The 144,179-nt window shown below is 39.1% G+C and overlaps 1 protein-coding gene across 1 annotated transcript; it reads left to right on the forward strand.

Moving 5' to 3' along the window:
* The first annotated feature begins 8,135 nt into the window (after positions 1 to 8,135).
* SUCLG2 (succinate-CoA ligase GDP-forming subunit beta) lies at positions 8,136 to 119,630 on the forward strand. The gene is made up of 11 exons (XM_086470322.1): positions 8,136 to 8,528; positions 15,065 to 15,206; positions 47,754 to 47,853; positions 47,982 to 48,072; positions 53,946 to 54,098; positions 55,081 to 55,170; positions 57,537 to 57,633; positions 63,320 to 63,481; positions 64,991 to 65,133; positions 111,776 to 111,896; positions 119,402 to 119,630. Exons 1-11 carry the CDS (start codon positions 8,136 to 8,138, stop codon positions 119,515 to 119,517), a joined length of 1,608 nt encoding a protein of 535 aa, XP_086326448.1. The 3' UTR covers positions 119,518 to 119,630.
* The last annotated feature ends 24,549 nt before the right edge of the window (positions 119,631 to 144,179 follow it).

Below are 144,179 nucleotides of genomic sequence, written 5' to 3' on the forward strand. Positions count from 1 at the left end.
TTTAAATAAGCAAAATGAACGTAATTTGACTAAAATTAATTACTAATGCAAAGCAGAGCTACTGATGGCTAGCACATTGACAAAAGCAGAAATTGAATCTATGAATTCATATTCTTGTTTCCTTTACCCAAGCCAAGGCTATGAAAATTGATTCCAGAAGTATAAAGCTTCTCTGGGCACGCTTGCTTCTTGGGCACGTGTGGATGTGCAATAAGTATTTTTAATACTGTTTTATTCTGCTGAAGTTTGGTTAAAGAATGCAAGAAAAAGCGTTTTGCAGACGTTTTCTGAACTCAGTGGGGAGGTCATTTTTTGAGTAGACTAGCAGCTTTGTGTTTGGGCAGGCTGCTTTGGTTTCTTGACATCCTGTTATGTGACTGTGGGCATGTTGTTCAAACCAGAAAGTTTTCACATAATCTCATCGATTAAGGAGCCTGCCATGTTTCGCCTGAGTTTTCGGAAGTTGCTAATGATTCACTGCTCAGGTGGACATTAGTGGGATTGGAGCATACTCAGATCTTCTCAGCCTTTAAATGCTAAGCAGAACGCATCAGAGAACTTCTCCGTTTCAGAAGTGTGCTGTCACTTAATTTGCAGCAATTTCTATTTTGGTGTTTGCATGTAAATTGAGGCCTCAATGCTCCCCTGGGTGGAGGGGCAGGATGCAGGTTGTCAGGGGTTTGTCTATGTCCTGCTTGATTTGGAGGTCGATCTGTAGCAGTCTGACTGAAACAACTGCTGAAGAATAGGCTGGCAAGGTATGGGAAATGGAGTAGTAAGGTCGGGGTCTTACTATTCAAGTGGGTGTTCTTTCCACCCTCTCCTCTTTTGCTTTTGAGGACTGCAGTCCTCACAAAACCATATCTGCAGATACCCAGAAGATCATCCAGGTGGTAGCGGCTAGGATCTGCCTTGTAGTGCACAAGGATGAGGGCTCAGATTCTGGTTTTCTAAGATAAGGAGAATAAGGATGACAGAAGGAGCTCAGGTCTGACCCTGTGCATGTTCCTGGTAGTTGACAATGGAGCTTAGTGGGTAGGAGAGTGTATTTACAGAATAGCTGTCAAAATCCCTGTGTGTAAGCAAGCTGTAAATAAGTCTATAAAGTGTAATCATTACTGGAGACTTTAAATCTGCAATGAGTGAAGGACTTGCTTCAAGTTCATTCTTGTCTCTGTTTCCTTGCATGAGAAGTAAACAGAAGGATAAATCAGAAAGCTGAGTTTATAAATGTGATTTAAAGGCACATTGGAACAGAATTGTGTAGTTTCTTTTTGCTTCTGGAGCTAATGACCCAAATGAGTTCTGCAGTGTAGGAACATCACACCACACTGCATCATTTCCAGGGGAGTGCAGAGGTTAAGCTTGGGATCAATCAGTTTGCAATCAGAGTGATTACAAGAGGACAAGGAGGAGTACAAGATAAAATCAAAAGTACATAGTAGGACAGAAAGGTATAGAGAGAGACGTTCAGGAACCCTTAAGTAAAAGGGTTTCTTGCGGTAGACAGCTAGCAGGAGCATTGAGGAGAACTGTTCAGGGAGGCATTACAGTTTTGTTTAAGTAGCAGTTCAGGATTTTCAGCCCTGTTTCCACCCTGAGTACATTTACTGAGAGACTGGCGAAGCTTAAATAATCCTTACCGTTTTATCAGCAACACTGTGAAATATCCAAGACATAACTGGGATGCTGCTAAAATTTGGTGGTTTTCATGTGCATATTGCTATGGCTTAGGTAAAGGGAAAGGTTCCTGAATAGATAATGTTCCATTTTTTTTTTTAATCCAATCTGTGTGGCTTTGTAAATCTCAGTTTCAGAACTGTGAATAATATTCAGAATTGCGAGTGAGTTTGGTGCCGTCTTCTGGTCCTCTTCTGTTTCTGTGGCATTTGTTAAAGTGCGGCAAAATTATAGTGTTTCATGTTGGAGCCTCTGTGGGAAGATTTAGAAGGTGGGTTTTAATGAAAGAGATAAATAAAGCAAAGAAAGCCTTGACAGCACCCAGCCACTTCAGAACTGATGGACGCACTCCTGACGTTCCTCTTTCCCAGCCGAGGGGTTCCACCACTGAGAGAGGAGAGAAAATGGTGAATAAAAAAATAGAGGGATGTTGAAGTCTTGTTATATGTTTCCAAACACAATATCGATTAATATGTCATTACAGTTAAATGTATTTTTTAGTGGCAGGGAATACTGGTTTAGAGGTAGAAGAAGTAAATCCTCATGAGTATTTTACATATTTATTAATGTATTAATTTGGCGGTAGTGGGTAGCGAATGAAAAGTTCGATCCCCCCAGTCATGATGGCATTTGAGTTTTAAGCTTTAAAAGCTCGAATAGAGCCACGTATTGTTAGATTCAATTACCTTGCAAAGTTGACAGTTCAGCTAGTGAGTGAGTTTTGGGAAGGTTCACCCACTTCAGTGAGGAAATCGGGGGAGAGTGAGGGAGTTTGATTCATGACTTTACTTTGGCATCAAATCTAGTAGGCTTATTTCTTCCGTTAAATCACTCGCTCTTCCAGGTTAATTTTAACATTCAAGATAGGCTGTTCAGGTTGAGGCTGGAAATGTTATTTTTCTAAATGGTTTCTGCAGGATCTTGCTACTTTGAACTGTCCTATATTACACATAAATGTCAGACCTTGTTACTCTGACTAAAAGTGCACCCTACTGCAGTTTCTCGTGTCTGACTTTCTATTTTCTCCTTAAAAAGCAGAAGCGAGGCTTATATGGCCGTATCATACAGAGAGTATTTTATAGGTATTTATTTTATATCAATTGCTCTTCATTTCTACTGTATTACTGAAATAAAACTCCTTTGACGAGACCTGAAATTTGAAGGAGAAAGTAACATTTTTTCTCATTTAAATTGTGTATGAGTAAATGATTGCAAATTAACAAATATTGCTTGTAGTGATTCCTTTCTTGAGTGAGAAACCAAATTCTATTTCCTTCTTAAGTTTGGAACCTAAAATTCTTAAGAGATAAAACCAGAAAATTGTTGCAGCCCCAGCACAAGCAAAGAGAAATTATGAGTTGAAACTTTAACAGCTCTTTTGTTTTCAGGGCCATGTTGCACTGCACTAAACCTGCAGATGGATGATCTTTTACTAGAGTATTCCTGTAGATAGGTTAGAATTTATTGGTGACCACAACAGCAAAAAGTTACAGTAGGTGGTTGTGTGGCAAATGCAATATACCACATTCTTCAGTGTCCCTATCCGAGTCTGTCAGCCTCTGCCCTGGAGAGCTCGGCAGAGCTGCTGTGTCATCTCAGACACGGTTTCTCAAACAGTCTCTGCCTGTTAGAGCAGATGTATGTCAACGCGTGCCCAAGAACACGTGCCTCTGCGAGGGTTTGTAAAGCCCTGACACTTGTGTGCCAGATGGGCACGTTCTCTCACTGTGTTCAGGAGAGTCAGAATCCCTGGGTGTATGTTCCCGTGCACATTGGTGTGATGTTTTCTACTGCAGCAGTAGGTTTTTAGGTCTGTACAGTTCTGAAAACTTGTGCTTTTTCACAAGAGCTCATCCTGAAGATTCACTCACTACCAGGCTTTTATTACTCCTTTAAATAGTGTACAATATGTTGTGATTTAATTTGTTTTAAAGCAGTGCCGCCATACTTTATAATGCATTATGGAACTCATCAATACTGCCTGTATATAATAAGAGTTCAGTAAATTAGCATAACTGTTAAACAAATGAATTCTCATTCTGTTAGTAATTGGTGACTGCCTGTTTCTCAACAGACAGGTGATGTCAACTGGCATTTATTAGTTTTTATTATGCTTTGTTATCTACAGGTATGTAATCTATAGTTTATATCCTTGCTTTATTATGTTGCATTAGAATAATGCCTGCTGCCTGGTGATGGATGTAGTTTCTCTCAACTAAAAACGATGAGATGACTAAATATACCTTCTTTAGCTTTTCAGTTAAAATAGCTTCCTTTCCTAAAATTGACATGTTACTAGTTCAAGAAAGCGCTTCCCTTTATTTCTTTGATGTTTGTCACCATCTTGATGTTTCCTGCTGTGATGCACTGTGATTCCTGCCTTCCTATCTCTGTTTTGCAGTGGCTCCTATCAAAAGAACCGTGCAACATGACAAGAGAAATTGGCTTTTCCTTGAACTATGTGAAAGTCTTCAGGGGAGGATTTAACTAAGCGCTTGTTTTGATTGCATGAACCAGAATTAAAATGGTGACACAATCACCTAATATAGTAATAAATAAAAAAAAATCCTTTGATTATTTTAAACTGTAGACTTCATAGCTCTTCTGGAGTGTTACTGTTCTCTACAATGAATTGCAGTGAATTTGAGTACCTGCTTCAGAGGGAAATGCATATAGTCGAGCTGTTAGCATGTAGTTTCATGTTGTCTTCCCCAGGCTTGGCATGCAAGAGGCAGGGCAGTCTAGTTTCTCTGCTACCTGCCTGCCCTCACCACTGCGTTGCTGGTGTGTCTTGTCATCTTCACCTGGTCCTGGTTGGGTCACAGAGTTAAGTGGGCAGCAAAAGAAGCTTTCTGCTGGGTTAGCTCCGCTTCAGGCTCGGGGACACAAGGGAGGGTGTAGGAGTGGGCAGGCAGGGAGCTGTGGTGGCAGCTTGCCTCCAGGTCATCTGAGCAGAAATGGGAAGCGACAGCCCTGTAGTAATGATGGCTTCTTAGTTTCAAGTCATACGAAGTGCTTGGCTGTTAGAGGGGCTGTATAGGTGTGGGGGGTACGTCAGCAATATATGAGAGAGTGGTGGTAAAGTCTAAACTGGTGTCAGCTTTGGTTGGGAGGCTGCATAAGGCGGAAGGCTCTGACACAGCGCTGGTTTTCCTGGATTGCAGAAGCATATGGGGAGCAATTGGTCCGTTGCTTGAGTACGCTGCTGTTTAAATATCACCAAACTGCCTATGAATTGAGGTGAGACACTTCTCCTTCAGCCTAAGCATGACTTAAGGGTGGATTAGTGTTTTCAGAGGCTACAGAATGCTCAGTTTTGAATAAGCTAATTTGGGTAATTGAAAAACAGTATTAAGGCAATGCCGGGCAAAGATTTTCCAAATTCAGATTTAACTTTGGGTTTTGCTATCAAGATTTGCTTACTCAACATAATGGCTAGATCTTCAGTAATGTGGACTTTGAGTAGAAACATTTGCCTTTTTCACTCTTTTGAAGTTCTTAGAGTTTGCATACTTAAACAAAACTTAAACTTTCCAAGCTCTTGGCCATCCTCTCAAACTGTTTGTCTGAGTCTAATTTTTGAAAACAATTTAACAGTAGAAACCCTAATATTAACTGTATTCTCCTTTTATAAGGAAGCCCCCAATTTTTGTCGGGTTTTTTTGTGCATGTTTAGAGAATCATTTGGTTATTTAACATAGACATGTTGTTTCGAAGCGTCATATAGCTGTTAGAAATAGTAATAATTATCCACCAGACCTGGCTGCCTGGCTTTAGTAAACAATGATGTAGTGGCATATTTTGTGGTTGTTGCTTTTTTGTTTGTTTTTTTTTTTTTTTATTTGAAGCTGAAACTTAGATAAACCTTGACAATTGCAGTGACAGCTCTCAGTCGTTCTGAAAAGTGAGTGTACGGTTCAGTAGTATAAAACAGTAAATTGCCCCTACAGTTTATTGATCAAAATGTTGTAGCCTTTAAAGAACTGGAAAGTATGGTATTTTTTTTTTTTTTTGTTGCTGAGACATAGTGCATTTTACTGCTCGAGATATTTTGTGTGGCGTATTTTAAGTAACAAATTTGGAACTAAAATGCCTGTAACTGTTAACTAGAGTCTGTGTGTTGCCTTTGTTTTAGTCCAGTTAAAATGATGTCCTATTTGTAGGCATAAATTATGGGGCTTAACTCTTAAAAGGTCTTCAGCTGTACCTGTGGAAGATTATAAAATCAAATGCTGATGTTTAAGGTCACGATTGCTTACAGTGTTTTGATACAAACTATAAGAAATAAGCAATTCCTGACTGCTGTGGAAAAAAGTATGGAAACTGTTTTTGTGAGGAAAATATTCAATTCCTAAACTAGCTCACAGAATCAGTTTTATCCTTTATAAATATATCACAGAAGTCTAGATTGAGGCTTTGATCAAAATGCTCAGTGTTGGGTGAAGCTGAAGGTCTCTGCTGATACCAAAGGGACCTCAGTGCTGTATTGTATCCAATCTGAAGTGACTGGGTTAGCAAAACCCAGTTTGGGGTGTTGGTGGAAGATGGTTTCCTCTGTGGCTTTTAAATAGGAAGGTCTGTATGCGAAGTCCTGCTTTGGAAGACTGAAATTATTGATTTGTAGTAGCCAATGGGACATTACTTGGGAAAGACATTTGCTGTCCTGTTTTTCTTAATATACCCATAGGTATGTGGCATTAATCATATTTGGAGAGAAGGGGATGGCTAACGTGGCAGACCTTATAGCCAGTCAGTCTTACCGCGAGTCTTTACATTTTCTTTTGTGCTTGAAATACTTGCTTTCATACAAAACAAAGCGTAGTAATCTCTGTATGTTTGCTTTTTATGACTTATAATTGTGATAGACTTTTTCTGTTTAGTGTAGTGCCTTTTTTTCTAAATTTTTGGGTTTTTTTGTCAGACTAACTCTATGGATACTTATTTATTAAATCAACACTGCCAGCAAACTGAAATAAATGTTGTTGTTTGTTTTCAGCGGCTTATGTGGTATATTTCAACTATATGACCTAATAAAATGTACCCGCACCTGTGGTGGTTTATATGAAGGTATGCTGTTTAGTTGTATTTCTGATGGTTCCTTTTTGATAGGAACTTCTCCCTACAACTTTGTCAATTACAGTAGTTGTATATCAATAAATACAGTAACTGTTTATTCCTTATACCGATAAATGGTATGCTTTTTCATTACTGTCATCTTTGTGTATTTGTTTTCTTTCATATGTGCTTGGAACTGTATTACAGGTCAGAGTGCACGAATTGAATAAACTGGAATGCTATAGAATGTGTTGGGTAAGCAAATAGATTTTTTTGGTTAGATGCTTTTATTTTAGATAAGATACGCTAAATGCCCTTCATTTTTATTTGAGATACAGAATCCATCTAAAAGACCTGCCCATAGACACCACAGTTTTTCTCCCCAGATGACTTATGTCCAGTATAACCATTACAATATAGCCCATATTTATAAAACTTGATGCTATATACATTTGACATACAATTTGCGTTCATGCAGAGAGAATTTCTGTTGGTAGAGCTGTTTTATACTGGCACAGGATCTATTGACGTAGTTACAGCTACATTACTTCAGTGGAGCAGCAGAGGGGGAAGAAGAGTAGTGTTCATTTATTTGACCAGGTTTACTGTTAGGCACTTTTAAGAGATCCGTCTTTGTTTCATGATGTTAATACTGGCTTCCATTCATACTATGAATGAAAAGGGAATGTTGGATGTCACTAAAGTGTGTCTTCCTTTTAACACTCATGCAATAAAATGCATTAAGCTAGCTTAATGTAAACAGTAGAGCTGCTCAAATTATATAGCTGTGTCAAGGGATGTTCACTTATCCCAGAAACCTGCTTAGTCGTGGTTTTATTCTTGGTGGTGGTGAGAGAAGGCTCTGGGGAGACCGTATAGCAGCCTTCCAGTACGTAAACGGGGCCTACAAGAAAGCTGAAGAGGGACTTTTTGCAAGGGCATGTAGCGATAGGACAAGGCGTAATGGCTTTAAACTGAAAGAGGGTAGATTTATATCAGATGCAAGGAAGAAGTTCTTCACTGTGAGGGTGTTGAGGCACTGGAACAGGTTGCCCAGAGAGGTTGGTGCCTGAATTATCTTTTCCTCCATTTTACCCGTTAGAGGAAAGGAGGCAGCCACAAATCAACCAATAATGCGTATCAGCTTCTGGTTACGTGGCTGGTGCCATCATGAGGGATTTGGTTTTTATGACGATGGGACATTCTTTGACCATAACCTATTAGGAAGGGGTGGAATCCACCTGTCAGGAGGAGGCAAGGGTATCTTTGGCAACAGGCTCGCCAGCTTGGTGAGGTGGGCTTTAAACTGAAGGACTCAGGCAGGTGAGGCCCAAAGTGGCTTGCTTGGATGAGCAAGGAACTTCTGGAAAAACTCAAAGGGAAGAAGGAAACTTTCTGGCATGTGGAAAAGATCCTCAACCTGTGCACACCCTGGGCAGGTACTGCCCTTTTCACCAGATGAAGGGTCTGGGCCCTTGAGGAACGGAAACGTCTTTCCTTACCGGTTCCATCCAGGTGGATGCATCAGACCTCTCCAGGGTTTTCCCTGTATCAGCACTGGTTTTAGCTCCGAGGTGAGCACCCAGCGTTTCGGCAGACACCTGGAGCACTCCCCTGGGCTGCTGACCTACGAGCTGGTTGGAGGGCCCTCCCTGCGCCAACCGCCGTGCCGTGCCCTGGCTGCCACGCCGTGCTCCCCAGAGCCGTTCACATCTCCCGCCGGCGCTCCCGGGACGCCGAAGCAGCGTCAGCCACGCTCGCGAGCACAGCCAAGTCTCCAGGCTCTTCCTCGGGTTTCCCTGTCTCCGGGGACACCTGCATCTGCCTTGGTCTAGTGTTAAGTCACCGAGCTCACCTTCACCCTTGGCGTGTTCCTCACTGAGTGAAGTAGTTAATGTGCAATTTGCAGACTTCTTGGCGAATATGTTAAGACAGTTCATCCTGGGTTTGTGTGTGTGTGTTTTCTTTTTTCGAGAGCAAGCACTCAAAAGGTACCTCCTGGGTCATCTGAGAGATGTTGCACATCAGAGTAGTTAATGCAGCATATGTAAGGACGAAGATGTCTCCTTGTTGCAGTGTTTTCTAAATCTAGGGAGTTTTTACTTATGTTGAAGCAGATTTCTGCTATAAAATGTGCTTGTAGTTCCACTCCTGTTTGACTATGTTGTTATTGTTTAGCCCCTATTTTTCAAATAATGCAAGTTATTTTTTGTTGCCATGTGGCAGCTCGAGAATTGGCAAACTGAATAGTGGAAGAATAATGCAACTACTCTCCAAATACATTATTCGTGCAGAGCCCTTATCATTTTATGTAAAAAAAACAAACAGAAAGATGGTAAATAAGAGATTATGCAGGTCATATGAACAATCAATTTTTTTCTGTAGCAGTAGTCAATAAACCACTGGTACAGTTATGCAACCCCTGGCCTTGTTAGATGGTCAAAAAGAGGTATTTCATTTCTTGATGCATTTACCACTCGTAATGATGCTGTGCATATATCATTGGACCAAGAACGGTATCTAGGTATATAAAGAAGTAAAAGGCTTGTTGAGAATAAAATACACAATTACTAGTAACAGTACTTTTCTGAAATCCTCGCCTGTCTATAGACCTTTGGTCTGTGTTAATGTGATTCTGACTGGTAACAAAAATCTTGCGGGGTGGAGAAGGGAAGGAAGATAAGAGGTGAACCCCAGCCATACCGATTCTTTGTGCTTTTAGAAAATGCTAAATAATTCTAGCCAGCAGGAGAGAATTCAGTGTGAAATTTGTACTTGATTAAATAATTCTGCCTTCATCTCACTTCAAGTTACTGCTCAGTTGAGGCCTTTTGCTCCACTTACTGAGTTTTGGGAGTTTTGAAGCTGTTGTCAGGCTCTAAGGAAACATTATCAGTTGTAATAGAGTCCTGTTTAAGTATATTAATCTCTTTGATAAGCACTTATGTTAGAAATTTAATCTTAAGAAATATCTGATTAGGAAGAATTTAATTCCTCTTTAAAACTGTATTATTTTAAATAGTAAATTATATAGAAACACGGATATATGCCACTATTGATGTTTTTCTTAGTTTTGTGGACTGATTTATTCTTAAAGCTTTTGTGATTTAAAATAAGTTGAAGCGTGGGGTTTTTTCTTTATCTCGCTTATCTGAATCTGAAATAAGAGCTACTCTCCATCTACAATGTGTATATCCATACACAACATACTAAAAGAGCTCATACGAAAGCACTTTTTTTTTTTTTCTTGTAGTAGTATAAGGTCTGTTGGAAGTCTTCAGCAGAGCCATGAATGATGTTTATTTTAGCCTTTTAGTAAGAACTTGCTTTCAAAAGACTAAATACTTTAATTTGAGTTTCTTTTTTCTATTCTGTGAAAACATATTGTTTGTATTTTCATTTAGACACACTGGAGTGATTTTAAGTTTTTCTTTGTTATAGAAACTGTAACTAACATGCTAAGAAGTGAAATGCCACTTAAAAAAAGGTTTAGAAAGCTGTATTTAAACCTACAGCCCTTCTTTGGGCTGTTCAGAGCTTGACAATAATAAATATTCAAGGTTAAGATGCATTTACAGTAATGAGAATGTGCGTAAATTCAGTAAGATGTTTTAAATCTTTGTGTTGTTAGAAAAAAAACAAACAGAAAATAACAGAAAACGTAACAGAAAAATGCCACCAATGGAAGATTTTCTAGTTCTTGCCTGTCATCTTAGGAAGATGAAACATGAGATGTCATATAGGTGGTGAGGTTTTGCTAAAGTCCACGTGCTGTTTCCAGTCTTTTCTTCGCAGGCTGGCGTGACAGAATGTGCTCCTTGTTCTCCAGTGCAATCTTGTAATAAAAAACCAGATGAAACACGGATATATCGTAAACTGTTGGAGCATACTGTCTTTCAGCCATAGACAAAGCTGCATGGAATGATCTGAGAGCTGCATGGTGTTTTCCAGTATGGTTTTCGGACTAGTACGTGGAGAGAGGAGATAAAATTGTTCAAGCAGGGAATAGCTGGGAATAGAAGGTGGAGAGAATCAATAACGAACAGAAATTCTTCAAAGATAGCCTCTGCTTTCCTGGGCTTCTGTTTCCCTTTTACTTGCTTCCCCCCACCCCGCCCATCTTCAGATTGAAATTATTGTTCTGATGGTAATTTACGACCTAATTCATCAGTCTGTCTTTCATGCGAGATAGGACCACATTGGTGAATCTCACGGTGCTGTTTAATGCTGCTGAGAGACAAGAGTAGAGCTGCAGAATGGGAAAATAAATAATACAAATGTGCATGGTATTGGAGTTATATTCTGTGCCATGTTGAAGCATCCTCCTAATAGGTTTCAGGGGGAAGGGGTGGATTATGACTGTCTATAGAAGACTAGATATGGGAAATAGCTTTCTTTCAAAGCTTTGTAGACTCTTGTCTAGGCTACCTTAAGGCTGTACCTGTGTGCAGTAGCACTGTTAGGGTCAGTCTCAGGTGTGTATTTATCTGTAGGATGTGTGGAAACTAATGGAAGCTTATACTATTTGAAGTGCATTTCAAACTGCAGTGAAAGCTTGGTATAAATGCATTTGGGAAGGTTGGGAACTTCATCAGGCAAGGATTTTTCAAGATTCTTGTACTAATTAATTCTTCTTATTGCTCTCCCTTTTAAATTGTTCAGATATATATTTATTGCAACCAAAACGTCTTTGAGTTGGGAAATAGTTCAGGGAATCATCTGTTTACTCACATTTCTGACATCTCATGGTCACTTTTTTTTGGTGTGCCTTAAGCCTAAAATGCATATGTTTGCAACTGTTTTGATTTTTCAAGATGGTCTTGAAAGAGTAGTCGTATTCACAGATTCAAAGCTTTTGCTTTGTTTCATCTCTCGTAACTGCTTTATTTTGCCTGCTCTTCTCCAGACATATGGTGTGTATACTGCAAGTGCTTTAAAGCAAGTTTTTCGTGTTCCTTGCTCTTCAGAGCTTCTAATACAGACTTTGTCACTGTTGGTTTCTTAAATGTATTGTATTGCTGTGTACAGCGGTAGGCTGTACTAATTCATTTTATTGAGTGGTTCATTCACAACCACGAGTTTGTCTTTTGTGGAAAGTCTTAATTGAAAGTCTTCAGCTGGCACTCAGTAAGATGGTCTCTCTTAGAATCATATAATAATAGGAGAGGAAAACAAACGTGCGTGCTTACTAACCTTAAGTTTGTAGGCTTTGCTTTTCTGTGCCAACAGCTCTTGGCCAGATCTTCATTTCATCACCCTTAGGACTGCTTTGACAGTTCTTTCAAATGAATTATTCTTTTATTTCCTTTCTGTGTTCCTGAGACCCGCCTGCTTCATGATTTATGAAGGAAATATTCTCATAATCTCTTAATATTAATTCTCTAATTCCTGTATGAGCACAGACCTGTGTCCGTATGCTTATGCATATATGCACTGTATGTATATGTAACAGGATTTTTAACATCTCAGCAATGATTTGGAGTATCCCCATGGAACATTTTGAGTTGTATTTTCAAGTTGTAAAACTGATATATACCTGAAGCTGTTGTAACATGCCAAGAGAGTAGTTGGGAGCAGAGCGGGTTCCCGTTGGAGCTGTTAGGCTTGCTTTATTCATTAACTAGGCTGAAGCTGAGTTAACGTTGGAGTGAGGCACTCCAGATGGGTGGCCCTGGAGATGACCTTTTTTGATAACACAAAGAAAGCTTTGGCTGCTTTTCTTGCTGCCATCTTTGTTCTCTATCTGTCACATGTTGTGAGTTATCACTGATGGCCTTTATTAGGTGGTGGCCCTTTGCAGTCCAAGTTATTTAAGAAAGTCTTTAAAAGATTTTATTACTTAAGCCTCGCTGGTTTGACCTAACAGTGGAGATGTCAGTTGACACACTGTGCTGCATTGCAAATTTGTTAACTACTTAATTCCTACCCGAACAGAAAATTTGAGAACAAGTTGTGTTGAAAGAGACTCTTGTCAAGCAACAGTGACAACAGTCTGCCCCAGAATGAGATTATTTGAATGTTTTCCTTTTTATTTCTTTGATTGAGATCAGCATAGTAATACATACATGGGAAATTGATTTATTGTTTTAAATGATGAATGAAAGCTGTTTTGAAGACTTGTTCTTAATTTATAAACCCAATGACTAAAATTTTATCAGCTACTGAGCTGTTGAAATCTTTATATAAAACATCTAGTTGTAAATAAACACACTTAAGCATGAGAGACAAATAACTTGTAAGTAAACATACTTTTATATATAAGAGAAATCCTTAGCAAAACTTTTAACTTGGCTTTTTATTTAATACAGCAACCCTAATGTTGTTTTTTTCTGTATTTATTTAATTCTATCCAGGATGAGCTTGACATGCGTCTCAGAGATCTTTTGGTTCCTAGTAAATAAAAGATTGCGTAACATAAAATTAAAGAACCGTATCTGTAGGATTTATAAATATATAACAGATGAGCAAAAACTGCAGTCAAACTTAGTGTAATCGTTTGTTTCAAATCAACTTCCAGATGAGGAGAATTCACCTTTTCTCCAGTCACACTAAAAGATCTCTGTAGCTTGATAGAAACTAAGGGCTTGTGGCATCAGTTTTTGGTTGAGATTCTCTGGCCTTTTTTTATATGAGGCAAGAATTGACCTTCAGGGTCCCTCTTGGCTCCTAGCGTTAATCCCTTTGTGGAAATGATCATGAAGTAACAGCTCTTAGAGCCTAACAAAGAACTTAAAATTGTTGACATTTGTTTTCCTATTATGAAAGTGACTTAAAATGTTGACCCTGTGTTTGAAGGCATTGCATAAATGTAATAACATATTGTCTGTAAATAACATGGAGGATATGAAACATACTGAGATGCCTGTATGATGCCTAGAATTAAAGATAGCCATGGAGCATGCTGACAATATGTCGTTTTATTCTTCTAAAATATGTTAACCAGGTTATGGTTAAAAGAATTTAAAATGTGTCATTCTGAGCTATTTGTAACTGTTTAAGTTCTGTGGGAGTCACTTTTACAAAAAATGTGGTTATATACTGTAAAAGATGGGGTTTGGATTTTCTTTATGCATCAATCTTTTATGCTGTATTTCAAAGCAAATAGGAACAGACGGAGGTTTGCTTTTGATACAACACAGCGTTTAAAACTCTAGTGTTGTGAGAAGGATATGTATTATTGAAAGACTTTAGCATGGAGGTTTTTTGTTTTCAGTGTAAAGTTGCATTAGGATAATATTTTTTATCATGCTGTTAGAGATCAAAGTGTTAGTATAATAAAAATCCTCTTTGTCTAACGTATCTAAATACATAGTGCTAGCTTGCATACTGCGCTCCTTACTTCATGATTAACCAAGAATTGACTGTGGGCTGTCTGCCAGTAGGACAACGGTTTGTCTCTCCATGTGGGAAGAGCATCTTTTGCTGGCACAAAATGGGATTTTACCATTGCCAGGAGTCAGTGATGGCTTCTTAACTGTTGGTTTTGTCTGTAGCAGTTTATCCTGTGTGGAGAACATGTCCTTTATTAAAATCATTCAGTAATGATCCTGAGTCTATAGTGTCTCACCAAGATGAGCAAATGTGATGTCTTTGTGTGTGTGTGTGTAACATTGCCGTATCTTTGTATCCGTGATATATCTATATGCACATGCAAGCACCTAAACTGACATGTTGAGAATGGAAAGTAAATTCTTCACCAACTGTTGTTGGTCTTGCGTGGCTAATGTGGTTGTGCTAGTGTCCTCAACAAAATATACTTAGAAGTGCAACCAACTAAGCACAGATAACAGACCACTGAAAATACATATAGTAGTATGTAGTTTCCTACGAGATTATGCCAATTCCATTGTTTTTCTTCAGATACGCTGCAATAAATGCACAGAATCTGTAGAAATAATTTCATAGCGAAGAATTATATAAAATTTAGTGTAAATAAGGCTAGTCAATGTGGAACATGAATTTGTTTTAAGGTAACGGTCTGTTAATATTTTTATAGCACAGGATAATATAAAAACATAAATAGACTTTGGAGTTCAAGCCGAATTTGCCAATCTGCATTGATATTAAATGCAAGACATGTTGTGTGGTGAAGATCACCCGGTGCACCTTGTGTAGCTTTTAAAAAAATATCCGTAGCTTTCAGAGTATTTTGGATGCACAAATGTTAAGAAGAGGCACTTAAGTAAATCAATACGTATTTTACCCTTTCTCTGAAAGAGTGTTGTTTAACTGCTGGTTTGAGATACCCATAAGGTGGAAGAGCTCAGTTGGCTGTCTCGTGAACTGTTCTTAATGAGCATTATGTTATTTTCCCCTCTCATTTTTCTAGGCTGTTCAATTAACCCCTAGACGATGGCTGAACCTGCAGGAGTACCAAAGCAAAAAAATAATGGCAGACCATGGGGTTGCAGTTCAGAGATTCTTCGTAGCTGATTCTGCAAATGATGCCCTGGAGGCTGCTCAGAGACTAAGTAAGTTGACTGATAATGGGCGGAATCCGCTTCACCAGATAGCAATCGGGAAAAATTGCTTTCTAATAAGTTGTACACAATCTTCAAATTGACGCTTATTGAAAAGGTTTGCAATATTATCCAGACCATAAATGTATCCTTAATTTCATATGTGAGCAACCGTTTATAACAGCGGTATTTAGAACTTTATTTCTAAAATGTTGTGTATGCAGCGTGTAACACGAAGTCTTTAATTAACATTATTTATGTAATTTTGAACAATTCAGAATAACGCCGTGAATGGATGATGAGGAAAATTATTTGTTGTTGTATACTTGATACAATTTAAGGAACTGAAGTAAATGAACATGTGTAAAAAGTTGTTTTAAAACAAAAATTTGCTTTATTAAAAGCAAAGGAAGAAAAAGATTGTGGACTCTCCATTCTAAAAGATATTCAGAACCCAGTTGGACACAGCCCACTTTAGCTGACCCCGCTTTGAGCTTGTGGGTTGGACTAGATGATCTCCAGAGGCCCTTGCAACCTCAACTGTTCTGTGATTCTATGAAGAAATAAAATATGTGCAGCAGAATTATATACATGTATATTTATTCACATGTATGTTTGTCCATACAGTGAGGAAAAAAAAAAAAGGTGAGTTGAGTTACCTACCATCACAAAAGGACTTGGCAGTGGCTGGGAGAGGACACCATGCTTCTGGAATTTGATTTTGGTTCTCTGACAACATCCTTGTTTTAGTATGGTGAACATAAGAAAATAATGTGGATCAGAAATGAATTTATGTAATACCTTTTCTCTCAAAGAAATGCATTAAGTACATTTGTCACCCAATTCTAACTCTTGAGTATTCTACTTTTTAAAGTAGAAAAACTACTTTAATAGTAGTTTGCAGTTTTCCTCTTTTCGTGTAGCTTTTATTAATATATCGCACATCTGCCAGAGGCCAGACATTACTGTAGTCTAATTGTGTAGTAACAGGAAGGTTTTTTGTTTTATGTTTTAGATAATGCACAAGCCACTTAGTTAAATGCTTTTTACTTTTGCACAACTTACTCATATCAAATATCTCATCAGACCTCAAATGGCTGAATAGGATTAGCATAATGGCTTGCTAAAACTCCGTAACTTTATTAACGTGATACATTTTTCAGTAATGAAACCCTTTTACGACGACCAGTATGTTTGAAAATATACGTGAAACAAAAACATTAAAAGCAACTGTTATGGTCATTTGGCAGCGCAAAATGAAAAATGCGGACAGAAAGCAAAGCTCATAGAATTGGAGGGTTTCTTCATGTATGGATGTCTGAAAAAATCAAGAAATGCTCACTGAAGCTGTGACAGGCTTTTTCCCAAATCTTAAAGCACTTAAACTCTCCTCTTCATGATTGAACTCATAAATGGATTGGTCTATCCAATAACTATTACTATTCTCGAGCTCTGTAACTATTTGGAGAAATAAATTACTCCATTAAAGGCAGTGAACCTCTTCTGTTTTATGGTACCAGATTTGTTTTAAATAATCTCTGTAGCTTACTTGCTTTGCAAATCACACAAATATTGATCTATAGAAAAAAAACCACAAACCTGTGTTGAAATTTAAATAATTAAAAGTAAAATCTAAACCCAAAAACTGTTTGCTAATGAAACTTTATCAGGTAAATTGTATGTATTTTAGCTGGGCTGGCTTGTTAACGCTTCAAAAATTATAAGCCAGTGGTACCTGTCTTCACTTGATGTAACTGCATCCAACCATGCTGCATTACTGGGCATTAAAGAATTGTGGTTTATAGTGTGGAGGCTATTTCATGTTGAAATGATTGACACTCCATTGATCCACTAAATAATTAACAACATCCTTGTATTCATTCTGATAGTGTGCAGTTGTACTTCTAACGTGCACTTTGAAAACTAAGCATCAAAAACACAAGTTTTGCTACCATGGCCATTGTTCCAAGATTTCATCAGATTTATCTTCTTTACGATCCTTCAGACTAGTAGTATCTCTGTCAGTCAGTTTTATCTGCACAGTTTGATAGAGGCTGCCGTCTTCTGAATATGCAACCACACAAAGTAAAAAGTTATGAGCAAACCCACAAACTTCAGCCTACATGAGGCACAAAATATTCCAAAATAAAATAGCCAATGGAGGTGGTTTTGGGAAGTTCTTGATAGATAGGAATTCTGCAGTAAAAGATGGTGAAAGGAGAGGCCAATCACCCCTGCCAAGTCCCGCTCAAAAATCTGGTGTTTCAGATATACTGTATGCCACATTGCAGCTGTCCTTAACTTTCGCTCCTGCAAACAAGAAGGGATGCTTGCCAACACATTTTTAAGATAAAAATAGAGTACAGTTATCAAAGCTTGAAAGTCAAAGGTTCAGTATTTTTCTTGTGAACGGAGGTTCTTTCTTTAGACTTGTCATCACGGATACGGGAGAAACAATAATTTTCCTTGATAATCTTGCAGCATTACCTCACACACATGGGTCTGTGTGTGTGATAAAGGGATGCAGATAAAGGGGTAGAAAATTCTGACATGGAAGTCTTTGCAAAAAGTCTGGTATTCACAAATTAATTTCACAATTTCACCAAATACTTCATGCTTGACAGAGCTGTCTGTACTGCTGTAGTGCCTTCAGTCACCAATTTTGCTATTGTTGGATTTTCTGTTGATGCAATGGAAAGAGAAGGGATTTGATAATTTTTGCTGCTGTCTTCACTTGTCAGGAAGGTGTTAATGCATGTGTTCTTGAAAAGGTTTGCCTTTATCCAGTATCAGCAGTTTTGTTATATTTTGCTCATTTCCTCTGTTGCTCTCTCTGTTTTTATTAATATTTACACTGAATACACTGAATATTAATTTTCTCAAAGATTTTTTTAAACTTACAGGCAGCACAAAAGGCAGTCTACAAGGAATTTTTAATGGAATTAAAGGATTGCGTTTTTTTTTTTTCTTCTAAGATAAGAATGGCAGATGTGAAGAAAATTAAAATGACATCACTAATATTGACTTCAAAAGAAGTTGTGCACATAAGGAATACAGAATTAGGCCCCAAGGAATTAATTACCTTCCACGTGCTAAGCAATTTTCAGGTGTAACTCTTGTAGAGAAGGCAATATTTACAGAATACCAAGAAATGCGGTCAAACGGTTTTATGTTTCCTATTAAAATTCCTAGGTTTTCAAAAGAGGAAAGAAAAAGATGTTCTGCTGTTTTGCTACAGCACTGTGGCGTTGCTTGATCTGCCATCTGAAGAAACACAACCTGTAGACAAGTTCCTGCAGTTCTAGTGCAGCTATTTAACAGAACAAAGTGAAGTGTTTGGGAGCTGAGTTTTTGTCTGAAACGTAAGATCATCTGGCTGTTCCTGCGTTAACTCACAAGTCTGATCTGATTCTCAGTTAATGCAGTGGTACATTAAGGGCTTGTTTAGCCCGAGAAGGCATTTCCTTTCTTGCTATTTCTTTTCCTCAAACTGTAATACCGATATGTGGAAAAATCCTTATATACGCAGGCGCATACCCACATTTTCGTTGCTTGTATTGGGCACATGCGCTGTGCGTCACTTCGGGGTCATCGTTTTCTTTAGCTTTCTCCACTAGAGACCCTTAAGTCTTCTTCAGCTCGTGCACTCTTTGTGTTCTGCCTGATGGAGACGTAATTAAGGGAACCATCATTTTAAACTAGGAGGTGGACAAAGCTGAAAGGGATTATAATTATGCTGGAGGGTGTTGCTATGTACTGTCAGTTGGCTCTTTGAGTCAGTAGAGATCTTACAGAGGTGGCTGAAAATGCTGACAGTCCTAAATGGGTGCAGGAAGCTTGGCATGCGTTTCCCTTTCTGATTTTTAACAAAAGCAATACAGTGCTGCCCGTTGCCACTTAGAGTGTTTCATTACATTTAGGAATCAGTCAGGTGAGTGTTCACACTCTATCACAGAGAAATGTGATTGAATTGAGTGCAGGGCTTTTATTCACTCTTCTTTAAAAAAAGGGATAACAAAATATAGTCTCTGCATATCCTATTTCTGTTGCCTTATGCGTGAGGGAACTCATAAAATTTGGCTTCGGACTGAAAGCATGTTTTTTATGTCAGGCTGGAGAGGTAAACATGTATTTTATAAAGAACAGAAGAGGTTTATTGAAGCCTCTTTCTATGAGGTCATTTACCTGTCACCTATTATTCACCATTTTTTTAGAATATTGAAAGAGTTCTCAGTCATGTGATCACCAGTCTCCTTTCTATCCCAGCCTACTGGGTTTTTTCCCTTAGTTACGTTTAATTTTGATTGAAGGCTGCATTTTCAGATGCTGTTTTAGATCCCTTATCTGAAAGTTCATCTCTCCAATGCAAGTTGGGAAAACCACTTGAAAGCAGTACGTGTTTAGAAGGGATGCAAAATTGATCTGTAGCTTGGTAATGTCCTTTTTGTACAGGACATGAAGAAATTGTTGGTGATAATGCTGTGTGCATTTAATCTAAGCTTTTATGCTAGGAAAAATGAAAATGATCCTTTAATCTGACGTTTCTGAGGATATTAGAAATGTGGATTTAGGTTCTTTTTTGTTATACCAGGAAGAGCTTTTCCATGAACATCCTGTACAGACCAGCCCTCTGTTGTTAAAGTTGTATTTAAGTGACTTAATTTACTCCTCAGTCTTTGTGTTTGTTGGCTACTTAGCCAATCGGTTTTTTACTGTCGTCATGTGCTTTGCTTACATGATTTAATTCCCTTTATTCTTCTCTCCATTAGGATAGGTAGGAGAGGAATTGCCTCTTTCAGCATTTCTGTGATTTCCCTATTTCCTTCCATTGTATGATTCACCATATAGTAATAATTTTTCACCTGTGCATAATGAATTATTTCTCAAAAAGACCTATGTTCTTAGTGGTTATAACTAGTTATTTTTTAGAGCCCCTTGGATTATGCTTTTCTGCATATGTTGAAAAATCACGCGTTGCTGAAATTGTTCCATGGAGCTGTATGCAGAGAACTTGCTCGCTTTTAAGGAACAGCTCTCCCATAAGTCCTCTTATTTTCTCTGACAGCTTTTATTAAAGTTCCTTACACTTAAATTATGGCTTTCTGAAACCATCCTTTCAGGCAAAATAATGCTGTAAGTTATTGACTAATATGATTCTGTTCTCAAGTGGGTAAGTATTTAGGAAACAACCTTTTAAATTTAATAGAAGACTAGTGGTGGATGAGCTGCCTTTGGACCGTGTTCAGTGTTATTAGGCATCGGTATTTCTCTGTTCCATTTAGCAGGTTTTCAGTTAATGGATTTTGCCTTCTCTGAGTGGTGAAATCTAAGACTAAAGGGAATTTGCATTTCCCTGCAACTTCTCAATAATAGGAAATACCTGTTAATAATCTGTTACTCCCAGTCTTCACAGGCACATCTTGAATGCATCCATTTCAAAGCTCCACAAAATTTGCCATCGTTTGTGGTTTTAATCGCTTTCTGCCGCTTGTTCAATTTCCTTTGCTTCTTAGAACTCTTTCCTCATTGTATCCATTTTTTCTTGTTTCTTCCCAATGTGATCTTCTACCTTACGAGTTATGATTGAGAAAAGCCTCTTCCTCTTTTGTTCTAAACAGTCAGTTATATCTTACCCTACTTACAACAAATATTCAGCAGTTGCGTACTGCTAAAAGCCACTGTTTGTTTGTGTGCATACTTATTTTTGCTCGCTGTAGTGCTTTTCTTAAACAACCATTTCCTTGACATAACCATCATAGAAATTAATGTTTCTGTGTGTGATCAGAAAACAAATAATGTTAGCAATTGCTAACAGTTCAGATAGGTTTTTTTTTTTTTCTATATTTGTCCACTTGGAAATTATTTGATTTTTGGAAAAAAATTTCGAACGTAATTGTTGTGCCAACAATTTTAACAATCTCGCTTGTGGCTGAAAATCATAAACTAGAGTAAATGTTATGAAGGCAAGACCGTGTTTGTTACAGTTATTTAAAGTAATTTTTTGTGGGAGGCTTAATAATCAATACGTCAGTGATCCAATTTATTTGCCCCATCTACTGGATGAAAAAATCAGTCATGAAAAATCAGGAGTTAGGAAAGGTGTTAAAGGGTTGTGTTCACTGAAACCATCTTTACTAAGGATTTTGTTAGAAAGTCGTGGTGAATTTGCTGTGATAGAGCTATAGTGCAAAGCTGCAGTACAGTACCTATTCGATAGTAGCTCTTTTTATGGACATTCTTCATTTAGTCTCAGATTGCTTTTAGGTGCTTTAACTTAATCTGTCTTGGAAGCTAAACCACACAAAGGCACAATAAAGGTGGAATTAGGGTTTCCATTTGAGGATTTCATACCCAATGGTTGTTCACATTTCTGTGTAGCAGGATCTTTCTTCCTGGACATGAGCCCTAGAATACTACTGCTTTCTCCTCTTTGTGTATGTGTTTTGTTTGGTTGGTTTTGAATCTCCCCCTTGTTCTCCTTCCCCTTGCTTCCCTCCTTCCTCTGTGTTTCGTGCTAAGAAACTATTTCGTAGAGGCTGCTGAGAAGTGGCAAAATTTTAGGTGCATCAGTATTTAAGCAGTGCATTATCCTTGATAAACCCTGCAAGGAGTCTCTTGCTTAGCTTTACTGCATGCCTCATTCCCCCTTTTCAGCTTAGCAATGTTTTGCTGCATAAGCCCTTGGCACCTGTGTGAAAAACGGGCAGCTGTCTTAACGCCACATGCATTTGTTGATAATGGCCACCTGAGTTGCATCTTGAATGCCAGAAAAACAGGCAGAAAAACTTCCAGCTTCCCTAACTGTGATTTTGAGTTCTATTCTTTCTGAAACAAAATTAGGAAAAGATTTTGTCAAAGCTTACCTCTGGGTATTGTGTGGTTTCAAGTTGAACCTTTCTGTTTCAAGTTAAATTACAATTTGATGCTTTTTTAATATTTTAGATATGGAAATTCTTTGAAGGACCCTCTGTCTTGTGAGGAATTACAGAAATAGTTAATTTCAAATGCATTGTTATGAAAAACAAATCTGTTTTGTTTTTCTTATCTGTTCCCTGTGTTGGAAAATTACATGCTGAGTGTGAGTCAGTAAATGCGAGCTTGAGATTGCTTACAATAGTTGGATATTTTATAACCATTCTTCGTCACCAAATGTCTTCATATTCAATAGATTTATAGTAATATGAGTAATGGCTAGGGGGCTAACAAATCAAAATCTCATTTCAGATGTTTGACACTAATGTTGTGCTGACTTATTGTTCTCTGTGTTGGATTTCTGATCAAATTACCAAAATAGCTACTTGGAAGTAACAACACAAAGTAAAAAATACTCTAGAAATGGGGTACTGAATTTTATATTTAATATGAGCCACAGAAAGCGGTCATTTACAAATTTCAGTCATGTTAAATATATTAGTGGATTTTTGTTTGTAAAAGGAGATGGTGACAGAAGCCATAGCTTTTGATTCAGGAATTTTAACAGGTGGTAAAAAATGCACAATTTCACAAGGAAGGTACAAGGTGACTGGTATTTATTCCAGACTTGTCACACAATATTTTATAGTTCTTCAAGGTAGTTTTGCAGCTGCAGAACAATAACCAGATGCGTAATTGAGAAGCAGATGCATGAAATTTTCATTTTTTTATGCATAAAATCAGAACCATTAGACACGCTTTATGTATAAGGTATGAAACACCAAACAACGTTGTTTCCTCTGCAGTATTAGCAGCTGTGTAAAGGAGAGAAATCACACCTTCTGCACTCTCTAGATGCCCATCTGCTTCTAAGTATTTGGGGACCTGTTACTGAAACCGAATTAGTTTCTTTTCTATTTGTTGTTTTTCCTTGTTTGTTACTCTGGCTTGCATTGGAATGTATGTGGTAAAGCATTTGCTTTGCTTTTAATTTGTAAAACCCTGTTGTAAAAATCCATCTGTGACACTAAATATTCATTTTTTCCCGAATCACCTGTATTTATAGTTGCTGTTTTTCTCTGAATGCCACAGTGTATCCCCTTCTGGGAATGTCCGTTCCTGATGGAAGATAAATGAGTTGTGCTGCTTCTTAGGGTTCTGCCATCACTGATAGCATGTGTTTCAAGGCAGAACTGAATCCAAATTTTTCATTTGATATAAACCACAGCACTGTTGAAAGAAATACCGTCTTGGTTGAACAATCATTTAGTGGCACTTATGTTGTAACATACTATCTGGGACAAGGTACAAAATAATGGTTATTGTCCCGAAGCCATGTCTCACTTTCACTTGAGAATTCTTCTCTTATTTCCTGTGAAGCCTGATGTATGGATTCATTTAAAAGAAATCTGTGTGTTGATAGTACTATAGCTTAGCGCATTTTGGTAACAAATACTGCAAATATTGTGGATTTAACTTGTGACAGAGAAGATCAGACTCTCAGCTGGCAGTCTGTAGTTTTTCCTTTCTGGGCCTCATTATTGTGGCTGTATTGGTGTGATCTTTAGGGTGACTGTGATCAGAAAATTGCACTTCTTTTTTTTACGTGGTATAAACCCTCAGCAGGAGGCATATTTTAAGTATTAATTTTGAAACAGTGTTATTAGTTAGAAACTTGAAATGAGATGACAAAGCTTCTGAGATTGATGGGGCTGCGCTGTGTAGTGCTGCATCTTCTGTGTGATCAGTCGCAGTATGTAATCCCTTGTACAAGGGTGTCAAATATGTAATTGACACTAATGTCTGTCTGTAAAATGTGGGGTGTCAGGTTTTTAATTTAAAATTTTAATGGAAGTACAAGTAGCAAAATAATATTGAATTAGTCTAAACTCTAACAGCGAAATGATGGCAGTTTCGAGATGAGGATAGTTTATAATTAGAACCTTTTGTAGTGCCTGTTAGGTCCCAAACTTTTTCATGTGGTCATTAGTTTGGTAGTAATGTCTTCAAAGAAATATGTGATCTGTTCCCTCCTCCATACCATGAATACTGTTATCCTTGAAACTGATGTTTATTTGAGGCTGCAGCTTCATCTGCAAAGGGGGCAAATATGACATTAGCTCTGATTACCCTCTCATCGCTCCTAGATATATGGAGAGAGCTTTCATTTTGTAGCCAGGCCTCAGAGAACTGGCACAGTAAAGAACAGGAGGAACTGGGCCAGATGGGAAACTTCACAGGGAAGGTTTGAGTAGTGGTAAGTTCCTTCAAATTAATAGTTAAATTTACGCTGAAAAAAACGGCTCTTACTCAGATGCTTTTCTGTAACTGAATTCTGAATTATTGCTCCGTCTTTTACCATTTCTTTCGTTGACTGTTTAAAACAACAGTTCTGGTTATTGCCCTACTTTGATACTGTTGTAATTTCCCTGATCTCCACTAGTGTCCCCCAGGTGACATAGGGTACAGCAGGAAGGTACTATTGTTAGATAACTCTTTTCCGTATATAATTCAGTTGGGGAAGTTGCAGTTATTTAATCTGTCAATTGTTTCTGTTAAATTTGTTATACTTTTTGTCTTTATGGAATAGGTGGTGGTTTAGGATGGGCTGTGATTGATGTGTAAGGATATTAGCTTGTACATTTGCTATAAAAGCACATGATTTTGAACCAAGCCAGAAATCCCTCACAGCTGGCCTTTCAACTTGCATAAAGCTCAGAGAACGTAGAGCATACAGCCTTCATACCGTGATTCCCTTCCCCTCCTTTTCTCAGTCAGCCTCTTCCAGTCTATAAAGGAATCTTAACTGGTATTTTGCAAAGGTTAGTATGACTTGCAAAAGCTTGTTTTCTTTTTAAAGATAGGAGCAATTTACAGACTGATACTCTGAAAACATCAGCAGTTGAGAAGTATGATCATAAGAAGCTGTGATTATTTATTTTTTTTTGGTAGATAATCTCTACCTAAAATGGTAGAGCAGTTTTTGAAGCTGAGGATGTTCTGACATTTCATTAATCTGCTACTTCATATTTGAGAAAGTCCTGTGAATTTAGAATATGTTTATCTACATTTCTTCAAATATTTGCAGTTTATGAAAAGTAAAATATTTCAACACACTTATGAATATGAAATGTGTCTCTGTAACCCTGCTGGACTCATTTGGGAGATATTATCTGACTTCCCGCATCACACTGTAGTTTAAATGAGGATCCAGCCCTTGAGAATGTCATCACGAAAAACTTTTAGTGAGAATCATATTCAGGTTAGTTCCAGAAGTTAGCTATGCTCTTATTTTAAGTGATTTTTGTTTTATTAAGAAAAATCTGAAGTTGACAGTTGTACCTCTATGTGATGTACTCTACCCTGTCCTACACTTAAAGTCCGCTATTTTTTCTTGCGTCACTGTGCAGGAGAACATTTTTCTTGCATCTCCCCTGGGCTTGGTTGGACTGCTCACCTGAGTAAGATAAATAGGGCCAAACTTCAGGCTATAAATCTTAAATATATTTATTGTTCTAAATGCTTAAGCAGAGACCCAGGATTTGTGCAGAAAGAGGAAAGGCAGGCAGCCATGAAAAGTTTACAGTATAAATAATTAATAATAAAAAGTCAATGGGAAGACTCACTATCACTGTGCTGCACTTCCCTCTACTCCCTGCCGAGTCTTATCCTATATTCCTCCAGTTACTCACCTGAGTATTTTAGTAGTAGCTTTCCTAATCTTAGTGTGTGTGTGTGTATTGTGCTTCACTGAAGATTATTGTCGTAATAATCCTGATAGTCTGTTTGCATGTCCAACACCCACTCTTATTCTTGTTACCACAGGTAAATCTTTTCCACGGGTTTTTGTTTTAGCTCATTAAATGTTCAGTGTGGTGGCTTTTCTTACTGATGTTTCCACATCTTGCATTCACTATAATACAGCTTTAGTTTTGGATATGTTGGAAAAAAAGTGGAGCAAGAGAGACTTGAGGCTGATTACTGCAAATTTAACTTTCTTAAACTATTCATACAAAATTTTTCCCCCTATAAATACAGGCTGATGTCTCATGCCATAAAGTAATCTGCCATCTAAATATGGTGATTAATATGTGCTATAAATAACTTGCTTATTTTTATCTTTTGAGTGACATTCCTATTTGAAGTGCATATGAAGATAGTATTCAGTTAGTTGTTTCTTTGATCCATGAGAAGCTAAGTTGGATGCTTAAAGATGCTTTTGTACTGAAAAGTTACTTTACAATTTTGAGATGAAAAAAATTTGCGTATTTTCATATTTTATGTTGTCAGTTTCCAAAATGAGCCTCCTGTGTCTTTTGAGTTTATTGAGCTTTGTGTCTGTTTTCACAATTTTAATGTTACGGGTTCCGATTTATGGCTGCTTTTTACATTGAGTTTTTGACATTTAGTATCCTGTAAATAGTTATATGTACACACTTCCGTAGACTGTAGTAAGCATTCCTTCAGAAAACTCTAGGCTGATGAGGAAACAAAATAAACCAGTCAATGTAAATGCTTGAGAGGGCTTTTTAAGGGCTAAGGTTCAGAGGTAATTTAACAGGAGTTACATATCACTGGAGATGTCTGTATGGTGTGATACTTGTCTGTTGTTCAGAAAGGAATGCAATTAGTGCAGTTAACAGCAGGGAGGGCAACGTTAATTACATGTTCTCTTGTCTCTCTATGAATTGTTTTAGCTATTTAGATCCCTCTTCTTCTGCATCTTATTAGGTAAATTATACCACAAGAGACTTTTTGAGAGTTAACTGTGACCATTATTTACACAGATGTAATTTATACTGCCTCAAATATAAGTTCTGAACTGGACCTCAAAGCCGGAAGGTTGGAATAGAAGAGATGGCAGAAGCATGAACAAAACATCAAGGAAAAATTTTGCCTTGTAAAGAAAAAATGCCTTATTCTATACCTGACGCTTCAATAAAATCTGGAACTATTTTCTGCAGCGTAGAGAAAATTTAATAATCTACTGTGGCATTCTTTTCATCAGTTACCTCTTTAATTTGTAAACCAGGGGACATGATTAAGTGACTGCACAGGAGCTGAGAGGTGGGTTTTCCCACTTAAGGTCAGCAACTTGCTGACCGTAAGCTAATGAAATGTTAACCAGTTCTTAACACTTGTCAGGATGTCAGAGAGAGCATCTGGTTTTGAGGATTCGTAGGAGGGGCCGTCGGAATGGTGCTTAGGTCACGTATTTGTCATTTAAATAGCAGACTAGCTGAACCTACAAACTCTCAGCTGGACTGTGGTTATAAAGCTGGTGTACAGATATGATCATCTGCTGCTGACAAGTTCAACACAGATTTGATTCACGGTCCTGCTCATCTGAAGCTGAGAAGTTGCTGCACGGCACTGTGTATAAAGAATGGGAACGTTTGACATGTAGTTGCTCACCTGTTATGTCAGTCCCTTTGCAGGTTCAACATCAGTTCAAAACACTTAAATCAGCTGCACATTCTCTTTCTTTGCAAACACAGTTGCTGCTTATTCCAATTTTGCATTTTTACCCAGAAAAACTCCCTTTATATGTGAGTAAATTGAGAAAGCTCCAAATTCCACAGTTTGATACGACTGCGCACTCATTGTGATGTTTAGACTGTGTGATTTAATTAAAATATGTAGAATTCAAGTTCCAAGCATAATACCTACCTGCAAAGTCCCCATGGAGGTCCTCTTGCAGTAAGCCTGAACGAAACAGCTTTGCTGAGTTCAACATCATATTGAGATGCCTCTTTTCCTGTAAATGCTGACTGCCAAACCACAAGCTGATGTGCCTCTGTTGCTTTTACACTCATTTTTCTAGGTTAATTTAATGTTACAAAACCTGAAAAACATGAGGTCTAACTGTAATGTGTATAGCTATATCTTTGCTTCTGAGGTGGTGATTGGAGCTTGAGATAGAAATGCTAAGCTGTTAGAACTGGTGAGTAGGATGTTTGTATTCCCTCAGAGGACTAGGGAAGGTCTACTCGGGACACACTGTTACATGAGGAAGGCATGTGGGCTTCTAAATAACCAGTTCAGCCCCACTAATAATTGAGCCTTGTGCCATGTGCCTGGCATTGTGTAAGTGTATGTAGTGATCTCTGGTTTTAACCAACTAAAAAGTGCTTTATTGGGTACTAGAATTTGGTTGTCTTATGTATCCTCCCTCCTCTTTGCAAGTTCTAAAAAGGTATATTTTAAGGAGAATCACAGTTTGTATTCCTTGGATTTAAACTTATGAGAGGTTTGCCTCACTACAGACTATTCAGTCATAATTATACAGAATCCGGTACGCTATCCAGCGGGCTGTTCTGAACAAAATCCTGTGTGACAAATCAACTGCTGAATTGATTCAAATGAAATGCTTGGGCAAAGCTGCATAAGCCTTTCCAAGTTCACAGAAAAAGAGAGCTTAGAGAGACTGGAGCAGTCAAGGGAAGCACTGGAAAGCCTGCAACAGCCGGGAGGTTCTTGTGCTTCTAAGTGAGCATTGGGAGGGCAGTGTCCTCAGCTTTCCTGTGAGGTTCAAGAGCAGCTCAGCAGTTTGTAAGCTCAGCTTTCATCAAGGACTTAATAAGAATTTATACAGATTACACAGGAAATTTTCAGTCCACAAGTACCAATAATACCTGTAAATGTTGGGGACTTTTTTGCTTTCTGTCAATATCAACACTTTGTTCTGAAACGCAAATCGTGACCACAATGGAAGAAATTCATTATTAAATTCAGTAATTTTTGTCACACAGTGGGTTGTGTATTTAATAATAATAATTAGCCTATTAAGAGCAGACAATATTTCTCATTTGATGATTACTATACTCAAATAAGATGATAGATGGTGTTATCACCAGATGGAAAGATGTCTAAGGGGTTCACTGACTGCATGGTGAGCATGGAGAAACTTCAAAACTTTTAAGTTCCAAGGTTTATCTTTGAGAATTATGTGAAAGCAGGAAACTGAATGTAGTTTGTTTTGTTCTAGAAGTCATGGCTTTCTCTGGTGACTCAAGATTGCTCTTGAAAGGTACTATCTATTGAATTAGTCTTCAATGAGAGATAGGCAAGTCTCATAGCATGTGAGGTTTGCACAGCTGTTCTCTTAGTTTTACCTACATTTTATTAGTACTGTGTAACAGTGAGTAAAATCAGGAGCTTTTCTAGTCTCTAGTGCTTCTCACTGCAACCGTGTAGCCCTGTAGTATGGTATCGCTGTTGCTAGCAACAGGCCATAAGCTGTGTATAGTTTGCAGAGCCTCAGGATTGAGGCTTGTCAGACTTCCTCTGTCTGAACTTTTCTTGACCTGCTTGCAACTTCAATTTACTTCGCTTAGCTGAGCGCATTTTTTTGAATTGACCAGGTATCTGTGGCTGTTTTGGTTTGCTTTTGTTTATCTTTGAATGATACCACTAATGTAATGATGCAGTATAGAGAAATACAGACCTGGTGTAACAAGAGGCTTTGAGAAGTCAAGACATAGGGTGTGGTGTAGCAGAGTACAGGTATGGGGTGATGAGGGAGAGAGCACAGGCTGGATGCTGGAGATCCCACAGCTACGAGTAACTTGCCAATGGTCAGATAGAGATGCAGACCATGAGCAGGATAAAACAGTTCTAGTGTTAGCAAGGAGAACAAAGTGATATCTGATAGCTGTAAAAGGTGCTATATGTAGTAAATTCAGGTGATCGTGGATGAGTGGGGGAAAAAGAGCAAAGCTTAAAAGTGTGTGGATCCTAGAGTGAGGAGGAAGACACCATCGAAATGAACATTGTATTCTTCCAACAAAGGACTCCAGATGGTGATGACTTGCTCTAACAGCCCTAGACCAGGATGAAACTGTCAACCTTAGGACCCAGAAGAGCACTGGAAGGATGAGCCTAACACTGGGAAAAGGGACAGAAATTAGGAAATAGTTGTATGACAATTTCAACTGTATTATTATTGAAACTTTTTCGCATACAGGTGTTCTTTCTTGATCTATGACAAGTAAATCTGGAATAAAAATTATTTTTATTAGATTGTTAAGACTATGGTTATATTTACAATATATTCTTGGCTTCTAAATACATAGGGTTTTGAGCGTATAACATTATTAGTAGCATAGGTTTATGCAAACACCTAACAAGTATGACTGCTGCTTCCCTGAAGCTCAGTTTCTGTAACTCTAGAAGGTTTGTGTGGTGTATGTGCTCCTCTGCAGGAGGCCAATATTTGGGATTTTTAAACAAATCCCCTACCTTTTTTGTTATGAAGCCACAGTCAGTACACTGACAGTGTTCCCCACTTGAAAATATTTTTATACAAGAACAAAAAGACAGTTTCTTTTGTATATAAAGAAAGAAATAGGCTTATGTGCGGGAGTGAAGTATCTTAAATAAAACATTGTCCTTTTTCTACTTTAGTTCAGCTGGGAAAATCAATTTTTGGTTCTTCAACTGCAAAGAAAGATCAAAAGGAAAAACTGACAATCTAAACAAAGGGCAAGGTGATATGGGCTGCTTGCACTCCTGTTCCCTGGTGTGCTTCATACAGGCACTTTTCCAGGCAGAATACGTTTACAGAAGAATCAACGGTATTTTTTTTTCCCCTCTGAATCAACGATGTTGGGAGTAAAAGTGACTTGAATATAAAAGTAAAAAAATACTACTTTATATTAATTTTGAGGAGTTCTTTGGTACTAACACAGGCAACAATTCTCAGATATGTGAGGTTCCTCATTGCAAAATGCTTCTGTTTTAAAGAATTGTCATTGATTTTACTTTGCTAGAACTGGCCAAAGCTATCACTTTTTTTTTTTTTTTTTTTAAGCATGCTATGTAATGCAAGAGAAAATATATTCAGATCCATGTACAGTTGGACTACTTTTATTCTTGCTTAAATGTCTTGCTGGATACATACTTGAATCTTAATGTAAAACCTAATTTCAGTCACTGCGGAGGGAAACTTTATGGAGATTGAAGGCTTTTCTGCTTTTTATTGAATCATATTTTTACCTTTAATAAATAAAGCGTGATTTATTCTTACAGGTTCATATTTACAAGAGGAGGAGATTAAAGTGTCAGCAGGATAAACAGAAGGGAGGAGTGTGAAAACTTTCTTTAAAACACACAAGCAAAAACCCACCCCAAACTGAAAAACGACTTGGAAGACCTGCGAAGTGCATGCGTTATCTTCTGCATTAATGTAAAAAGTTGAAATAATTACAAAAGTATTTGACTTCAATGCATTTCCACTTTTTGGAGAGAATTACTGTGTAGGCATCACTTTTGTAATCACATTAAATGTTAATTCAGTGGATACTACACGTATGAAAAATAAACAGGCTGCGTCTGACTCAAGGTGCATCTCTGCAGGATAGTATTTTTGTGTGTATGTTCTGTATCAGTATGTTTGGGTCTTTACCCATGCAGGCAGAATGCATTTACATTTGGGACTCTGTACTTTGGCGTGTCTTGGCGTGGTGAAGATGCAAATAACTGTCTACAGAATGCTCATTTCAGATACAGATGGTCTGAAGTTTCAAAAACAGCAAGTAATTGTAGCTGGCAGCTTGGGGATATTTTGGAGTCTGGTGTTTTCAGGGAAGGGTACTCTGCACCATAGCATTTGAAAAACGGAATCTTTAGAAAATGCTTCCAAATGATTGTCACAAATGACTACTGATTTATAAAGTTTAGTCCGGTGACTTTTGATCAAGGCTTCCTCAAGCATTTAGAAGCTCCAAGACCTCCTCCTCCAAGTCAGGTGTGTTCAGTGAAAGCTTTGAAAGCAAATCCACTGATTTCAGACCTTACATTTGGGTACCCCTGTAATAGCTTTGCAAGGCCGATGTCAATATTACATAAGCAATAAAAAATCTGTCTCTTCTATTTATGTAGATTTTGAGGCACTTCAAACTACATACAGCTTGTTTGTTGTGGAGTTAAATCTTAATTTCTGAGGACAAATAGTGTTCTGAATTAGGTGAGTGATAAGAAGCCACGGGGAAAAATGATGATAGTAGTGATGAAATGTGCCTGATTTTTTTTTAGATTTTTTTCTAACTGTTCTCATTACAAGTGTTTTCTTTGATTGTCTGTTCACTTAATTGTGTAACAGGGTAGTTCCTGGGAGATGTCGATGGAAAACTGCCAACTCTACCCGCTCAGTCTGCGGTGTCACGGAAGTGGCATTGTGGTACTTTATCACTTCACTTCAGACAGGAGAGTAGAAGTTCGCTGTAGCTCTCTGCCAAAAGTCATCTACTCTTAATTTTCAATTTTATTTGTTACTCTTCTTTCATTATGCTAGGACAGTTGAGAGCTTTATGAAAAGTTTATTGCACGAAGCACACATGACTAATACGGGTGGCCAAGGTCAGAGCCTCAGATGTCTTGTTCTCTCCATCAACACCTTTTCTGCACTGCTGGCTGAAGCTTTTCTCTAGAGCTGCACTGTACAGAGCTATGAAACCACCCGCTCCTAGGGGAAATTACTTTATTTCACAAGATGGTTCTGGTTCATCACTGATGTTCTTCTCTTGCTGCCAGGTCCCTTGTCCCTTTGCAGTTTTCCTAGGTTACAAGCGCTTTGACAGTGCGTTGCCCTGGGGGCGATGGACCTTTATGCCTTGTTCTGTCTTCTGGTTTGGCCTTTTGGGATACCACGTAGGCTGCCTTGAAGGGTGGAGCATTTCATTTCACACAGGCCGTTGTTCTGTGACATACTAGGGTTTTGTTTAAATCCCTTTGCCTTCTAATAATGTTCCCTATGCTGAAAACCCAGGAGATTGTTGATATTTCTACTTTGCTCCAGACTGCAAGTGAATAGGACCTAACCTCAATTTAGTTGCCGCTGCTTAAAAATTCCTTTAGCAAATATAGACTTGGTTCTGCAAAAGTCAGCTCAGGTAACGTCAATGGAAAGAAAAGACATTGCGGATGTTCAGTTTCAGATCAGTGGTAATACAGTAAAAGAAAGTTATTGTGTATATTATCTGATTTCATTTCTCATGTATCCAGTATGTTTGGCTTTAAAACTCTAGTCCAGAGGCTGTACATCCGATTTACTTTGAAGAAAAATCTATTGATATCAGAACAGCTACGTTTGTGACAAATTTGAAAAACAGTCTTCCCTTGTGCAACAATAGGAATTTGTATATACAAAGAAGAAAGAAATAGATTGTGTTAAAAATGAAAGTGCCACCAAAGGCGCTTGTTTAGGACACTTGATAGAGATAATGGTTTTTGGGGGAAAAAATTGGAAAACTGTGAGTATGGTTAATAATTACTTTTATATCCTTAATTTATATTAAATCAGTGATTGCTCTTAGAAATGTCGCTTTGGGATAAATGACTACACCAAGATATGTTTTTAGTAGCAGTGTTTTGTGAGTAATTTAGGAGGTAAAATGCTGTTTTTCAGTATTTGTTGGGAGTTAAAACATTGATGAGGTTTATAACATTACTAATACACAAAGAGTACCCCTTATCCTCCTTTTAGTTAATGTTTGGGTTTTTTAAGGTATGACCATTTTTACTTTTACTGTGGAATTGTTAAAAGTCAACCACTGGGATTGTATTGCTCTTATGCTTGGGACTGTATTAACAACCAAAAAGGGTGTCATTGATTCTGGCTTAGCACTGTAAGCAGACAACACAGGACTTGGATTCTTGTCCCTCTGTCCCCGGCCAGATGACTCCTTACAGTACGTCTTTTATGAGAAAAGTGTGACAATGGATATCCAGGGTGAATCAGATCATGAATTCAAGTCTTAAAATAACCTTACAGGATGCATGCGTTCCCATGGTTTTGTTGGATAGGTAGAACTTGAAATATGAAACACAGTTGTTTGTTTGTATAGCCTTAATCAGCTAATTAGTTACAGGCCTCAAGATCTTCAGGAAATACTTAAATCTGTCCCCTTTTAATTGCTGAAAGTGTGTGCTTACGTGAGGTTACTTAGAAAATTGTTCTCTTTGAGGTGTAATCTATTTTCTCTAGCAAAACATGGCGTTTTAGTTTAAATACCCAGAGAACTTTTAAAAACAATTCTGAAAGGGAACATGGAAAATCAGTTACGACATTCTTTGAGATAGTATGTCCTGCTAGATGGTTGGAGCTCTTTTGTTAATGAGGAAGCATCTGTGGAGAGCTGCTTTGCACCCAGATTGCTGCCAAGTATTTTCTGCTATTGTGCGTCTGTGTCATGTCCTAGCTTGGACTGAATCATGTAGACCATGTTGCAGATTCTTGAAAATCTAAAGCAAATACCAGCATGAAATACACAATGGAAATCCAAGGAAAGGAAATGCAAGCAGTGGACTGTGTGAGTTAACTCACCCCCTCAGGCGGGTGCACCCTTCGATTGCACCAGCTGCTGTATATAAAAAAAATATATTTCCAGGAAGGAAGATCTCAGTGCTAGGGCTCACTTTCCTGTGTCTCCAGCAATGTAACTACAAGATTAGCTATTTAAACGAGGTGGACTTTAATACAGAATTTTAATACAGATCCACACATCGCTCAATAACAGGGAAGCTTTTTACAACAAGAATGCTCCATTTCTTACGCGGTGACTTACTGTCTAGATGTCTATATGGATTTGACATCGCCCCTTCACAACAGAGATATAGCAGTAACTATGTCTGATTGGCGTGATGCAGGTTGGTCAGATATGTTAGACCTGGTTTCCTGTAATATGTTGTAGAAGTGTAGATTCTGTGAAGAGATCATTACACTGGGAAGCAATGCTGTTGAACATGCTGTTCTATTTTGATAGCTAGATTTAGAAGGTGTGTGTATATATGTGTGTGTGTGTACATATATATATATATATTATTTTATAATATGTATCTTAGTACAGACCTCTGAAGTTCTTGATACGTATCCTTCGTGCTAAGCGCTTTCAGGTTGTACTAGCACTAACTGAGGTTACAGGCCTGACACTAATTGCATATTACTGTATTTATTTATGCAAACAGCCGTCAAAATGAGCTCTTTTTTAATTTAAAAAAAAAAAAAAAAACCAAAAAAAACACAAAAGAGAGCAATTTCCCCCCCCTCTTTTGTCCCTTCACTCACTGTAATTTTTATATTCTGTAATTTAAAGCATGCATATTCCATTTAAAGTTTTTAGATTAATGAAATATTTATGCTGGTAGATCTGCATATCTGTGTATATATAGAAGTAGTACATGGATGTTGGGGGGTGGGGAATATTCCTGTGAATATGAATTTGAAAGGATGTTAGATTTTCTTCTCTTTGGCTTATCTTCAGTATGGCATGAAAATGTCTTCCCACAAAAGATGAATTTGACAAAATCTCACTCTTGAGAATTGACAGACATCATAGTATATGGTGGTTTTGAATGCAAAAATTCTGCAGATCTAGAGATAGGTGTATTTTGAAAGGGATGCAGTCCCCATGACTTTAAAATAGTCCATTGGTGCCTAAGTTTATCATAAATTTTTTTCCTAATGGTTTTTGTTTAGCAAAATCTCTTGTTAATATTATCCACAGGCGATGTGCAGATGATAAGAATCATTTATATTACAAGTGACCGTGTTGACATCTGACTGTACTGGAGGTCAGTATCACTTTTCAGGTACAGGAGACCAGTGTGTGCTCAGCATGTCTGGAGTCTTACGCCAGACAACAAAATACCTCTGCCTGTCAGTTTGACTTCCAGTAGTGGGCAGTAGGTAGAAGCAGTTATCCAAGGTGCTTCTGAGGAAACTTCTCCCCTTGTGTATGTTTGATTCCAAAAAAAGTCCGATGAGGCAGGTAGCCGTGTAATTTCTGGTTTACAGTAAGAGACTATGTTTATCTAATTCAGGTCCTCAGGCGGGACTCCCAGATCTAATTGCTCTACAACCAGCACGTACACAATGCATAGGAAAGGCAGGAAGGAAGAAGGTGATCATTAGAGCAGCAGCTTAAGTTTCATTTATTTGGAGTAGACCAGTTTCTCAGTTGCAGTTGCATGGCTGTGTTGGATAGTGTGAATTCTTACTGAAAAATGACAAGATCATATAAGTTGACAGGCTCCCAGATCTCAGTCCAGTCTCTGACACACGGATGTGATTTCTCTGGCTGGTGGTGCTCTTCAGATACTTACACTGGGTAGGAACAAAACTGGTAACAAATACATCAGTAGGTAAAGGTGAAGGGTATCAGAATCACGACACAAATTATGCCACACGGATCTTCACACAAGCTGTCATTGCAGAGTTCCAGTTGCAGAAGAAGGACCTTAATTATGATCTTTAAGGCATACACTGATTAGTTGTGACATCAAGGGGCTAGCATGGACCAGAAATGTATGAATGGGGAAAAGGCTGAGGAAGTGTTTGGAGCTTCCTGGATATCTGCAGACGTTCCAAAGCTTCGTTTCCTTCATGTCATTGCAACTGTATGTATTTTTATGGGGTTTTTTTAGTGCCTAAAGATTAGAAAATAGCTTTTAATTGTTATTTATGAAGCACCATATGGTGCTCTGTAATTTTGGCTTCTCATGGAATGAGGAAAATGAAATTAATTGGAAATCACACTCAGAAATCTTATTATTAAATTAATAGAGCTAACAGCTTGTCCAGTGTCCTCATACAGAGCATGTTGTAGCTGCATACAATAACAAGCAACTCTTTATAAATCCACAAAGAAAACTAAGGGGCAAAGAGAGACTGAGACACGAAGAGAAGCTGCATACATTGGTACTGTGCATGGTCGTGAAAGGTTCAGCTAACAAGCTACTGTTAAAATCAAGGATACCACATGTATTTTGACAACTGCTTTACAGTGTGATCCAAGTAATTAGTATTTTCTTCTAGGTTCATGAATTAAAGGCTCATCTGAGCAGATAAAAGGCTTTTGTCCCATTTTTACTTTCTTCTTCCTTGTTTGGTCCACCCGACTCAGTTTTTGTAAGCTTGTGTCTGTTTTATGGCTTATGTTCAGTGAGCAGTGGTAGCAATTTAAACCTCGAGGTTTTTTTCTCTCAGCCTCTCCTAACATGCAGTGAGTCTTCAGAGCTGAGCCTGTAAAGTTTGCATTATCTTGATTCCACCACAGTCAAAATTGAAGACTTCTAATGTTAAAAAGAAGAAATAACTAAGATGAAACACTAAAATTTGTCAGGCTATGAAAAGCACAGTGGGACTTTTTTTTTTTTTTCTTATCTGGAACGTTCCCTAAATTGCCTTTCTCCAATGTTTTTGAAAAGTGTCTGCAGATGGTGTGATATTAAGAAAAATATCGCAGGACAAAAAAAGAAATCTAGAAAAAATAGCTAAAGGAAGTTATTTTTCTTAGAAAGCTAATTAATATTGGCAGGGATGCATTGTTAGGGATGCATTCTGAATAGTTTTGTGCTTAATGTCTTGGCGTACTGCGTGCATGTGAAGGAGTTGCATAGGTTGTTTAACTTCATGAAGCTGTAAAAAAGAACATAGGTCAGGTAATAAAGATTTGACACTTGATCTTCTAAACAAATTTTTTTTGACTTTGAATCTAAATTCACCAGTGTCATTGGTCAGTGACGTCCTTTTTATGGAATAATTAAGTCTGAAATATTGAATTAAATATTAACAGATTCTTACAATTGGTTCCCTCTTACCCTTTTTCCAATATTAGATTGTTTTGGCAATTGCTTCTATTTCACATGTGATGAGTAAACAAAAATAAGAGGAGGATGATAGTACATCTTCTCCCTTGTTAGCTGCGCTTAGTGTATTACTGGTATTATCTGACATTAAGTAACAAATACTTGTGCTTACCAAAGATGAAACTGCGTCTGCCCACAGTAGTTAATATTTACCAGTTGCCAGAGGGCTAAAATACTTCTTTTTGTACTGCTTAATGCAGTAGGAGTTTTCATGAAATGAAAAGCTAGATACCATGAAAACTAACATCAGTAATCCTTAGAAGGGTTTTAAGCAAACTGCAGGAATAAATATGCTTATTCTTCTGGTTGCAGTGTTTCTACATTTTAAATAGGTATTTCTTCATTTCTTTTTGTGTTGTCTCATGTTATCTTTAAACCTTTATGTGGTGAGCTTTCTCTGTTTGTTTCAAACTTGGATAACTCTGTTTTCTAGATCTGGAGCTCTGGAAATGAAGGAGCTTTTGCCCAGAAGTCTCCAATTAGTTAACCTCCACTTGACAGGAATGAAACATCAGAACCAATTCAGATAGTTTTCTTCTTCTTGGTTTTTCTTTTCGCTCTGGGTGAAGTTCATTGCTACTCCAGATGGCCAGAGCCATACCTGTTTGTCAGTTAAGTCCCATTTATATCTGCAAAGGAACTTAAATGTCACATAGCCTTGTGCAAGCCCTCTGCCCAGCGTCTCTATTACTAGATTTTACTTCTCCATCTGGATTTTGCACCTGTTATCAGATGTCCGTTAGAAGCCATTGTTTCTTTGATTGTTTCTTTAAAATAAGATAGTGTTCATTTTCATTGTGGAGTCTCGAATACCTCAGAAAATGAGACTACATTTGAGTGGTAAATACTGTGGTCTTAAAAATGTCCTCTTTAAAGTATGTAATTCCTATCCTATGAGTAGTTCTTTTTAATGTGCAAAAGGTGAGGTGGTGGTGGGGTTTTTTGATGGTGGCCTTTAGTTTTTTGGTTGTTTGGGGCCATGGGGAGTTGGAGGTTTTGTGTTTTTCTTGGAGTGGGGTAGCAAAACAGTGTTATGTTTTTACTCTTGCTTCAGAATTGGGGCCACGAATTAAGGGTATATGTGGAATGCAGCTCCAAAGTAATGCTTTCCAACTTTCTGTCTTTAGAACTACTGAGGCAGACATAAATTCTTGTATGTGATGGTTTTCCTATCCAGATGCTTCCCAGATAATGACCAGTCTAGCATGATTTTCTTCAGAGGCTCAATAAATTATTTCAGCAATACAGTGAAAACTTTGTACTTAATTCCACCACAGAAGCTGGATAATGAATCAGACTACTGGAGGACTTTTTGATACTACTGGGCTTGATTCAGATCAAAATACTGCCAGATTTGCTATTCTTTTGCACGTTTCTAATTTTAGTGTGGATTGATTTATTTATGGTCTGAACAGCAAAATGTGTGGTATCTGATGGAGCCCTACACCATGAAACAAAAACTAGGGATATAAGGCTAAGAGGTAGAGCAGAATTCTTTAATGCTAACTGTCTCTGGGAGAGAAATGTTAATTTTGCTAAAAATGTAAATTTTCAGCTAAGAGCTGTTCAGTATTTTCATCGCTTTGGGTAAAAATGCAAGCTGTAGAATGCAAGCTGTAGAAGAGCTTTAGGTTTGGAGCTTCATTAAGAAATTCTTCATGAAACATGTCAAAGCCCCGCTGAGGGAAGCATTTACGCATGCACTGAAATGCCAAGCTGGCATTAGTGTATGCTTAAAATTAGGCAGGTAAACTACGTGTTTGAAGAAAGCACCAGTGTTGTGTCGCTGTAATTATCGTCAAGAGGAGAAATGACCACTGCCGATGTGATGGCGAGTACCATGGAAGCAGGAAGGTCCCCTGAGGCTGGGCGGTGCAGGCACATGCTAGGATAATCAGGTCAGTTTGTCCTGGTGTTGACAAGGCAGTAAGGGATGACAAAACTCTTTGGAGGGACCTAGTCCTGCCCTGGTGTTGGCAAACTTGCAGAAATCGGATCTAAAGCTGCTCCGCCTTCAGATGCCTCCTTTTTAGCACATGGCCTGTTTCTCCTGCTTTTGAAGGCTGTTGATTGTGTTCCCAGCCACCACTGCACGATGTGCTCCAAACCTCTTTTAGCTTTGCCCTCCATTTAATGCTTGTTTTTTAAGGATCTTGCCAGGCACAGTAGGCCTGTATGTGAAGGCTGTGCTGGGCAAAGGACTAATTATCAAGTCTCTACTTGAATGGGGCTCACCTAATGTATATTGCATTATGAATTTGTTAACACTCCTGAAGTAATGGTGGTAACGTTGCAGTTGTCTTTATTCTCTGCGTATTTACTTGCTTTTTACCATGTGAATTCCCTCGTTTCTTGCTTAGGTTTCTTGGTTTGTGTTCCATGTTTGAAAAGATCTACTCCAACAACTCTTTTATGCTTAAAGGTGAATTATGGAAAAACTAATATATGTTCCTCAGTTTTTATTTTCTCTGCACTATGTACAAATTTTTCAAAATAATCTCTGCAGTTCAATAATGGTTAAAAGAATTAGAATCAGTTGGAGAAGACTTTTTGTCTTTTGTGCCTTACACATAATCACAAAGAATGAAATTTTGAAAGTGTTCCAGGAAAACAGGTGTGTGTATTGTTGCAGCTAGGGGCAAAACCGGTGTTTGTTCTTAATGACTGCTTGACTTCAACACTACAGATTGCATAAAGCCTGTTCTCTGAATTGCATTAGAACAAATGGTATTATGGTATTCAGTCAAGAATTTAGGACACAGTTGAACTGCCTGAGACTGATAACTTTAAAATATGTTTTACTTAAAAAAAAAAAAAAAAAAGTTTGCAGGATATTTTGGCAAGGAAAACTTGAAATCCCTGTAAGCTTTAAAAGGTGAAAATGCAAGGAAAACTGTCAGTATATTCGTTTCACAATTATTTCTTTTGTAGTTTGGGGAAAAGGGAAGGGTGGAGAGAAACGACATGTTAAAACTCTGGTAAAATGCCAAATTTTTGAATGGCAGTGGTTTTAGAAAGCAAGTCTTGTTATCTATGTATTTTGTATTTATAAGAAAAACAGATCTACTAAACCACATGATTTTGCGTGCCCAAGTGCATAATGGATTATCCTGAGAAGCTTCTGTGTTGGTGTCAAGTAATAGGGATCACAACTAATACACAAGGAAAAGCATTCTTTGGTTGTTTTACAGTCTCTTAAAGTGAAATCATTGGAAGAGGAGAAAAATAATACTGACTTGGGCATAATGTAAAGAATATTATGAAATCTAAAGGTTGTAAGAATGAAACTGGTGGGTACAATGACGAAAGAACACTATCAGTTCGAATGGATTTTTCCATTTTGTTCATGCAACGTGGTGCGGGACGCCAGGTTGAGATGGCAGGTTACAGAAAGTTGCCTTCTCTTTTTACCCGTCAGAAAGGATGTTGCCTGAGAGCTGGCAGAAAGAGCTTTTGCTCACTTATCAGTAGACTTCAGTGCTCTTCCGCCAAATGAAGAATTTTTTCCTCTCCTGATTGAGTTTTCATCCATGTCTCCTCTTGAGTTTGTAAGCAAGTGTGACAAATAATAGTTTTTCTAAACCCTGTGTCTATTACAGAGGAAATCTACGTAAAAATTAATGAGAACGTAGGTTGAAAAAAGAAACTGTTAAAGGCTGGAAAATATCAGAAATAAGATATCCTATGGGGTTTTAAACAAGCACATACAATGAACAATTTTAATGTGAGAACTACTTTTTTTGGATAACTATGCCTTAATGTGCATATTTTTCCATGCCTTGTAGTAATCCTGCTGGATCTAGTGAGGCTCTGTTTCCTGTATAAGTGATTTATCAGGTTTAACTTAAATGTAGGACGTTTGAATACTTGATTACTTTTACTCTGAGTAGGTTTAAGAGTGCAATATTGAGCTTTAGCTTAGCTGATTTTATCTAGCTTTAAAATTTTTATCACCGGTGAAGTGTGTAGTAATGGTTATGAAAGCAATTAATAACAGTAGTGACAGAATCAAGAGACTGACTAATTTATCATTATAGATTTTAATGAGGCTTATAATCTAGCAATAAATATGTGATATATTCAAAAGTATAGAGTTATAAAAAGGATGATTTATTTAACTTTAATTCTAAACTAGACTGAAAACTAAAGGTTGTAGAAACTAGGCATGTAAGAGCATAATTCTTTCGGGTGTTACAGAGCAGGAGAATGAAAATAACAGAGGAAGAGAGTTTAAATTAAAATTAAAGGAGGGGAAAAAATAAATTGTTCAACTTCATTTTAAAGACCATTAAGTGCACCAGTAGTTTTGTAGATGTGGGAGGTATCTTCTTGTGGACAGCTGCTTTTTCCCACCTCAACCTGCTTCCTTGGCAGAGCGTGGGAACTGTCCCTGACACTGCATCCCCAGAGTTCTCAGAAGATGGGGAGCAGTGGAAGCAGTAGCAATACTTGCTCCTTGGGAAAAGCTCTCTCAAATTTCAGAGCAGGTTTGTGTAAAGAGACACAAATGTGAAAAGTTATTACAGTAACTTTAAGACTCAGTGTTCAATTTGGGAAGTAAGCTTTATTACCATTTTTTATTATTGTATTATGTTTATTATGATCTTCCTTGTAGCTTTTGTTCTTCTCCCTTCTTTCTCGTGCTGAAGTATGCCAGAGTGTCTCTGGACAGGAGTATTGTTAAAAAGTAATAAGCACCTGACAGGATCTTGCCTGCGCAGTATAACAGGATGGCTGAATTTTGGGAAGTTAATTATAGCCAGTCTTTCCCAAAGGAAAGTTAGAAACTCAGGTGGTGGTGGTAGCATTAAAACGAGAAAGAAGCAAGCAACAAGAATACAACAAGACGCATGAGACCACAAAAAGTAAGTTTCATCACTGTTGGATCAGTTAGAGGTAGGTAAAAAAAAACCCAAACCAACCCAAACTTGACCCTTTCAGGGCTTGTAAGGAGAACACAGTGTTTTGGAAGACAAGGTCTGGGCTACAGAGATGCAGTTTGGGAGAGGTTATCTAGAACCCTTACTGGACACTTGAGCGTTTGTGGGTTTGCATCAACACTGGTGAAGAAGCTGAAGTAGGAATGGCATGTAGGCATTCTGGGTTTTGTTGCTATCTTTATAGTTTTTGTCCTATCCAAAATGAGGTATAATTGCTGTCAGAAAAGGTCTGTAATATCTGCCTTGTTTTCCTCAACTCTCATGTTACGAAAGCTAAGTTATAAAGCAGAGTGGGGAAAAAACGCCTTGATTTAGGAAGGGAAGCACTGAATTGTCTGCTCTGTTTTAGGAAATCAGTGTCCAATATAGGTGATTGGGAGGTGGAATTGGTCATCCAGTGGGAGACCCAGCCAGTCCTTAGCAGAGTAATATTCTAGACAGCCATGGAAAAGATGGTGACTGAAGCTTGGCTGGCCAAAGGGAAGCTGAAGGTTGCGCGTGTCCAAGCATAACACATATTTGTATCCCTCAGAGGAGTCTTACCAGGTAAATACATCATTAGGTTGGCCTCTTTGTAGAGGTGGAGAGTTTGGAGCTGGTTGCAGATTCAAATACCCCATCTAGCTCTTTCAGGACTTTGGGAAGGAGGATGTTCTTGGAGAGTTCTGTCATCAAGCACAGCTTAATGACTTCAGGTAAAGAAGGGTGGCTAGCAAAGTTCTTGAAGCTAGTTAGTATCTGCCTAGCCACACTGGGCTGGGTCCTCCTTTGCGTCCTGAAGGACAGAGGATTCTCGTTAACCCCTGCTGCTGTTGTGGAAACAGCTCTCGTGTTTATAAACTCAGTGTTTGTGCTCACGTTTGGGTCAGTAAGGAGGCAGTCCTTCTGTAAGATCTCGGTTTGGCATGTGCTCAATTTGTCTTCATCGCACTGCTCCCGTGACACTGGGTTGCTTCCACCTATTTCACAATGTTCACTGAGCTCATTATAAGAGATCAAGACCCTTTACGGTGATGCTTTGCTGCTGCTGCAGTACTTACGGTGCTGCCAGGGTTTGGAGTCAGCCCTTCTGTGATCAGTTGCCTTACACTGGGGTAAAAATACAGTAACGTGATACCGAATCAGGTTCTGCATTTTTAAAAGAGGTGCGGACGCTAATTAGTTTTCGAAGAGCCCCTGCAGATGGAGAAGCTGAACTGCTGAAAGTCGCATGGTGGGACAGAGATGTGATTAGGACTTTGTGTGAGACCTCCTCCCTTTCAGTCCTGTGCTCGTAATTCTGTGGTGCAGGATGCCTTGCCAAAGTAGTCCTGAGTACTGTCTGATAGAAGATCTTTTGTTCATAAGCAGGCAAGAGTGAGGCCTATTACCATGCGGTCTTACATTGTCTGTTCTTTACAGTAGTTTATTTTTTGTAAGCTACAGCACATTTTAATATAATTGTTAACACGCCTAATTTGCAATCACACAGTCTATCAATAATAATGGAAGGTTGTTCACAGGTAATAAATTAGCATACCATATAACTAGCAGAACTATGGTTCTTAGTATATTGTTTCATGATCAAGAATTCAGTAGTTAAATATACACAGCAGTGGGCTGAGAACAAGCTGTTCATTTTTGCTGTGAGCAGTACCAGTGGACCAGAGTAATCATAGCTCCCAAAAGCAGGACTGATTTTATTGATTTTAAATAGGCTTTCATTAGAGAACTGAGCCTATTACAATTGCAAGGAGTATCACTGCCATTTGTATTCACAGCACTGACTGAGGGAAAGGAGATGTATTGCTGAATGCAGTGCAGAGGATGCTTGTCCCTTGGAGTGTTATATTTGGTTCTGCTGAAACATCTGAATTTATTTAAAAGAAAAATACTTCAGGCCTTTTTCCTATGTGGTTAGATACAACTTTTTTAGAAATGTGGTTAGACCCAACTGCAGCTGTGAAATTTGAAAATCTGAGGAGTAAGGATCTTGCTTATTTATTGGCATCTGACTTAAGGACAGGCTGTATTTTGCTCCATTTTCTTAAAGTTCTCTTTGGAAATGTTCGTCTTTCTCTTTTTCTGTAGATTAATGTAGAAAAGCAAATACAGGATCCAGTGAATAAACTGTTGAGTCTGAGATATTAATGTATTCAAGTTATAATTAGTTAAGAACACATACTGTTACCAGAAATGCGTCATTAGTCTGCATGGAACAGTATGTGGCTATTTGGTGCTAAATTAGTGACACTTAAAAGCAGTCTCTTTTTGTATTGTTTTGAATGATAAAGAAAACTTTAGAACTGTGACAAAAAAAAAAAAGAAATCTATGTGCACTTAAGCAGCAGTCTGTTTTGTTGTTTGGGTTGGTTTGGGGGTTTTTTGGTTTGGTTTGGGTTTTTTTTTGGTGGTTGTTGGGTTTTTTAGATTTACACAAAGGCTTGTTTGTCAGTGGACAAACAGAAATTCATTGAAGCCATAATTACCAAATGCAGTGCTGTTGAAAAAGCTGTACTATACTTCATGGTGCTGTAAAGACATGTTGCTTGTGCCAGGTTCTCTTCAAATGCGGTATTTGTAACTTCACAGCCCTGCTTGAACATTTTCGCGGTGTTACTACAGCAGTTTGGAAGGGTGCTGATAGAAATTAATAACAGCTTTTTGGTTTTGATGGATTTAATACTGACTTTGCACACTGCTTTTTTGATTATTTATTCACTTTTAGTAAAGCCTACAAGTGAAGGAGAATTACTTCATATATTCCACCTAACCCCACATTTTTTTGGGGATAGTCACTTATAACATAATGTGGGAATTCAGGTAGGAGATGACATAAAAACGTTGTGTGAGTGTTTCTAGAAATCGGCTCTTTAAATAAGATGGTGATGTTAAGTAGTGAATCAACTTAAGTGCTGAATGATCACGCCTAGTTATTGTAAAATAAGATCTGGCTGGTTTACTTCATTTTACAGAGCTTGGGCAAATAACTATTGAATTAAATTGCTTCCTGTTGGTTTCCCCCAGGGCAAGAAGCACTTGCTGTACTGTGCTCTGCTGAGCTGCTGTATTGATTAGTTCTTCAGGTCTAATCTTTCCACAGTTATGCTTACTTTCTAGTGTGTTTGTTTATGTTTTTGATAGTTGTTTTTCTGAAGTTATTGTATTGCCTTGATAGTCCTCTAGTGGATTATAAAATGTACAGTTAATTCCTTTCTCTAACTTCATTTGTTGTACCCAAATGAAGATAATCAGCAGTCGTGTAGCGTGCTGGTTAGGAGTGAGGGTAATGATCACTCACGTAATTGATATCACGTATCACTGACAGTCAAAAGTCGTCTTGTCGGGATGGTTGGCACCTAAACCTGATCTAATTAAGTGCTTGCTGCATCTGTTAACAATACTATATTAGATTCTTTATCACAGCAGCTATTGTGATTTTAGAGTTTGCTTCTGCAGGTTGGAAAGTGATTTATAGTTTTAATTCGTGTTAATAATTTGTGTGCTTAGGAAACACTTGATATAAAACTTTTTGTTGCATTTAAATTTCCTTGTTATCTGCCTTGCAGCGGCATGAATAATAGGGAGCACAGAACATGAATATACTGAAATGTATGAAGTATTTTCAAGGAGAGTGCGTTTAAGGTTCAGAATGATGTATGTCAAATGTTACTGAATGGATAAACATGTCAAGGGATTTTGCCTTGAGAAGCTTGGAAATCAGGCATCTTTTAGTACTGTACTACCAATAGCTGTATTGAAAATGCGTTTCTGTCTTAATACAGGAAATAGAATATTTATTTCATAATATTTATTCTATGCAATGATCCAACTTTTTTTCTAGTTGTTGAAATATATTGTCCTGGAACTTTGAAATGACGTGGTGTCAGAGCTGGTCTGCACCAAAAACTGCCACACCTCCCAACTTCTATTTAATCATCTGTGAAATATTTTTATGTAATAGGAGCCTAGAAAGCCTGTGTTTGTTTGAATGGAACTATCTGTATCCTTTGTGCCACTTAAACTGTAAATCTATCAGTTTAACAACAAATTCTCATGTTTTCTTGCATACTTGCATAGAATATTGTGATTCAAGGTGTGACCTCATCCAAACATCACTGAAATCAGAGATTTCCACAGAGTTTGGAGGGAGTTGACTCAATCACAGAAGGGTAACAACATTAGCTTTTTCTAGGCACTGCTTAGTGACATGTTAACATTGGGATCTCAGACTTCTCAAAATAGCTGGCAGTATTATGATAAATGGGCAAAGTAACACTAATAAAAATCTTACAGGCACCTGGCAGGTCTTTATGGCTCAAGAATCTGCTGTGGTTCATGGAGCTGCAGAGATCATGAGTGATGTTTTTGTCTGGTTGGGTTTTTTCTTTTCCCCTTTTTCCTCCTGTTTTCCTCTGTGAGCGTGACAGGATTGTTTCTGTTTGGAACGTAGGTCTTGGTGCAGTTGCTTTTGTCACTGTGTCTTGCCGCACTTTGTGGTTACTAAGATACTGTTGTGCTCACATTGCCAAAGATTCAAGTGGTGCCTCTCAAACAGATGAACGTATTTTCGCAGCTACTGCCCTTGCTCTACACTTACCTGCCCTTTGGAGATGGAGATTTCTTCTAGGACCACATCCATAGCTTTGCTTACATGTATTCAGAGCGAGGAATGGAATTTGTTTTCCTTGATGAGCATTTGTTTGTTGTGCATTCCAGACAAAATATGATCCGATCCATGTTTTAAAAACTGTGCCAGAGTGTAAGCCTTCAAACTGTATGCTGGTGATATGGTTTGTTGTGCAGGCCGTGTAGCATTAATAGCATGGTTTTGATCTAAATAAGGACATAGTTATCCAGCTAATAAGTAGTGTATATTTATCCTTTAACTTCCTTGAACAATTCTTTTTTGCAAGATTGCTTTATAAAAATGCTGAATTGACTCGTTTTCTTTCTCGCTGGTTATGAACAACTTCCCAGTGTTTCTTAAAGAGTCTAACCTGGAAATGCTTTTTGAATTTGCACCAACAAGCTCGATAAATGACACACGATAGAATAGCAATGTGCTTTTCTTTTGCAGAGGCAAAGGAAATTGTTCTGAAGGCACAGATTCTGGCTGGAGGGAGAGGAAAAGGTATTTTCAATAGTGGATTGAAAGGAGGAGTTCATCTAACTAAAGAGTAAGTCTTTAAAATTGAAAAAGCATAAAAAAATTGCTTCTGTTGTAATATTTAAGCTGTTTGCAATAGCTATGTGACTGTTTCTTTTAATATCTTTCAATAAACTAACCTTTTTCCTTTGTTTGTAGCCCTAAGATTGTTGAACAGCTTGCTAAACAGATGATTGGGTACAATCTGTCAACAAAGCAAACTCCAAAGGATGGTGTGACAGTTAAAAAGGTAAGATTTTTGCCTCTTGAAAGTTGAGGACTGTGTTCAGTTGCAATTTTGCATTAATAAGCTGGAGTGTATGACACAGATTTTTTTTTTTTTTTCCTTCTTTTGCCAGTGCCTGATTGATTGCATCTAGTTGATGAAAGAAAAAAAAAATATTTAGCTTTTTCTTTCTTTCTGTGTATGTGTCTGTCAATTTCAGCATGCCTAGTGGTGGAAAAATTAATTTGGTTTTGCTAGGAAAGGGAATCCTTTGTTTTAGCTTTGTCCTTCATCAAATACATACTAAATGCTAGCATAACCATACATGCTTATTGATGTTCTGCTTAGAGAAGTAATATATACACAATTACCCGTAGTAATAATATTATCAGTATTTCATTCATCAGCAGCTTTGGGCAGCTGTTATTAAAGGTAGTGACAGATTACTTTGCATGAGAAGTATCTCAATTTAAAAAAACAAACCAAAATGAAGCATCTAACAGTAGATTCTTCCTGACTTGTTGCAGATACTGAGTAAAATGTGGTCATGGTAGTGGTTCAGCTAGGATGTGGTAATTCATTTACCTATAATGGTGCACACTGCAAGGTGCCAAGAGTCACTTCAGCATAGATGTATTGCTTTAAATTAATGTATTTGCCTAAACAAGAGAAGCATAGATAGCCACTCAGCAAGATTCTCCTTTACCTTAATAAAATTCTGTAAGTCAGGAAATCTTAGCAATTGGCTATCTACTATATATATTTTTATCTCTTGCTCTGTTTTACTGAGTAAGGATCTTCATACAGGTATGTAGTCAAGAGCCACACTGTATTTGATGCCAGGAGATAATTTGGCATGAGCTGAAAAGAACTGCAGTTCACATTTAATATATTGTGAACAGCTTGGGATATTAGCATAGAAGGGGAACACCTGTCTGGAAAGATACTGTCTAATGAAGGCTGGAGGAAGGTGCTCAGGTGGTTCTCCTCTTGGGGGGCAAGGAGAGCAGATTACCATCACTCCTCAGTTGTTGTTAAAAAGAAATACTAGATATTAAAAGGAAGGAACAGTATTACTGTTAAGGCATATTTTGTCAAAGATTGTGATAATACTAAGGCTATAAAAAAAGGATATACATTTCCCATATTAAGGCACTCTGCTTTGAAAAATTTGTATTGTAAAAGCAGCTTTCCTTTATAAATTCTTTGGTTTTATTCTTTTGCCCTAGTTAACCTACTTTGAATACGTCAATACAGGAAATTTCACTCTTCTGTCTGAATGCCAGTCTGTCCATTCATTTACATATTCAGTTCTGAAAAAGAAACTTCTCATTTTCTTTGAAATTGATAGACATGAAAGAAAGGGATGGGCATTGGGTGTTTTTGAAATGGATTATTCAAAGGATTTATATTAAGATGACTTTTGTACCACGTATAGAATAGCTGTAGAAGATTTAACTTGTAATTGCTTTCCTCCCCATCCACACATTGCTTGTATGAATAAACAACGGTCAACAGTAAACAGCTAGGGCATATGTGAAGTTTTAGGTGAAATTTGCAATACTGAACTTCAGATACTTATTTTTGAGGTACAGGAAAGTATATAACCTTGATAGACTGCATTTTTCCTTTGTTGTAGAGTTACATGGAAACTTTTCAGGACACAGCTTCCAAGTATTTTAGTATTGATGCATGATAAACCAGTGTGATGCTTTTCACTGGGGGAAGCTGATCATCTGTTGTCATAGACTTCCATTCTGGTTATAGAGTTGGCTTTTAAAAGCCCTAGGCCAATTCGTATCTGCATCACACACATATGTAACAGGGTAATAGTATCTTTTCTATTTTTGGTGTTGAGATCTTGATTCTTGGTAATTTATGGTAAGAACATACACCCTGTCTTCGATTAATTAGTTACATAACAGTTTGGGCAATGGTATGCTAATTGTTTCCCCATTGCTTCTTAGATAATGAGGAAAGCATATTTGAAATTACGCATCTAGGTCATCAAAAGACCATTTCCCAGAAAAACTGATGTCTTTTAAAAGCATTTATCTTTTCCAAAGTTACCTCACTCTAGGATCTTCAAAGTAGTTATGGGAGTTGAGGCATTCAGGTTTTAGCATCAGGACTACAGCGTCAAACACTGAAATTTTAATCAAGGGGCAAACTACAGTAATATGATTGAAAGTATAAATTTAGCTGTGTCTAGGATGTCATTTAATGCAGTGGGTAGTTAGTGCAGAGAAAGTGCCGGACAGACTCTTCGAGCTTGCTAAGAGCAGTGGGGAAGCTGAGAATTAATATTTGGCATTTTTGTTCTATTTCAGGGCATATGCTTTCTCTGTATGTGTACGTAAGAATACGTGTGTGTACATGTACTTAAAGAAGATTGCAGTTCAGGAAGAAAAGAAAGGCATGTGTTTTAGGTTTTGTGGTTTTTAAACTTTTTGGTGTTTTGGAAAGTTTGAGTGAACTCATATGTTTTAAAAATTTTAAGTAATAAATGTTTTTCAGAAGGAAAATAGTTATTAAGTCAATGAGCTAGTGTCAAGTCAGGGAGTAGAAGTCACATACCTTTTACATGTATTTGCAAGGAAGGAATAAAAGACATTTTCTACAATTAGAATAATTATGGAGCGGAAAATGGAGATTTCAGCTTGCTTTCTCAGCTTGTGCACTTACTACAGAATTTAAAGCATGTTTGTGCTTCTTTAGATTGATGTTACTCAAATAAATGGCAGTCTCCTCAGTTCCCTTGTAACTTGGAAGCTATTTTGTGAGTTTACATAAAATCCTCTTATGGCAGCTTGGAATTTGGAGTGCCTGGTTATCTAAGACGACAGTCTTCTCTTATCATGACAACCTGAGAATTTGCTACCTGTGTTTTCTCTCCAAGCAATAACATAATTAACATTTTGAATATTTGATTCAGTGTAAAAGAGCTGTTATAGTTACCCTCATAAAATTAGATGTGTGACTTAAACTTTTAGGTAATGATTTGTTTTTAAGAAGGAAAGCTTGAAGTTGTCAGGAAGTTTTAAAGAAAACTGATTCCCCAGGACATTTTAAATATAAAACTGATGTGGTAAACAGATAATGATGCTTCACTTTCTTTATCGTAAGCCAAACAGACAAAATAAGAGAAGAGTCAACAGTCTGTAGATTCAGTTTCACTGCTCTGTTCATTAATGTGTTTGCATTAGTTTTGTCATGTGAATGATAGGTAGCCTTTAACAAATAATATTTAAAGACCTTGAACACCAATTTCCCTGGCGTTGCGCTGCATTAAGCAGGGAGGGCGGTGAAGGAAAGTAACTGTTTTTCGTTGGGAGAAATGAGAGATGTTACACAGTCTGACAATTTTTACTCTACGGTAAGCTTGCCTACTACAAAGTAGATGGACTCTCAATCGTTTTGTGAATTAAGACAGAGAATTATTTGCCGATGTTGACATGGTAAATTAGCAACAGTGGGGACAATCACTCAGGTTGTAAGTAGCAGTTGAAAAGATACCTGATTTAATAATGTGAGTTCCACCTGCCGTGCTTGCAAATGTGCTCCTCAAGACTCGTCAAGTGGATTCCCGTCCGAAGGCTGGCCCTGATCCTGAGCACTGTGGAAAGTGTCTGAATAGCTCAGACAAGATCCAGTAAGACCAGCTGGTTTTATTTGACCTATGTCTAAAGCAATTGACTCACGTTTTTCAGGTACATTGATGCAGGATATGTAAGAAGGTGAAAATATGCATGCAGGTAAAAAGACTGATAGTAGCAAATCAAGGATGCTTTCCATATCTTTGCTTGTTAATTCAACAAATCTTGGCATGTAGCCGAGCTATGTTTCTGAAGTTGGCTTTTAGCATCCCTTTATAGTAGCCTAAAATACGCAGATGCTTTTAAGTAGTACGGTAGTCTTCTACATTCTTAGTTGTTGTCTTCACCCTAGTTTTATTTAGTTTGCTTTTGAAATGTCACTTATTTAAACTATTCCTTTACATCACCCTATGTTCTATGCATAAAGCAAGGTCAAAGTGGAAGGAAACAAAATTACTATAAAGCAAATTTCTTTTGCTTTATAAAAATGTCATAAAAATAGCATCTTCCCTTCCATTCTGAGCACAGAGAGTTTTATTTAATTCCTTCTCTCTTACTTTTTTTTCTGTTCTGTAAAGATGTACAGCCACGCAGAAGGTACGTACGTTCTTTCTTATGTACTCTGGAGTAGAATGTCAAAAAAGCAACTTGACTGAAAGTCTAGTGCATTTTTCTGGTTTATAGTCCTTGAACTATGAAAACGCACAGAATACTTATTTCATGGAACACATCTTGCTGGGTAGGGAGAGTTTTAAAACTGCAGGTGTGTACATGCCTCTCAGATCTGAAGATTTTGAACTGCTGACTCATAGAATGAATTTCACCTTATGTTTCATTCAGAGTGATGATCTTCGTCTACAATCATTGTTCAAAACTGTCACTTTATAAACAGACCATGTCTTAGAAAGACACTGCCACTCAATCTTTCTTAATTATATTAATTTTAGGGAAATGATTTTCCCGATTTCTACTGCTTCCGTTGAAAGACAGGAAATAGTAGCTCTGTCAAGGAAGAATATAGTTGATTGTCATAAGGAGAAGCTATAGTACTAATTAAATTGCAGCGGTGGCTACTCAACTTTCAGGTTGAAAAGCAGAACTATAGTGCAGTCTTTGCACCTCAGATTATGGCATCATTTATGATCATAAGGAACAATTAGTAATGATCATACGCAGATTTTTTTCTTCATAAGGTTTTCTTCTTAACTTCTGGGGGAATTTAGTATTCTTGCATCATAACAGTTTTGTGAGTCCTATGCCAAGTAAAAGACTACTTAATTTCTGAAGTTGCTTCAATAGCTATTGTTGAACTATTGCAAAAATTGACAGTTCAGATGAAGAGGAAGGTATAGTTACTGTAATACTGAAATGTAAAGCAATTTGTCTTTGGCATGGTTTTGGGAGGAGAGAAAAAAATGTAACGAAGAATTTATATGGGCCATTTCCCCCCCAATTTTAATGTGAGTACTTGTAGGTTCCAAATGTGTAGGATTTGAATCGTCTTTTTTGTTGTGTCTTGAGGTATCTGTCAGATATTGGTATAAAACAGCTCTGTAGTTTATAGTAACAAATAGAAATTAGTAGCTCTTTGGAAAAATAAATTTTTATATTTCTACATTGTGCCCATGTCTGAAGGTCACGTCTGCTTGTCTCCCTAAACGGAAAGTAAAAAGCTGGACGGCAGAATTACCCGTAAAGCTGTTTCCTTAGGAAATACTTCGGCAGGGCAGGAATTCAGTGCTGAGATTGTAAGTGTAGGATGGCCTTCTGTCAGAATGAGGGAGAGAACTTGAGCCTGAGGCTTTACTGCTGAGGCATGGCGCTACTGATGAGATGCATCTGAAAGCCGACATACCCTCTCTTACATCTGTGTGATTTGCAAAGTGTAGTCCCTTGTGACTCAAGTTTTTCTGGGGGCAGCATGTTAAAGTGCCTGTTGGGAATAAAAAGGTAATATGGAGGTCCCCTTTATGGACACGGCAGCAGCTCTGACTCTCTTCTTGGAAAAATCTCCATAGGTGTTCCTGGTTTACACTGCTTGTTGCATGCCCCAGTGAGAACAGCAGCATCAGAGGAGTTTCTTACTTAGCGAGAGGATTTCTTGGGAAAAAGATCACTGGGTTGTAATATCTTGTAAAAGCAGTGAAACAAGCATTTCTTTTCAGGATAGCAAGTATCAGACTGCTGCATTTTAAGGCGGTGCAGAAAATGTGAGCCACAATATGCTTTGCTTCACGAGCGAGATGGACTGGTAAGAACTGTTGCTGTTTGTTTTTTTCTCTTCCCCATATTCATTTTTAGGTGATGGTTGCAGAAGCACTGAATATTTCCAGAGAAACATACTTCGCAATTTTGATGGACAGAGCCTGCAATGGACCTGTTATGGTTGGCAGTCCACAGGGTGGTGTGGACATAGAAGAAGTTGCAGTTACTAGCCCAGAACTTATCTTTAAGGTATTAAAATAATATTTTACACTAAAAAATTTCTTTGTCAGTTATCCAAAAGAACTTTTTTTTTTTCCTCCCTTTCTCCTTCCATTTTTCCTTCTTCCATGTATGGAAAAAAGACAATAAGAACCATAAAAATTGTGTTTCACCAAATAGGGGATCAGACCTGTCATCTAGTAGATGAGTGAAGCGTGTTTAACATCTGATTTTGTTAGTGTTTGTGTCCCCAGCTCAATTATTTCTAAGAGCTTAAATGTGGCTGTTACATGATGTGAAACTTAATACCTGAAATGTGTTATGAGTGAGTTCCGCTTTGAGGAAGGTACACAGTTTTTTCACAAGTGGGTCGGTGCCAATATGGTTATTGTTTCTGTGGTCGTTTCTTTCTAATTGACAGAGTCATTAATTATTTCTTTGTACCTGGATGACTTTTGCATCTGAAATACAACTGTTGTAATTGCTTTCTTAACGATGACTAGATTTAAGTATTCTTTATGTTACTGTGGCATGATAATGAGTAGACAAGCTATTCATCTGGGAAAATAATTGATACAATCAAGTATAATTATTCAAAGAGATGTAAAAATATTTAATGTGTGTTTTAAAATTATATAAACTTCACAGTGTTACTGGGCAGTGACACCCATTGCCTTGAAAATATTCCAGAAGATGTCATAAAAATTAACAGACTAAATATTCGTCAACGCCATCTGTACAGTAATTAAAAGTGAAAACTGGTGTCACATTGTCTTGTCAGCGTGCCACCCTGAAGAATTATATATTTTTTGGAAGGACTGTTTCATAGTTGGTGTGGTAATTATAACATACCCTATAGGCAGCTGCTATAGCCTCAGTCTCAGAGAGCTTTGGCAAACAGCCATGCTTTAATTACTAATTTGCGAATGTATACTAAGTGTTTTCCTTTTGAAGTTCTAAATCTCTACTCAGATGGAATATTTAGTTATATTTACGCATGTTATTGTTACAGGAGGAAATAGATATTTTTGAAGGCATAAAGGATCATCAGGCATTGCAGATGGCAAAAAATTTGGGTTTCAAAGGACCTTTGCAACAGCAGGTAACTTGACTCTACACCCTCAGTTTTTACTGAAGACTTTTTAGCCCAGCTATATGATAAATGCTTTCCGAATAGACGTGAAAGATCACAACCGTTTTGACATTTTAAATACTAGATTGCACCTATATAATTGTCATCAGGCTTTAGCAATTTGAATAAGGTCCTTATTGTTCCAAAGTGAAAGTCCCTGGTACTTGAAGCAATTGACAACAACATGCTGCTGCACCGTGTGGGGTTCTTTTGATTTCATTGGAATTCCATTGGAGCTCAGTGAATTACATGGGTAGAGCTTTTTTGGAAAGTTTGCCCCTTAATATGGGGAGAAGTAAAAATGTATCTCTCTGTGTAATTGAAGGTTGTTTTTTTTTTTTTTAAAGATCTTCAATTCAAAACCAAAAGGCTGCCAGCTTGTCTTTTCAGTATCTCTTTTCTATATATATTGGAATCCTGTGTTGTACACAAATATACAAGATATTTTGCCTTTATGAATCATTTTGCAGAGAAGACAAAACCTGTTTAAGCTACTTTTGCCTGTTTTTCTTCCATAGTATCAAATTGTCATTTTTATAGCAGGCCTTTATTTTTAATTCAGCAGTTTTAATTATTTTCTATCCCAACCGTGCAATTAACAAATGCATAATCATTAAGTTGATTAACACACGTTTGAAGATTTAGCTGTATATCTAATGAGGAGGAATGATTATGTAGAACCTTTCAACCCTTGAAGAGTTTTGGTACTTAATAATTAACAGCAATGTACGGACTTTCCAACAATACAGTTAAACAATGCTGCCATGAATGCTTTTCTTTCTTAGTGCTATCAACTCAAAGGAATTACTGACATGTAGGGACATAGTTTTTATTCAGACAAATCCTAGAATTTACTTATACATTCAGTATTTCTGGGTTGGGATTTTACACTGTGCCTGAAAGAGGCTCAGTACTTGTAGACCTTGAGAAAGAGAAATGTTGACGTTAAGCTGCCTGATTCGGAGAGGTGCCGAAAGATGGAGCAGCCCTTAATAAAAGTTTAGTGATTCTGGTGGTCCATTAAAATTACAGCAGTGTACTAGGGCAACAACAGCTTCTCAGGTTGCCCGGAATCAATATGGGGTTGCACAGTGGGACTTCCTCCCTAGCATCACCGTTGGTAGCCTTACCCGTGTGGTGTTAGGATAGGTTGTCAGTTGGAGTGTTCACGATGAGGAAACTGCTGCCTTGGTGGGGGCAGATTTATAGCTGATAGTCAAAACCACTGCGAATGCTTCAGCTGATGACTTTTGAGCATGGAAGATTTCATAAGCAATTTGTATGCTGCTTCCAAACTGTAACTCTAAAGTCTTAGACTTGTTGGTCCCAAAGCTGGACATGATACTCCAGGTACAGCTGCATCAGCACTGAGCAGAGGGAGATAGGAACCATGGTCTTCCTGATGTAGTGCAGTATTGGGGTTGAGTCTTTCCAGTTGTATTATTTTGTTTCTTATGAATGGCATTGTGGGAGAAAGCTGACTTCTGGCTTTTTATTCTCATTCACTTTGCTTGTTAGAAGAGGTCCCAGGTAGTTTGGGTTTGTATGCTTCAGTTAACTGATCGGTAATGAAGGCACACATTTGAAAGGTTCTTTATTAGTGCACGTCATCTGCAAACTTATTTTGGCTAATAGGTTGTCAGTGTTTAATGAACCAAAGGGATTTTTTTTGCGCACATTCATGTTGCCGTTGTTTAAGTTGTTCTACTAATGGAAGAATGTTATAAGAACAAAAGACTTGGAAGTTAGTAGTCAGTCGCAATACTTTCGGCCACAGAATGATTCACAGAAATAGATGGTGAGAAACAATAAGGAACAAGCAAGAGTATCTTGTCAAGAGTAAAGAAGTATGCTTCTGACATGATTTCTTCAGGAAAACATTTCAGACTGATGTTGGAAGGAGAAATGTTTTTTTTTTTTTTTTTCCTAAAGTCACTAATGTGCACATACTGCTTTATGGTTTCTGAATTTACACTGATTAACATGAATGCAAGTTAGATCTCAGCATACCGGAGAATATATCATCACGAACTGTTAGGCACTTTTCAAATTAAACTTGTCATAGTAATCGTGCTGTTTATTTTGTAGAAAATCTCCAGTTCATGTAGGATTTAAATGCACATTTACGAAACGTTATGCAGTATCATAATGCTACATTATAGTTATTTTAGATACTATATAAATATGATTAAGAAAACAGAAATAAAAGCAGTAATTATCTAGAGTTAGTGTGCAATTTAATACATAAAAACAATCAATAATGGTTTACCTTTGCCTTGAAAATGTTAACTTTTATTTTTCTGTGTGGTAATTGTAAATTGCTTGATCAAATTTAGGCAGCAGATCAAATTAAGAAGCTGTATAATCTTTTCTTGAAAATTGATGCTACTCAGGTTGAAGTGAATCCCTTTGGTGAAACTCCAGAAGGGCAAGGTAAGAAATTGAAGGAGACAAATGAATGTGTTATAATTCTTTATTTATGCAAACTATAAATTAAATTGCATAGAAGGCTATAGCAGCAGCTTTGAATTAATTTCATTTTGTAATGTAATTTAAGCAATGTTCATAAATATTCCCATGGCAGATTTTACATTTCAATACCTTTTGTTTTTTCATACAAATACTGGAAGTATCGTCTTCTATGTGTTCTGCTTGGTGAGAAACAGCAACATTTTCTGCTCTTCTGCTCTTTGCACAAAGTTGATTTTTTTCTTGGGGAGTGGGTTTTTGAGCCTGGGATTTTTTTGCTAATGCTGCTATAATTTCTGAGATTGTTTGGAAAGAAAGTTTGTATTTTACGTTTGCAAACATACAGTACGTTAAAATTTTAAGTGCGTGACTCTGCAACCTACTGGAGCACCAGAAAAATTCCAGTTGGAACTGACACTTAGCTACATCCTTTGGGAAGAAAAAGGGTAATTGTTCTGCTTCCACCATGAATACAGGGCTAAGAAGGTATAGAGTAACAATTAGGAGCTGAGTTAGCTTTCACATTATTCTAGTAGTTGGTTGTCTAGCTGAAATCTTCCCTTACGTTTGTTATTTTTGTCCAAGTAGCTTGGACAAAGGTGAAGAGTGGAGGAACTAAAGATGCCTGTGGTATATAGAAATAGAATAAGGCTGACCAGGTGGATCATAGTTATCACCTCGCTGTTTCTTTTGATGACAAAGCATTTTTACCCCATGCATCCATTCTTAACGCCAATATTTTACAGTATTCATGCCCCCTCCCTTTTTATTTCTTGCCTTTGATTTAAATGGATAAAGATGAGAAGTTGTGGAGCTCAGGGGGAGCTAACTGAGGCTTTGGTGTGAAAGGCTGCAGTTCACAAGCCCTAGTGACTTCCTAGTAGAGGTCCTACCTACAGAACCAGTTTATGGTTTGAGAGAAGTCTTTGACATTGGGAAGTGCTGGTGGGTGTTCCTTGAGTATTCTTTATCGATATTTGTCAAGAAAGACAATTTCAGCTTTTCACCAACTTTATAAGATATGTGTACAGATTAAAGTGGAAATTAGAAAATGAGAAGGCTTGTACCCGTTATAACGGACATTAGGAATGTAGCTGCTTAGTTGCTGTTCCGGGAACTTTTGGAAAAAGATCACTGCTATGTCGGTTAAAAACACGAGTTCCTCATAGGAGTCAGTACCAATTGAAAGAATTAGCATTTTTAAAATACTTTCTATATGCCCACCGCTAGTTTGTAAAATAAACAGCTTTTCACTAAAAATCCATATTTTCGGCTCAGTTGATCAGGAATTCATAAGCTGAATTGTGGCTAGAAACTATGCAGTCTCTTCCAATTGTCCAACCTTGTTTTTCCCTTTTTATTAAAAAAACAAATGCAAAAGAATTGGCAGAGAATTGTCTACAGCTTAAAAGGAAAATTCTGCTGGTAACAAACCCTGAAAAGCTCTAGAGATGTAAAACAAATCCTGCCCCACCCGCTTTTATTAATACATCTTAAAAGATGGTGCTCTTTGATATAAAATAGGCTCTGGGACACTAAAATGCCCTATTGTAAAGTGACGTTATAGAAACAAACAGAAAAAGAAATATCTTGTCTATTAAAGTACATGAGGATAATTCAGAGACAATGATAAAAAGATCAAACGTCTTGTCAATTATTTTTAGATAATGAACTGTTTTCAGGTTAAACTAAGCTAGAAGAACGTATTTATGGCTTAAACGTATGAATTCTGCTTTGATAGCAGACATTTTTTTAATTCCTTCATGATTGGGGGCAGGGGGGTTGGTGTTTTTGTCACCAGAATCCTTTAGCTCCATGGATAGATTTTACCTTGTGAGAAGGATTTCCACCAACTGCTTTAACTCTTTTTATTCGAGAATCTTTTGCTGCACTCTGTGCTCAGATTTCCAGCTTATTTGAAACACTGTCATAACGTGCACACTGAATCAGTGCAGAAATTCAGCTTAATGAGTGTAAGTCAAATTCTTAGCCACTAACTCTAGCTGCATTGGTTCTTATGCAATCTGTGAAAAGTGTACTGGGGGAGAGAAGCAAAAAGCTCTGCTGTTGACCAGTGTAGTTCCATTGTAGGCTTTATTTTAAAGGGAAATGGAAACTTTGCCTTTAGAACCCAGTAGACTGTTGTTTTTCCCCACCATTTAAATAGATCCATTGGCCTCATTGAAACCAGTTGGGAATGAGATGAGAAGGACTTCTTCATTTTGTGTTGCACAGTGAAGTTAAAGCAGAACAATGAAATAGGGCCTTGTAAAATGAATGATTTGGGTTTTTCAGGTTCTAGCAATGTGCAGCACATGACACTTTTGACCTTTTTGAAGATGAATGGGACATTTAAAATAGGTGTGACAAAAATTGCTGGAACTTTCCTACAGATGATGATATTCACTTCAAAACAGATTCATTGATATGTTTATCTGCTATGACTGATGTACTTACCAGGTTTATTTTGTGGGTTCAAGACCACTGATACTGTAAAAACAAAATTTCCCTCCTCAAAACTTGTTGAAATATTTTTTTTTAGTAGAATAATTGACCAAGATACCTTAACACTACAGGGCAGTATAGAAGGTACCCAGTAGTCCTTTTGCTCAATCAGCTGTCAGAAATTGGGACATTTATGACAATTGCCTTCTGGTTAGGCAGAGAAATGAGCTTGAGGTGAGATCTTTGTGCCAGGACGAGGTTGTTCTGGTATTCACAGTTGCTGGTTCAAAACTAGCTCAGATGACTAGTATAGAAGCACTTTACCATTCTGTTATTTTGGCAGAGCAAAGGACAAAATCCCCGGTTCAGTACCTACATCTTTGAGCCATGTAATCCTGCAAGGAAGATGGTTAAGTGTGTCTTGGGTGTTAGTGAGTCGACACTGTAGACATGTGTACAGATGCCGAGAAGGAAGCGCGAAGGGCAGAGACAGCACTGTCAGGTAACAGAATAGGGACATCGTTGAGGTGCTGAAGACATATTTGGCTGGGTACCAACAGAGGAGAAATTGTTAGACAAGTCGGGGCAAGTGAAGGAGAGGACAGTTACGAATGAGACGAAATGAAACTGATGGTCCTAAAAGGTTCTGAAGAACCATGGTGGTTCTAACTTTGCGTCCTTGCTGGAGTACTAGAGGTGGCACTGTGGAAAAAATGAACTCATTTGGGTAAGTTACCAACCTAGCTTTTCTGGAATGGCTGTGCATATTTTGTGAGGAGGGCTTAATTTGAGGGATGATAGGAGTTTTTAATACTTTTTTTCACCCATGTGTTTTGCATCCAGGAAGCTGAGGAGCAGAAACAGAGTGGGTTTCAAGCTGTGAAAGCCATCTTACTAGCAGACATACACAGAAGTCTTCCTGTGTTTATTTCTTTTTTGATAGCAGTTTCTCCATCTGAAATGTCTTAAAGAAGAATAAACATTAAACAAATGGAAGAACATTTGAGTAGCTTAATGCAGTTATTTCTAATGATAAAGTATACATCTCTGTACGGAGACCTTTATTCCTGTCAAAGTAACAGTTAAGATGGATTTATTTCTTGCTGGTTTTTGTGTTTTTCACTTGTGTAAATTTCCATTAGAAAATACATTGTCATATATATTTCCTTCTGTTTAATTTTGTGGTAAATTCTTTGTTAACACTATTGGGTCAGAAGCCTGTAACTGCCAATTTCTTTGGATTTTTTTTTTTCCTTTGGTCTCAGTGTAAGCTGTTGAATTGGCAGATGAGAAAAATCCTACACTGCTAGCAAAAACAACAGAAGAACTCCATGAATATGTGTGTTGGAGCTTTCTTTGGTATTTGTTTAGACGAAAAATTCATTTGTATAATCTATCATGCATGTAACAATGTGCTTTTGATGGTGAAAGCAGTTTGATAAATATTAATAGGTGTTTTTCCTTCTACTTTGTACAGCATGGCCTTTGTTAAAGATGAATGTTCTGTAGAAATGAGATTCTATTACTGTGACTTTGAGGGTGTTCATGTCTAAGGTAAACAGAGCTCTGAAATTGGAGTTTTACTCTAGCTTTGAGTTGTTTTAGCAATTTAAGGAACTGAAAGCTTGAAGAAGAAAGTGGTACAGGTCTCAGTTGTTAAAAAAATTAAAGCAGCTCTAGTACAATAGAAGCACATTATGAATTTTATCAGACATTTGTCCTTTTGGCAGATTCCCATGTGGTGGTTGACCAGGTAAGATCTAGACTCTTCGAAGAGAGATTTATTATACACAAACACTCATGAATAGTTTTCTGAAACTGCAGTCACTGAAATGAAATTCAATTCTGTTTTAATTTAATCTGCTATTGCTTGCAAATCAAACGTATTTTAAAAACCCACAAAACCCCCACCACATCAGAAAACCAGAACAAGAAAACTCAATGCAAATCAAGTTATACAACTGAGACTTTCCTATTCTTGTAAATGTTTTGTTTGCTTAGATATTTTCTTCTAAGTTAAGCAATTATATTTACCAAAAAAAAAAAAAGAAAAAAAGAAAAAAAAAGAGAGAGAGAAGTATTTATCCACCAAAAAAGATTGTGTGATTAGTTACTTTAATTGGTGGGTATCTATATCAAAGACTAAAAATTATCTTTTTAGTTGTAATTAACCTGTAGTTGCAGAGATGTGTACAATGCTCCTGAGCCCGTGCACACGTACCATGTATGGGCAAGATGAATCAAAACACAGGAGAAAGGAAAACTATTAGATTGTTCTGGATGCAGCATTTAAAGGCGCTTAACTCTGGTTTGCATTGAGAAATCAATTATACTTCAGTCAGTAATTATGATCTGGATATAGTACAAGTCAAATTACTTAAACAGGGAAATGGTAAGTATATAGTCTTGCATTTACTTAGAACATTTTAATCTAAGGAGGTGTTTGCCTATGCAAACCCATAGAAATAATGAGTCAGTAAATAGGCAAATAACCAGTTCACTCTGCATGCATTTCTGTTACTGTTGGTTTTATGTGAATATTGCGTCTACTAGCTAGTCTTTTGTATATATTATTTAATATAGCTTCTTCTTAATTTGTATTTACAACCATAGCGGATGTTGACATTGATGAGAAGTTTTGTGTTTACTTTTTAAATTTTCTTTATTTAGAAGTCATCTTATGATCATTTTTGACATACATTGGCTTAAAGTTGTTTTCATTCAGATCTTTAGGGAAATAATGTGTGTATAGCTAATAACATTATAAAATAAATATACAGCTAAGGAAAGCATTTTGTATTGCTCAACTATAAATGAGTGTGTGTTACCAAACATTGCTTTGGATTGCTAACCTGTTACCTGCTATGTCTGTCAGACTTTCAAAATACTGAAATGATTGCAGACCACCTGTCCAAATCCTAAAACCTGCCTTCATAACTTAGGGGAACTTTGTTTAAAGCAAACAAAGAGCACATGACTGTGCAGTGTGGAGGTGCTTGCTGTTACCTATTCTCAATATAGGATTTAAGGAAAACTTGCCCTTCTCTACTGGACTCATGCTGGAACTGCAGCTGATCATATGTTAGAAGCAGCATCAGTCCCTAAGCAGCATTCTCCCCCTCCCTGCTGAATAGTCGTAATATTTCAGAAGCTCTAACTGTAATCTCTAAATGCCGATATGTTGTTGTGTTGTTTTTTTCTTTAGTTGTTTGTTTTGATGCCAAGATAAACTTTGATGACAATGCAGAATTTAGGCAAAAAGAAATATTTGCCATGGATGACAAGTCTGAAAATGAGCCTATAGAGAACGAAGCTGCCAAATATGACTTAAAATATATAGGACTGGATGGAAATATTGCTTGCTTCGGTAAGAATGAATAAATCCGAAAGACATTTGAAGACAACTTCATACTTGTTCAGTGAATAGATTTCGTTTACGTTCTGACATTCAATCCACCCTTGACAGTACTTCAGTCTGTTTTGCTGAGGTTGTCTGTCCTTCCACAAGTTCTTGCAGGAATGAAGCTAAAATTGTGTTGAAACTGTGATGAAGGCTGCAGAAAACAGGCAGAGCATGTGTGGGGTCAGAGAGAAGGCAGGCTAAGGGAGATGCCTGCGTCAATTCTACATTCTGAATTTTTAAGCTGATGAGTTGGTCTTTCCAGTAATTAATGCAAAACAAGAAAAGTCATCGAAATTTTATCATTAATTTTCAAAAATGAGACTGTATTACTTAAAAGACAAAAGTATCAGTGTAAAAATATGATATTCCCCCTTACAATTGAATATTGAACTCCATTTCCCTTTAAGGAAAGCTGCTAAAGAAGCTGCTTGGTTGTTAAAAGGAAAATACCAGGTTTTTACTTTCCTGAAGTTTCTGTAGAACAGAAATTACTCTTGTGTTTAGAAGAGATAAGTAAAAAAGTCAGCTACGCTCTAAATAATTTTAATTTTGTACAAATTCTTTTAGCCAGTACAACATTTTATTACGAATCTAATTGAATTAGTCATTTTATCTCAACTTGGTGAGAAAATGTCCAGCATTTACATTGCTTAGATGTATCCTCTAACCACAAATCTAGAAGATACTGATAATGTGTTGCCATTGATTCAGTGACAGTGAGACTTAAATCTCAATTTTAAAAAAAAAAAAAAAACAACCCCCCAAAACCAAAAAAAACCCCAAACCCCAAAACAATAATTAGCACTACTACAGTATTTTTAATTTTTTTTTAGTATTGGATATCACTGTTGAATTACAAGTGACACAGAAGCCTTAGTTTGCCCAGCAGGAGCAACTTACTGGGGACAAGTAATTCTTACTTACTTTTCCTAGCTTAGAGGATGTTTGTGCCCATGGGAGTGCTTCTGGACTGGTGCAAACACAAAATAAAAGGTAGTTTCAAGAGTGTCTGATATCTGTCCCCAAAATTTAGTTGTCTGTTGTACAGTAATACAAAGCGTCACCTACTGCTATCAGAATGATGGGAGGGGAGCTTAAGGAGTCAATTTGTCCTTCACGTCTCATGATGCAGTCACTGCTCCCAGAAGTTTTTGCATGTGGGCTTTTTTTAAATCAAAAGTTCTTGCATTTCCACAATTAACCTTCCAGTGCTCATCCATGCTTAAGAGAAGGTGCATGTCTAAGTCCTAAATTGATACAGTCATAAAGAAACCTAAATGTTGGTGTGTATGCACCAGATTTGGGTTATTTCTTGCATTGGATATCCTTGAATACGTACTGACCTATTCAGAAATAGGTATTTATGTAATGTTTTGAGCCATGTTATGTGGTTGTGCTGATGTGTTTTAAGCCTTTTCACAAATCTTTTATACTTTTATGTGACATGTAAGCACTTGATGTTTACAATTACAGTCAACGGAGCTGGACTTGCAATGGCAACATGTGACATAATATCCTTGAACGGCGGCAAGCCAGCCAACTTCTTGGATCTCGGTGGAGGTGTGAAAGAAGCACAAGTATATCAAGCGTTCAAGCTGCTGACTGCTGATCCAAAGGTAAAAAAGATCATTTTGGACCAGAAGCTTCCCTGTGCAGCAATGTTATAGGGCTACGAATAGTATGATGAAAAATACAAGTAATGGTGTGAATGCTGAGGATGAATTACTAAAGGGGCGATCTGGGAGGAAAATTACTTCCCTGTGAGCCACTGGACTGACTTTTCAGTTCCTGATCCACACTCAGGTTTGCTGGTCAGCCTTGAATGGGTACTTTCTCAAGGCAGTTCAACACAGAATGCAGATGTGGTGATGCTGGATGTTGCGGTGCTGGACATTGCAGTGCTGAACTTTGAACATCTGGCTCCTAAAGTGGAATTTGTGAGCAGATTTAGATGCATAAAACATCATTCCTAACAGTGTAGTGCCCCAGTAGAGTGAGAAGGAAATTGGGAATTAAGTAAATAGCTAATCCTAAAGGCTGATTTGTACTGTTTTAAGCTCGAGGTTTCTAAAATGTCTGATTCTGCACTGCAGGATAGTCTGTTTAATTAGTATTCAGAGGCGGGAATTGTAGCCTGGTACGTTCTAACACTTCCTTTTGCAGATGGAAGTGCAGTTGCTCTTTTCTTTTTGAACAACAGAAGATATTAGTCTGTGTGTATTGAGTAGAAGTTATTTCTAGAGATGCATGTTAGCATGCTGGGGTTATTGGTCCTCTTTGCAGACAGAAGTAGAATATCTACTGAGAGACTATTGATCAGGCGTAGGCATTGGAGCAGTGCCAGCTGACCATCCCTGCCAACGCGGAGTTATGCTTTTGTGTGGAGCCAGAAGTTAAGTTGCTGTAGATTTTTTTTTCACTGAAGAAAATCTGTTAAAGTGCTTTGATCATCTTTTCCATCTCCTGCACCTAAACATCTCTCCTGAAGTCCCAGTTTCAACATTTTGCCTCTTTTTGTGCATCTGGCTTTATCTCCTTTATCTCTCTTTTTCTGTGCTTCTGTTAATTTTCCACATGTTCATTGTGTCTGTGATATTAGCCCCTCTAAATACCACCTCCCTGTGAAAATTGCATCGCTATAATTGTATACCTTGCGCAGCAGTAAGTGACAAAATGTTAGGACTTTTCAAAGAGAGGTGGTATTGTTTGCAGAAAAATTTCAAGGCAAAATCAGGAGGAAAATTTAAAATACAAGATAAGCACCGGTCAACTTCATATTGTAAGTTGTAACTCTCCTTGCATGTTTTTAAGGCACATAGTAACTTGATGGCTCAACTGTACTAGGGAGAGTCATCTGCAATATTTAAAACATTCTTCCTGGATCTTTTTGCATTCCCATAGACCTGAGTGGTGCTGACCTTTTGTTTATAGAGGTCTAAATTTATGTTCTTCCCACAATCCACCGGTAGAGAGCTGGTTGTCTCCTTTCACGTAGTGATCTTACAAGCATCAAGTTGTTAACATGCCTAAAAGAACACAGACCTGGAGAAAGCAGAGAAGCAAGATATCTTGCCTGGGGCAGAAGTAAGACAGGAAGGGACTTGAGATTCATGCTAGAAAACCTGATAGTTTCCTTCATTGTCTGATTCTAGCAGATACTGTTATGCTTGTCTTCATTTGTATGAGTTTTAGCCATACTCAGGACATTACATGAAGATTTGTTTGTGTGTGTTTGAGTTGTTCTGCAGTGCGTGCTTCGTATGATGATCAAGGTTTGGCTGAGATGTAATTTAGTTCTGAAACTTGTGTTAGTGGTGGAGAAGCAGGTGCAGCAAAGTCTTAGATACGCAACTTAGCTGATAATTATCAGTATGCTAAATAGATTCTTCTGTCTGCTACAGCACAAACATCAGGTATTAATTTTGGTGGTGAAACTTACTGAGTTTAAACGATTTTAAAACAAAAGGGCATCTCCAACATCTGCATGCCCAACATTTGACTTGTAAATGTATCCTTATTCTATTGTATATTTTGCTTGTATCTTACTGCTTAACACTAGCTGCTTACACCAGGGCTAGTGAAGCTATGCTAAGCGAGGCAGTGGGGCAAAGTAAAAGGTAGCATGGAAAGGACCTAAAATAGTCATTTATGCTTCTCTGTAGGCACAGCTGTAGTTGTGCCATTCCTGGCTTTGACTGGCTGAAGATGCAGAAGGCTTTAGCCTAGATGCAACACAACTCATATCTCATTAATCTGTTCCCTCCTCTCCTCCTTTTGAATGCCTTTTCTGATCTTTTCTCCATTCACAGGAAGAACCACAGAACAGCTCCATTGCATTTCTCTTTTGCCTGTTCTTTTTGTTGCACTCCAGTAAAAATAGGGAGCATAACTGCTTATAGATAGGAGTCCCACTAGACTCTCTTATTTGGTGTGGTGCAGGGGAAAGAGGGTGCTTCTGAAAGCTGCCTGCTCCAGGGAACGTAGTCCATAGCAAGCTTGGATGCATGTACATAAGTGGCAGCATTGTTGGCCACAGACATTGTGTTTTTATTGAGATTTAATGGTGTTGCCCATTTTTAAGTTATTAACATTGGTTCTTTTGAGCCTAGACCTGCACGTGACCAGTCGTACCACAGTTCTTATCCCTGAGAGGCTTGCCGTGTTTGAGTCACTTTGGAACCGTTTCTTGTCAGCCCTTTCAATTTGACTGATTTTGCCTTTATTTTATGTCACTGTGACCATCAGCAATACTGTTTCAGTTCCATGTGACATCAGATGAAAAATTTCTCTTAGTGTTAACTGATGAAGGGTATGTACGAGACTAAATTAGGATTAGGGAAGATATGCTGATATCCTGGTACATAACAGGAGACTGTCGCAGCCCTGGCAGTTGTATCAGCCTAACATCAAAGCCCTTGTTTTCCTTACTGCTCTGCAGTTGTATGTTAATAGAAGTTTACTCACTATTAAAAAAAATAACATTTCATGTTTTATTTAATTCTGTTCAGAAGAGATAGTAAATATCTGTTATTTCCTCTCGTGATACACCGTGTCCATTAGCTCACGAATATACAGTAAGATAATGGAATGAATCATCTCTTTTCTTAACTAATAATAGGCTTTCAATCCCAAGAGTCACTGTGGCTAATGCAGCACTCACAGTTTGTACCTGGTCAGTCATTTCCCTCTAACGTTTAACCTGATTCCCACCTTGTTTGAGAAGACAAAAATTTGCTCTTGGGAACTTGGGAGGCAATTAATTGTTGTGAATGTCTCCAAACAACATTGAGCCTCTGAGGAAGACTATAAACAAACAAACAAGTCTGCAGGGCTGTAATGTGGAAAAGCACTGTCTTTTAGTTGTGCTTGAAATGTGTCACTGGCAGTGTTAAGGACATTGCAAGAGGAGAAATCTTTCAGAAGGAAATGTTCAGCTGCACTTTGACATAGATCTCCTTCTCTCTCTTTAGTTGTCTTTAAAATGTCTATTTTGTATTAAAGCAAAAAAATACAGGTATGCCATGATTTGATTTAGTGAAGCTGGGGATATTGTTTTTGAGAAAAATGAAGAACTTGGCTGGTTTGCTGCTGGTTTAATCTGGCTGTTGTCACTATCTATAATTCTTAAAAAAAAAAAAAAAAAAAAGAAAAGGTGGATTTTTTTTGTTGTTGTTGCATAAGGTTACCCACTGGCTTTTGGGTGGAAATACTGTCTCTGGAGTCAGTGATCCTTTTATACTCTGCTGGTCTTGTTTGCAGTGTGCCATATCCAATACTGCCTAGGTCAGACAGGGCATTGCAATCTGTTGTTCTGAATCCCTTTTTTTTGGCCATCTAAATTCCAGACTCTTTGCTTTCCCTTTGCTTTCCCTTTGCTTTCCCTTTGCTTTCCCTTTGCTTTCCCTTTGCTTTCCCTTTGCTTTCCCTTTGCTTTCCCTTTGCTTTCCCTTTGCTTTCCCTTTGCTTTCCCTCCTTCCTGCCTGTCTTGTTTCTATGAGTTTGTGTGTGCATCTGTTTTGGCAGAAAATGAACCAATGAACTGTCTTCCCTCTTTTCAGGTTAGTAACAGGAAAGGGGAATATGGCTCAATTGGGTGTTCAAGCTACTGGGAGACACTGTGGGAGCTTCGTTGCTCCTCTTTGTCCCACAGTCAAGTAGAAGAAGTTGTTTCCTTCGGTATTTTGGAGGTTCTGAGCGATGCCTGGCTCTCCTGTGCATGTATGAAGTGCTGTTTCAGCCCTCCTCACTGAAGTCCTCATCCTTGAGTACTCTGACATTCTTACCAAGCTTAACAGGTGCTTGTGTTTATTCCTGCTGAAGACCTAACTGTTTTATTTACCATATGATGACTGTTTGTAGGATTCAACAAGGCTTTGGGAAGGCTAAAGCTGAAAAACCAGTCTTGTCAATAAAACTTCAGTCTGGGGCACTGAAGCTTGGTTGCCATCTCTGCAGTCTTCTTTGGCTTGCAGTCATCCCACATTTCTGACACTCCTAAATTAATGTGGGTTTGTCTTTCAGTTTTTTTATACATATTGCAGAGAGAGTCATGTCAGGTTGGCTGAAATTGTTTCAGATGTCAGGCTGGCTGAATTGGGATTTGGGAAGACCCTGGTGAGTATGAGAGCTCATAATGACTAGGCTCTTGGTGAGATGTATTTAGTGACTACAATTAAGCAAAGGCCAGAAGCATCTTACCTACAACCTGAAACAACTCACATCCTCTCCCTTTTTCTCACATGCTGTCTTGACAGAATAAAAGTAGTACCGTGTAGGTTACTGGTATAGTTGCCCATTAATGCTGACATAAATGGTATGTGTACTTGAGATGTGACCCAGATGTAGAACCACATAGTCTTTCCTCAGGCTTTTGGCTATACACAATCCCTTTCCTTTGTTGTTCTGACTCCCTAACTGGAACTAAAATACAGAAATATGTATAATAAAAAAGCAAACTAAGCAATAAGCAGGTTTGATTTACCATTGACTAGCTCTAGTCCTGAACTTAACAGTTGACCCATTAGAAAGTATCACTGAAATATAGACAGTTAAAGACCAAGATTTTTGTTGTTGTTCTCATTTTCCCCCTAAAGCTCCTTTGACAACCTTTTTTGAAGCCTGTCCTTGATGATACGACTAAAGACTTATCAAATCAATTGATGTTAACAAGTGTTTGCTTGTCATTTAAGCAAAATGCTATTGACAGATTGACAAACATCTCTCTGGAAAAATTACTCTGTGTTGACATCTGTTAACTTCTATCCAGGGAGTAATTAGTATCAAACACTCACAAAGCTTAATTTGTGATGTTTTTTTTTTTTCCTTTAGCTATTCTTTAGTCCAAATTAAAATCACTGTTTTATTAATATGGAATAGGCTTTCTTATTCCTGTTATTCACCTGTTTGTTTGTTTATATCACATGCATCTCTCTGTTCCACCTCGGTGATGGGAAAAGGGATGGCACTGATGTGTCTCACCATTAAGTTACATGTGAAACAGAGGTCTTGGGGCTTTTATTTTCCAGGCATCTGAGAGAACAGAGTTCTGAAAGAGGGTTTCATTAAATCATAATTTTTAATTCCCTTATTTTCCAGCTGTGCTTAGTGTGAAAGAAATACAGTTTATCTATCCTTATTATGTAAGACATTTTTATCACCAGTTTATCCTTTTGGCTTTGAGGGGTTTTTAGTATTAGTTTTCTTAACATTGGAGTTCGTTACATGGCAACAGAAGGGATAATATTATACTAAGAGGAAAGACTTGGGATATTCTTTTCTCAGATTTCAGAAGTAAAAATAAGGTTGCCTTGTATAATGTCTTTGGTCTTTATTTTGGGTGAATTACTTCAGAATTAGCTGAGCTAGTTCGATTAAGACAATTCAGAAAGTCTGGAAACATTCAGGCAGTTTGGAGTGTAGTAGGTGTATCAGTGTGTTGCTGGACTGTTTGCTCTCACTCTGCAACTTTATACACAGACCTGCTCCCAGTTTTATGGGGAAGAGGATCTTTTAAGTATGGTTTCTAACGAGGCTTGACTATATTGTTGAGGGGTTTGTCCTGGAAGTTGTGCAAAAATCTGTCTTATTCAATGAGTCTGTGCCTAGTGCTTGACTGTTGGGTTACAAACCTGAGCCAAAAATGGGTTTTGGTAGATAAGCTGCTTAGGAGTTGCCAGGTGCCTATTCTGTTCCCAACCAATTATTCCCTGCATGCTGCCCACTGAGGCATCGTTTCAAACAGCCTGGGAGAAAAGAGAGTGGAAGAAGAGGGGAATGTTGTCACGTGGCATTCCTGATCCAGGATTGGGCACCGAGATGTTATAATCACATCAAATAAAAATAATGTTGGCAGCCAAGTTGTGAGTGCAGGCAGTTTGCACAGCTATTTAATGTGATCCGCAGAATGTCTGTTGTGGTATTAGTCATGCCAATCAGTCAAGGCTATCAAGTCTGCCTTGACTAAGAGGAAGAGAACACCAAAAACATGCAGAAACAAAGAACCAGCTCGTTTGATTTCCTTCTAGGGCTGTCTTTGCCCATTGATGTGAGAATGGTTATTATTGCTGTTAGTGCTGGAAGTTTGTATGGAGTGAGAGGAGAGTGCTTTGGAGGGTGGGAAGGGGACTATTGTTAAGGTTTAAAAGTCATAAATAAAAAATAGCGTGTAGAGGTTTTAAAAATATAAAAATTAAAATGGCCACGCTTGCTGTGATAGCGAGCCTTATCCTGGTTAGAGCATAGGCTGGTTGTGAATAGTTTGTCATGCATTTTCTGCATTACACCGACTGTTGTTAGTAGCGGATTTCTCAGTGTTACAATAACGCAAACCCATAAATCAGTAGGGTCAGATAACCTTCTCTATCGCACACGCAGCCTATGTCGGTGTGTGTATAATGTTGAAGAAAAAATGAAATGTAAATAGCATTCAGTTACCACATATAATAGAGTGTTAGCACAGGATTTGTTTGAGTTGTCAGATTGCATGTCATTTCAGATAATGCAGAGGAACCCTATTCTTACATAGTCATTAGAAATCTTTTTGCTTTCTCATTCAAATATCTTGCACCCTTTAAACACTTCATTACCCAGCTCTTCTTTACACAGCATGAAAAGTCTTTATGCCTTTTGTGTTCTTCTGATTCTCACAAGAGGGTGAAGCATCATATGCTGCTTTGAGTACTCTAAAAGCTGTAGCTGAAGAGTTATTGTAGTGAAAAATACCTGTGTGTTATAGTATACTGCTCCATGAGTGCTAACTGCTAGTCCAGTGTTCACGCCTCTGCATAGCCCTTTGGAGCTCCAGCTGGGTATCTGAAAATGGTGGCACTTGAATTTAGCGGATGCTTTTGAAAGTTCAGGCTTCGACTGCCCTGTTTTTCCCCCTCTGTGTGAACTGTGCGTTATAATACTCTTTGACCATAGATGGCTGCTCTCAATATTGATCAAAAATTATATAGCCTGTTAAAGAAATTTGAATGCTATGGAAATGATAAAAGTTATCACTGTTCCTTCACTGCTTATTACAGAGCCCGATCCTGCTGGCAGTTTTGTATCAGCATTGTTTTTGTAGAAGTGAAATAATACATTTTTAAAAAGAAAGTCATAATCAGTAAACCTGTTGGTTTTGTGTTGCTATTTTGACATTTGTGTAAGACAATGTCTAATCAATCACTTAAGTATACCACGTAGTCTTTGGAACTGGATCTTACTACATCATCTTATAATATTAGCACCTAGTACCATGTAGAGAGTCCCTTTTCCCTTAGGGATGTGTAAACACGTAAGGAGAGACCATCCTTTTCTCTTACTTAAAATGTACAAAAGGCTGAAGGGCTGAAAGAGGAACCAGACGCAAAAAGCTGAAGGAAACCTTCAGTTAACCTGAGTGATCTACACAGTGTTGCAGGTCAATGTCTGCTTTGGTAAGGCAAGAGGTAGTAATGTTTAAATGCAGCAAAGAAATGTAGGTTAGCTGTTCTGAAAAGTGTCAAGCAGAAAAGGTAGTTGAGTCCTACAGCAGTTTATTTTAGGAACTCATAGGCTACCCGGCACTGCAAGATTATAAGAACTAGCTAAACAAAAATTTATCCAGGGTGTTTTGGGAAGAGTTGATCCTACCTTGGGGCCAATGAATGGACTCGAGGTTTGTTTTCCTCTTTCAGAGAACAGCCCTAAACCTGAAGCTATGATTACTAATTTTATATGGGCAATAATGCCTTCGCTTTCAAAGCTTGTTGACGTTTAAGATTGCTATCATAGGATGACAGTTTGTAGAGGTAGAAAAGACCTATTAGAGCACAGAAACATCTTGTGAAGCTGTTGACAAAGTTGACAAAGGCATATTGTATTTTCTGCCTCAGAAATTTGTACAAATACTTTGCCGTTAACCAAGGGTATTGGAGCAGCTCATAGTTCTTTTCTAGATACTGTAGGACTTGAATTTATAGGAGTAATTTAGGAGTTTCCCTACATTTTTCTTAGTACTGCGCTCTTGAGAAAATATAACAAGGATTTCTTCTAATGCGTCTTTGCAGTTTTGCAGGAATTCATATGAAATGACTAGTCATCTTTTAGAGCACTTTAAGTATTGAAAAGGCATTCTTTCATTTCATTGAAGCATTTTTAGAGACTGATAGCATATTGCCAGTATTTATGAAAATGTGAGGACAATTATGCTTTTAAAAATGCATAATTGAATTGTCTTGATTTATAATCAAGAGTAATGTATTTTTCAAGAGCATGTGTAGTGTTGAGTCCTAAGTAATTGATATGTAAATATACTTTAACATGAATCTGCCGTTATTTATAGGCACTGACAAGTTGAATGCCTTTTGGCATTTTAAAGTTGGCTGTAATGAATCTTAAAAACTAGATATGAAAATAAACTTACTAAGCAAGAGGAAAACTTGTAGAAATTTTGCATTCACCTCCTTTGTGACGGAATAAGGAAAAATCACAAACGTTTCCTTAGAAAGTAAGTGCTGAAAAGATTATGGTTCTTCCACCGAAAAAAATGAACTGTTAGGTTTGGATGGAATTTGAAATGTTTGTATGCCAGTTACCCTCTCTGTAGTGATTTCCCTTCTAAAATAGGGAAAGAAGAGCAGACATTTCCATTTCCTCGAAAGACAATGTGCCTGAGCCTCCTGAGATAGCTGCTGTGTGTGTGGTCAAGGCTTGTTGCATTTTCCTGCTTGTTTGGACGTACATTAGATTAATGATCAAAGTGATAACGGAGTTTTTTTATTGGCTTCTTTGTTCTTTAGTGCATGGTTCTGGAGAATCTGGACTTTTCTGAGGTGTCCACTGATGAGCCAATATGGCTGAGCCTGTGGTGGGAAGTGTTTAAGAGAAGTACCTGGTAATGGTTATGGGATAGTACATGATTCTTGTAATGTCATAGCATGGTATCACCGTCTCACTCCAAATCCAAGGGCTAAAATGAAGGGCGACGGATACAGGCAGTAAATCTCCATCTTGAAAACCTTCCCAGCATCCCCTCTGACTGCCAAATGCTTGATGTCATATCCACCACGTGCAATATAATGTTCAGTTATGTTTGTGTGTCTTAGTATTGCCTAGTAGAAGGAAATTCCATGCGTAATGCATCAGAAAAATGTTTAATCCTTTACTGTACTTTACAAATTGATTAAATTTTGAAAATTTATATGTCTTATTTCACAATTAGGGAGGATAAAAAGGGAAGATATTTTAGGAATCTCAATTTGGTAATTCATCTTGGTGAGATGAGTAATTTATTGTGAATCTATTTATAGATCACCTATCTAGCATACTTACAGGAGAATGAAAGACAAATAATTTGTTAATATAGGTAGGAAATAGTGTATTAAAAGAAAGGTTGTAGATGTCCTTACTTCAGCTCTTCTGTAAAGAAAATTGCATTTTAATGCTCATTATTTTTAAGTAGTTTGAGGTGTTATGGCTGTCTAGGAAAGTGTGTGTTCTTTCCATCAAAATGAAGAAATTTAATCACCTTACCACCATCTGTTCCTGATAGAAATAGGCCTAGATGATGAACTGTATATTTCAAGTAGATGCTTTTAGCCATTTGTACTGGATAAGACACACTTTTCTTCTGACAGTGAAATGAATATCAACTGGTTTTACTTGTAATTTCAGAAGCTCCCTTGATGGATGGAGCACAGATAGATAGAGCATAGGTTAGTCGAAGCATAAGACTCAATTTTTGGAAAACAACTGGTGAAACATGATAAAAGCAATGAGCATTTTCCCATCATAAACTTATATTTTGAAGACAGGAGAATAAAGGGCCTGATGTTGATAAGATTTTTAGTGTAAAGATATGTCTATACTAAAAAAAATAAAAAGCAGGGGAGGGGGACGGAATTTGAAGCAGTTTTTTAAAATGAGCTTTTTGTCTCTAAGATGAAAAAGTGCAGAGTCGGGTTCGGTGCGGTGGTTATTGGGGAAGAATTGAATGAAAAAATACCAACATTGCACTTATCTCTGCTGTGACGCTTGTGCTCTGGTTTGCATACTAATATAGGAAATAGATTATGATAGGTTATCTTGTTCTAACCTATTATTATTAATCCCATAAACATCTGAAATGACTGGCACAGTGATGTGATCAAGAATAATATGCAGGTCTGGCAAATATGTAGCTTTTTAATTCTTTTTAAAAGATGTTAGAACATCCACACATTTCTATGGAAATGGCATTTTGAGGAGCAGTGTGTCTTCTGATATTTTCTGTATTTCCCTGTAGATGCCTTTTCTGTGTTTCACTGTAGATGCCTTTTTTTTTTCGCCCAATTTTTTTTAGCATTGACATAGGGAATGTATTTTTCTAAAGTATGTGAACTTGGGTTTTGGAGCAGGATACACTCTGTCTTTCCAGTCAGAGGAATGTATTTAATTTATATTTGAATAAGAAAAATATTCCTTGGCCCGTATTCATCCATTCATTTGCGTAGCTGAGCATAGGATGATGAAAAAGCTTTAGAAGAGACAAAGATTATTTGAAATATGACTTAATGAAAGAGGGAAAAGCTATTTCTTTCCCTTGAATTTGTTTTGTTTCAGATAGGACTGAATTATTTCACAACTTCATTATTCATGCTCCAATTCAACAAGATATTCAAACCTGTTTCAAGTTTTAATATTTTATTATCTATTATTCTGAGCAGATGGGTAAAGCTGAAATAAATGAGCCTGTTCACTTTTAAAGCTTGTCGTGTGCTTAAGTACTTGGCAAATCAAGTCCACATCTACCACAAATGAGTAGTTCTCACTGTTGTTGCTAGAGGTTTAGTTTCATCTTCTAACAGAAAAACTATCCTGTTATAGGAAGATGAAAATTAGTTCTGTTTCTCAAAAGATGTTGTCTGTGTTGTACCTTTCAATATTTTGTTGTACTAGGCAGCCTCTAAAATCAGGTGTTTTCTTTAGAGTAGTGTGAAAAGTAGAGAGCTTATCTCTTTTAGTGCTCAGACTTTTGATAGCAATCTGCAGAAAACATGAGTTATTCCATCTCCCAGTGCCCAGTTCTTTTATGTATGTAGTCAGGGGGTGTGGGTGTGTGGAGGAGTAGGAAGAATATTCCAAGCAGTCTCTGTGGGCATCTAACCATGGTTCCTTCAGTTGCACAGGCTGATTTAGATGGCTCCAATTTCCGTGTTACCAACTGTGAGTGGGGAATAGTGGCTCGCAGAGTCTGTGTGAAGCAGCCTGAAGGTGTGAAGGATGAGGTCTACAGAAATAACCCCTTCAGTCAAAAGCTGGGCAAAACTGCGGACTGCCTCTGCGAATGTATTGGATTTTGTGGTTATCATACTGTTATCTTCATACACCAAACCTGAACTCTCCTTGAGAAAAACACATTATTACGTGCTGCTTGTATCAGGTACAGTGAATGCATGTCATTCACTTGATCTTTCAGTGACTTTGGCTTGAATTAAATGTATAGCCCTGACATTAATTAAGTTTTTGAATCATCTGTAGAGTTCTAGCTAATACCTTTGGGAAGGGAAATAGTTCTCCTGTGGGTTTTTTTGTTTGTTTATTTTTTAAACTTTTCTATCTTAAAAATTTACATTTGTTTGTTTTGCACTCCCAAACACCGTAGCAGATTCTGGCTCAACTCTGGTGAATAGAGAGCAGGAAATTTTCACTCCCCCGTATTTCCCTTCCTTTTGTAACAACTCAGAGGATGTTACTTCTCTGTCCCCTTTATTCAACAGAATCCAGCCTTCATTTGCTGTGTGGGTACCTTCTAAAGCACTCTAGGGGAAGATAGTCTTAAATACCTTTATTTTAATAATGGAGAGGGAACGCAGTCTTAAATGACAATACAGATTCCTTTCCAAATTGTGGACAGAAAGTCTAATGAAAACTGAAATGAATAATTCAACCTTCTACCAACATGGATTGATTCATTCCTACAAATATATAACCCAAATTAGATAGTTTTTTAATTGGGTAAAGTGTACTTATAAATTAGCTGGACTGCAGGGGTTGGACTAGATGATCTCCAGAGGTCCCTTCCAACCCCCTCCATTCTGTGATTCTGTGAGTTGCCTCTGGTGCTGAATGCCCAAGGAAGGGATGGCGTATGGGAGAAGGCAGCAGATAGCCATGGGGGCCAGAAGCAAGAAACTGGGATACTGCTGGCTTTTGGCATAGGTTACAGAGCTGAGGTCCTAAACAGGCTCTGCTTGTCAAAAGAAAAGTGGGTCTGAATTCCCAAGCATTTTCCTGTGTCTATGTTGTAAAGCAGAATAGAAATAGTGAGCTATTTTTTTGTGATGGTAGTACCTAAATGATAACAGAAACTGTCGCTTTAACTGAAGGTTTTTAATTGAAAATCTGAGATTTTTTTTTAGTGGAAACTGTTGATTTTTCTTTCGGTTGATGGAAGACCACGCATTTCTTCAAGGGAAGACGACTGACTTAATGAAAAAAGCTGAAAACTTAGGTTTTAATCATTGTATTTTTTAATAGAAAAATGTTCAACCGTTTTGAGCCAAATGGCTTTGAAAATTCCAGCTAAAAGAGAATAAGTGCCTGTGTGTGGAAAGACAGGTCGATAATGTCTGACTAAATAGATTTTGCTGAAATTTCCAAAGTTGTTCAGAGGTTTTCAACAGGAGAAAAAAAAAAAAAGAAAAGCAAACATTTTAAAGATTTTTTTAGAGGAGTTGATCAAGAATAATGTAGCCTTGCTTGTGGCAAATTATTATATAATTTTGCTATTCTTTTTCACTTATATACATGTTTTACTCATCAAACAAGTAGGGAGAAAAGAGAACTAGATTTTTTTTCTTAATTTTATACATGCATTTGCTACAGTGAAGTGTAAATTGCAATGTCTGTGTGTGAGTATCTGCATATGTATATGTGATTGCTGCTCTTGGCAAGCTGTGTGCACGTTTGCACAACTTTTTTTGTATGCGGTGCTGGGTGTTGCTGTACTTTAGAAACCATTTCTCATTATTTAAGGGTAAGCCTGAGCAACCAAAAGAGCGGCAGAGCCCCAGATGTGCATTCGCTGCGAGCGTGGGGGAGAAGGAGCGCTCTCTTGCTGCTAGCCAGCTGCTCAATGCAGAGGAGCAGCCGCTGTAGTTGTCGTGGCAGAGCATTGCCTTCCGCCGGGCAAAACCCTCTGAAGTGCCTCAGTGTAAGCAACGCAGCAATCCTGCCACCAGTGCCATAAAATGGCATTTCTGAGTGGATGACGTTTGGGCTGACCCTGTAAGCCAGTATTCACTTTACCAGAAAAGGGAATGAAATCTCTGTGGTGCCAGCTCGGCCAGATCGAACTGTGTTTACAGACAGGCTCCAGCTGAGAAGTTCGTTAAGCAAAAGTTAATGTAAAGCTCTGTCCTTTGACAGCGTAATGCCAACTTCGTGGTTAAAGCAGAAGCCTTCATGTAAACTATGGATGGCTCTTGTGTGTGGTAGATTTAGAATTAATACTGGTAATAGGGAAAAAGAGTAAAAGCACCTTATTAAGAAAATAGATTACATACATGCTTATGTGGTATAGAAAAGATTAAAACTTGGAAGTGCTGAGAATCTCTTTTTTTCCTAGCTAAATCTTTATTAAGTCAACCTCCCAGAATACTGTTATAGGCCTGTAACTGGCAAAAAAAAAAAAAAGAAGAATCAATTATTGGGTAGAAATGGATGAATGTGCGGAGTCAATATTTTATAGTAGGTGGTGAAAGTTGAATGCCTGATGCCCAGCAAATCATTTGATTTAAAGGTTTGGGACTGCAATGCTTGACTTCTCATTGAAGAAATATAAAAGAGCAAATTACTATTTGCTGGAAAGTCACAGAAACCTTATCAGAATTGTTTAGTTCCTGCTGCTCCCTGAAGGTTTTCCTCTTCAACCATTGATTAAGTATGTGCTCTCTGAATTGTGAAGGATTTGCCTTTAATCAAAACTTCCATGGGGCTCTGTACAGTTGTTTTGGGTTTTTTGTGTGTATTACTCAGAGAGAATCTCAAATACATTTTTGTTTTCGCTTAGTCATACAAACTATGGAAGTAATTGAACTGAAAAGATAAAATAAAAGCTCTTTAAGTAAAGATGGTGCCTGCGTTTCAGCATTATTATTATTATTATTCCATTAATTATTTAATAAAAATTATTCCATTAATAATGCTGAAAGTCTGTTGAACTTCAGTAAGAAAAGCAGATGGGTTCGGCCTTCCCCCCCTGCCACTGGAACAGATTCCACCTTACTGACCACTGCAGTTACAGGCTTTTTTATCAGAGAACTTCCTCCCTTCACTTGTGGTGTCAGCAGTCGCCTGTGTCATTCCATTCTGTCAGGGAATCAGGTCTGTGGCAGTTTTAGTGTATCAAAGATAGTACTTCGTGGTTACACCCTCCTTCTCTCCGTTTGCACCCACACTGATCCGACAGCGCAGTGAAAAATCTCAATGAGCTGCACTGACAGAAGACTAAACCTGCAGAAACAGAAGTAGACTGGCTGCCTGAACTGGCTCGTTACTAGGTCAGATGAGTAGTTCCTGGAGGACAGCGCTGGTCTGGACAAGCTTCAGTCCTTCACACCTGCTGTTGGTCCCTTGTTCATGCCAGACTCTCACGTTCGTTCTTGCGCTGCACGATGCTTCCGTCTTCGAGCGCTCCTGTTGAATTCAGGGAAACTACTTTCTGATCATCTATTGTTCGGCATAATCTTTTCCAGGAAGAATCTGGTCCATTGAGGAACTTTAATCATTTGATATTGTTGATGGGGGTGATGATTTATATATAAAGGTCGTCTAGTGTTAAGCTGCCCAGAAAAAACAAGCCAAAATTATGCAGCCATTGCTGGCCTATGACTAGATTTGAGCTCTGAGTAGAACAGGCTTCTTTCATCATTTCATAAATCACAGGTAGTCTGTGTACGGGGAGTTTTGACTCAGATCCAAGAAAAAAATGAATTTTGTGTGTGTGAATATATTTACATATTTAATGTCCTCAAAAATAATAGAATTAATCTAGAGAGATTTTTCTGGAGTTAAGGCCGATTAGTGATCAAATGTGCTGTACTCTTCCACCCTTTGTTTGACATCTGACTTGATATTAATTTATTTGTCTGGCTGAGTTTGATCAGTGTGTTTTACCATAGAGCACTCCGTAGTGCTCACAATCAAGTGCTAGTCACCAAACTTGCATGATTCATAGTTTACCTTTTAAAACCAAAGGAGCAACTTTAACACAAATTTGATTGCAATAGAAACTAGTATTAGTGGCGTGCTGGTATTGGTGCTGCTGTTCTGTACAGTGAGAGGTCTTTGTATTAAGTTGAACAACACCAATACGAGATTGTCCCAGCAAGCCAAGAAGGGCAACTCCACTATTGAATTCTCAGGTGCAGCATCTTGGCATATAAATCAAACCTTGTCTAATTGTAGTGCCAATTTATTGGTCAAAATCTTAGCCCCGGTGTTGAATCTAATTACACAGTAGATAAAGAGCATGAAGTACTTTTATGTTATTTAGGCAATCGTGGTCATGACTATTAAATAGCTTGTATTATTCCCTGAACTTGGTACAGGGCTAATTGTTTATCACTCACAAAGTACTTCATTTTCCCACTTCTTACAGTCAGTGATGCTATAAGACCCCAAGAGAAGTCACAGTAACACCCTCAATGGGTATTCATCAGAAATCAGGGGAACTTGGGATTGAGCTAGAAGTGCTGTGAAGGTGGGGTTTTTTCCTCTCTTAAGAGAAGGAAAACTTCTTAGTGAAAATTATTGCGTTATCTCAGTTACTTCTCTGTTTTTGATGTACTTTTATCAGCTGATATAGGCTCCAAAATAAAATGCCTGAAATGAATTACTGTAATTTGAAAGAAAATACTGTTTTGGTCTGTTCTTCTTTCCCCAGCTACATTATATGTACTAATGCAATTTTTTGGTTATTTTGGGGAACTGTAGTTGCAGAAAGTGGGGAGTTGTTTTTGAAGTCAAATATTCCTCTCCCTTTGATCACTGGAGAGGAGGGGCTGGTTGGGGTGTTTTTAAAAAGCATTTGTCAGGACAGAACAGCTCTAGAGGCTTTAAGTAAAGCACTGATTGCCCTGTCAGTCAGGGTGCTGAGGAACTGGGAACTTCACAGATTGATGCTTGACAGAATAATTAGAAAACTGTCACTTGAAGTAACCACTCTGGTGTTCCCTAAAGAAATGTGCCCATGCCAAATGTGTGCTGTCCAAATCTAGAGGTTAAATGTTCAGTAAGACAAAACATAGCATGTCACCAGAGAAAATTACTTCCAACATGCTGTGGAAGTGATGCTCCTCAAGCCCCTAAACAGTGACTACACAGTTTATTGAGCTTACCTGCTTTGATCTTGCTTGTGTGTTCAAGAGCTTTTCAGCCCTGAACTAGGGGTTTTAACTTAGTAATGCACTGAGGCATTATCTAACATTTTCGATAATAGAGGGTCTTGAAGGGTTTGAGGCAAAAGCACTTAAAGCTGTAACAGTGTTTTCCAATTCTGGAAAGGTTTTACAGCAATTCTCCAAGTGTTTTCAAGTACCTTTTACTAAAGTAAATGGAGGCAGGTAGTATCACATTTTCTTTCTTAACTCTTAGCCCATAAAGAAACCTGGATGTGTTTTTCTGGTTTGGGTTGGTTTGGAGACTGCTCTGAGGAGTGCAGGACAGGGGCTGTTTGTATGCTTTGGTTTTCATTCATGCTGCTGCTACATTGTCTGCATGGGGGCTGGCATGTCAAAGAAATTAGATTTGTTCTGGGAAAGGTTGGTCTTAGTTTGTTGGAGTCAATTCTGGAATCTCAAGCTGGAAAGATCCAAGGAAGTTCTCTCCAGGGAGGAGTTTTTTTGGTGGAAAGCTGTGTTCATTCCTAGCAGTGGAGCTGCTGGTCCCAGCTCTGCTCTCATAGAGTTAGAAAAGTCTGATGTCAAAGCAGTTTTTGCAGCTTGAATCTACATACCTATTGCTTCATAGCTGTGGGACAGGAGCTGAAAAGTGATCAAGTACAATGTTTGTTTTCAGCGAAATAGTTCAACATGAAGATGTCAGGTACAGATTCTGTATGGGACAGTTCTCCAGAATGAATACGATAGGTTTATCTTATACCAACCAGGCTTACATTGTCATTGTGTTGAGGTTTGTCTGATTTGCAGCTTGGAGTTTATTTTAAGGTATAATGGGCATTTTCAGAATTAGTATTTTACCTAAACTGCTCATGGATTCTCTTAAGTAGTAAATACAAAGGGTAATCTGAGATTTGAATCAAAGGCATGTATTTTCCTGTTGATTTGGAATATCATAGGAACATGTGCTTTATTTTGCCACTCTGATGCTTAAGATCACTTCATATGTGAGAGTGGTTTCCTGATTGCTTGTTATCTGTCGGGCTGAATCTTGAATTGTGCAATTCTCTTGACAGAGAAAAAACTGCTTGAATAAGTTAGAACGAATGAGTTATGGACATTCAGGTTGCATTTCCCAACGCTCGCTCTGGAGCTGCTGAGACTCTATTTGCAATGGATCTGTCAATCAGAAGTGGATGAGTCTTTTCTTTGAACATTATAGATAGTGAAGGTCAGTGCTTCTATGGATTTAACTAAGAATAATTTTCGAATTTCTTTTTTCAGAGTTACAGATGAAATTTCAGAACTGTCATAGGAAGAGAAAAGACTTACTTCCATGAGCAGTCAAGGTCTGATTTTCCTCTGAGCGAGATATTTCTATTAGTTATAAATCTCCTGGTACTAGAATGTTAGTGCTGTTTTGCATTAATCTAACTAAAATCAGATTAGGTCCTTAATACCTGTTCAGTTCTTTCTCGTGTGGAGTGAAATAAACTGATATTTTTGTCCAGGTGATGCACACATGCAGTTATGTACATGCATGTATACCAAGTCTTAAGCAGTGTTCACATAACTGCGTGCCCTTTGAAGCCAAATATTGCTTGCTGGCATTGTGACAGTTTGGGAATGTGGGGTTTCTTTTCATAAACTGTAGATTCCTCTTTGGTTTTATTTTCCAAATAGCATTTGTGACTGTAATTTTATAGCACATTTACAGCTTCAGTTTTCCAGAAGGAAACAGACCGTGGCAGGGACAATAAAGTAGGGCCACCAAGAAGTTACTAAAACTGCCTCGCTGCGTGGTGGAAGACTTCTGCTCCAGCCACCTCGCTAACACCACAGGATTCCTATGGTCACAACAGCTCCGTAGCGGTACTTCTTGGAAAAAATCTTAGCAGGCAACAAGAGGAGGTATCTCCTACCTTTCAAGAGCAACTGGAGTAATTTCATTCAGATCAGAAAACCCCTCAGAAATAGGTAAGACAGGGATGATCTGGTTCTTGAGACTTGGCATCAAAGTCATATAACTTGTCGAATGCAGGGGACTCCTCTCTGCCTAAGGTGGGATGCTAAGACAGAATCCTTCTGGGAGTGTGTCTGAGAGGTCCAAATTCCACTGGAGCTGGAAATCTTTGAGGTACTGATCATTCTCAGCACAGAGTGCTTGCAGAGTGAAGGGAAAAGTTTTCTCCATAGGTTGGATACAGTGAAGCACTGACTGTCCACTGGGTAAAGGTAGTTGGTGCAGCCACAGATAGAACAGACGTTTCGGTACAGATTGTTTTGGTTGGTTTTTTTTTTAATCCAAACCACCCTTCAGATTTCAAAATAGTATGTAAACTAACTTTTCACTGACACAACTTTTCACGTGCTGCGTCAGTGACAGAACTGTTTCTATAGAAACTGATTTCCTCAAAGACCAACATCAACAAGCTGAAACCACATAAATGGCATGAAATAAAATGTGATGGTGCAGATGCTGTTATCTTTACGATTATTGTCACTTATGGGGGGAAAATCCAGGTAGGACATCCGTATCTCTGGCACCCATAAGAGATGTTGTCACTCCAAGCTCACAGTAGTGAAACCTTTAGAGGTTCCCACACTGTCTCCTATTAATTTTTATTCTCTTTTTTTTCTATCACCCATAACCAGTTTTCCATGCATGCTCCCCACACATTTTTATCATAACATTTTCAAGTAAACTCCCCTTATCTTGCTGCTATTCTCCAGTCCAGAGTTTTCTAAGCTGTATCGTACCTTTCCTACCCTGAGGTACAGTAAAAGGGTTCACTCTTCCACTCTTTTTTTTTTTCTTGTTAATTTTTTTTAAAGGAGGTGGTGAATTTTGATTGCATTTTGTAAATATGTGAATAGGGAAAACTTTTATTTCCTACCCTTTGAAATCATTCCCATGTAGGTTTTGATAAGTTGGACCTAGCATAAATGCCTTCATATTCTCCCTCCGCAAAACTTCTGTGTCTGAATAAATCAAAGAAAGCATCAAAATTAGTGGAGGCAGGGGGTGAAAGGGTTATAGGGAAGTGGTAAAAAATTATGCTCCCTGGGAAGAGGGACATGCTGAGCATTTTGAAGTGTATAAAAGGTGTAAACATGAGGGAGGGAGTATAGTTATCTTAGTAAATCTGGAACTAAACATTTTTTAAAAACAAAGAGCAGTGAATATCATCAAAAAAGTTCCTAACAGCAAGAGCTATAGCGTAAGACTTTGATCCTGAAATTAACTTGGTATGTGCCTGTCCTAATACAAGCAAGGATTCGCTTGACTTCATTTACCCAGTCTGCATTTCTGTTTGCAAAATCCTGCCAAAAGGCACTTAATATCTAAAATAAAATGGAAGCCATCTCTCTGGATAACTTTAAAAGGAAGTAGGCTGAAAAAGGAAGGCTCTTCCATGACCTGTCAAGAGAGTAACTGGAACTCCTCACAGATATCTTTTTGTTTTTTAATTAGTGATCCTGTTGCACGCACAGAAGATGGCAGGTGGTAAGTGCTGGTTTTAGAGGCTGTGGCATAATTCCAGCTGTTAATGGGATCTGGTTTCGAATGTGTTCTCTCAGTAAGTCCAAACTTTTACAGGAATTACCTCTACAGTTCCTCCCTCTTCCCCTGCGTCTTCATCCTTTGCCATACGGGAACCTGTATTCCTAACATCTTTTCATTCCTCCTTTACTGATTCTCCTTTCAGCCCCTGCACTCCGGTTTGCACCGGCATTTCCAAATACGGAGCTTTATACACCTCCCTGGTAGGAAGGGGTGACCAAGTACATCTCCATGGTTCAACGCCGTGCTGGTGGAGGAAACAAGTATTACCATGAAGGATTAGTAAGGAAATGGGCATGGTATCATTTAATGCCAAGATGTGACTGCGTGGGGCTTAACTGGTGTTCCAGATTTGGGTTGTGGGTCTTATGTTGCTTTGTCTTCAGAGCTGTTAACTGCACACAACCCCCCGCCCCGGCCCCACCAGCTCTGCTTGAAATTGAGAACCAGATTTATTCCGTACTTGGGGTGAAATCAATGTCAAAGACTGAAGGGTCCCAAGATCAGGGTCCCAAAGTTGCTTCTAGGACACAGACCTTGTCCGTCTCTGGGGCAGAACTGTGGCATAGACCTGCCCATGCTGTTTTCCTTTGACTTCTTTTGGGTATTACCTTTTTTGCAGTTAATATTTTGGAGTTAATCTCGTTGTTGTAGCTTTTATTGCAGAAAGGAAGAGATAAATTTCTGTCTATGCTTATTAATTTTCTATCATTTTTTCCCTGTCAACACACACCACATTTCTGCCTTATCTCAAAAGCAAGCTTTTTCAGTGCTGGAGTAAATTTTCTAATTGAATACATCCAGCTGGCATTCTAATAGCTTGTCAGTTTGTGCATATTTGACAGCTAGCCCTGTTGCCTTCACAACTAATGCTAGTTGAGTGCCAATATAGATGGGTGTGATAATAGTCTGATATTATGTCTAGTCTTTCTCTAAACGTAATGTCAACATTTTTCTGAATCTGTTGTGGTATTTTCCTCAAAGAAAATGATTGAGAAATAGTGAAATCTTGCTTTGTTTGTCATATCTGCGGATGCTGAACCCTACAAAGAATTTTTCTTTTTCTTTTGAACATCAGAGAATTCAAGTTGTGAACGCTTTGTAAAACAGGTCTTATTAGCCAGAGTGTGAGAATAAGAAAAAAATGTAAAACTTGATGTCCATTTAAAAGAATAAAAGAAAGGAAAAGAAAAAGGCAAAGAAAGGCTGCCCTTTAAATGATTGATGGACTGCCTAGACCAGGTACAGTCTAAATGAGACACATTTGGATAATTGACCTTCTGAATGCTTATAGATTAAATTTGATTGATGATGTCACTATTTGAATAAAGACTTTATTTTTTGCCATTTTTCTGGTTTATTCTGTTGGTGTCTCAAGACAATTAAGCAAGTACTTTACCACCTATCACCATGACATTCCAAAAGACTAATAAATGGATTGGAGGAAAGGTAGTTTTTACATGCTGTACCACTTTGGTGTACAAAATTACATCCAGGTGAACGTTGAGTTTAATAGACCCTTGGGAAAGAATTCTTCTAATTGTTTATGTTGGAGTATGGAATAGAAATCTGGGGTGAAATCAAGGTCTCTTAGTCAGTGACCTAAAGTAGAGCTCTTCCTCAAGCAGTTTAATCTAAACAGGTAAAGCACGAAAAGAAAAAGGTCTCTGCAGGTAACAAGACTTGCCCAAGGTTACCCAACAGTCAGTGGCAGAGCCTGGGTTAGAAAACAGATTGTTGGCCTTGAGTTGTGCAAACCCACATCCTCTAGTGTGGTCTCCTGCTGCAAGTGTCACTGGTGCTGAGTTGGGGTGGGGAGTGCATGTGCATGTATCAGAGATCAGTGACATATTCAGCAGAAGTGTGGAGTACCAGTAGTTCCTCCTTGTTGTTGTTTCTCCTGCAGCAGAAGTAAACTAATAAAATTGTGCTCATTACGATTTTTTTTTCTTCTGCTGACATGCTGGCTGAAGAAGGTTTGGTATCAGCATTTTGTCAGGAAATTTACTGAATTGACAAGAAAGGAGATGTTATTTATTAGTGTCCAAAACAAATAAATGCAAATAAATGCTATTGTTTTGTAAGGCTGATGAGAATCCCTATAAAATGAAGTCACTTTCATTTCATCTCATCTGTCTGCTTTGTTGAAATAGTGGCCTATGAAAAGAAAAAGGTTACTTTTTGAGATTTAATGCCCTGAAAATTTACAGGCTTGATGCTTAAGCAGTAATAAGTGAAGCATTAAGGCATTTCTTCAGGATTAATGACTGGCTGGGAGGAGTTGATGGCTTGAAGAATAGCTGAGGACCATTAACCTCCACTGGTCATTAATCTCTGAAGGCTGCCTTGAATACTGAGGTCATTATTGCTATTAGAAAATAAATATTTGAGGAGGGGGAGAGAGGAATAGGATAATACAGTTTTAGAAATGTGAATGTAAGGATAAATAGCTTTAGAAATGTGAATGTAAGGTGTGTGCAGCTGTGTGGTTGGAGAACAGGCCATGCAATGGTGCTTCTAACGTTGTTTTCACGTTTAAATGAGATATCGTGACTGCCGTTAAACATCCTTTATTCTGCAGCCCCATTCCCTGTTTGGGCATGTGATGGGTACATGCTTGTGTCTCATTTCCCTGTCAAGGGACTTACCTTTCCTTGTCTTTGGTGTTCAGCAGTGGTGTTCTCTACAATTCTTTGCAGAATAGCGTGGTGTAGCATTTTCTTTCCTGCTAGTCAGATTTGCTTTGTCTATGAAAAGGTCTAGAAGGGGCCTTGTATGTGTCTCAAATACAACTAAGAATCAAGCTGGTAATGCTGGTGCTGTTCACGATTTCCAGCCTTCAGCTGCAAGACAGAGAATAGTGTCACTTGGAATAGCATGTTAACTGGAAACATGTGTGTCTAGCAGCCTCCAAAATGCACTGCTTTTATATGCTGTTTGTACAGCATTTACCACATGAGGAGTATTTTGCATCTTTACCACACTTTGTGCTGTTAAAGGAGTAATGTCAGATGAAAATCAGCTCGTCTTTATCTTTGTTAAACACTTAGTGTTACAAAACTGAGGAAACTCAGGAACAAAACATTTGGGTTTTTTCCTTCATCTTTGAGCTCCATTCAGCAAAGCTCTCCGTATGTGCTTAGTTTATTTGCTAGGTTGAACTCCCCTGCTCTCGTCTCATGTCCTACCATCACAATGAGCTGTCAGGGGAGCATCTGGTGGATATACCCAATCATCTGGGTTTTGTGTCTATAGGTTTCTGCTGCTTTTAGTGTTCATCAGGAGGATGCCATGTCGCTCTCTTTCTCTCAGTACCTTAAATTGCTCTTGACTACTTTACTACTACGTTTTGCAAAGATGATCACTGAAAATGTGTGTTCCTTTATAGTAGGTGCCACTGATGGGACAATGTCTCCAGCTTTCTAAGACTACTGAAGGCCAGCAGAAGAATTTGAAGGGATGTCATTTATTATTAGGCGTAGTTATGCTGCTGAAAAGTGGGTTAGCCTTTGCTCACATGCAATGCTTATTTAAGTCAATGGAAGATTCTCTGTGGATTCTGGGAAGCTCCAGATGAGGTTTTGGAGTGGCATGTAGAAGCTACACGGCTCATTTTCTCCTTGTCTCAGCCCAGGAAGTACCTGATAGGTGCTTCAGTCAATAGATACTCACCCACTAGGAATAAGGAACATTTCGGTAAAGCATGCTCAACGCATGTAGGAAAAAGAGTCACTGAGGTATAACTCTTAAGGTGTTGCCTTTATGTTTTGCAGAAGCTTGTACTTACATAACTTAGTGTCTGCATTTCTAGAGCATACAGATGCAAAAACTTGGGATTTTTTTTTAACTTTACATTATTCATAATACTCACTTTAGAAGCTTGAAATTAAAGCTTCTTTCCTTAGTGATTTTGCCCTTTTTCTATTTGCCAGTGATTTCTTCCCCACCCTCTGTGTTTCTAATGAACCCTGAAATTACTGTAGCTTCTTCCGTTTCCTTCTTGATGCACTGTCAGCATCAGTGTTGCAGATGCCCTAGCTGTTTCTGTTTCTGTGACTCTAAGTGTATATCCAGGGAAATGCTAGCTTTGATTTACTTTACTTGAGAATCGCTTCCAGTTGTTGTTTTTTTCATTAAGGTACATAGTCTTTTTGCATCATTCCAGTTCAGTGTTTTTTGAACTCTGTTTCCTTGTATACCTGCAGTACTTTAATGAGACAAACTTGTTTCAAAAACTGTGGGTCAGCTGTTCATCTGGTACAGCCTTACCAAAATGAATGCTGGCGAGCAGGCTTGCGTGTACTCGTTCTACACCCATACCTAGTTATGTGGGGAAAGCCATGTAAAACTACCCTTTTACTGCAGGGTAAAAACAGATTTATATCTGTAATATGCTCAATACATTAAAGTACATGAAGCTTATACAAAGCCAAATCTGTATGTGCTTCTTGAGACAGATTTAAAGATTAGGAAAGACCTTTAAGATCATCTAGTCCGACTTCCTGCAAACTCTTGACTAAAAGTTCCTGCCTTGAGTTCAAAGTCCTGTGACTGAATTAGGGGTGTCGATTTTTAGAAGAAATTCTCAGTCTGGGTATACATACTTCATTAGTTTAGGCAGATGCCACCCACACACCTGTAAGCCTTTCCATAGTTAATCTATTTTTATGCTTACACATTTGAACTTTCAGAGTTTGTGCTTCCAATTGTAGTCTGTTGTTACCTTCTAAAGTATTAGATATTTCTGTCAAAAGTTACTCTGTAATCTTCCATTCAGTGGTGTAATAGTAGTGTAGTTTCTTAAGTCAAGTGACTTTTTGAGATTCTGAGTAACTCTTCTGGTGCTTTCTACAACTCCATTTTCTCACCAGAAATCTTAGAATGTGAGCATTAAACTCAGCTCTTAAGAGGAGAAATGACTGAGACAGCCATTGCTTTGTTGTCCTTTTATTTTGCACAGGAAGAAATATCTCGAAACAAGAAACTTATGTAGATAGCAACAGCAAAATTTAGTTAAAGACTTCCTTAACAGCTGTGCATAGTACCAAGTTTGAAAGTGTGACAAAGATGCTGGAAGTCCTCTTTCTGGTTCAGTTTGTAAAATCTATCTCTTCCCACTAAAATATTTTAAATGGAAGACTTTACCACAAGTGAAAGATGAATTAATCAATTTAAGCCTAAGGCAAGACAAGGTATATGTCAAGTTACAAGTTTTTGGTGAAAAGCTGTCTGCTGCTGTGGTTGATGTGTGCAAGTTGCATAGCAAGCTATGCAATGAAATTGAAAACTTAGGAATAAATACGTGTCTGGTGTTGAAAAGTGAACAAAACAGATTTGTACTGCCACTGAGTGCTCCCAGAAAATACTTTTTTCTTGTAGAAATGAAAAATTAATGAGAAACAGGCAACAACTTGACCATCATGTTATACTGAAGGAAACTGCTACCTATAGCTTTTTCATAATTGGAAAACCAAAAGAGCTATCCAGAAATCAATAAAACGATTCTTGTGTCTTTGCGGGTTTGTATACGAGTCTTAATGTTTGCAGTTGTGTCCAGTGTTCAGCTGTGTCCATGCATATTTTTTGGCATATGGATGGACCAACGTGCTTTAAGAAGAATACTTACAAGTGCATGCCATACAAGTGAAGGCCTGAAAATAACCAGTAAGTGAACTGAGAATCCAAACATCCTGGGGGCAGTAACAACTGTTGCAGAAATCTGTGTTTTAAAAGAATTTGTCCTGCCTAGGCTACAACCACTGGTTGTAGCTAAATGTAGATCCTGACCAAGGCAGTTGTCTGATTTTTGGGAGCTGACAACAAGTATGTTCTTAGTTGCTCAGCTGTAAAATGTTTGAAAGAATTTCAGAGCCACCTTCATGTGAACCATTGTTAACTGGGAGCATTCATAGCTCTGCCGTTAGATGGGTTTGTGGCATTCATTCATCAGCTGATAAATGTGGGGCGTAAAGGAGGGTTGCAGTTCCACAGTGGTGGGTATGGTAGAAGAGGTGAGACAGATACAAGTAGGACTTGCAAGGGCTTGCTGCATTTTGATTTCAAAGCCTGAAGAGTAAAACGTTATTTCAAAAGTAGCTGCGTAACTCCTGCATGAGTTGTATTCCAAAGGGAGCAGCAAGCTCTCAGTGTAGAACTACTTCAACATTTTCTGCCAGTTCCAGTGTTTTCTAAAGTCATCATCACAGCTGCAGCCATAAGAGGAAATCAGCGATATTGGATTTGCTGAGGTTCTGGTAATCGAAGCCTAGCAGGTAATAATAGAGGCAGGCTATGATGGTGATTAACTGGACCACAGTTGTTTTGCAGGAAGGAAAATTTTATGGGAACGTGAAGTCCAGGCCAGAAAATAACTGAGATGGTGACACTGAATGAGTGCTCATTGTAAATAAGTGCAAAAAAACCAACGGCCAGTTTGAGGTGTAAGTGTTCAGACTTTAGAATCCAAACATCCTGGCGGCAGTGATATGTCACGTCCTTGGTCTTGTCTTGGCAATTTGCGCTATGGGATGATGTTGAATAAGACTCCTTTGAAACACCAGTACACTGAGCTTTCTGTACCCCAAGTAGCCTGCGCTTCAGAGAATACAGAATTGGTAAACACAGGACACGAGCGAAACCGTTGCCAGTTTGGACTGGAATTGTCGTCTCTGCTAGTTGTATCTCTGACAGTAACCATTAACGGAAGGCTACTTAATGAGAAGGGTTAAAGAAACCCTATGAGAGGCAGTTACAAACCAAAATTAAAAAAAATCTTACTCAGATTTCCTGAATTATTTTTTTTTTTAATTTACTAAAATTTTGTATTGACTTTTCACCCATAAAATCCATGTGCTTGGAGTGGTTAAATATATTTGTAAAGGTCGATCTGAGAATATAATTTCAGTAGCAATGACTTCTTTTAAATTGTACTTCTGATAGTGGCGACTATAAAAGAATGTTTTCTTTATGTGACCAGGTAAATATATTCATTACATAAGGATTAATGAAATAGAAGTTTAGCTGTGTTGATTGCTCTGTGAAGTACCACGTCCATTTACATTTTTATCTATCGCAAAACAGTTCTGCATGAGATTTTCCTAATCTCTGCTCTGTTGAATATTTAAAAACACATTTAAAAATGAAGAATTTTGAACATGTATTTAGGTGCTTTTTTTAATCCAAACTTGATTATTTGGGCTTTGATCAAGTGTTGCATTTTTTTGACAGGATGAATAGCACATGTACAGTATCTTACTGCTCTACTTGAGGAATACATTCACACATGGAAGAGTGCAGGAACTAGTAAATTGGATCGTTACAATATTGCTGTATTATTGTTCCTTCTGATTTTTGTCGACTCTAGCCAGTTAATTTGCTTTCTTTGGACCACTGGCTGTACAACTCCTCACCTTTGTAGAGAACTTGTACATATTTTAAATGAAACCCTGAGACATTCACAGATAGGTATCTGCCAAAATGAACACTGGCCCTTTCATTCTGCTTTTTGCTTTCTGAATCCAATCTGTCTTGTTCTTAATCCGTGACAATGCTTTTTTCCCACATCATGTTACTACTTTGATAATCTCTTGCAAAGGAACCTTTACAAGTGCTTGTGCATTTTAATTATAATGTATGAGTAGCCATAACTTGCTGACACAGTTCATTCTTTCTTTAATTCTGGATTCCAGTGCCTCTTAATATATTAATCAAATATTTAGGGTTTGTCATCCAGCTAGCTGAAAAACCACGAAGTGGCGACTGTAAAGTATTTGAGTATTTATGAGAGAAACGTACTGGTTGTTTCAGCAAGGACCTATCACACTTTTCCAGTGTTTCTCATTTCTGATTTGCATCAGTTTTGTCTGCGGCAATGTGCTGCCCGGAGTTGTGATTGGTAATCATCTCATCTTTGAGATAGCTTTGATCATGTGCTCATAGAGGCTTTTGTGAACAATCTATCTGATTCCATATGATCAGAATAATCCCATATGAAAGGAGTGACACAGTAATCACTGTACCGTTTACCTTGGCTTTAATTTGTTGAATTTTTTTAAAGTACATATTCTTTATGCAGTTTTGGTCGTGTTTTGCTCTTGGTTTTAGAAGAAGAGAGTTTGTAACTAAAAAGGAGAATACTTTATTGATGTGAACAACAATTTTCATTCTGTTTCAGGCATTTATGCTGAGAAGGAGTCACAGGCAGTGGAACAGATTTAAAAACGAATTTATTTTTTTTTAACTCAATGAAAGTCCTTGGAGATTTAGGTAGGCTTCTAATTTGGATGAAAATTGGAACTGTTCAGAAGTTTATAGGGCAAAGAGATTTTCTTGATAGTTTACTTTTGATACGTCTTAAATTTTTCATCCAGGTTGTGTTTAATTTTGAAGAGAACCAGCATCACAGCAAAGACCAGGGAATAGCATGTTGGTTTGTCTGTTAGGTATGATACAGGATTTTTTGGGTGTCTCGAAGCAAAGTTTTGAAACATTGCCCAGTTGTTTGTGGAAAGAATTAAATTCAAGTCAAGGGACTTAATTCAAAAGTTTGCCAGTCTGCAACTGGCAAAAGGATAATAAATGAGTATATCTGTCAGCTGCAGATACTGAAGACAAACGACAAAGTGAAACTGTGATAATGAGTGTATTATTGTCTGTTGTTACTCAAGAATCATTCATTCAACCTCATGGATTGATTATAAAGTTAAATTGTTTCCCCTCCTTTCCCACTCGTCTTTCCATCATGCCAAGGAAAACTAGTGTGCAATACTATACATGAGTTACAGGTATCTAAACAAAGTTGTTAATTTTAAGTTCTTGTAAGAGAAATCTGGAACAATGTTGTATTAAGTCTGTAAGAAATTTGGTGTTTTGTTAGTTCAAGGGTTAACGGTAATGAAAAAGAGCATTTATAAAGAAGTGGCATCGTGCTATTGTAGTCAAAGTCTTGGCACATCTTTTGTGTCCTTAATTGTTTGTACTGTGGCTTTTTTATTATAAGCAGAAGTCGAAGATGTCACTTTTGCAATATACCTGCATGTTAATTTTCTGTTTGAATGTAATGAGCTTGTAAAGATCTTGTAAATTTATTTTTGCCATTTAAGTGGAGTAAAAAAGTGTACAAATGCTGCCGTTATATTCAAAACCGTATTCAACCAGCGGATTACATTTCTGGTCTACTTTTGGTTAATGTAACATTCCTACAAAGAACTGATCTTAACATAAGCACCATAGTTTTCCCTGTCTTCATACTGACTCCTAATAGCTGCATTTCAGAAGATGAAAATAAGGTTTTACAGGAAGTATAATCATACAGTCTTTCAGATCTAAACATCTGTTGATATGGAAAGCAAATTATTCTTACAAATTACTTAAGCTTATGAAATTAAATAAGCTGTAATGAATATTTTTTTTATCTGAAACTCAGCCTTTATGTTTTCAAAATAAGACAGTTAATTCCAATGACAGCTTTTCGCACCTTAAGACTTACCTTATTTTTATAGAATTTGTCTTAACCCATGGCCTTTAACATTTTACCCACTCGTGCACATATTTTTCAATTAATAAGAGGGCTGGCATCTTAGCAATGAATATAGTAGAGAAGCCTGCAATTAATAGATAATTTGAAACAATAGTTTTAACAGCCCATGATTGAGCTTATTTAATATGTAAGGAGATTTTCTCAGTTAAAACAAAGAAAAAGTGAATGTGTGCGAGATTACCAGCATGCATCAGGGGTACGCCATTGTCTGGACTGAAGAGAGACGCGCATCTGTAGATAGTTGATAATTCAGATGATTATTCATTTATGTGTAACTGACTAGTTCATAACGAGAGGAGTACAAGTTTGGGGTTTTATTTTGTCTGAATTAGGGAGATGATTAATTGGAGAGCTGTATTTTATGTCAAGTTGTGAATAAATATGTTTAGCATTCGTATGGCTGTTTACAAACAGGAAACCCAAACCGCTTGCCAACAGTTTGATTAAAATAAAAATCATTCAGTTCATCACTAATTCTCTGTAGGAAAGATCTTAACATTTGTGTAGTTTGGCATATTGTAATTAAATTCTTTTAAAACATTTTAATTAGGCAGAAGTAAATCGGAGTCCTTTCGTTTGCTCTTTGTAAACACTCTGTCACGGAGGTGAGAGCTGCTGAGAGTGCTGCAGAGTATCTTGGCTTTTGAAAATTACTCAGCTTGGTTTTTTTAATGTGTGTCCACAGTTAATTGATAGATGGCCTTGTCAAATCAAATAATAAATTCAAGAAACCGTTCTTCAGTTAAAGTTCTTCAGCTGTGTTGGTGCCCTACAGACCAAATGTGGTGGGGTGCTTTGGACTGATGTCTGAAACAAATGTGAGTATTTGTGATGTTTTCCATGCAAAAAATAAGGGTGTTCAGTTTGGCATCATCTTTTTTGCAAGCACTGCTCAGATCCACCAAGTTCCTCTCCGTCCTGGTTTTGGCTGGGATAGGGTTAATTTTCTTCCTAGTACCTGCTGTGGTTTGGATTTAGTGTGAGAGCGATGTGGATAACACCCTGATGTTTAGTTGTCGATAAGCAGCGCTTACCCGAAGTTCAGGATCTCTCAGTTCTCCATGCTTTGCCAGTGAGGAGGTGCGCAAGTTGCTGGGAGGGAGCGTGGCCAGGACAGCACTCGAGCTGGCCACAGGGATATCCTGTACCATGGAACGACATGGTCAGTATGTCAACTGGGAGAGCTGGCCGGTGGGGGTAGATCATTACTGGAGTGTCAGTCAGCAGGTGGTGAGCAATTGCATTGTCCATCACTTGTCTTCTCTTGGATTTTATTTCTCTCTCTTTTTCTTTTTTGTTATATTCATTTTCATTATTATTATAATATTTTGTTGTTGGTTTTGTTACTATTATTATATGTTATTTTAGTTACTAAACCGTTCTTATCTCAACCCACAAGTTTTACTTCTTTTTTCAATTTTCCCTGTCCCACTGGGAGTAGGGAGGAGTGAGTGAGCGGCTGCGTGGTGCTTGTGCTGACTGGGGTTAAACCACAACACCATTCTTTTCAAAGCACATGGATAAGGTCTTCTGAGCATACCTCCATGTGTCGTCTGCTTGCTTCCCAGAGCTATAATCTGTCTCTCTTTAGGGCCAGCACTGGTGAGAATACAGCCACGTGTCGCTGTGGTGGGTGGCTGCAAGTGCCTGCATTCCTTTAAAGTGCTTTCCTGTGGAGGTGAATTGTAGCACTGAAATGGCAACTACAGTGAATTAAAAGGCAATAGCTTGAAGTGCATGTGGATTTCCTTTCAGGGCCAGTATATTAGTTCCCAGTGGAGCTACTGTCATTTTGCAGCTGCTGGATTAGGTTAATTGCTGTTACAGTGCAGTGTCATTACTGTTGTCACTGCTATATTTCTGCTTTTGTATTGGCTCTTGATGGACCAGGACTTCATTGTGCTGGAGAGTATATCCATGCAGCATAAAAACCAAGTCTCTAATTCAAAGAGCTGACAGTCCTAGGGTATGACTTTGTATTACAGTTAAGTCATATTATGTGAAAAGGCAAGGTCTTGCTCCTCTCTCCTGCCATTCATGCTTTAATTACATTAAAGCCATTACAGGAACCTGTGCCCTGAGGTTCCAGTAGGGTCCAAGATGGAAAATGGAGACGGACAGCTACAATCACAGTGGTTTCAGGTTGACAAGAGTCTTACGTTTGTCAGCCCATGAGGTTTTTGGAAGGTCGTAGATGTCATGACTAAAAGGTGTCAGTGGAGTGGCACGGGGGAATCTTAATGGAAAGCTTCTTTCAGACACAAGGAAGTGCATTAAGATGACTGTTTAAGTTTAGCTGGTGGCTGCCATCAACTGGCAGGACAGAGTCCAGGCGGGAATTCTACCCCGTTGATGGTGGGAATGAGATTATGGTGAGCCATTACGGGCCTTGAAAGTGAAGGCAAGTATTCCTGATTGATCAGCACTACTATAGTAGACTGTGGCTCAGCATGAAACACCCACTTGAAAACATTTTTATGTAATCTCTCTTCCAAATCCTCTTTGGCTACTACCGTGCTTAAGTACATAAAAAGTAATTAACAAAACCTGCATGCAGTACATACATTATACTGTTTCTACCTGCATTAATTTCCTTGCTTATAACAATTTATATTGGGTTTTTTTGAAATAGAGACTTTGAATTCACTTTTACTTTTTACATCTTAGCCCAGATCATGATTGGTTCTCCGTACTGTGTGTACTGGAGAACAAGGCGTGTTTCTCAGGTGATGAAATAGATTCTGACAACAGGAAATTTTTCCTTTCTGTGCATCATCCAGCAGTGAAATTAAAAAAAGTTGCCACAAGAAGATATAAACCTGTAACTTCACTTTTATGCTACCAAACTGTAGAAGTAGTAATCTGGTTTGGATGTACTCGCTTACCAGTGTTTGAGATCAAAAGGTGTGAGACACTGCTGGACTTAACTGTTCATTTAGCATTAAATATTACAATTGAGTTTTACGCTATAGGCAGGTTCTCAAATACTTTTTGTTTGGCAGTTGGCTCTTTATTTGTGTCTTTGGATTCCTGTACCAAGGAACTACTGTTAAGTTGCAAATATAATACAGTATTGATCACTGCAGAAAATCTGAATTTAGAAAAAGTCTGCTGCTGAAGCCAAGTGACAGCTTTTCACTGTGTGATAGATGGTTCGTTTTATGACTGAGTATTTGCTGGCTATTTCTTTGGTTTCATCATGCTTAGTTTCAAGTTTACGACTGCATACATTTGAGGATCATTCTGACGTTTTTCTGCAATTTGACGTGGGAACTTTAAATCCTCGTAAGGTTTTTCTAATTCTCATTGAAGTTAACAGGTATCTAGGAGAGCCATTTCTTGAGAAGTGTATTTTCTTTGACCATACCGCAAAATCACTTGTAAAGCAAGGGAACGTGGTTAACAGAGACACCTCCAATTCAGTGTGTTGTTCTGTACAGAACTGAGTTGAGGTACAAGAAGCAGACTGTGATTTACATGCGTCTCCTGTTAATTTTAATGTGTATGACTCCCCATGGCTGCCTTGAGCATCTCAACCTTGATTAATCTGAAGTTAAATTCCTTTATGCTGCCTTATCTGTGATTGTTTTATGCTCACTCCATCTGTTTCTTAATGTAGCTCTATAACTTCTTTCACAGTTCAGATTTGCTGATTGTATCACTTCAGGTTTGTGGTTAAAACATTCAGCTCTGTTTTTATTACAAGATGCTTTGATAAATTTGTGAAAAGTGGCTGGTAGATCATTATCGAATAATTATTTCTCTGAAGGTGATTCCCTTTCTTAGTGCAAAAAATAGGTGAAAAAGTTTACTGAAAATTAAGTTGGTAAGTGAAATTATTAGGAGGAATAAAGTGACATCACTGATTTGTAGTTGTCAAAGAGTCTGGCCAATCTTTCTCCCCCTTGTTTTAAGGAAAAAATGTTAAGTTACATTTTGTGATTTTTGCAAGTAGCAAGACAATCCAAAAAGTATGTAGAACCACTTTGTCAACTCCTGAGTCATCCCATTTTGCAATAATACAGTTCTTAGCTTAGCATCCTATTTGTGGAGATGTTATTACTCGTCATTAATTTTTAAACTGTCACTTTTTTTTTTTTTTTAGTTTAAATTACTTTATATAAACCTTGCGGAAGATAAAGATCATTATGTGTCTTTCAGCAGTCTTGTTCTGAGCTGAATGTCTTTAATATATAATGTCAGAGAGACCAGTCTTCAGAAGAGACATTCCTGGAACAAAAGTTCTTACTAACGTTTAGGTGGTAGCGAGTCCTGGTGGTCAGCTACTGCTGGTGCAGACTGGGAAAGAGTCTGAATGATGGGTAGTAATCTGCCCCACGTCTCCTTCTGCTGGTCGGGAAATGTTGCAGGCTGAATTTAGCAAGATGGGAGGAAAATGTCCTAATTCTACCTACTGTCTTCCGTCTAGGGCTCGGTATGTCCCAGGGAAATAGGTCTTTTCCCTCTGGTAGAGCTCCGGTTGCTTAATGAGTAGGCTTAATGAAGCAAGAGGAAGAGGGCATACATAAGCTCTTCTTAAGCTTGTTCTCCATGTGGACAAAGCCATAGGTGTGAATTTCAGTTCGTACCATCTGATTGGACTCCTATCCTTGAAACGACAGGAAAGAGCAAGGAATTAATTGTATTCAAATGAAAAGAGAAGTAATCAAAACCACCCATTCCTATCACTTGGCCGGTGCTACACACCTGAATTGATATTAAGTGTTAGCTGCTAAGATTAAACAATATTGTGATCATTGAAACTGATAAGGGAATGTACGACTCAAGCATTAACTATTTTGTGATTTAATTTGAATGGGGGAGGGGGGCATAGGTGTAATAAATTATGGATGTACATTTTGTTTTAGTGGAAGAATGTAACTGCATTGAGTAAGATTTGGATCTGTCTTGATCTGATCTTTTTTCTCCAGTAGTAGCCAAAAGCAGGTTCCTAGAGAAGAACACAAGAAGACGACAAGTGTATGAGGGAACCTTCCTGATATATTCCCCCTGCTTTGTAGTGATCTTTGATATCCTTGTGTTTACGAGTCTTTAGTGGTTTTCCTTCCATTAATTTCTTACTGTATCTTCTCAACTCATATAAGCTCTTGACATAAACAATATCCTGTGTCAGTGAGTTTCACACAGTAACTATATGCTATATTTAAAAATAACAGGACCCTTTTTGCATTTTCACCATCTCTGGCATTACAAGAACTAAGAAATGGCTGCCTGGAGGCACATACAAAATGGTTGCACCCAATTCCTTTTTTCTCTTGCTACTTGCTGCTTTGCTTCAGCTTTTCTAAGATGGAAAGTCCTAGTTTATTTAGTCTTTCTCTATACAAAGCTTGTTCAGTACCTTTGTTACCCTTCTTATCTTTTTCAGTTTTACTATTTTTATTTTGATTTACTTACGTGTTAATAGCTGATTTTTATGTGGTAGTAATTCAGAACCTAATGAGCACAGTAATTCATGTTTTTGATGACTACAGCATTACCATAAAAGAATGGGTTTTAATTATTTGGATATTTCAGACGTGTATATGCAGTTCAGTACCCATGACAATGCGTTTTTATACTTTAATTAAGCTTCTTGAAGTACAGAATTCCTTTTTAAAAGTTTCCATTGTCTCAGTAAGAAAAGCAGTGTGACCTAGATAGGAGCTTCTGTAGCATTTCATTCTCCTCTGCATGGGGAATACATGTCAGAGATGTTTCTTTGGTGACAAAACAGGAAGATCCCAGCTCTTTAGAGCGCAAGAATAACTGTTCTTCATCTCTTTTCTCCCATGTGATGGGTACCATTACTTAGTATTTTCATACTCTAGATAAATACAGTCTTTGTATTTTTAAGGCTATTTCTAAAGAGGGAATGAAGATGGGTTTTGATGACTGTTGGTTTCAGGAAGTAAAGGCCTTGCCATGATGGCTTTAAAAGTGGTAGTTAGGTCTGTCCCTTACCCAAAACAAAGTGTAGAGATGAACACCTAATGATGGGAAAAAGAAATGACAGGTGACGCTGGTTCTGTGAAGTCTTATGGTATCAGTCTTTTAACGTGTGGAGTCTCAAAATTCCAACTCCAAGACTGCTGTGCCTTCTATAAACAGAAGATGAAATCTTCATGTAAAGTGAGTTCCCAAATTTCAATATGGGGAGAAAATCAAAGCCTGTTTTAAAGTTGTTTTTCTTCTCTTGTTCTCCTGAGCAGAAATGCAAAGTCATGATGATTGACTTGCCCTTTTTTTTTTTTGTCTTCTTGGGAATTAACAATATTTACCAGACTCTTTGGTTGATAACTTTGTATATGTGGCCGTTCCTTTAGGACCTTGTTCTTCTGTCTGTGGAAACTGTTTATGACGCTTCATTTTCAAATAATTTTCAAGGTTATGTTACTGTTTTGACTCCTGTTTTTGTTTTGGGGCTTTTTTTTGTTCATAATGTAAGAAAAGTGTAAGCATCAAGCATGCTCACAAAAAAGACCTTTTTAAATTTGTACTTGAGATTTCTCTGGGGACAATTCTTACTGTGCAGACTGAGAGGTCTAAAAGTTGCCAGATCTAGAACAGACCTGACCAAACCTGTTTTGCGTTAGTCATTGCTTTGAAAGTAGCCATTGCCAAATAGTTTGGAGGAAGGTGTAGTACTGCTGCCATGAACAAGTATCATTTCAGTGTCTTGCAGGACAAATTAATTTTTACTGTTTTCAGATAGTGGATGGGAGCACAAGCTTTGAGAGCACAAGCATGAGATTTGGTACCTAGTAGACCTGTGGGTATTCTTATCAGCCATAGGTGCACCTTCTTGGAGAGAGTGGCTGGATTCACACAAATCTTGCTGTCTCCCCAGATCACTCCAGTTACATCAGGTGCTTTGATAGGATCCCATCGGCCTTTTGAAGGCTACATGGGTATCAGATATGGAGGGACTCCAGAAACAAATACAAAAGTGGATGTTTTAAAATAGTTTTAAAGTGACATGTTGAAATGTTGTGCTTTGTTTGGAAATTTCACTAGTGATCCTCAAACATTATTCACATCAAGGTTTCAGATCTGAGTGAGGTTTTGGGTTTTTTTGTGGGTTTTGTTTTGTTTTCTTTTCTTTTCTTTTCTTCCCTGAATTATGAAGTAACTCTTTGTAAGGCACAGTCTGGCTGGACTTATGTCAAAGTCAAACCAATGACCAACAGGTAGAGAAGGCACGCCTTAAGATGTTTCTAAATTCAGAATACGTGCATTTTTAGCTGTCTGTTGAAATAAACATGAAAGCTTGAAATAGTCAGCAAATCAACAGTTCTGTTTAGTCAAGCCCTTTTGTGTATATGTGGGTATTTGTGATTGTATCATTTAATTGTGTGGGGTTTGGTAATTTGCGGAGCATCTGTAGCACACCGCAGCGCACTGACCAGTGTAACTTACTGTTTGAACAATTCATCTGACAGCAGGTCATGCTGTGGGTTGTGTACTGCACCAGTTCCATTTTGATCATCTATCCATGTTCTGCAGGTACTCCATCTTTTGAGGAATATGACGTTTTTTTGAGTTCACATGATTTAAAATCATTTGGCCTTTTAACACATAAGGTATAATGAAACTGTGCACACACCCCAGGGAATAGTGTGTTGCTGAAATAACAGGAACACGTGCTGCCTGTGTATCACATTGCTTAAATGATTGTCATCCAATTGCTACGTTATTTTTCAGAAAGCTGATTATTGTTTAGCAAAAACCTAATTTGAACTTCAGACACTAAGAATGTTAGAGAAACTGTACTATGTGCCTTTGATTGAGAAATTATTCTAAAGTGCAAAGGCAAAATTCAGTAAATATTGGATCAATTTTTATAGACTGCTGTTGTGGAAGAACTACTTGCAGTCATGGTACTCTATAAACTATCTTGGATGAGTGGATTTGGAGGGTATCTGTAACTTATCATGCTAGTGTGGTACAGTCAAGTAACACGAATTCCCTAAGTACAAAAGGACCAGTGCTTACTGAAGATGCCTACAAGAGGGGTGTCATGGGTGTGTCTTGTTTGTGCTAGAATAAAATCCCCCAAATCAGACCTAAATGTGCAACTACCCTTATTTCTGGGTACACAAAGAGGAAATTAAAAGAAATCTGAAATACTGTGCTCTCATTTGAAACACAAGAACTGATCATGTGTGTTTTTTCAGTCTTGCAATGTGTGATCATGTAGGTAGTCATTATCCCTTTATTTTATATTGATCTGCGTTTGGATCTGCCCATCCAGGGGCTTGATCTCCTTGAAGCCCGGATATTTAAATGATAATCAGAACAAATTTATGTATTTTGTTTCCTGTACCCATGATGTGATAGAAGAGTTATCCTCCCATATTGGCAACCAAAAATGCAATTGTTCTAGCAACTCCCAGCTGCATTTTGTCCCCAAAACAATACTAAAAGCTGCTGTCCTGATTCTTAAATATACTTCAGAATAGTACTTTGTGGTCTCAGTATTTTTCTTTCCCTCTCTTTTCTTGTTCTTGTCCCTTATTATCATAAATAAGGATTATGTTAGGAGGTGGTTGTGCTTCCTATCAGTGAAAGAACATGCCTGCGTGGTTGCAGGCGCTCACTTGCCTGCTCTGCCTGTATTCTGAAGTAGGATTAATTAGCTCACACTCTGGACTGTATTAACATGGCGTATATGGTTTCTGGACAGGAGCTGACTGATGTCTTGCCAGGTGGTAGCAAAGGCATAGGAAGCATGTCACAGTTTGCGTCTTCATAAACACATCTGAAGTGTGATCACATACCAAGGGCTGCATGGGAATGATGGCATTATTGTGATGAATGTGTTTGTGCCAGGGCTCAGAGTGTGCAGTGTGTGTCCTGCAGACGAGGAAATGTTCCCAAAAACGGCTCAGTGTGAGACTCGTCTCACTGAAAAGTAATATTGAAATTAAGGTTCCTGAGGTCATGTTTCTGGCTGCCACGATATTTTGGAATTTGAATGGGACTGTGTGCCTAGAATTGGAATATTTCTGTTCCCAAAACACAGGCTCCTTGCAGCTGGGCAAAGGAAGGTCTGTGGTGCAGAATCTGATAGTCCTTGTTTCATCTCATACCATTAATTTAATGACTTCTAATCCCTTATTTTTTTCCTTAAGTCAGTGCTACAGAGGAGTAAGACAAAATCCTAGGATGGACATGTTCCTGGTGGTCCATCCTGAGAGCTAGCTTTAGAATCGGAGGGCAGCAGAACTCTCCCTGCTACAGAACCCTGCTTACCTGCGTGTTTTTCTTACCCTTTCGAAAGGCCACAACGGGGATCTAGTCAATCAGCAGAGGATTGCTACTGAATCATTTTCAAACCAGCAAAAGCCAATAAAATTGTATCCTGTTCTAGATCCTGACTTTGCTATAAGCAGGAAAGACTGGAGACAGTAGGCTCCAGAAGCTGGAGCCACAATTTTTGATTTTGCAAAAATGTGGTGTCTGGTGCTCTTAGTGTGGCACCAAAGGAGTCGCGTTTCTGAAAGTCCTTCCTCCAGTGCTGGGCTGGAACGCCAGCCAGATAGGGCCGTCTCACCAGCCATTCAAGAAGAGGGTTTAACGTACAACAACTGGGTGTAGCAGAAACAGGGCGTTCGTTCTCAGTGAGACTTGCGTTCCTCAGGAACCTCTTGAATACAGGCCAAAAAATAGCATTGGAGAAAGTCCTTAATCTGCTTTTCCCACCTGTCAGACAGTCCCCCCAGGCAGAAAAATCTGAATTTTGTTTTGGAGATTCATCAGAGTTCCTTTCCAGCTATGGCATAAGGGTGGATTACTAGTGAGTTTTAAACCTTGACCTATTTTAGAATAGTACAAAACATTCAAAACTGCATCGTATCAGTATTTCTTCACCCGACTGCAGGTTTTCTGGCTTTTCTTTTTGTTGGTTCAACCTCCATAAATTTATCACCTTCAGACTTTCAAAATTCCATCCCAAAGAGGCAAAATAATATTTTGCATCATTTTTATAAAGTAAAATGAGATAGTTTGGCTTTAAGTAGAAAAAATAACCCTGCTCTTCTCTCCAAGGGGATTTTTATATTCCTTTTCCATATTGAATTGCACTGTCCTCTAGTGGCTATTTTAAGCAATTGTTTTTGTGTTTGTAAATCTTTCCTACTGCTCTGATAGAGCAGGTTTGATCTTTATTTTCAAATGAACCCTAAATGTTGTCTAATATAAAAAGCTAGAGTATTAGAGTAATATTTCAAAACTGGATAAGAAAAAGTTACTTTTGACTTGCGGTCCAAGTTACAATAATATAGAGACGTTTTAAAATGTTTGTATCTGACTTACCAGTTGGAGCAGAAAGATATAGGGTGAAAATGCAAGTGTATAGCATCTGTGTTTTATTTATTACGTTGAATTGAGAGTTGATCTGCTTCTTTCACATTGAAACAAATTTTATAAACTGTGAATGAATGAATGATAAAGACCAATGGAATAATAGGAAGGATTAAATGCATTGTACTGGATTCAAAGTGAAGAGCTATGCATCCCATTTTACCCAGTGGTTTGTTTTTTTCTTAGTATTGCTACCTACCCCTTAAGAGGCGTAGGGAATAGAGCATTGTCTGGGACACAAGAACATTTGATTCGTCATCCGGGTAAACTCAGCCATCTCCGAAGGGTTTGCACATGTCTTCACCTCTCTGCCTCAGTGTCTGTGCCTCCAAAACACGGAACAAGGAGACTCACTTTCTCCTTGTCATACTGAAGATTTCTTTCTTAATAAAAGCAATGTGTAGCCTCTGAGAACTTGCATGAGAGAAAGTTCCTTGCTTACCTATAGCTAATTAAATATATGTTCATGGGATTCTCTAATCCTGGCAAAGTCGTGTTTGTGTAGGTGTGTCTTGCCTTGCGCATCTCTAAACTGCATCTTGGTGCTGAGCTGTTGCTAAAGGTTCCCACAATCTTCCAGCTCTGTGAGAAAGAAGCTCTTGCATGTCACGGCTACGGTGGCCGATGGATCTTTGCGAGACCAAACTGATTCTAGAAGTGGTGAATACCCTTCTTTTTTAACTGGGGTTCGCTGGGACCTAAGCACCTCTGAAGATCAGAATGGGAATGTAAAACTCTGAAGTGGCACTGCTTGTCAGGCTTGTGTATGTTCACAGTACTGGATGTCTGCATCCAGCTGTAGGTTCCAGCCCCTTTACTTTCCCTCCATGAGCTGGGAACACATTTGCATCTTCAGTGCTTGGGTCTCAGCATCCTGCAATGTGAGCTTCCCCAGCCTTTGATATGTTTGAGCGATTTGAGGTATCATCCTTCCACTGGTGTTTGTTATTTGAAGGAAGGAGAGAAGAAACAAATGCCTGGCACTATGCTGCTGGCTTGCTTTTCTTATTTATTTTCTGGCAACTTAGTAATTCAGTGTGGTAAAAGAATGTGTTTTTGCAGACATGATTTTGTCAGACTCTGCTGACCAGAAGGATTGGGAGACATGAGACATGTTTTAACCTCAAAAAATGCTAGAAGCCTCCAGGCAGGAACATGTTTGCCAGCTGTACCATGCAAAACCACTGTCTTCCATGTAGATGTGACCTGTGGCATCCTGGAGAAGAAAACTTGACAAATAGAGTCTGCTTCATGCTGTCTGCATACACTTTTAGCTGGTGAAATGTTAGGAGTGGTCAATAAATGAGTTCAGTTAGCTTGAAATGTAAAGGTGTTTTTTTCAGATTTCAATCAAAGCAAGCTGTAAGCACGTTCTTTGCTAGTGTAGTTTTTAATTTGCTGCAGATGTAATTTTACTGATAGTTGCCGAATAGCTTGTTTTCTACTAAAATAAATGGAATGAGCTTCAGAGCAACAACTTACAGCAAGGTCAGAGATTATATTGGTGATTTTATAATAATATTTGTAGTTCACTGTGAATGTTCATGCATCACTGTGTGCATATAAGGGAAAAGCTGCATACAAAGTCACAAGGTGTGCATCGGACACTGCTGATGGAAAACTGTTGCAAGTCTGTCCTGCTGTCATCAGATGGGTTAATGTGGGGGGTTTTTTGAAAGAGTTTCTCATAAAAGATACACTAGCAGAAACTTTGATTAAAGGGATCTGTATGTTGGAATAATTATGTTTTTGAGCTATCTTTATGTCAGCCATCCTGAAATATTTCGTTAAAACTCGTATTTTAAAACACATGATTAAAAAACCCCCCACACTTCTGTTCCAGTGTCCGTTTTAGGAGTATTCAGAAGAGATGTGTGCTGTACAGTCATGGTCTTGGTGATTTGGGGTTTGGTTTTTATTGGACAGTGCCCTAGTTGTATTTCTGGCCTCACATTTTTGTACCTAATATTCATTCTGATCCTGAAAGGCAATAGCTAAGAAAGTGGTTTCACAATTGGCTTACCCATTCCCACCTTACCCTGGGCCCTAACAGCACGTTGGGGGTTCTGCCTCGCTTCAGGAGCTGTTTTGGCATCCGCGTGGCTCAGCTGCTGATAGGAGCCCAGGAGAGGGGCATTTATGTGCGGGGGGAGGGAGGGAAGGGGAAAGCAAGACAGCTTCTTTGGTGGCTGCCCATGCTTAGATCATCTTGAAATGATGATGAAACCTCAGCCCAAGTTAATTTGCATTTGTGTTTGGATTTCTGTTTTTATGTGAGACTCAGACCTTATACGACGTGTCTGCCATCGTTCCGTGCTACAGTGCCTTGTTATCCTAATCCTGTTGTAATTGTTCTGCGGTAATAGTGAAGGTGGAAAATGAAAGAGAAAGAACAACTTGCAAGTGCCAAGGTTTTGTCCTCTCTCTTTTTGTGTACGGAATTTGTGGTGTTAGTGCGGACTCTGAAGGTCAGCAGACTGGAGTGCAGCGGCTGCAGACAGCGAGACATCCTGTGTATAGATTTATAAATGGGCTGTAGGAAAGGTGGAATGCTTTATAGGTGCTGCCTGTATTAATCCTCAAGTGTATGATGGTCAGATGTCAGTGTGCATTTTGTTAAGGCTAACAACATTTTAGAGGAAAAAAAAAAAAAGGAGAATGCACACACACTGTATCTGGGTTTTGGAGTGCAGGCAGATATGCTAAAGCTGCTTCTGCTGCACGTAAAATGCCCTTAGTTGCGTGGAACCTGGCAGCCCTGTGGATTATGTTGGTGATCCAATACAATTCTAACAGTTATCTCCTAGCACCCTTGCTTCAGTTAGTACACAATTACACTTCTTTAGGGTGGGGGTGTTTTGGTGCCAGACATTCAGAGCAGAATTGCAGGCTTTGTCAAGGCTCACTTTGACAAAAAGTCACTGTAAATTAAAAATATTAGTTTTTTTAATAAAGCAACATAGATTTTATATAGATACAGCTATACATAAATATATCTAATTTTTATATAAAGAGAGAAAAGTTCATATACTATTTAGGAGCATGGGGTTAATAGGTATTCCAGTATTTGCAAAGATTCAGTACCTTATCTAGCTCCTTAGTTTCCGTCACTTTTGCTGCCCAGCATTGGTGCTCAGACCTGGCAGACTGCACCACCACTGTTTACCACCATTGATGGTGATGTCTTCGTGCGATTGTGGGGGAGTCCGTGATCAGTTGTGAGTCCATTTGATGATGATTTCACATCTATCGGTTGTTTTGATGGATGGAAAGAACCTAGCCTGTGGATATACTGCTATCTTGAGTTTCCTTAATAATGTTGGTAAAATACAAAATAATTTTATAAGTCATGCTGTGGGTAAAAGTGGTTATTAGAATAATAATGCTATCAAGTAACCTGTCTTGTATGTGGACAGTTTGCCCTCTCCTTTATATGTCTAATAGTCCATATGCATTAGATACTGAGCATGTTAGTATGTAATGGTTCTGCTATACAATGGGAGGTTTATTTTTCTTATAGACTTAATACAGAAATTGTGCATTCTCTGTGCACATGAAATACTGAAAACCTTTTCATCCATGTACTGGGTCTGAATGCTAAAGTTCTTTCAGGTGGAAACGCGAGATCTAGTCAGGCTACAGAAGCATATATAAACAATGTTCACAACATTCAGCAGAGTTAAAGTGAATCTCAGCATCATTTGGACTGATCTTTTGTCTGATTTGGAAGATTACAATAAAACCCAAGATTGAATTCTCTTCCTGATTCAGTTTCTTATTGATCGAATCCTTTTAGACTCCTCTCTGATTTAACAGTGTATTTTTATTAAAGCCAAGCATACAAACATCAATTATCCAAGCTGCATCTAATTTCCTTCAACTTTTTTTTTTTTCCTTTTGCTGCCAATGGATTAGAAGGCCTGATTAGAATTCAGCTTGAAAGCTGAAAAGCAGATCCTTAAAAGAGAGTGTCTGCATTAGGAATTAAAATATCTGTACTGGGCATAAAATCCTCCTCCTTATCTCTAATAATGTAAACACACTTGGTTAAGTTGATCTGTCACATGCCTAGTTGCGATCTTTGAATTAGGAGCATGTGTTAGAAAGGGTGGAACAGTGTCTGTGGCTTGTCCCGCTGTTAGAATCCATCGCTAGTGTGTTTTAACATCAAGGTGCTTTGCACAGATATCTCTCTACCATAAGGGTTAATGTAATAAGAGTTTGAAGGGCTCATTTTTTCCTTTACCTGTTTTTGCCTCCTAACACCAAGAATGTTTGCATGTGCACAAGCAGTAGGAGGAAGGTGGAGAAGGGACCTTCTAAGGTTTCACTGTTGGTAGCTTCTACAGAGTTAAGGATTTTGTAACAACACAAAGGTGAAATAAACAATTGAAATGGCATCACCAAGTTAATATCCAGAAAGCCCTAGACTGGTAAGTGCATGCATTGGCCCGTGTCTAAACTGTAAGAAAGAGTTATAAAATCAATTGAATTGTATGTTCTGATGTGACTGGGTTATTAGTTTCCTTCTGATATCTAGTGTGCTCTGCCTGCGATGAGGAAGCCATGTCATGAGCCATATGCAGGCTGTTGCTGTGCAGGCTTTATGAACTGAAGCAGGTGGTGCCATGTGTACTGAATCATCGTACCTAATTTCAGTGGGAGAAATTTGGATGTCGGGGTTTTAAGGAAGTTTGTTGTTAATTATTGCTTTACTTACATAGCATTAGAGGTGTTTGTTGCTTTGCAAAGGCGCACGACAATTCTGTTTATAGTATCAGGGCGCCCAGAAGAGTGAGCAAAGCTTAATTGGACAACTCCACTGCAAATAGTAGGAGGAGACAAGTAGCAGGGGCAGCAGCATCCTAGCACATCCACACTGGAAAACTAGATGGAAGAGTGGGTGTCTAATAAGCTTGAGAGGAGAAAATGGGGCTGTGGCCCATATGATCATATGGGAACTGTTCTGCCCACTTTTAGTGGCATCGTGAAAAGTCTTGGGGCTGGAAGGAGCAGCAGGTGATGAGAAAGGTGTCAGTGAGGTGGTCCCATTGCCATCTTCATTTTACGACTGTTGTGCTCGCATTGGAATTTGATAGTGCAGTGTAAACACAGCATGTGCTTCTAGTGATGTTTCCTGCAGTCTAGGGTACTGCTTAAGGAGTGAGGTGATTTCTTGTGGGAAGAAAAGTATTTGTTGAGATTTATTTTTTTTTCCTCCTTGTTTATTGTTGCATTGTGGCTGGCAGTATTACTGACAGTGGTGAGCTTTCAATCTGTGTGACTGCACATCACAGGAGTTAATTGTCACGTTTTGTCCGCAGAGAAATATTAAACCTGATTGTGCAGAGCTATAAATGTGCGTGACTGCAGGGAATTTTCTTGGTGCTGGTATGAGTCTGGCTACCTGGAGGTGGGCAAAGTGAATCTGTTCGTCTTGTGCACTGAGTTAAGCATAATTGCGGTTGACATCATGCACAAGTGAAAGCCAGTGATATTTCATTCCTTCAAAACTAATCCCCTGTTTATCTTGTGTCTTTGGAGTCAACATGATTCTGGCAAACCTCCTTTGTGACACCCAGTGAAGCTTGTTGTAGAGCACCCTGAATGTTGTGGATTAGCCCCACTGTGGAATGAGAAAACAGCATAGCTGCATCTGTATGGTGTCCCCCTCGACTTAATAATCCATGGCAGGAAGCCTGGCATATGAACTTGGGTTCATTATTATACTGCCTTACCAAGTGGAAAGAAACCATATTAATATCTTCTATGCATTAATGTCTTCTCGTATGTTGTGAAGGGTAATTTAATTGTGAATTGGGTGCAGGAATTTCAGTTTCCAGAAACTGATGAATAGCAGTTTTTTGAGGTTATCAGCTAATCTGTTGTAATGAATGCTCTTCATTACATGCCTCTCCTTGTTAATTAGAAGGGATTTTTGCTCCTCTTTGTCAAGTCAGTGTATTACCTTTCCCTCTGTACTGCTTATGATAAAGTGCATATCCAGATTGTTTTGTGAAGTGTCCACATGAATATTTCATTGCATGTGCATCCACATACTCATACACTGTGTTTTCTGAGTTGCATCCTCTGATGATTATTCAATACATTAAAAAAATCCAAAATATAGATTGTTTCATCTTTCTATTTATATTTATCAGCAGAAATTCCTGTTTTCTGTGTAATAATGTGTTTATGACGTTAATTACTATACCTATTTAGACTAAGGCAATTAATCACTGCTACACACTACAGAAGCAATAGAATCAAGTTCTCTTGAGTACAGAGGTGACACTTTTGCCTTCCATAAATGAGACCCTGCCTGACAAAGGGGAATTTGTACTGTGGTTTAGATCTTTTACCTGTGTTTATTTAAAAAACAAAGCCAAAACAAAACACAAACCAAACCCCCAGCTAATTTCTACTCTGTATCTTTCCTACAGGTTGAAGCAATACTTGTAAACATATTTGGTGGGATCGTGAACTGTGCCATTATAGCCAACGGTATCACCAAAGCCTGCCGAGAGCTTGAGCTGAAAGTACCTCTGGTGGTGAGGTTGGAAGGTGAGTGCTAATGGTTTCAGACAAAAATCTTCCCTCAGGTGCACAGTAATCCACTTTGGGTTTCTTCGATCTCTGAGCTCTAAACAGATTAGTCCCACACAATAAGAATATGTCCAATTCTTCATCCATAGCATGACCTGAAGTCAATAAACTCTTTCCTTGCATATTTCTGTATTCCTCATCCCTGGTGGTACTTGAAGCAATGAAATTTTGCAATGAAAGCATTATGGTTTTGCTTGTAAGATTTGCAATGCAAATAGAAATTATTTCAATGCAAGTTTCTATTTACTGGAAAGGATTTATTTTTCAAATGATTTTTTTAGTGACTGTAATTCCATTATTGCTAAACCTGCAGCAACATATAGTTTTTCTTAAATTTACTCCACTAATATAATTATAAGAAAGATGTTAGAAACAGTATTTGTGAGAGATTAACATGGTCTTCTGCCCAAATATCTAATCCAGCTAAAATCCATTAAAACCCAGAAGATTTGGTCATGGTAAGGCGTTTAAATTTTTTTTTTTAGTACATCCAGCATTGTTAATTGAAAACAAAAAGGTAATAGAGGTGAGGAAGAGCGCTCCTTGGCAGTCGCTGGCTTTAATGTACCCGTGGCAGTGGGTGTAGAGTTCTGTCTCTCATTTCTGAGGAGTACTCTGAAGAAGGAACAGAGATGCTGCTTCTGCCATTGAATTAAAAAGTACTTTGATTGAAATCAGCACAACTCTGGTAAACTGAAAACATTTCTTTTTTGTTAAGTATGTTTGGAAAATCGAGGTTTTTCTGTTTGTTTATTGTTTGGGGGTTTTTTAAGACCTGGTCCTCAAAAATATCAGTTTTCATGTTTGGGTGCATGTAGAGAGCACAGAATGTCCTGTCACTCAGCATTGGTGGTGAAAAGAGGAGGTGCATCGCTTTACGTACCTGGGGTACAAAACAGTAAGGTGTTTAACACGGTGGTAGCAGGGGAGGAAAAAAGTTCTGAATACAGCAGACTTCTTCCTTTTCAAAAAATAAGGTCACCAGGGCTCATGAAGGTGCAGATAATGGGTTGAGGGGTACTTGTTTTGCCTTTCAAGAGAAAGTATGTTTCTCCCATCCCTCGTTCTCATGCTACATTACACATGACACGTAGCTCACGTCAGGGGAGAGCACAGCCTGTGACGTGCAATTTTGTCCTGTAAAAGTTCTGCTGCGCATTTCACTGCAGGGTTCGAATGCTTTCCAGAGTGAATTCTTCATTTAACATGGGTAGACTTGCTGTGGTAAGTGCAGGAAAATTTAAATACTCTAAAACAGATTTTAGAAACAAATTTTGAAGATTTTCTTTGGATGATGCAGCACCACTAAACACCTTAAGAGCATAAGTATAATTTAATAGGGATGAAGGAGGGACTGATGGCTGTTGGTTAGGAGCAGGAAAGTTTCATAATACAAAATCTCATTGTTTATCAGCTCCAGGCAATGTTGTTTAGCTTTTTGTCATAGCAAAAAACTTTTCCTGTCTCTCATAGCTGGGAAAAAGTTTATCTGTCAGATCTACAAGACTTCTCATCTATTGTAGCCATTATTTTTTAAGTGACGATATTGGAAAAGCCATTAGTTTTCCTTACGAACAAGATAGTTGCAAGTTGTTTCTATTGCAATATTTGAAACCGCTATAAGAAAAACAAGAAAATCAACTTGCTCATTTTAAAGTGCAGTCTGCTAGGGCTGCCACTGGGTTTTCTTGACCTTTCTTGAGTACTTTTGATACTTCCGTGATCGTACGCGGGTAAGGGTGAATTTTTTTTTTAACATGACTTCTGGGAGATTGCAAGAGGCAAAACAGTCCCTGGGCTGAATGAGGAGAGTCCCGGTGCTACTGCACTGCGGAGTTTGTCTGGAAGAGAAGGTGTGGAACAGAAGTGCTTCTGCCAGGGGATTGCAGAAAGCCCTGGCCCTGCAGAGGTGACTGCATGGTGCCTGTTCCTCTTGTGCCTGCAGCCTTTCTGAGTCAGGTGTTGCTTCATCCACAGAGAGCTAAGCTGCATCTTCAGAGGGTCAAAAAACAGGTTTTAATGCAAACATCTTTTGTTGACCATCTTCCTGCGCTCGCTCTCTCTGTACTAGGTTTGTAATAATGCTGCTCCTAGACTAGTCACTGACTCCAGAGGTGGCGATACCGCATTTTCTTTGGGAAACTCCGTCCCAGGATAATACAGCAAACTCCCAGTTTTGCGTAATATTTATCTCAAAAGTCTTTTAATTCCTTCTCTCATTCCTAGTGTTTCTCATCAGTTCATCCTAAACAAAGAGCTATGATGCTTACAGCCTTCAGGTGCTGTACTTAGAAACTCTTAGCTTGGAGCTCCTGCTTTTGCTGCCTCCTTAATCACCCAACCAAGCAAAATATATATATATATATATTTCATTCTTTTAATCTTTCCTCAGAAATCAATTCCTCTGGATCTTTAATCATCTTCGTTGTTCTTCTTTGACCTCACCCCGGGTTATCTAAACCTGTAAGCATTTTGAATTAATAATGACTACTGTGGAAGTTATTACTACCCAAGACTTCTTAAAACATCACTGATAACATTTTACACTTCAAAAGGAGGAAAAGGGACAAGCACTTTTTTGGATTTCCATTTTAAACATTTTTCCAACAGAAGGTTCATGATTATTCCCATCAATCTAACAGATTTGTGACCTGCACTTTAAAGACTCTTTGCCCGCATGCACTGTATTACACGTCTTGATGACTAGAGTTTTAATCAGTCAAATCTGTCTTGATTTAGCAGGATTCTGTGGACAAATCTTTGTTCTCAGTTGTATAATAATTACAAGCTGTTTTACCAGTGGATAAGGAAAGGATTACTCTCCTCTTTGAAAATGGTAGCTTTATAATTGCATGTATTTACTTGCTTTATCAGTAAAGAACTCACCAGCTGAGACGCAGGATTATTGTTGTTTAAAAGGCTCATGGACAAATGGAGAAACCACATATTCCAAATTTTATCTTTTACAGATGTGGAAAACTAACTTCTTATGGTTTTATGCAGGAATTTTTCCCCTTTGAAATGTAATGTACTTCAGTTAAGTTTTGTGGAAACTAACTAGGAGCGCCGAGTGGAAGCCAAACCTTGTTTCTCATTTATGTAGCTTAGAGTTAGATGAAAAGAGGAAAGAACAAAAAAGAATTGTGAATTAGATGTCCTCTTCCTACACTGGAAATCTTACATTTTCTCTCATTCAACCAATTAATTCTCTGCTGCTCTGGTCATAGGAAAGATTTTGGAGGCATTAGAACTACTTAGTATCTTGAAATGCAGCTAGAAGCAAGTTGACTTTTATTGAAATGTCTGAATCCAAAATTTCCTATTGTATTTTTCAGCCATGTGATTCATGACCTTCTGTGTTCTTTACAATCTAATGATTTTTTAAATGTATTTGGAAATCATGTACACACAAGTGAAATTGTGCTCCAGCTTGTATATCTTGCTCACAAATATGGTTTAGTAGGTAGGTTCGTCTGTGATTTTTTAGTATCCCAAGTTGCCTACCAAGAGAGAAGAATGGGGTATTGCAAAGTCACGCTTAGAACTTTGTTCATGTCAACCTCTTCAGACATCCTGGGTTTAAACATTCATCACACATCTTTCCCAGTTGGGATGTAAACATGAGGCGGAGGAAAAGATTAACGTATTCTTTGGGAAAAGTTTAAGGTAGAAAAGGGCAAATGGAGTGGACAGAATAGAAGGAGTTTGATTGTCTCTTACAGGTAGGCAGTGAAAGTTGATTTATTCTTGACTGCAGAGCCAACCACTACAAGGTGCATAAGCCACCGAAACTTCATAAGTTTCCTGGCTAAAGATCGTTCATCAACGCTTATCACTAGCCTCAAACCAGATGTTGTTGACTGAAGGTTAGCTAGCGATGAACTTCCAACCTTGTCCCTTATTCTCCAATACCTCTATCTTTGAGACCAGAGAGGCTGCGAGTTTCCAGCTTGTGGGCTAGCAGAAATGGCATAACCTGGGTTATGCCGGGGTAGTGGGGGAGATTTGGCTCTTAACGTGCTCATCGCTGTAGCATATCAAAGCTGAAATGTTGCTATTGATAATGTAACATGGTCACAATGTGTTCACATCAATAATAATTTTCAGACATACGGCTTGTTGTGAAATATTCTGTCAGAGCAGAATGTTTTGGGTAGATCAGATTATTTTTTATGTTAGTCTTCTAGTTGTTAGGACATACCAAATGTATATAGCTGTGTCTTCGCCCCTTATATCTTATTTACCTGAAAAGCTAGACGTGGCATTGCAGAATCATGCTTTGTCTCCAACCATCAGCATTAAACAGTGGCCTGTTTAAATTTAGCCTGTTCCTAGTGGGTTTATGACAGTGCAAGTGAATAAATGAACATTGTCAAAATCCTGTTGGAGCATGATTGGGGGTGTTTTATTTGTTTGTTTTCATTCAACGCATGCAGTCCTCTTGACTCATTTGTAACCATGTGTGCTAGCATAATCTTACACTTTATAGAAACATACTTAGATAGAATATTTACTACTAGGATTTTTAAGTAGTGAGTTGAATAGATTTGCTTTGGTAGTGAGAGCAGAGCTTTCAAGGCAAGGGAAGTGTAAATGTGAGAGATTGCATATACACAGACAGAGAAATTGTTTCAGAACCCAGGTTTCAGAAGGAGGATATTTAGATTAAAAAGCCTGAAGGTATACGCTGATAAAATTACATCTTTCCTGTATTTTTATGTAGTGTCATTGACAGTAATATGTGTCACAAGGAACAAACTACTTCTTCTCATTAGAAAGCCATTCCCTTAATGGAGTCCAGTCTAAAAAAAAAAAAAAGAAATAAAAAATCCACCAACAAAATAACCCCAGCAACAACAAAAGCCCTATCTATAGCCTTCAGTCCAGTGAATTTTCATCGTTGGCTACAGTGTAGGTGAAGGGCGGGTTACTTCAATAGCCTGTGTGTGGGATCTGTTTACAGTTCTCTGACACCATCCAGTGGCAGAAGGTTAATGTTAGAATAGTGGGATTATTTATTTGTTTATTTTCACGTCTACCGCAATAAGATTTTACCCTTTGTAAATTCTTAAATGTTTCCAGTGTTTTCTGACTGATTAATTTTAAAGCTCTTACCTCTGCTTTCAGCAGGATCTCACTATAATGTCCGTGTTCTCTGTATATTTAAAATACTCATCACAATGGGATAAAAACCTATCATTCAAATAAAGGAAATTACAGCAAAGGAAATGCTTGCTGAAAATATGTTTGGTTATATGGCCCGCCTATAAAACAGTATTTTATTTAATAAATACAAAGTGTACCCTTACTCTTCTGGCTGCGGTGAGATTTTTTTCAGCTTTCATATTTTCATTTGACTGCATAAACTCCCCCTCCCTTCTTACTGGTCTGTTTTGTATTGATTTTGTAATGCGTGTTAGACAAGTGGTATATAGAACAATCACTGCAGTTGAGAATAGAACTGGTGTATTGTTCCCACTCTGACCTGTTAATAAATTAATATTAGCCACTTAGTGAAGAGCAAAAGTTAGTTTTAAATATGTGGCTATCACAAACAGCATAGTATTTTTCTCTGCAGGAAAATTTCCCCCTTCCCATTTTTCTCTTCTCACAACATTTTGTCTTGTAGAATCCTGTTTGAGAGATCAGTACAATCTTGACCTTTTTAAATGTTTATCATACTTGTATCTAAATAATAGATAAAACCTTCAAGACTTTATGGGATTCACTATGCAAATGTGAGGAACTTGACAGAGAAGAGAACCTTCATAATGCTGCCTGACTTCCCTGTGCAGTTCTGTACTGGCAATAGCAGCTTCCACATTACGATATATAGGATGGTTGGAAAAAAAAAATAATCAAATGTTATGCTCTTTTTTGCCCATAATATTTTTTTTTTTTTCTGTAGGAAAAGTCCTGTGCAGTTCTGGATGTTACTATGCAACCAAATCCCCCTTCTGTCAGAGATTTCAGGTGTCTTTGACCTTCCTACACAAGTCCCACGGTGTGTCCTCTCCATGTCGATGGGAACCGTGACCTCTTCTGCCGGTGCTTTTAAACCGCGAGCAGATGGGGTCCCGCATCCCTCTTCCAGACACCTGCCTCTCCTGTCGCAGAGTGCTGGGGCCTGCTGTGACAGAGATGTCTTTGGTCTCTTTCAGTGCCGGGAGTGGGAGCCCTGACTTGAGCACGCTGATGAAACGGACTTTTGAATTTCTTTGCTTCTGCTGTACAATTTCAGACGTTTTATGAAGTCTGCCAAACAAATCAGCATCACCCTTAAAAATGAGCATTCTGGAAGTTGCACAGTAAAGAGTGTGCTCCTTGCTCGGTTAATAATTAAGGGTATAATTAGTGTATAGCTCCAAATATAATTAAAATTCATTTTGCTAGGTCTAGGAATTACAAAGTAATTAAGCATTTTGACATGGCAAATGAACAAGGAACTTGATGTGGAGGAGGGGGTGGGTAGAAATGTTCCTAAAGACGATCAGCTCAGGGTCCTGTGCCTGTGACTAGTGAGTGATCCCAAAATGTGGATTCCACTTCCTCAGCAGGATATCAGACTCCATGTTCTTCTGTTGTGCAGATCAGTGATCAAAACTGTCACTTGGCTTTGCTGGAGAGACAGCTCTGGAGAATTCAGATTTTCTGTTTGTCTTTGTTTTCCAAAAAAGAATGAGCCTGAGTAAATGGGCAGGCGATGCACTTGTTAGACAAGTGTAAACAGTGGGGAAAACGTACTTTCCTGAAATAGCTGGTTTAGTTTGGGGTTTTTTTTCCTTTACTGTGCATGTGGTTTGTTGACTAAATTAGAGCTTTTACATGCAAAATGGGGCACTTGTACAGTATAGCTGTACAGTCTCCTTCAATGTGGGATAATTTAGTGCAGCAGCAGAGGAGGGAACCGTGTCCTGCTGAACACTTCAGAGAGCTCTACGTTCTTCCTTTTTAGCAGCAATGCAAAAAAGCATAGTCAAGAGCAGCTCAAAACCAGTTACGTTTCCAGGATTACCCAAATCTTTGTCTTTCAATAGCCCATTTTGCAGCTTTCAGTTAACATGGGTGAATTTTAGTTATTGTTGATTCACTGCCTGCTGATTAGCTGTAGCTGACTGTTGGTAATAAATGTGTTAAATCTTCTGAGTGTCGTAAAGGCCTGCTACGTGGTCCATTATCCAGTGCTCTTGCCGGATGTCCCTACTGACTCTGGTGGATGTTGGATTGACCCTCTAATCTTCACTAAGCCCCTCTTTTGGATAGGAGTGCTATTATCTGTCCGTCAAAACTGTCATTGAAATGAAGAGTTCCTCCTTCTCAGCTCAGTCTAAACCACTCGTTGAATCTGTCATTAAACTGAAATGGTGTCGTTTGAAGCATTAACTACTTTTGTAGAGATTTAATAGAAGATGCTCATTTATTCATTAATATTAATTACTAATTATAGTCAATGTTCTTTTTAGGAACAAATGTTCATGAAGCCCAGCGTATTCTGAATGAAAGTGGGCTCCCCATCACGTCTGCAAATGACCTTGAGGATGCAGCAAAGAAGGCAGTGGCTAGTGTGGCCAAAAAATAACAACTTGAAGGTTATTCTCATGGAAAGTGCGTGTGTTTCACAAGACGTCATTCCTGTGGTTATATCAGAGAGGATTAGTGGAGTTTTTCTAAGCAGTCATCAGTGTGGGTGGACTTAATTTGTGATCACAGATACCTGGCAAACTCGGGCCATAGGCTTGCAAGTCAGGCTTCAGAAATTTTGCAGCTGCGTTCTTGAAAAGTTTGTGTGTCTTCATCTAATTTTGGTAATTTTGTTACTCAGACTTGTAATAAGTAATACTTCCCTTCATAAAGCTCTTTTTCTGCTTTCCTTCCAACATTGTCACTGATAAACTCATGATAAGATACAATGATTAATAATTGACTTCTCTCAACAGGATTGTTCTTTGATTGAACACATGTAGTTCACCTATTTCACTATGTTTTCATTAATTTTTTTATATTGTAGAGAGTCAGCAAACTAATCATGGGTTTGTATTTTTTATGGACTTTTACAATAATGTAAAAAATTGTGCTTACAATATCTATTTTTATTCAAATGAATAATGTTTATTTTCTTTTTTAGAAATCACACGTTTTGCCTTAAGATGATTTTTTTTTTGTAGAGCCTTAAAATGATTTTTTTTTTGGTAGATGCCAAAGTATACCTCACAGTAGGAAAAGGGATTGAATAGTTGTTAGTGAAAGGACCTTCCAGTCTTATACTGTGTCTGTAAGCTGGCAAAATGTGATTTATTTTAATTTCTAGGTTTTGAAATGAGGTGCGGTATTTCTGGGTGTAACAGTGCCATACAGAGAGCTCTAGCAGGATGTGTCTGCCAGTAAGAAAATGGCTGCTAACTTTTTAAGGTAACCTCTTTTAAAATAAAACAAGAATGTCACTGCTGTGAGGTTTTAAAATAAGATGAGAACCTGAAGCAGTTTTCTGTCAGGAGCATGGAGTATTCTTCAATTGATTTAACTTCCAAAAACCATTCCTGATTTATTGGGAATAAAACACAAATGAACTTTTCCATTTTTGAAGTATTTGATTTCTCAGGCATCAGTAAAAATATGTACAAGGAAAAAAAAAAAAAAAGTAGGTTTCAGTACTCAGGTATTGACCGAAATTTATTTTGATTATATATCCTTTTGTAACAGTGAAAATTCAGGCTGTTAATTACACAAACCATTCATTCAGGGAACCAAAGACAATACCGAATGTCTTGTGTAACTCAAGAACCCAGTACAAATCTCACTCAGCCCAGGAATTACACGCTGAAAATCATCAATAAATTTGAACAGTGAGCAAACGAGTGGATATTATGATCTGATCTTGTAAATGGGCAGAGAGGTAAAAATTTGTCTAATAAATTCTTAATTGTGATTTTTGAGCGGCTCTAATCAATACCGTGTTCCACTTAGAAAAATGTAAATAAATTTTTCTTGACATTTCCATTAAAACTGTTACATTCAAAATAAATGATCTGCACTAATCTCTAGCTCTTGACACAAATAGTATAGATAGGTTGCTGTCATCAATTACTGTAGGTTTTTTCTTTTCCGTTCCTTTCTCTGCATATTGCTGAAGGAAAAAATGTATGACCATTAGAGCAGCAATAAATATGCCACTAGGTGTGTACTTACTGACTGAATGAAGGAGAAGGGTGTCGTTAGCAGTTCTCGTGAAGGTGCATAGAAGCACACTGCTTCGAAGGAAGAAATGTTTACCTCACCGCAATAAATAAAACAGTCACACTCTATTTTATATATTTTAATACTGGAAATAGAAGCATTCTGTGGAAGAACTGTTTATGCAATGCTGTCACACACTGTGCGTCTAACTTCTGGTCTCAGTCCATTCGTTGTGTGTGTACCTGATTATAATTCTGCAAAGATTAACACTGTGTACACCGTTTTGTCAAATAAATGTAAAAATGAACCCGTTCAATGACTTTGTTGTTTCTATAAAATAGAAAATAGTTTGATTTGTCAATTGTATTGCGTTCTTCCATGCAGCATTTTGTTACAGGTGGGTGAAATCAACTGCATAGCAATTTAGTTTCAATTGGGTAATATTGGTATTCTCTTTTTTTATGTGTTTTTTATCTAAAAAGTAGATCTTTTTGCCTCTCTCTATATCTTTTCCTGTACATAGGCTAATGACAGGACATACACGTCTGTTCCTCTTAAGCCCTGTACAGAATGGAACAGTATAATTTCTTAAGCGCCAGGTTTGTATCTTTGAGCGTTCGGCGTTTCGCTGTGCCAGGGCCCTGGTTGCTCTCTCTAACCAGCGGCTCTCTTTCTGCGTTCGGCTTGCTTGGTGTGGCGTTGTGGTCTGGTTCGGTTTTATTTACGTGGGTCGCTTCTCTGTGTATGGCCATCGGTAAAGTTAGTTTGGGGCTCCCTTGGAAAGGCATTTTAGTTCCATTTCCTCTGATTTTAGCTGTTGTAAATCGCAAGTGAACGCCATGCCTAGAAGGGATGCTTTTGTCTTTGCTCAAGCATGCAGAGTCGCAACCTGACAAGAGTGCGGTTTGCTGGCTGCAGCAGCTGCCTACCTGACGGCTGCCCCCACCGCAGCGGGTGGACACAAGCTCTGCTCCAGCCAGCCTTTGATAGCTTAGACCCAAAAGGCACATGCATGAGAATTGCCTCTCCCGCAGAAAGCAAACGGCAGTGTAAGCTCTGGGTAAGTTCCAGTTAATCCCCTTTGTGAAAGTTTTAAGTGGGATTTAGTTAGCCTTTAAATCTTGAAATTTCAGCCTGTATTGATAAAGCTCTGCAGGATTGGGCACTTAGAAGGCAAAACAGGAGGAAACTGTTAATGCTGCCATTGTTGCATCTTCAACAAGATACCTTTAAGTTCTCCCAGTGAAAGTCTAACAGCTGGGAGTTCTGGAGTAATGTCCTTAACGTGGATTTACTGTCCTATTGGTCAGGCCCGTTCTTCCCTACCTTCGGCAAAGCAGCTGGTATCATGGAAAATCGCTGTGGTTGGAGCAGCACGCCGTGCGAATCCGTCGCCAGATGAGATCCCCAGCGGGGCTGTCCCTTCGCAGCAGAGTCTGCTTCCCCAGGCGAGAGCAGTGCTGTGCCCCTTGCCTTGCCCTCCAAGGTGAGCCTTCCTGGTGACCCTGGGGATTTTCAGGCCAGAGCACCTACGATAACCTCTGGTTATTACGTGTCAGGTTGACCCGGATGGTTCCCTTGTGCTGAGAGCTGAGCGCAGCACTAGCTGAGTGTGCTAGGAGCATCCTGAAACACAGGTCTGAGCAGCCTCGCTGGACTGGAAGAGCCGGGAAGTCTGTGTGCACAAGGCTGGCAAAACCACATCCTATAATAAAAGCTGTTAGTTGCAGAAATCCAAAAACCTCCCAGGCTCAGTGCTTTATTACCTGACGTGTAAAATGCTAGTACTAGATGCTGCTGGAAGCCTCTGAACTGATTGCAAGATTTCATGGCTTGGTTTTCTTTTCGCTGCCTTTCAGAAAATTGGAGTTTCTTTTGACAGCAAGGTCGGCTCTAGCAAGGGGCAAGGAGGGGGAAAGCAGGTCATTACACATTTTATCATCTCAGATTCTTTCTCCTTCCTCTACTAAACTTCCTGGGTTTTTCCCCACTTTTCCACCCACATACCTCACTCCCTGTGCTTCCTCACTACTTATAGTGTCATCCTCAAACCTGGCAGAGCCCACACTGCTGGGTTTTGCTAGGTTTGCATGGTTGGGCCAGCTGGTCTGGAGCTGGATGTGTTGTGTGAGCATCCAGCAGCCTGCTTGGGAACTGGGTGTGCTCTGGTCAGCCCATCTGCCAGCACCAGCGTAACACCATGCTACAATCAGGCAGCAGCAACTGGGTGGAGCTGGTGTACACAGCCTAAAAGCTGTCCTAGAGTCCTCTCAATGCCTTTTCCCTACCTGTCCCTTGCTGTCCTGGGAGGCTAAGACCTCGACTTCCTGCATTCTCGGCTTGCTTCTACACAACAGGAATAAATGCAGGAGCAGAAAGGGGCTGAGGAGCGGTTGGACTTGTCTGTTCGGGAGTGCTGGGCTCTGAAGTGGGGCTGTGTTTCGGAAAAGTTGTGGACAGGTATGTTCGTAAGAAACAAGAGTGAAAAGCATGGGAAAGCATGTAAAGGGCTGCTTCAAAGAGAGAAGAAATACTCTTCTTCAAGGAGAAATAGTCTTCCTCAAGTCCCGTGTGGACAGGACAAGCAGTGAGGAGCTTTGACTGTGGTAAGGGACATTTAGGTCAGACTTGTAGCCATGAGGTAAGCCAAGGAATGAGCTGTGAAATCATCAGTGGGTGTTTTTTAGAGTTAGATGAGCATCTGTCAGGGATGGCTTAAGAAGAGTTGATTTTTGCCTCAGGGCAGAGGGATAGATGAGGTGACCTTCCAGCCTGATCTGATAGGATTTAATGCTTGTTGGTAAGGTTTTGTTTCCTTATTTTCTTCCTAACTTGTAGGTACAGGGAGGAAAAAGGAGGACAGATCCAGTGGCTTCTTGAAAGAAACTGTTTTTAATTTAGTCACCGAGAATGATCTGTAGCTGCCAGGGAAATGAAAAGCAGATTATGCAAACTCAAGACTTCTCTAACAATGGGAGCGGTGTTATTGCAATGCATAGGAGGCTGAGCAGAGAATTAGGGGTATCTATCAACTGTAATATGTTTAATTTAAAAAGGAACAGGTTGCACCAACAATTTTTTTTCCTGCTTAATGAGGCCCATTCATAAGTAGAATAACAGGATTTGCCTGTCACCCAGAGGAAATCATGGTATGTGTATTTGTACTTTGGTGCAAAACTTGTGTTTATCGCAGTGATTTAAAACTTTTTCCAGCCCAGCTGCAGACGGTTTGATGTCAGGATGCTTTCATCCGGAGACAGATGCACCCTTGGTAGAATCCTGAACACGTCTGTGTCTTTGTTCAGCCTCACAAAGTACCAGCTAAAGATTGAAAATAAAAGTATTCATGGATTATTGCATGTTATTCCTCAGAGAGGACCGCTATGAGATAAGATTTGACTTATCCAAGACCTGGTAGCCCCCTCCTGCAGACTGCAGAAGGATCTTTACTGCATATGTGAATTTGGCCTTTTGCATTTCCCTATTCTGCCCATGTTTGTGGGCACCGAGTGGTGTAGGGACAGTTATAGTAGAACATTGCATGGTATATGATGCTTCAAATTTCTTGGGGCTGTTCCTTTTCTATAGGACTTACAGCACTGAAGAGGAAAAAGGTCTTCTGTGTATCTTGGATCATAGTGCCAGGCTGGAGACAGGACTCACCTCCATTCTGGCATGTGCATAGATGCAGGCTGCTTCCAATGATCTACACCTTCCACGTTCTGTTTAGGTGAGTACAAAGTGGCCTTGCTGGGCAGGCAGAGGGCAAAAAACTGGGGCGAGCCCACAGGAATGGATGAGAATGGCAGGTGGATCCTCACTGGGCCTCAGGGAAGGCTCTGCTCCGCCTGTCTTCTGTGTCTCACCCTGCTTGCAAGGAGGAAGCTCCACATTGGAGTTGTCATGGTTTCCCACATCTGCCCTCCTTGTGTCCTTGGAGTGCTCCCACATCACCAAGAAGGAGAAAGCAAGAGCAATGCCGTGAGGACAATATTCCCTTCTCCCATCATCTTGGTCCTCATTATGGACCTCCTTGTGTTTGCAAAGGTGGGGGAATAGCCTGGCCGTCAATTCCCTGTTAAATTCAAGCTAATTTGTAGTGAGGTCTAACAGAGATAGCCAAGCCTGGAGAGAAGGAAGCAACTGACAGAAATAGGTTACTCCATGAATTAAGTGCTGTTGGGATGTGCAGCATGATGGGATTTGGAAACTGGGTCCTTTGTATTTACCAGAGCAACTCTTCTGAACGCACGCATGCATACAAGCAGACCATCGTCAAAGAGGTGACAGTGACAAAGTATTGGTAAGTGAAACTGGGAAAAGAGGGCTTGGAGAGATCAAGTGTAAGAGTTTTTGCATTTCTCTAGATACAGGGATGAGAAAATGAGAAATTTGATCTTTCTATTATAATCGACATAAAGAATTACAGGGCAGTAAAAGGTCACACAGCTAAACAAAGCTGTTCCCTTTAAGTTTATTTCACATGTCTCTCTGCTTCAGCACTGTGTCCTTCAAGACTTTCTCTCTGTAATTGCATGTGGCAGCCTCTTTACAGCTAGATGCCGATTGCTGCTCTCCAGCCACTCCAAAACAGACATTAAAAACAAAACAGGCAAGAAAGGGCATTGCAGCAAGCACTTAGGAGAGACGTTCCTCCTTGGTTTCACAGATGGGTCAGCAGAGGGGTTTAGAAAATGCCATTTTGTTCACCACTGCTGCTTTGTTTGGCTCCGTGACCGAGCACTGGCCAATACTCGGCAGCTCAGTCCCCGTAACAGCTCTCCTTCCTTGTGCTTCCATTAAAAGACTTTACCCGGCAAGGCAGCAGAGTTCAGGACACAAGTGCTATTCGGTGCCCTGCCATACCTGGGCTGCTTGCTTAGCAAAACTGACCGCTTGCCCCAGCTACGTGGGATCAGAGGCTTCATTCAAAGGGTACTGGCAGCAGCTGCAGTATCCCGGGTTGTAGGGGAGCCAGGTTTGTGAAAACAGACAACCTGTGGCTTTGGAGTGGTTCGTGCTGTTTCCATAGGAGAGCAGCAGCTCTGCCATTGAACATCAGGGAGCTCATCCTTCCTCTGCCACCAGGCAATGGGTGAGCTGGGGTTTGCGCAGCAAACACTGTCCTTGCGCACCTCTCTGCCATGTACAGAGAGGCTCAGACTTCACTATGAAGGTGTAAATCCTTTATCATTAGAAGCTATCTGGCCTAAAATCCTCTGGTTGTTAGGATGTGCTTGACTCGCCTCTGAAAAGGGTGCCGGGGAAGCCAGTCGGTGTTGGCAGCTCTGGGCAGGGAGCTCCTGGAGATGTTCGGGCAAGCTGAGTTGTGAACTCCCTCTCTTTTTTTTTTCCTCACACTGAGGATGATGGGGTGCTTTTCTCACTGTCCCTTTTGGTTTTCCATTTTGAGAGAAATATGAAAAGAAGAGCTTTTCAGTAGTTTTGACTGTATCGTTCCTAGGAGCATTCCTGACTGATTTCACTAGAAATTGCTAGGGCTGGCCCAAAGAAACCAGTATTAATAGGAAGTCGGAAAAATTCCCATTGTTCTTCTTGGACCTTCTTAACCTGTCCATTCACTGAAGTTCAGCTTCATTGATTAGCACTGCTCAGCCTAAACCCCGAGTTCCTGAGGTACTGGCAAGCCCTTAGTGCCAGCAGCTCCTTTTACTGTTTTCCCAAGTGCTTTTCCCATATTGTGCAGCAGGAGGAACAACACTTCAGATGTGAAGATGTTAATCCCCTTTGAGTTGTGCTCTAAACAAGCATGTGCAAAACACAGGGAAAATGAAGCAATACATTATTTTGCATTTAATTTTCCATAACTATTGTCTTGTAGCCCTGGTGAAACGTTTGACATAACACACCTCCACAGCTTGTCTGCTGAACATCTGGTAATCACTCCTTAAATTCGCTTCAGAGAATACTCTGAGCAGAAAGTAAATTTTCTCAGACATGCAGATTGTCACTTGCGAAAGAATGAATCTCCTTCTCCATTATCACCATGATGGGTGCGGGATACTTCTGCTCTCATGCCAGTGTCCAAAATTCCGAGTGCTTCCTCATCGAGATAAAACTTTTGAGGACAATGGCAGACTAGTGCCAGTGTCAGTTCTCTATGTATACAACTTAGCCTTACAGCTTCAATCCTATTGATTCCCTTAACATTATCCATCTATTGATTTTTCCACTGTCCTCTGGATTATACCCGTTGTAGAAATTGCTGCTCTCAAGCCTGAAGAATTCTTGCTGTCATGCTCCATCTGCTGAAGCCAGCCTGTTCTTGCATGACAGCTGCATTGGCTTTTCTAGTTGGGAAATTCCCATCTCCATCCTCATGAGGCTGCCCTTTGAAAACGGCTTGCTTTCAAAAGACACAGAAGGTTCTGCCAGAGCTGTGCCTCCTTCTAACAATTGATTTCCAGGTTTCAACATTAAGCTGGAGCTTTTTCACATCACAGCTCGAGTTCTTCCCCAGTTGTTTCCGGATCTTGCAAAGATCTGAAAACGCAGCAATAGCAGCAGAAGCAAAGCCCGTGTTTGCAGCCTGTATAGCAGGACTTTGCTGTACGGTACCTTTTGTTCTGCTGTCTGTTATCTGGTGTAACAGAACCACCTACACGCTGTTTTCGAGTCTCCTCTAAGATGGGTAATTCAGAAAATACCTGTGTCACTCCCAGCCTTCAGGACGTAGCTGTGTAGTATCTCTACAGACACCCCAGGCCCCCCCATCCCTAACTCGGTACGTGTGGTTCACAACGAAACATTAACTCGGCAGCTCAAGAGCAGGTGCTACTTTAGTGGTTTGCAATCACTCCCCTTCCTCTCCTAGCGTGGCGGTACCATGTCTGCTCTAACACTAGGGAGAGGTGGCTGAGCCCCATCCTGTCTGTAAATGCCTCCTATTTCAGTGAAGCTGAGCTGCCTCTAAACTGGAAATGTGCTCACCACGTCTTTCTGCCTGGTATTTCTACAGGGTGGGTGAGGGCAACTACAGAAAGATGCCTTTTGAATGTGTCCTCCAGTTGCATATCTCAAATCGAGTCACTGGGGAATATCTGTGCTGTAGAAAACTGATGTTAAAATTGATGTGCGTTATTGAATGGACATAACGAGCCTTTCGGCTGTGGAGGTCGGACAGCGGAGTTCACTCTGAACATGCTGTTAATACACCAAAGGCATTTTGGGTGAATATTAGCAAAGTCCTGACAGGTTTGCAGCACTCAATCAGGGGCAGCAATGGAGTTGTCCATGGGACTGCTTGAAGGGTTTTGTGACTCGTGCAGTCAAGTGTAACACGATTTGATGTATTTGCTAATGGGAAATGTTGATCTAGAAGCTTTTACCAGAAATCCTGATTCTCGGTAAAATGAAAATTTTGAAGTGTGAATATCTGGCCAACATTTAGATTCGTTCACAACTGAACTGACAGAACTGATTTTTGGAGCCAAATGATCCCTGGAAGATTCCTGCTTTTCCTTGTAGTATACATGAATGCAACATTGTGATGAAAATTTTAATGGATAGGATTTTTCCACCACATTTTCCCCCTTCAGTTTTCAATCAATTCGCTGTCTTTACCTAGCAAGGCCAAAAGAAACTAGGTCGGTAAAAATGAAACAACTTTCTGATGAAATTCTACTTTTTAATTAGGCACAGTAAATACCTGCATACGTAACAGTGTAATGTTTAATTTCTTAGGCCTAAGCTATGAGTGGGAGAGTGGGACGAAAGCCCTCGCAGCCAGCACAGCCCCGGTGTTTCTGTTCCGCCGGCTCTGGGACGTCTCTCTGTGGTGGGAGCAGCTGCTGCGGCCCCTTGGCTCCCATCCCTCCACTGCCTCTCCAGACTGGCTGGATGCCAGCAATTAGAAACTAATTGAGAAGCTTTAAAAATGCATCTCTTCCCCGTTCCTTCTGCTCTGTTTAATCCTCTAACAATCCCCAGCAGAATTCTTCACAAGGGATTTTGCACCACTTTGCTGTTTGCTCAGTGTTCGGCGTTAAAGCAGGTGTCTCAGCAGAGTGGGGCTGTTTGGGGACCCAGGAGGGATTCACACTTCTTGCTGGTTTCTTTGCTGCTCCATCTTCCTGGGCACTCCCTTTTTTACAGCAATTGGGATGTCACCTGGTTGCACAAGCATATCCAGGTCGCAGAGCTGGTGCCCTTACTGAAACCAGAGTGGTGCCTGCAGTGATTTTGGTGGTGTGGAGATCAGGACGTGTCTATCTGAGAGCAGGAAACACTGGCAGGTATTTCTGTGCTTTCCCCTTATCTCGGTTTAGAAATAAAATCTGTCAGTATTGACAGCCTGAGAATTTCCCAGAAGTGGGAAGAAAGCAGCTTCATCTCCTCCTCACTGGCTTCTGGCCATTTTTGCACGATAAATGTATTCCTGCCTCCTTTGCCCAGCAGTGAGGAGCCCTGATCGATGACCAAGGGCCCGTTGTACCCAGCATTACCCAAACAAGCAGCGCTGAAGTCAGGCAATGCCTTGGAAAGCCAGTGCTCCTCTTCTGGTTTGTAAGTCTATCCCCAACTTGTAAGACATTCCCTGTGAGCCCTCAGTGACATTTATCTCCTGCATATAGCAAGGAGTGAAGACTGTTATCCATCCTCTTCCTACAGCTTCTCGCCTGGCTCTGCACCTCCTTCCTGCTCACTCCATCTCCTGGCATCCTTCTGCTGTTTGTTTTCTAGCCACCAGGTAAGCCAGAACACCAGTGGAGGATCAGGAGGGTATTAGACCTTTGTTCTCACCCTTAGACTACGCTGACTGCATGGAGGGTGGATCAGGCCCCATATTATCAGTCACAACTCTTGTTGGTCTAATGCACTTGAAATGCCCAGTAAGTAGAAAACCAGAATCTACTTTGCCACTTAGGCCAAGCTGCTCACTACCAGGGGAAAGATGTTCGGGTCATGCCTTGAATGCACAGAACAAGCGTGGCCACCCTCATCCTTCCTCCTCCTGCCTAGGGTGGCTGCGCAGAAGCGCCTGGGGTTATGACGGAGCAGCTTTATGTCGCTTTGCCCTTTCCCCTGTTTGTTCCCGTTCCCCAGCCCATTTACCAGAGGAGGACCAGTTTCCACAGGTTTAGTGCTCACCTCTGATGAAGCCCATCAAGAGATTTATGAAAGTGAGGTATTAAGATTATGGTCTGTCAAATGTCAATAAGCAAAATAAAGAGCTCAGCACTGCACTTACAGAGATCCAGCAATTAAAGCATTTAATGAAAGTATTTTATTGAAGTATATATTGCCATTTGGCCCAATTATTCTGCCATTAAACATTAAGAATAATTGAACCAAATGGTGCCCAATAGAAGGAATACATCTGCTCTGATGAATTCCTGCCAAAAGGCACTGGGAATCTTAGTACAAGCATTTTGTCAACCAAGATAACAGTATTTTTCTCTCCAGCTGATAAAGCAGGGCTTTTGAATCTTATTTATGACATATAAATTGGCTAATTTGTTACCGATATCAAACAGTCCATAAGAATCAGGCAGTGTAATAGCTAACAAAATACTGACAGCTTCATCACTTGCTGACTGCGTGGAGTACAATATATGCTCAATTAATAGAGTGTGCAATTATCACAGAAACTGTGAGCAGGAACTAATTATACAGAAGCCAATCAGAAACAGCCCAAAGCAAGGCAGGATGTATTTCAAGAAACTTGAAACTGATTTTTTTTTTTCTTTTTAAATTTCTTTTTTCTTTTTTTTTTTTTTTTTTTTCCTCATCTCTCTGTGTTTCCCTTACCTCCATGAGAAGGAAAGGGAGGTGGCTTCAACAGGAAGAACATGTCAGCCAAGAGCCTGGTCATAACGCTCTGGGTGATCTCTAGCACAGGTTCCAATTTCTGTATGAAACAGAAAATCACAGTCTGAACACATTACAATTATGGTGTAACTAGGGATAACCAAAACACAGCTGTATCCTTTCCCTAAGGTATAAGAGACTTGCAGACGGTGATAGATGGGACCACTTTTAAAGCAAATTTAAGGAGAAAATAACATCTTGATATATATTTTGAAAAAAAAAAATGGTGCACTCAAGGAAGAATCTTTTAAACTCCTAGGAAGGGCAGCTTTTAATTTCATGATAAATACAGCACTGGCTTGTTAAACTCCCAATGGTCTCTTAAACACTCAGTAGTTACTAAAGTAAGAGTTTATTCTGCTTTTTTCACTCAAGTTGAAAAAACAAAAAATCTTTATACGAAAAATACTGATTTAAGTTATTTTCCTTGGCCTTGCTTTCCTGTAACTCTCATACCTTGGCTAATGTTAGTCAGACTTGGAATTAAGTCTAAAAACATAGAAATCGGGGGGGGGGGGGGGAGGGGAGGGAGGAAGCCAAAACTCCCAAATAAAAAAAGAAAAACTCGCTAGAAGCAACTCATGTGAAGGGCCAAGAAATTTCCAGTGTTTCAGATACTGAGAATATTTTGAATGATCCTGATTGTCTTTGGTAGATAAATTAACATTCCTGACCCTGGGCTTGTTTAAATTTCTATCAGTGGGGGTTTATTTCTAATATCTTTTACACACCACCACATTTAGAGGCCACAAAAAAAAAAAAAAATAGTACAAAACAAAAAAACCTCCAACCCTAAAGCACCTCAAATCCATAATGTGGCAATCACAGGTAATCTTCTGCTCAGAAAAGTGCCACCTAGAATTAGGAAGCAAAGTGTTTTGCTCACAGCTGACTGGAAAAGGGATGATTTTTTTTTTTTTTTCTATGAGAACAATAATCTCCATTTGAAGTACTGTGTTTGAAGACTTGTTTTTGTGCTTGAAGACAAATGGCCATTTGGAATGGATGTTTTTCACTGAAAGTTGGTAAATAACGGTTTATACTGAAAGTAAAGGAATGTTGTGCTGGTTTTGATTGATTCACACGACAAAACCTGAGTTTTCCCATGGCAGAGTCAATATCTAGTTTTTTCCTGGGTATATTTTGATATTGATAAGAAAACTTTGGATGCATGAATTGTACCCTACCTGTGATGTTACATTTTGAAAGCTGCTCTGTGCACTTCGGAAAAGAAGCTGTTGGTTTTCAAGGGATGTTGGAGGGAGGGGGAGTCCAAACTTTTCTTTCCTTTTTTTTTTATTTTTTTTTTTTATTTTTTTTTTTATTTTAGGCCAGTTATTTCCTGAGAGTCTGGGCTTTCTGCAAAATCTTTTAGTCCACAGCCTGCATTTTTGCATCCATGTATTCTCTGCTTGGCGAAAAACAAGGTTGTTTACCAGTGGAAATGATCAATGGCTCTGCAGGCCTCGGTTCAGCAAAGACATCCCACTGCAGGAAACCACTTAAGCGTGTGCTTTGCTATAAGCAAAGATGGAACACAGAGGTTGTGTTCCTTGACAAGTGATGGACGGATGCTGATACTTCCGTTAGTTCGTTTTGTCCTCTGAGGGGTTTATTACTTTCACCTACTTCCAGCTGCATTGCAACCAAGACCTGCAGAGGAGTTTGTTGCTTGCATCCCCTCAGAAGAGAGTTCCTTGTCCCCCTGCGTCCAGTCCTAAGTGCTGTCACCCAACACTGCTGCTTGAGGGTTAAGCCCTGGGGTTACTTTTGCTGGAGAACTGATTCTGATAAACTACACCCGTGGCTTAATACTTGGTGACCTGACCCTTCACAACGACGTAGGGTCTCCAAGTATTCTGGCATCCCTCAAAGCACATCCACAGGGCTCAGTGATTCTCCCGGTGAGTTGGAAAATCTGGTACAGGTCCTGAGATGTCTGGGATCTGGAAGATGAAATTAGTGCTGCCCTATGGCTGAGAATTAGCGGTTGTCAGCACTCGCACGGCTTAGCCCGCGTGCTTTCTCCAACGAGAGAGGAGAGCCAGCTGGCGTGAAAACAGAACTCACAGGCTCGCCCTGCTGCAACGGCAACGAAGGAGCTCAGCACCTTGCAGAACTGAGCTCTGCTGTATTAGCAGCAGCAGCAGATACAAAGCTGGGTGGATGGGCAGTGTTGCTTGGTAAGAAAGGCACTGAAAACTGCGCAGGAGACCTGCCTGTTGTTGCTCTCCTGGGGGACCAGGACAAAGAAACTTTTTATTTCTTTGTACCTTGGTTTTCTATCTGCCAAAGGGCATTGGTTTCTTTTGTAAAACCTGGGGCTGAAGAGTGATATTCCTACTTAGTGCTGTATGAAATTCACCATTTTTAGCTTATTCAATGTCATTTGTCCGTGATTTAAAAAATACTCTGAGTGGTTGCGTTCATTTTCTTCAAAGCTTTGGAGCTGTGAAGCCTTTTCAGTTTTTCTGACAGCTGTTTAAATCATACTTTTTTCAGTTGCTGGTATAAACTTCCAATGCAGAGAAACGCTGGCACGCTAGGTTAAATAGTTACTTGATGCTCAGGATCTTTGCAGTTGCAAGTTCTCCAAGAGCAACCAATAGCACTCCTCTAAACTCCAAAATGAGTTTTCCTCAGTCCATTTGTGACTAATCACATGAATCTTCTTCTCTGGGTCTGATACGAATAATACAGCATACCTGAGCTCTTCGTGAGAAGCAGATTATCAGAGCAGCAGAGAATGTAATGTATACTGATGCACCGAAGAATTCAGCCCCCTGCTCCTCCTCTGCCAACGGGAGTGCCAGGGCTGCTACAATTTGCATGGACCATGAGGCTTGCAGAGTTAGGAGGATTGGGAAATCCTAGTTAAACCTTCAGCAAAATCAAAACCAGCTTTTCATAAACATTTCTCACTCTGCCTGGCTCCTGGACACAGCAGTCCACGCCGCATTCGGCACAGAGACCTCCCCAGGGCTGGCTCAAGGCTCCTCTGCAGACAAAACCGAAGGAGAGGTGAGAGCGTAGCTGTGTGGCTTGGGCACAGGAAGGGGAGAAGTGCACTGAGGAGAGCTGTGGTCAGGGAGGAGAAGGCAATGAGTGTTGGGGGGGATGCTGTAACTGTGCTTTTATTCCCAGTGCAGCTCAGAGCTGGTCTCCGCAGAGCTGTTTACAGCTCAGAATTTGCAAAGCAGGGACTGGACTCTGTTTCCTAATTTGAAAATCGTATTTCACTGGCATGTTTATTGGGTGCTTGCCCTGCCAGCGAGGAAGAGCCAGGCAGGGCATTTTCCTGCCCAGACCCCAGTTCATTTACCTACCTGCACGTGAGTGCTGCCGTCGCAGTCAGTGAGCCTCGCTAGAAACAGGTGTTGATGCTTTACTGGGTCAGAGCTAATGTAAATCTGTAAGTGCCTTCAATCAAAAAGGGAATATAATCATTTAGTCCAGACGCTCATTAGCACTGCTACCATGTCAAGAACATCTTGCAGTTCTCTCTGTTTCACAATACGCTCCGTGCATATTTGATATTCCTGTTTCCACATCTGTGTCATTTGTTCTGCGGACAAACCTCTCCCGGGGTTCAGGGCCTTGGCTGTGGGTAGCTAATTCTTCGTGTTGTCTTCTTCTATGGGGACACGAAGATGTATGCTTGATCTGTTCAAGTACTAATCAAGGCTTGAATGACTCCCAGTATCATTCCTGTTCATTTTGAGTTGGGAATATATCAACCGCAGAGCAAAACGGTGTTACTCAGCAATGTGTCATGATGATTGGTTATACGGGTGTCACAATTCTGCAAGAAATACAGTAAGTTCAGCTCTATTGTCAGGAGCGCTGCCTCACGGAGAGGCATTTGTAACTAAAACTGTTGTTCATTTGCAGAATCTGTACGAAGAAAGAAGCCTTGACTGGAAATATGCTGAAAAGCTGCCGTAATAAATTTGACATAATATGCATGACGTGGATAGATAGATCTTTGTTCTCTAGGCCTGGCAAATAAAACTGGTGTTGTGGAGCCAGAATTACAGGGAGAGAGAAACATTGTTCTACAAGGCATGCTTCAGATAGGAACCAAATTTGAAACAGCTATATATTTAAGCTGTGCTTAAATTGAATAATAAAGAAGGCTTGCTCAGAAATCTTCTTGTGCCTTGGAACACACATTGATTTTTTTGTTCCTGTGAACTTCTAAGAAAGTTTCTTAGTCGTAAATAGAAGCACCTACATATTTTTTATTCCTTTTTAATGTTATTAAAAGATATTTAAGAAGCAGATATGAGATACCCAAGAAAGAAAGCAGGGAAACAAATGTTTAGTGTTTTAGCAGGGAGAATTTTAGGACTAACATTTTAAATTTCACTTGGGAGATTTTGCTCCTGTTCTTGGTGTTCTCGCTGATTCCCTGTATGTCTTTGGTGAATTATCTTTTCTCTTTGGCCTATGTTTTCAAAAGCGAGTTCCAGATCTGATGTTTGGATTTCCAGCTGGGTAGCTGCTGTAGGACATGTGTGAAGTCTATAAACTCTATGAAACAGTTCCACTTTGGAGTTTTGTACACTACCATTTATCTGGCTGCATCTTTCAAATCAGGATTATGTCTTACTATGTGCACAGACTATTCCAAGCCCAAAGGGAATTCGAACAGTTAGGTGATACATAGCATTGAGAACTATACAAGCCCTCAGTAAAATGCTGCAGCAATGGGTAAAAGGCACCAATTTGAATAGGTGGGAGTTGCAGCTTGCAAAAAAAGAGGGTAGAAAGAGGCAGGTAGAATTTAGAATTTTATGGTGGAAAGTAGCACTTTTCTGCTCTGGAGATTTTAGCAAGGTATCCCTGGGAATGCAATATCACTTCTTGCATGTACAGGGCTTGATTCTGAAGCATGTTGTGGTGTGTTACTCTGCTTTAAAAAGCACCTGTGGGGCCATCCCAGCCATGTCCTGCCTCCAGGACAGTGGCTTTTAGCTACGAGATTTAGGGTGGCAGTTTTCAAAAGTTTTAAAGCGAACTAGACTTTGAAGACATCCTTAAACTGTCTGTGTCTTTACTGGGAACAACTGCATCTTACATGGGTGTGAGGGCTTTCAGCGGACAGCTCTATCCGACCAGGGGCAGCTGGAGGATGGAAAGCATTCTTCCCAAAGGAAAGACAGATTAATTTTGGCCCCAACAGTAGGAGATGCAAAATCCAAGCAAGCATGAAAGCTGGTCTCATTAAACAGCAAAGCAATTTGCTGAGAACCAACAGCAACCGATGACATTTGGGGAGAGATAATTCACTCCTGGACACTTGAAAGAAGGAACACACCTATGAAACTGCTCAGTGAGCAAAGGCAGGCACAAACCTATTTCCTCTCCCTTCCTGGTGTTTGATGCACGTGTTGATCAGGGGCTCCGGGGCCGTGCAGCCCAGCCCAGCCCAGGCAGAGCGTCATTAATATTCCCAACTTGTGGCCCTGTGCTGCTTTGACACCGAGGAAAATGAATCAGTAAAAGAGAAGCTTGTTTTTCCTGTTTATTTCTACATTTGGGAGTGCGGCGTGAAAAGCAGTTTTTTACCTTGGAGCGAAATTTCATGGAAATGTCCAGACAACAAGATTCTGTGTGATTTCCTCTGTATATTACAGCTATTCATTTGCCGGAGTCTGGGCGGACAGCTCGTACTGTGCCAGGGGGGCCCTCAGCCGTCCCTCACCCTCATCACGAGGAGTGATCTCATTTTTCCTGCCGTGGCTTTCTTCACTAAAATGGCCACAGAAGAAGGGCCTGCGGGGGGTGTTGGGTGCTGGCACCTCCTACCGAGCGTGGGGTTAAGCCTGTCCCAGGCACAGGTACACCGGGAGGGACTGCGCGGAGGAGGCAACTGAGGACTTAGAACGAGAAATCCAGCAGCGTGTGACTAAGATGGTGACATAGCAAGTGCCGCGTTCCTTGGAGGACACGAGCATCCCCCAGGTTTCTCTCCCTGCTCGGTGAGAGGGAGCTCATATCTGCCTCAGGCTCCCTGGAGGCCTCTCCTCATGGCTGGGTGCTGAGCTGGAGCCACGCAGGTAGGAGAGAGCCAGGGGCTCCTCCTTGCCAGCTAGAGACACGGCAATGGTTTCAGTAGCCATGTGGGTTGTCAGCTCTGCCTTGGGCCAGTGCCCAGGGCCATTTGGTAGCGTGAGCGGTGCTGACACGGGGCAGACGGGAAGGATGCCTTCCCCTGAGCATTACACCCACAGCCGAATAACACTGTGAAACTGGGTAGACTCATTTTCCCCTCCCCTACCGTGGCCCAGTGTGTTTCCCTAGCCTTGTGCTGGTCCGTGGGGAGAGGTGGTGACTGCCGTGCTGCAGGAGGGTAGTGGGAAATGGAGACCTTCACGCCAATGCCAGCGTCTGCCTCGGCATGACTGCCAGGGGGAAGACAGAACCTGCAGCTCAGAGTGCAGGCACTGAGTGTTTGTTTTACTAATGTCCTACCTCACCTCTGGTGTAATTATAATCAGTTAATGGCCCGGTCCAGGACTCGCTTAACTGCAGTAAATCATACCTTTGGAAGGGGATGCAGACATGAGCTGGGCTTTCTGGAGAGTGAGGGATGGGGCAAAGCTGTGTGGGATTCCACCCCTGAAAGCCTCATCTCCTGCTTTTTGAGGAAAAACGAGCGGTGTTGGTCCTCAGCACCTGTTTCTCTGCGCCCAAGTGCCATACAAATGCCCAGGAGAAGGAGGCTGACAAGAAAGGTGGGTTCATACTTTTGGAAGGTTTCATGCTGCAGGACTATTTCTGCTTGCAAACCAGTTTTTTTGTTCTTACCAAGGGGATCACAAAGCATCACAGACAGTAACCGTTTGGAAAGTCTGAGGACAGCTACCCTTGTGCTTGTGTAAGGGCTACCATCTAACCTACCTGTGCAGCAGACACAAGGTCATCGATGTTTTCTCAGCAGCATTGACTGCCTCTTACATGCCCATGGAAAATGGGGAGAGATAAATATTTTTGCACTCTCACCAATAAGCTGTCTGTGTGGGGATGAAGGTCACCTTGCAACAACTCAGAGCAATTATCTGAAGGAGGTTAGATCTCTGTCCTCTGCCTTTATATTATCCTCATAAGCTGCATTTTTGGCATCACTTAGAAGCCAGGAACATATCAAACCCGCATGTGTCAAATGCTATTGACATCAAATACCTTTCATCAAGCCCCAAGCCTCTTGGCGTCTTTTGAGCTCTGCACCCAGGAAAGTGGCTTGTCAGAGATGATTTTTCCAACTGAGGAAGCAAGTAGCATAATGAGACACTGTAGCTACAGCATACACCTTCCAACTAGTTTCCCAACTGCTCAGAAACTAAACATGAGCCTGCATAGTAATTAGTCCATAAAGCAAGCTGGGGATGCGATGCATATACAAACTCTTTATGGCCCCTCATTACCATTCTCCAAATGCATTTCTGTCTGCATTTCCCATTTTCGACAGCCAAGATCATCTAGAAAAACAAAACAAGATTCCAACTGTGTCAAGCAGCATGAACATGGTTGCTGCAGGAAATACGCTACCCAGATGTGCCAGGTACTGTACAGATGTGCTCAGTACTCGGGAAAGCTCTTGAGTTGCCTACAGATCTGTTGCTTCTGGTCTTCACAGAGATCAGAAGGTGTTTTGTTCCACCCAGGTTGTTACCCTTCACAGGCTGGTGCAGGCACGCTCTGACCAAAGAGAAATGCCCATCAGTTCAGCACAATCTTGATTTGCTCCTAAATAACTTTGTTTCTTTTTTTTTTTATTCCCTCTCTAGAGCAAAAGGGGTGAACAGTGACCTGGGAAGATGCTGCCACCAAATACATCTGTCAGTAAAGGGCCATGTACTGAGGCCCCTTTGCTCATGCTGGCTCTTAGTTCCCCAGGTGATGAGAACTGCTCAGCTGAACTGACTGTTCAAGTGTTATCTGAGCAGGTGAGATACTGCTATAAAATCTAAACTCACACAGAGAGGCAGTCTGAAGAGCGAGATGTGTCCCGTAAAAGACACTGAAATGAGTCAGACTTGCTCTGGACAGTCATAGGTACTGCAATACCTGAATAGCATATCTCACAGGTCTTTTTTTTTTCTTTTTTCTTTTTTCTTTTTTTTTGAATTTGCGTGCTTTAGATATCCTGCACTTCAGTTTTGTTCCTTGTCTTCACAGGTGCTCAAAAAAAATGTCAGAGCAAGAATCTTCACCTTTCCTTCATGGTAATTTTTGAGGTTCCTTTACTTTGGATTTTTTTTTCTTATTTAAGCCATGACCCAATTCTACAAGAAGGAAAAAATGCTTTTCAGGCCTTATCTCGCCTTTCTCGTCTCACCTATGTGATGTTGTGCTCCATGATCATTGTGTTATTTTCTCCACAAATACAGAGTTTTTAACAAGCTTTTCTTTTCCAAGATAGAAAAGAAGTATATTCATAAAAGGTATTGACAATGGTGGAGGATTTTCCCAGGCTGGGAAAGGGAATGAAAATTGAAACATTTCTCTGACAATATTTTCCCAGTCATTCCTGAAGGCATTCGTTTATTTGAGCATCCAGAAGAACTTGGCCTGGAAGAGTCTTTTGGTAAGTGACGAATATCAGCAGAAGTTTTAATTAAAGTAATGGCATGGAAGTGAGTATGAAGACAACTTGAGAAGTAATCCAATTCACCAGCTACTTGCGTGCAACTTGTGCAGAGCTGGCATAGATATTTTGAAGTGACTTAACCCCTTTGCTTGAGAATGGGCTGGGTAAAGCCTTGGTAATGTAAGGTTTCACTGTGAACACTCCTCAGATTTGGAAGTGGGGCAGGTTGCAATTAAAATGTTATCTGCCTGAAGGTTTTGCAGATTGCTGCGTAAGAACTCTCTCTGAAAGAAGGAGGGTTTAGTGTGGTGGTCTACTGGACACCCTCGTGATGTCCTTGAGGAGTGTGGTGGGTGTGGAAGGCCTGGGAGGAAGTGTACTTGGGGGCAATGTATGAATAAGAAGTGCCCAAGTGTTGCTGGAGGGGATGACATGGGGTGTAAGTGCTCAGCTGTTCCTCCCTTGGCTTTAGTGCCTCTGACAGCGCTGTGGAGGGGGAAAGGCTTTGGCTCAAGGCTGAGGTCTAAGAGGGGAAAGCCTGGGTCTCTGTGATAAGCGTAGACAAGGCAGTGTGACCAGCACTGGAAGGGCAGTACGTGTCCCATACATATTGTTCAGCCCTCTATGTCCTTTCACTCAAAAAGCCTGTCCCATGGCTCTTCCTCCTCCAGGGTGCGCCTTCCACATCTCTCCTTGCTTGCACCTGAGCTGAGAAACCAGCCTGGCTGAACCACCCCCAGCAACAAAAGTCTTGTCGAACCTTTACCCTAGTCTAATTATTTTTATCACATCCCCAGGCCTTCTTAAATGCCATAGCTACAAAATTGTCCCTATGTTTCCCTTGTTTAATGGCAGGGTGCATTTTCTTTGTCCATGTTTTTGCTTTGTTATTTGATATAGACTGGAGAGGGATTAATGGACCAAGGTTTTAAAAAGATGCCTTAGTTCTGAGAAATGAACGTCAGGTTCAAATCTAGAACCAGATGAATCTTTACTAGCAGAAAAACGTGCACATCAGCAAATCCACCTGTTTCCAAGCCCCACAGAGCAACAGCATGACGGCTGTGGAATGAAAGGAAGGACATTGGGAGACTCCTTTAGCTTTATCTAACGAGCCATGTGTCTACCAGTTCTTCTTACCGAAAGTTAGGACAGGTAGTAATCAGGAATAGAGCAGGTTTATATGAAGTTGAATTCCAGGTGTGCTCCAAAAATAAAAGAAGCTTTGCAGATTGGGAAACACGGGAGAAAGGGATATCTACCCCTGCTTCCTACCCCTCCTTCCATTACTGTAGCACCTGCTGCTTCACAGCACCTCCGTGAGTTATTGCTGATATTACTCAAAGGCTGCTGTTCCTATATTTGCAAGCAGGACTGTGCAGCATGAAGAGTGTAAGCAGCATGCCTTATATTTCAAAGGAGATCATGGCAGAGCAAAGACTGGAATATGGGCTTCCTAAAAATTGGATTTAGCAATTAGCACAGAAATTGTGGATAGATTGCCTTTTGAACTGCCCAAGCCTTAGGTAAAGTCCAAAATGGCTCTGGCCTGTTCCAACCTCTGCAGTTGCTTACAGAAACACCCTTTTCATCAGCTAGAACAGAAATCCTCACTTTCCCTTTGCTGCTGTGACCTCTTTGTTCATCAAGCTACTAGAAGACACTTTGCCCTTGCCCCCTTGACTTTCCCCAGCCATCAAAGGTTCTTTCTTCTCTGCCCTCCTCAAAGCCTAAAACCATAAAGAAATTATATATTCTCCCTAATTAATGTGGTGATTTTTACAGAAACAATTTATGCCTCCATGTCCTTTGCTGCTGTGAGGATTTTGTGCTCATTACCTTACCCCTTCCCCGTCTGAGGCAGTCTGACTGCTGGTTCCAGTGGTGGCCAGCACTCAGCAGAAAAGTGCTGTTAACTCCCAATGTTGGGTTGCTGAGGAGATGCTGAATGTCTAGCACTGTGGGGTTTTGGGTCTCTGCTGGAGCTCATATGCAGTGCTGGGTGAAGAGGAACAGGGAAGAAAAAAACAGCCCTAATGAGCGCCCAGGGTCACTCAGCACCCTAAATACCACCAGCAGTGACTAGGGTGCCTGCCAAGTCCCTGACAATTATTTAAAAGATTGCCTTTGTATAAAAACAACTTGAATGATCTGACTTCAAGTTAGGAGTTACTAATAACACGTGGAAAGAACAATAATGGTCTGACACATCAGAAATAATTGATGTCCCTACTTCGTGCTGTTAATGATTCATCCAGGTGTGCAATGGGGGAGATGCTGACCCATTCCAGATGTGATCAGGGTACCTTTTCTCTGGGGATGTGAGGTTCATACCCTGGGCCGATATGAAATCTGCGGCCGCAGTTGCCATACGTTTCCTGTATCAGCCATTAAATGAACAACGCCATTTAAAAGGTAGTTGTGTTCTGAAACCCTTCTTCAAGAACTTGTTGGATCAGTTATTATTAAAATTGTAGAACAATAGTTCTCTGTAATAGACTTGTGCTGGGAGAGTAAGTTGCTCTACTTAATGTATTCATAGAAAGCTACGGTTGTAGGCTGCTCTTTTATACAGGTCAAGCAGGGGGAATCGCTGCTGAATCAATGTATCTAACTCCTTCAACGCCTAAATTTACAAAGGATACATTCCTGCTAAGATTTCTATCTACTTTTTTTGATTGTGTCTCATCAAAGCAAATTCACATAAGGTGAGCCTTTAAAAGGAGCGATTTTCTGCTCCTCTTGACTACACGAGACATTCAAAAATTAATGGAAAAAAGTGACACACGTCTGGCTTCCAGGGCATCACATTTATTTCTGCATAAATTCTCCCAGGTCAGCTCAAAAACAGTTCAGGGTCAAAATCTCATCTAGTCACCTAGATTAAAAACTAATTTCTCTAAAGTATAGCCTATATTGAAGCCTTTTCATGCAAATAAATAGCCAAGGGCCTCATTCTCTCCTTCTCTATTAGTTGTGCATGTCATGAATTTGAACAGAACGTTTTGTCCTGTACTCTAATTACATGCAGTATAAAGAAAAATCTATTCCTTGCATACATATTATTAGGAGCAGTTTGGAAGCGCCGTTCCATCAGGGCAGCCGTCATGGTGGCTCATCCTAATATTGACAGTTTAATCTTTTTGTTTCATATGAGATTAAAAGTCATATGATGGCCGTTCCTCTGTGGAGCAGGCGGCGAAGCCAATTGGAGTCGATCCGTGTCTAAGTGCCATTTCTGCTCTGAAAATGGACTTGCAGTTTACAAAATATATTAGGCAATTACCAGTGGTTATGGAAGAATGATAAAAAAATACTGGGTTGATGACAGAGTAAATAGGGCTACTGTTAAAAAAAGAATACTCATTTTACTCACAGCTGTGCTGCAGTACAGGCACATGAAAACTAACTTAGTTGCTGTCTAATGTATTCATGTGCATGATCATTAGCAGTTTCCATTCCCTTCACTTTATCTCACTGGAGAAGGAGAGAGCAACTGATGCACCAGGTGGCCACCTACACCTATTGCAATTAACGTTGTCTTTTATCAAAGAGAGAGTATAACCTGCTTGAAAAGATGCTGATCGTTTCAATAAACACAGTGAAATATTAGACCTCTACCCTTGTTTATTTTTGTTTAAAACACCCTGAATTAACTTTCACAGGCAATATCTGATTTAGCCTCTGTCTTTCAAAATGCAGACCAGAAATAAGCAGTGGTTCAGCTATATCTGTTTTTGCCTGCTCAGTGTGAGACACGATACAAGGGTATGATTTTTTTCGGTGCACTGGATAGCGTTCTCTAAAGATCAGTCCCCTCCAACCCATCACACATGAGGCACCCCAGATCCCCTGTCATCTGCACAGGTGTTGACAAGAATAAATTCCCAATGGATCCTTCACCTCCCTGAGGCCAGGACTGTGTCTAGCATCCTAGGAAGTCAGCAGTTGAAATTCAGTGTGGGTCTGAGGTGAACATGGCTGTAGTGAGAACGTGAATAACTCTGTGCCTGCAGCATGTAATGTGGGGGTGCTACCAATGTGCGTGCATATACATCTATCTGTCTAGATGACTGTTGATTCAACTTATTTCTAATCTGGGATAGCACAAGAACTTAGGTATTGTATTTTGCTTTAAATCACTCAATTTACTCTTTTTATCTAGTATGTTTCAGACATGATAAATGCCCTGGAACTTCCAGTGGTGTCCTTTAAAGTTTAGAAAGATCAATGGCTGTCCATCAAGAAAACTGGAATTTCACTCCCTTGAGTGCTTTCCTTTGGATGGAGCATCTTGAAGAGTTTAAGCTTGAAGAGTATGTAGTAACTGCCCTGTTATTGTGAGAGTCCTGTATTTGAGGTCATAGCTAAAAAAAAAAAAAAAGCAATAATTGATAAAATGTCTTGTCCCTGGCTGCGGTTGCTCTTGGACTGGATAAAACATAATTATTTTTGTCTTAAATCCCTTTTGGTGGAGTCCCAGAGAGGTACAGTTCAGCGCAAAAAGGGGATTCAGAACTGTTGGGGATTTTCACTGTGCAAGTTCATAGGCATTTTTGTTGTTCAGTGTCACGTATGCAAGATGCAAGCAAGCTAATGGCCCTGTGCTTCAGCACTTGCTTTCTCTTTGAAGGCACGTT

Source organism: Leptosomus discolor, chromosome 9 (assembly GCF_034619465.1).
Source record: "Leptosomus discolor isolate bLepDis1 chromosome 9, bLepDis1.hap2, whole genome shotgun sequence".
Lineage (NCBI taxonomy): Eukaryota > Metazoa > Chordata > Aves > Leptosomiformes > Leptosomidae > Leptosomus > Leptosomus discolor.

What these genes read in the sequence shown, in the direction of transcription:
- SUCLG2 (XM_086470322.1), top strand. Translation starts at nt 8,136, where the DNA reads ATGTGGAAAAGATCCTCAACCTGTGCACACCCTGGGCAGGTACTGCCC. An exon ending in TGGAAATATTGCTTGCTTCG is followed by an intron (nt 63,482 to 64,990) that starts GTAAGAATGAAT and finishes TTACAATTACAG; the next exon opens with TCAACGGAGCTGGACTTGCA. An exon ending in TGCTGACTGCTGATCCAAAG is followed by an intron (nt 65,134 to 111,775) that starts GTAAAAAAGATC and finishes TCTTTCCTACAG; the next exon opens with GTTGAAGCAATACTTGTAAA.